This window comes from Uloborus diversus, chromosome 4, assembly GCF_026930045.1.
Source record: "Uloborus diversus isolate 005 chromosome 4, Udiv.v.3.1, whole genome shotgun sequence".
In the NCBI taxonomy this organism is placed as follows: domain Eukaryota; kingdom Metazoa; phylum Arthropoda; class Arachnida; order Araneae; family Uloboridae; genus Uloborus; species Uloborus diversus.
Window position 1 is genome coordinate 114400037 of NC_072734.1, and position 144179 is coordinate 114544215.

The window sequence follows — 144179 nt, forward strand, 5'->3', positions numbered from 1 at the left end:
CGGTTAAACAAGAGTTTCTACAGATATAATAGCTTGAGAGCTTTTCATTTTAGTTCAATAAGTAAAAATACATGAATCACATTAATTTTTCTTAGCTTAAAAGTTTAACACACGGAACAATGGGCAATCACAAGGGCGCCCATGGAGGGGGGGGGGGGTACTTTGAAATTAGAACTTCCTTGCTTTTAGAACTTTTTTCTTTGCAAAAATGTAAAAACATTTCTTGTTCAGCAATTAATGAATAAGTTATTAAAAATCTCAAATTTTAATAACTGTAATCTGTACTGAAATCGCTTTCTATGGGGAAAATAGCTAAGCCCCCCCTCCTCCCCCCTTAAAACTTTACATATGGGCGCCCTTGGGCAATCGCCATCGTTTCCTAGTTAGATTCTCACACCAGATGACGTGTTGTTACTTTCAGTTCCCAATACTGATTCTTCATTGATTTGATTTGTACGAGGGAATGAATTTGTCGGAGTTCTTAGAGTGTGGTTTTAGCTTGTAATCCCAAACCCCTCCTGTGGCTGCACCAATGTTTTGCCCGTGACCATTGCAATTTCCAAGACCACGTAAGTGACGGGTCTAGTCTTGTTGAACTTTTGATTGTAGATAGTGTCCCTATAGGGACTCTATCCCTATATGGAGAGGATGATAGAGTCCGTATAGGGACTTTATCATCCCCTCTCATCGTATCTCATTTAATTGAACGTGATTTCGGCAATCAAAAGAAAGGGGGGTCAATCGACCCCACTTGAATTTCAGAAACATATGAAATTAGGCATTTTTGTACGTATTTTGTTGTTTTTTTCCTTTGCTTTGGTCTCCTGGAAAATTTTGAAATGACGATCCTGCTTGAAAGATTATCACGCAACTTTTGGCATTCCACTGGTTAAGCGATCGTATGCTTTACATTATTTTACTATTGTTAATATTCATAAAATGATGATTAATTTTTAATTTCAGTTCAACGAGGCAGGAGGCAACAATGCTTTTCCTATTTGAACTCCAAAAGCGATTAAGGCGCAACTTGTATCCTTTTTCCGTCCAATCAGGCGTCAATGCTCCCGTTTGTAGGCAGTTGTAGTTTTTTTTTCTTTGATAAAATCTCGGATAAACTACGCATTAATTCGTTAAAAGGGCGTAACAAACATTTCTACAACCAATCAAAAGTCTAAATTTCAGAACTAAAATTGAGCATGCTCGGTGCTGAGCGCTCTCAATGCTCACGCTCAGCATTGTTGCTGTCGCTTCTCAGTTTACCAATTCCTGGTACTTTGTTTTTACAAATGTATTTTAATGTTTTATTTTGAATAAAGTCTTGGAATCGAATAATTTGTTGAAAAGTAGACAAAAGAAAGAAAAGGATCTGAGAACTTTGATGTTTATCAAATTTTTGCTCAGTAATCATATTTTGATAACAAGAAGGATTTGAGACCAAATATCGTCTGCAATGGGCGATGATTCAGAATTAAAAGATGAGGGTGTGTCTCAAAAAACAGAACAGGTAAACAAAAATTTATGCTCTTAAAATAGTTAAATTTGTGCTTGAGTCTACTGTGTTTAGCTTTTTGGAAAACTCTGTCTGGAATAAATTTTAATGTAGTTTAGGAAATGTCAGTTTTCTGCTTTTTGTAATGTTGCACATATATAATGTTTGCAAATTATCTGCAATATTTTCTGAGGACGATTTTGTGGTTGTTAGATAATAACTCTTAAAAGTTGGTGTTTTCTTTCAGATTAATTCTAATACAGTAGATTTAAACTAATTTTTCTCTTAATTAATAGTGGAGCACCTTATAAAGAAATTCTGTAATATCCTATAACTGTTAAAGTAATAGATCAGTGTCGTATCTTGCAATTCATTGTAAAGTTAAAAATGGTACAGGAACTTAGAACTCCAAACAAGAAGTTAGGCGTCAATAGTTAAAGATGAAATTCAGCATTTCATCATTATTTTTTTTAAATTGTTCACTTGTGGTTTTAGTTGTTGTTATTTCAGTAATGATGTGATCCAGACATAAAATGCACCACCAGCTCAGTTATTCCATCCGAGGACTGCAGTTTAGTGTTTTTTAGCACTCATCAGCCAGGAATAGGAAGTAACTGAGCTGGAAGCGGAAAACCTCTTAAGAGAGCCAAACAAACTGGTAGCTAATGTAGCATTAACACACCAGACGAGGGATCGCAGCAATGTTGCGGTTAATCTCCAAAATTGAAGGCAAAGCTAAATATTTTGCAGTAAGTTACTGCAAAAAAAAAAAAAAAAAAAAAAAGAAAGGAAAAGAAATGCGTTTCATAGTTTTTATTTATTTTCTATGTTAAGCCTTTTTTAGTTTTTTCTTCTTCAAAATTTGGAAAATGATTATAAAATGATTTCTTTGATGTGGCTGTGGATGTGATACTTAAATTAGCTCAATAATTTTGATGATTCTTCCCACCAAATGGAGGCACCTGGGCTCTAATGTAAAACTGTGCAACGAATTTAAACTTAGCTGAGAGTGCTTAAGCCAAACAGGCCCTCAAGGGATAATTGCACAGCTATGACACAGAGTTTGACAGTTTAAAATCCTTGGAGTGGAGATGCATTTGAGCCTGTAGTTTTAGGTCCAAAAGGCCAATATCTAACCAGGATGTCACCCTGTGGGCCTTAAAATACATATTACTGTGACTACTGAAGAAAGAAGTTGCAGTAAGTAAAGTGTTAAAAATTATAATTATGACCAACTATATATATATACTAGCTGACCCAGCCACGCGTTACTGTGGCAAAGAAGTTGGATTAAAATAAACTTGAACTCATTATTTTGATAGAATCAAATAAATATTTTAAATAGAGCTTAAAATAGTATAGCCGATTTTATAACATATGAGATTGATAACGGGCGTTATTCAATTTAAAAACGATTCCTAAATGTTCCTGGAAAATTATGGGCAGCTGATGTGGCCAATTTCTGCCAGTATCATGTCAAGCCAAAACCCGGAAAGTTTTCCGATAAAAGTTAATAACCTTCCTGAAATCATCTCGGAAGCCTCTTGAAAAATTCGAAGATCTCCCCGTTTGAAGTTAGTCGTGTTTCTGGAACTTTAGTGTAAACTTAGGAAGGGATACAAAAAAAAAGCTTAGCACCTTTCTGATTTATTAAGGAACTTCTATAAGCAGTAATGCAAACATAGCCAAAGCTTAGCCAGAACTGCAAGCAATTATCGAAAATTTTTACTCGGTAACGTTTCGGATTTTTTTTTTTTTTTTTTTTTTACCGTGCAGGCTGAAGAAAGTACTTATTGAATTCAATAAGTACTAACTAAATTTTCTATGGAAAAAGCACTATACTTACGCTTAGTAAATTTTGTAAGTATAACTTCTGCAAAAAAAAAAAAAAAAAAAAAAAATTTGAAAGTGATAGTAAATATTGAAACTGATTGTAAAATAACCGTATGTAGAAACTAAGCGTAAACCACCATACACTTTTAGATTCTACACTACATTTTATTCACATTAGCTTTCTCTATAGTTTGTAATCAATAACTTCTTTACAAAATACACTAACTAAATTAAAAATGTATAAAAATTAAATTTTTTCAATGAAGTAGATAACATTGACTTCGAACTATTGTTTCTATTATTTGAAAACTGAAAACTGTCTAAGCACTAAGTTGTGCACAATGTTCTTGATCAACCAGTCTTTTGCTAATACGAAAAGTATGATAACTTTCCACGTGTGAGTAGGCAATATTTCGTTGCCCATAAGAGAAATATTTATGTTTCAAGAACAAACCGAAACAAGACATTTTTTGTTCTTTAAATCTATTTATGGTCTTTGCAAAAGCTAAACGAATCAAAAATGAAGCCTTTCAAATGTGTTTGAAAGTTATGACGCTAATAATGGATTACGTGGCAACACAAACATTTCTTCTTTAAACTTTTCCGACAAATATTGTTGACTTTATGTAGAAACGTGTACCGTTGCGTAATTTAGGTGGGTTTAAATCGCGAAAAAGAATAAATTGTTGAGCCAATTTTCAACCGGAAATCGTGTAGACGCATTCCTGGTGTATCCAGGGAATTTAAAAATTCATTTGGAGTGTTTACTGCTTTGTTTTCATCGACAACTTGTTCAGCATCAAAGGAGAGCTTTTTTTTAAAGCCGTCAGTAATGGCTCATTATTCGCAATAATTGTAGCTAAGACAGAGTCATTGCTCTGTTGTTATACGTTGCAAATCAGTGTTAACTAAGTTGGTGGCCCAACTATCAAGTGACGGCATATCATAATGACTAAGTGGCAAATTTGAAATTGAAACGCAAAAACCTTCAGTTAAAACTAAAGCTTCATATTCATCTCTGGTGTAAAATCTGGATTTGGACATTTGTGTGTTTGTTAAACTTAGATAACTTTTCGCACTCATTGGGTGTTGAGTCAATCTGGACAAACCGCTATCACTCCGAAACCGATACACCTATTAAATACGTTTAGTTAATCTTGATACTGGTGGAGAAAAATACTTTTCACAACGGTGTGAAATCTGCAATTTGTAGCAATTCAAGGAAACGTTTTGAAAAATATAGTTGATTTTCTCAGGAAGTAAATAATAACCTGTAATATCCCGAAACGTTATATGGAAATTCTAAGCAACATCTCTGAGCTTTTTTTATCATGGTGTTTTTAGCAGTAAGTCATACGATGTTAGAGTTATATTGATTAATTAACTTACACCGCCATCTATTAAGAATTTTTAGAACTAAACAATTAATTCACACTATTATTGCATAATTAATATGAAATTTGCAGTAAAAAATTATAAAAACTATCCTATCTTTTAAGTTGGACCAAATGACACATTGATATGAAATTTGAGAAAAATCAGTTGAGTAGTTTCGGAGTTTACCCCGAACAAACATCGTGACACGAGATTTTTATATATATAGATATATTTCCGTAAACACATTATTATTATTATTATTATTTTTTTTTTTTTGAATTTCATCCATAGAAAATGAAGGGAAAAAATAATAAAATGCTATAAAAGGATTTGCTAGGTTTGGCTATGGTTTTAGGCGAGCTGTGTAAATACTGGCTTAGTTTAGTAATGTTGCACATAAAAAAACAACTATTTTACTCAATTAGTTATTATGTTTTCAGATTTATTTGTGGGGAGGTTTTTTTTAAACTTTAGAATGGCAACTCTGGTGTCCAAATATTCTACACTATGAGCACCCTCTCCGATTTTTTATCCAAAATTTTGATAATGACCTCCTCCAAAACCTTTGTGTACAGTACATTCTATTAAGGTGTTTGTACTGCAAAAAGCAATTGAATTAACCTCCAAAACCAGAAGCAAGACATTCTTGTTGAGGCTGTACAAACCACGTAAGTTTTTTTCTTAAAGCATGTTTTCCTTTAAAGAAAAAGATTTTTAATAGTGTACCTAACTTTTCTTGCTTTAGGAACTTGTCAAGTTATATAAGCGTCGTCTGGAAAATTGGCGTGAAATCTTGACCCACTTGAATGCTCTGTTGACATGGGAAAAACCCTATTTTCCTGGAATCATTGCAGGAGTTGTTACTTTCATTTTTATGTAAGTTCTTTGAAAATTAATGGTATAAGATTAAAAATGTATTCTGTAAAAGACTATAATAATAATTAAACTGAATGTAGAATTTTGTTTTGAATTCTGTATCAGAAACAGTCAAATCCTTGTGGTTTATGTTAAAATTAGGATAATTTCTGTAATTTATACAAGTTAAGGTTCAGAAATATGATACAAAAAGAAGTTTTATTTTTAATTTTCTTTTTGAAACTAAAAGTTCTTAGTTTTTTCATATATTTTTAGCAAAGAGTCTTATATTGTACATTTATGTATACTTTTTATAGCTATTACTGTATTAGAAGCAAAAAATTTCACTTGTTCTTTTTCATGCAGAGCTATAAAAGTAATCAAAGCAACTGGGTCAGATCATAGAAAGAAACTTGTACAGAGAGTCTGCAACAGTGTTGCAGACGAAAAAAATTTAAAAAATGCCTGGAGTTGATATGTTTTTGCCCACTCCGACTCTAGAGCCCTGGTTATAAAAGCCCACAGAATTTTACGTTTTGCAAAATTAATTTTTTGATCATGCAACATAGTGGCAGAAATATTTTTAAAGCAATGTTTATACTTACAATCAAATCCCATTTTAACCAATTCTAAAAGACCAGTAAACTCATTTCTCCACAGCAATTTTTTTTAAAAATACCGATATTACAAATTTGTACTTAATTTCTATTTAATTTAAGTTAAGGAGTCTTTGCTAAAACAGCCTGCATGTATGTACTGTCGACTCCTGCTACAACACGATCTGACTTACGGGAAATGGCTATAATGCAATTTTTTTTAACAGTAAAGAATTTTAGACCTAGCGCGAATTCCTCGCCCACAGCATGAAAATTTTCAGAAGGGAATCGTGGTGTGTTAAGTTTCTGCTTTGTTATGGGCTATTATTATTTTTTTTTTTTTTTTGTGAATGGACCCCTTTAGCATCACTGAGAGCGGAACTACCCACACTGTAGTAGTCTGAACACCGCTTATAAAAATAACTACTACTCATTTTGCATTTATTTTTTTCATTCTAAATGCAAAAGTTAACAAAATATTTATGACATCTAAGAGCACAGTTTCATCTAAAGTTGGTGAAGATAGAAAGAAAATGAGGAAGTTTTTGACAATTGAAGAAAAGCTAAAAGCTTCTCGAAAAGCTGAAGCTCAGCTAAAAAATGCGTCAGAAAGTAGCACAAGTGTTAGATATGAGAAATCTTCCATTTGTACAGTTAAAAGTCAAGAAAAGGATTTCCATAAAAATTCACCGAGTAATAGTATCCTAGCAAAATACAAAAATCATGAAACAGGAAGTTGCTCTTGTATTGTGGATTTTTAGAAACCAGTAAGAGGGGTGTTGCCATAGATGTGGGAACGTCATAAAAGAACTAGTGAAGCAACTGTATTGTGTTTTTAACAATACATAAGAATAACGGTTTGATCACACAGCATAAATCATCATCATCTTCACTTTTTTAAGTTATAAATATCATTACTGAATCTACTGTACAGTACAACTATATAGCATTTGTTTTTCTTACTACATACTGTACAAACCATACTGGTTTATTTTATGTCTTTCTTTCCCATTAATCATTGATTTTGTGCATCATAGCAATATTTTATGTTGAATAAAGCGTTTTTTTTTAAATACAAATAAAATTCTGTTCTTTATGTAAAAACCAGTAATGTATAATTAAAAAATGATTTTTAACTCTTTGAGGTGGTGTTTACAATTGTCTAAAATGACTGGTTACATTGATAAAAGTTTTTACACATATCCTTTTCCAGGATGCGAAGTTTCGACTTACGCAAGGGGTCTTGGAGCATATCCCTCGCGTAAGTCGGGAACTCGGGACTCGACTGTATATAGTTTTTAAATTGAAGTTTTTTCTTTTATTTTACTACTAGCAAATGTGACAAAAATTTTATTGCAGCAATTCCATTATTCATTTGATTATATATATTTTTTTGTCCTTTTTGAAGAAATTATGAGATAAAAGTTTAATAAAAACGATTTCTCTCCCTAGAATGCTTTGGTACTTTGATCCATCAGTATTAACAACTTTATCAATAGTAGGCATCATTGCCTGTGTGCTTGATTATGTTGTACCTATTTTGAGTGCAAGCTTTTTTGATTCAAGTAAATGGTAAGGAAAATGTTTACTTCTGGTATTTTTCTGCTTATATTATTGTCTTTAGAAAAAAATCCTTGTTGTATCTTTTATTGTAGTCTATTATAACACTTGCTGCAGATTTCCTTGCATTGCAGAAACAAGCTATATGTTGTACCGCTTCTGTATGTCATAAAACAGATGAATTCATTATCATGTCTGGAATTAATGCTTAAACTCCATTAACAGTTTCAAAATATTTTTTGGTAGAAACTCAGGAAAAATAATTTCTAGTTTTACTCTCTATTAAACTTGGTCTTATGATATGAGATACATTTATCATGCCTATTGTAAGTTATTGTTGAGTATTAATGCCAGGGTTGGCAGGATTTAAATCAATTGATTAAAATCATGATTTAAAGCATTTTTTAGTTTGGGCTTAGTTTTTGAAGCAAATGCAAAGCAATATAGGAATAAGCAATTTATGCATGCCATCTTGCTGGAGTTCTATTAAGCTCTCTATCTTAAATCAAGATGAAATTTCAATTAGTGTGGATGAAAAAAATTAAGGTTTGAATTTTACCATTAAAGAAATGTGTCCCAGTCTGGTCAGCATTGTAGTCAATTTCCAAACAAAATGTGGCCCAATTTAAAAATCAGCATTGATTGCTAAAAATGTTACAGATATAATGACTGATAATGGCCGGTGAAATTAATTTTATGCAGTGGGAAATATAGAAAGAACGTCACAGAACTAGAAATCCAGCTTATATATCAAATAACAACAACCCAGCTGCTGGAATAGAAAGGCAGTTTTCTTCTTTTGGTATTGTTCATTCTAGCCTTCGTAACAATTTAGGAGAGGGCAAAGTATAAAAATTAGTATTTTTATTAAAACAATTAAATCCACACAATTCATTTTCTTACAAAATATTGTATGAGTCTACTCTAAACCTTTCTCCCTCTGCAGTGAAATGAACTGTCTAATGATTGCAATGAAATTTAAACCAGATGCACTTGTTTAAAGGTACTGATAAGCAAGAGGGGTGTTCAAGGTCACAAAACAAAAAGCTATTGGGAAAAACCATTCAGTCGGACTGAAAATGAAATAGTGGTGATCGGATGAACTATTGAGCAATCTGTGAGACCGCACCTTTCTTGTTAAGGATTAAAGGATATCTGCGTGTGTGTTCCATAGACTACTGGTTCAAGACAACTAATCTAAATCAAAAATTAGAGGACATTTTGTTTTACAATATGGTTAATATAATAATAGTTAATGTATGAACTATCATTATATTAACTATATTATAATTTAGTTAATATAATGTAGTTAAATAATAGTTAAGTACCAAAAAGTGCACTAAGTTGTTGAAATCAAGGAAAATAACCTGCAAAGCTGGAGTGTCGGATCCAAAGGAGTGTTGTTGGGTCTTCGGCCCCTTCCCTAAACAAGCTAATATAATCTAATACCGTATTTTTTATTTCAAAAATTTGTTCCTGACCCCTATTTGGCCCTGAAAATTGCACTTTCACCCTTTTGGATAATGGTCCCCCCTAAACTAGAAGCTGTATCCATCTGCCCTTGCTGCTAAGTTATCTGGAAGTAGATGTATTCCAAAAGTGGGTCATTTTATTTTCTTTGTGGCTCCTTTCATCTGTTCAGTGTCTAAAGAAAAAAAAGCACCTTCTGTATCTGGAAACCTATCTATCGCGATTTTCTACACTATGTTAAGTGTCATCTACTAAAGATTGAGTTATGTTTTATGCATTCAGACATTGACAGGATGTCAACTTTTTTTCTGTTTGAATATAGAACTTGATCTAGTACAACCAACATTAAGAACTGCCTCTAAAATTATCAACTTTTAGCAGTTATGTAATTACAAAGCAGATAGCAACTATAATTGAAGAAGAAAAAAGCTTACAATTCCAATAATAATTTTGAGAGTATCCTATATAGATCAAATACAAAAATGTAGTCCCTTACAGCCATAAGGACGTAATTGTCATTATTCTTCCTTTGTATTTACTAGTTAATACTTTTAATCAATTGTGTGTGTGATAATTCATCTTTATCACCTTAATTCTGGCATTCTATACTGCAAATGCACTGTTTTATTTAACTTATATAAATTATTTTGAACTCTTGCTTTTAGGCAAATATTGCATACATGAATATTTTGAGTGGTTTGAAAAAATATTATATTTCAACTGAAATTTTTTTCTCTTGTGTATTTATTATCATTTATTTATTTTTATTTTTTGAACTTTATTTTATGTTCAGGAATTTTAAGACTATCGTATATTTCTTATTTTAAAAACACTAAAAAATGGTGTTAGCGCAGGAGTAAGTTTTAAGATTTTTAGTTTTTTCCCCTTTTATCAAGTGTATGAATTTCATTAAACAGATTAATTAGGATTGTGGACATTAAAAAACTATGCATTAGTACATACATATATGCGAGCAATTTCATTATTTTTGTAATTTTATTTATTTAATTACAGTGAAGCACAGTTTATAAGTTTCTCTTTTATACGCTTTTATCAATTATACGTTTTTTTAAATGAGTCCCTGCAGAGTCTAATACACCTATACCTATTATACGTTTTTTCATTTGTACGTTTTCTTCATACAGTCCCTTCAAAAGCATGTAAACAGGGCTTCACTGTATTTACTTTTTGAAAATCTATAACTGCTTATGCTATATACGTGTTTCTAAAATATTTATAAATAGCTTGTTTTTTAACATTTACAAGTGAGAAGTTGAAATATTTTCATGAAACTTGTGCACTATTGTCGGCTCCGCCTAATCGAATATCGTTGGTTCCAAGAAGTATTATTAGATTAAGCGGGGAAATTTTCTTTACCTTTCTCAATTGTCAACAACATTTGTCTGAAAACGTAATGATTATAAATCAATACCTATATAAGGGAAATAATTAATGTTACTGTTAAAACGTTTTTGAAACAAGCTAAATAAAGAACAAAACCGTTTGATAATTAGTATATACTAGCTGCTTTGCCCGGTCTACCTTGAAAATAAAAATTGTGTCAAGTGACGTATATTCAACAATCAGGCGTAAAAAATAAATGAAAAACATCATGATTTCCCTTCCAAACAATGACGACAGATATTAAAATACTTTTAAGAAATTAAATCCAGAAAGATGGATTTAAAATGCGTAACCATGGAAACACAAAATAAAAGAAGTTTAAGGAATTAAAATGCAAAAGAAAATGGTTCACAATTTGAATGGAATCGGGATTTCTTAAACTTGATTTAAAAAGGCTTGTAACTTTTTTTCCTTTTGAGATTAAAGCTTATTTTTTCGACCATAGGTCGAGTTAGATCTGAAGTAAAAAAGGTCGCTTTTTCCAATGGCGTCAAAAAGAAAGCTGTGGGACAATTCCTTCACTTTTTATTGATTTATTTAATGATGAAAATAGTGCCTAAATTTCAGCTAAGCCTAAAAAAATTCCAGCTAAAAACGCAAATAACTCCCGTCGTAATAAAGTTAGAGCATTGAAACAAATTGCATAGAATGCGGAAAATTCTTCCCTTTCTAACGATATGTAATATTAATATGTGCAAGCAATTTTTCACCCCCATATTTGAGAATTTATGTGAAAATTTGACGTAAATTGGAATTAAAAAAAGAACTATTCATCGAATTTTATTCGAACTGGTCTGCAAACCTTTTCAGGACTTAAAGGAACAAACTGTGAAAATTTCGGCACAATCGGCCAGGTAGTTCTCGAGTTTTGCGAGTTCAAACACACAGATGCTTTTTGGGGACTTCATTTTATACTATGTAGAGATACATTACAAGTACGTATGAAATTATAAAAAGTAACTTCCAACTTCAGTCATGAAATCTTTTAATTTGACCCCTTTTTCCATAACCTTATTTTTTGAAAAATTCCGTAATAGTGGATCGCTTGCTCAATGTCTTTTAAGAACACTTTTCTGACTCCCTTTTCCCCCTCCTCGTCTACTGTGTTTTACATTTAATATTTATAAATTTATTATAGTCCAAAGTGTATCTTTCTCTGTGTTATTTAATTTAATTATTGACTATGCTATGCCTTAATTATTATTATTATTGTAATGGCAAAGACAAAAGAGATTTGATAGCATAGTGGAAACGTTTTGATGGAACATGAATGTTGTTTTTCTCGCCCGTTGTCGGCAAAAAGTATTACTTCATAGTTTTACGTCAATAATTATTCTTAATTTAGTTCTAATTTATTCAAAATTTTTCTCAGCAAAACTATTTGCAAAAGATAACAAAATTCGATTATCCAGGGAAATTGTTTGATTAAGTGGGGATCTTTAACATTGAGTCTATGGGGAAATATTCGGATCCGGGAGGTTTTATTTGTATAAGTGGGGTATTCATTTATCCGTTACCAGATTAAGCGGGGCTGGCAGTATTCTTAAAATTGAATTCAATTGTGAACATCATTCTGCCGTGAGCGGGCAGGTAATGTATAAGCAGTAACTGGAAATTTTTCATTTTTTACATTTTTGTCATCTATTGTAGGTTAGCATTATTGTAAAAGCTTGCTTATTTGATTTCCGCTGAAAAAAAGCAAGAAGAAAATAACTAATTCCAACATTTCTGTATTGTTAGTATGGAATCCAAAATGTGTTTCTTCAAATGTCTGGAAAACTCATTTTTGTAGATACTGCTGTTTACTTGCTCATGTCGGCGTTTAACTGAACAGTATGACTTTTGTATTAAAAAGGTAATTTGATTTTTACTGTGCATTCATTTTCAATTTCCAAAATTCAGGACTGGTGCTCGTGAGCGAAAATATGAAGAAATATGTGGAAGCCTAGTCAGCTGTTACATTTTCTTAAAGTCAATATGGGACTCAGCTCGGCAGATAAAGGAATCTAAGCCTTATGTTGTAAGGAAAAAGTTGCATATTTTTTTCTCATTTCACTCTTACTTTTTTAATCAAAGTAGTGTTGTTGTCATTAAAAGATAATGTGAAGCATGAATTTGTGAGAATTGTTTTTTAAGTATAGATTTAGTATTTTTTGAAAATAAAATGAAATAATTCTTAAAACTCAAAACTTACAATTTCTTTTGCTATGGATAATAGTCACTTGCAGTCAAATCTCATTATTTTTTTACTCACTTATAAGATCAGCCTACATATTTAAATACCACTTATATTGTCACTTAACACTTTATATCCTCTTACTGGGTGACTTTGAGAATCAATACTTCTTGAAATTAACAATAGTTGGAGAAAAGTGTGTGTAGGCGACCACATGTGGATATTTTTTTATTTTAAACAAAAATACAACTTTTTTCATTTTCTTTTCTCAATTTTTCTCTTACTCAGGTTTAAAGAGTTGTGAAAAAATTGAAATAAATAAATAAATAAAAATATGCAAAAATTGTTCACCATGTGCCCCTACATGGGGGTACATTTGGGCTTGCTTGGGATGCAATTGAAAACTATAAATAAAACAATATTATACAAATATTAAGAAAACTATAATAAAACGAAGCTATTTTTTGCTATTTTCAAAAATTAATTTTGGACTGGGTATAAATTATGAGATTCCAAACATAACAAAATTTAGAGGTTTGCTTGGAATGAATTTGTATCACGCCATACTATCTTAACAATTTTTCAAAAATCCATCAATATTTTTTTATTTAAAGGCTGTGGCTAAAATTTTATCCTTTGATCTTGAAAGAGAAAGGTTTTGCACATGTCTTCCTTCAGCCATTCTGTTTCTCCAGGCATTTGGAAACTTTTCATTGAAAACTTCTGCATAGTTGCAAGTATTCTGGCTTGCAAGTTTCTATCTATGGGACAGGTCATATTGTACCTATTTGAAAAGATTTTTATAAGTATGAAAATGATCTTTTTTTCTTCACTTGTAAATTCATATTGACTGTCGACTGTCGTACTTCAATCCGATCTTATCTACACGACTTAATGCACTATCAAAGAATGAAAGCGACAGTCTTTGTTATTTACCTTATTTTTTCAATTTTGTGTAATATTTTACATTGTGCTGGATTTACCTATAAGCTAAACAATCTATAGTTTAGGGCCCCTGGTTTGTTAGGGCCTAACTCCGAAAAAAATGCATAATTTGTTTATAAAAAATGAAGAATACAGTAGAGTTGAAAATCCGAGGTAATTTGGGCTCGCACTACCTCAGATTACTGAAAACTCGGATTATCCGAAAAAATATTTGGACTACATAAGGGCATGCGCTGTTTTCTTCATTACGCTATGAAAAGGAAATATTGTATCTTCGAAAAATTTATCACTCAAATAGCAACATTAATTTATGTTTTAATTAACCCTAAACGAGATTTGATTAGTTTTTTTCTTGGTATCTGCGCGTACTTGTGTGTAAACTAGCAGGCAACCAAAAAAATATCCTTTGATCATCCTTGAGTAAGTTTTCTTCTCCCCTTTTTAATTGCAATCAGATATTTCTAATGAGCTTTTTGTTTGTTCTTTGAGGCAAAACAACATCTTAATTTCATGTTATTTTTTGTATTGACGTTATGCGTTTAACCTCTCAATATCTTTTTATTACCTTATTGTAGGTTGTCAAAGAAATTCTACATTCAATTTTCAGAATAAACCTTTTTTTGTCTTTTAAAAGCACACCTTAAAAATATCAGCAAAGTACCTCAAATTAAGTGGAATCTCAGACTTTTGAGACTCGGATTTTCGAGACTCGACTGTACTTGGAAAAATAAATTAAAAACTTTGAAAATTTAGAAAAATGTCGTTACAAACCTTAAGTTAAAAATTTTCTGACAAATGTAAGAGGGGAGGAATCTTAAGATGTGCCAAATTCAAGTACTTTCTACCTCCAGCATCAAAAATGTTAAAATCATGGTTCTCAGGTTTCTGTAACATATTGTGTAAAATAAATCTTAATGTCTCTCATGTTTCTTATCTTGCTATATATTTTATTCCAAATTCAGTATTTTGGAAGTTCTTTTGTTATTGCTTGCTGTTATCATACTTATACTGCATTCTGTCCATCTGTTTAACACAATAAAAAAAATATTACACTACCTCTATATTTTTTGTTTTCTGTAGTACTTGTAACTAAAAAATGGTATTGTTATGTTAAATCTATCTTTTTTTTAAACTTAAAGTAGGTGTTTCTTACAGAGTTAGAACAATTCTGAAAAATTATACAGTATTAAGATGTCAAAGGCTGGAAAGTGCAAATGAAGTTCTTTAAATATTTTTATTTGTTCTAGAGCCCTTAAAAATAACTAAACAAGTCTTTTGAACGCCTTCAAAATTAATCATTTTATTTCTTGTCAAGTTAAATTGTCCAAATGGTCAAGATGTTACTCTCTCGTTACCTATTTTTGGAATCTCTACATCATTTCTTTTAAAGCATTTTTTCTGTTTATCATTTTGCATTTTATTTTGTGTTGTTTTTGTCGATGGGTTTGTGGGGGGAGGGAGGGGGGGGGGGTAAAAACTAACTACACCTAAAACTAAAAGGAAATGATGATGCATTATCTTTTCTCCCCCCCTCTTTCTCTTTGACAGTTATTGTCAACAATTTGTCGAACCAAAAACTATGTTTATTTATCTTACTTTGCAAAAGAGTGTTTAACTAAAAAAAGTCTGTGTTTGCTTACTTTATCCTGATATTTTTGTAGTTCCAATTTCCCCTTATAAGATCTCAAAGTGCAGAATTTTATTTCTATTTTTTTTTTAAATTTTCCCCAGCTTGGAGATATTCTATGACCTACCTAAAGAGGGAAGGATGTTTACTTTATCGCTCTTCTAATACTCCTCCTCCCCTCCAAGTACAATACAAAAATGAGAATCCAAGCATTTGGGGAGGGGGTGGGACATGGCTTCATGAAAAAATGGAGGGGGGGGGGGGCTTAAAGAAATGGTCTATTTAACAATAAAAGTAGACATAATGTAGTTTGAACTACAAAAGGATCTCCATACCTGAAATAGCTTTGGGTCTTTTTAAGTCTAAATTTGGCCCTGAACTTACAGATACATTAAGCACACATTTAATCCTTTCATGAACCGTTTATTTCTTGTGTGGGAAATAATCTTCCAAAGGATCATGAAAAGATTTTAACTCTACATATCTCCAAACAATGTCCGTTATAGTCTATGCAAACCATTGAATCTGTCATCCCCTGTGGCTCAAATCACTTTAGAGTAATTATGTTTGGGAAAAATGGAAAATAAATTATTAAAATAGGTTCCTTCTCAAAGTATCCTATTAGTTTAATATCAACTTTTTTTTTTTTTTTTTTTTTTTTTTTTAACTTCGGAGTTCATATTTTTAAATTGAATTTTACACACTAAGTATTTTTTTATATTTTATATAGATGTTTCTAAAAGAATAAAATTGTATGAAATTTCTTTTTTAGTACTTTGTTGCAGTTTTGGGAACTCTTGTTACAACTGCTTGGATTGGCAACTGGATAAACAATTTGTTCCTGACTTATTTGATTGGTAAGCACTGAGGATATATATTATATTTTACCTTAGAATGTGCCTTAAATGTAACTTTAATCCTTAAAATTCTTGGAAGTTTTCAAGGGCCTGTGTGCTTCAAAGTATTTAAAAAATCTATATCTTTTTAGAGTAAAACATTTAATTTTAAATTCCTCTTTCTCTACACCTTTAAAATAGAGAAAACGCTTCTTTTTCTAACATGAAATAAAGAGGTGATTATGGGAAAGCAATTTCTGTCCCCAAAATCAGGACTACTTCAATATCTCTAGGATGCAGCTACAATTTGAGCTAGCTCTTAATCATTTGTCTGGTAACGAAATTAGTGGTTCTTGTTCTCATTGTGATACAAATTTAGCAACCCCAACATTTTGTCCGTATTTGCAATGTTGAGATAAATCCAGGGTTGGCAGGTTTCTGCCGAGGCGGTAAAAACCACTGGTAGAAACCGGTTAAAACCGGCATGGCAAAAACCCCTTTCTGCCACATTTACGGCAGAAACTGGCAGAAACTCAAAAAATGACATAAATGCAACTCCTGACATACAATAGAAAATGTATAAGAAAAATAAATATTAACCCAAATACAATTTATTTACAACACTACCACCATTCAAAATCAAATTTTACATTGTTTCCCCACTGCAGCAGCCTCTAACAAAATAAAAGTTTTGACGCTGTTTCTAAACCTAACCAATTTCCCAATTTGTTGTGCACAAAGGAGAAATTTGAGAAGATTCTTTCAATCCCAGCAGAACTAGCTGGCATTATCCTCAAAGAACAAGCAAGATTCACATAACTTTCATCTAAAGCACATTTTTTCAAACTGCACCACCACGTGATTGGAAAAATAGGTTTTGGGAAAAGGGGCCGATTTGTTTTGTAAAGCAATGGTATAAGGTACATAATCAGGGTTAATATTTGTGAGTAAAGTGCAGGCACTTTCTTCTTGATTACATGATAAATTTACTCCCAAATACTTTGGATGGAGCATATAGGCGAGTAAATGATGATCAGTAACTGCTTGATTAAGCTCTTTTAGAATAGCTTTGTTCAGTTATATTAAGTGTAAAATGAGAAGTTCTTGAATTTTAGAGTTTAATGAAATAAAACAAATCTGTATTTATTTAAATATTTGATATATATATATATATATATATATATATATTACACTTTATATTAAATGCAAACAAAATAATTATAAACAACAAACTGAAAAATTTGTTACTTACAACATTACAAGGCTAAAATTTCTAACGCATAGCAATTTCAACTATGATAAATTTTACTTTGCTTTGGAAATGTCAGTTTTGTTATTTAACATATTTTTACACTAATTATTAAATAACTATTATATTAAGTTTTTGCAATGACGAAATGGAGTTATATTTTTTATTTTACTTAATTGCCTGTCATTAAGTAATTACTAGAGCTATTAAAAACGTTTTCTAGTTTTTGCCAGTTTCTACCAGTTTCTGCCGGTTTTTACCGGTTATAACCAGTTTCTGCCACTGGCAGGGCAAAAACCAGTTTCTGCCGGCAAAAAGCCAACCCTGGATAAATCTGAAAGTAGGATATCTAATTTGTTGAAATTTTTTTTCTGTTTCAAAAGAAAAAGACATGCAACTAGGTGAATTTCTTAGAAAGGCATAAAAGCTTTTTTTTTTTCTCTCTGAGAAAAGAACTTTAAAAAGTACAAACTTAATCAATTTAAACTCTTAAATTTCAACCATACTTTGCTACTCAACCTAACTTAAGCATTTCACCAGTTAGAGTTTTACTGTACTTTTTAAATTTGTTATGCAAAAATTAGACCAGATGGGTAACATATGAAAGATAAAATAATAAAGGGGGGGGGGGGGGGCAGCATTAGAATAGGTGCAAATATTTCTTTTTCTTCCTCCCCCCCCTTTTTTGATGAAGTAAACTTCTGCTTTAAATTATTTTTAATCTGTACTATTTTTTTGTAAAAAACGTCAAAATAAATAAATGTGATTTAGGTTGCAGAATTTGAAAAAAAAATAAAAGTTGAAAGAACTGGCTTACAAAATGCACAAAATAAAATCACCTTATGTTCAAGATCTTTGAAGACAAGTAGTTTCACATAACAAATCAACAAATTCAAGAGTTTTGCATTCATTTGAAAGTTAAAAAATTTTTAGCATTAAAACTTACCAAAATGTAGATTTGTTAAATATTGATATTGTTTAGTTGATTGCAAATCAGTATTTTACACATCTTTTGATTACATGCTTTTGAATGATTTTTCATCAAAATTTTGAAGCAAAAAATCTTTAATAAACTGCAATTTGATTTATATATAGAACTTAATTTTTTTCTGGTAATTCTGGGATTTCACTTAATAAGTTGAGTAAAAAGTGCATACTCCAGTCAAATTTAGTGCCTTTTTCTTTGTTTGCTAGTAATATATGTGCTGAAGAACTAAAAATATGTAAGGAGGTTTTCTATTTTAATAATTGTTTCATTACTTTTTGTTTTGCAATTTCCCATTTTTCATTAAAATTCTAGTCCTGCTCTTTCACAAAAATACCCTACTTTTAGACCATCAAAATGAACTATGACCCTTGCATGCATGATGAATGAACTTCATAATAATAATGTTCAAATATGTATTGTTGTAGTGCTGAATCGACTTTCTCTCAAAAGGAAAAAAAAATGAATAAAAGCAAGAAAGCTGTAGGTTTAATTTCCCATAAAAATATCTCCAAAACTCAGAAGTCAAGTTAAAATGTAATAAATATTAAGATTTTAAAATTAGGCTTCTAAGATGAGCCGAGGAAAATGATTTATGTGTTTCTTGCAATTTTTCAATTATCTTGATGCAATTTTGTTAAATTGAGTAGAAAATACGTAGTATGTAGAAAATACAAAATTGATTATGAACTTACTGTAATTTTAAATTTATTTATAACATTGAAAATGTGTTACATTTGATTTTCTTTTTTACAGTTCTCTTTGTTTCACTGTTACCTGGTGTGAAATCCCAGAGTCTTGTTCAGCAATATTCAAGTCAGTTGATGGCGATGATCAAAGGAGTCACAGGACAAACAAAAAAGAAGAAATGATTCAATGCTTAAATCTATTTCAAAAGATGTCCATTAGTGTGCACAATGAGATTCTCTTTAAATATTTGACTTGCATTCTACTGCTCAGATATTTTGCTGTGAACAAAACACTTGTATAGGTTGTAGTCAAGATAGTGAGATTTTTATGTTTATGTATTATAGTTTAAATCACTAATCATAACTTTGTGTATTAAATTCAAATCATTTTTTTTTTTTTTTTGACTAATGCCAAATATTTGCCAAGTTGCTGTTTGTGAACAATTCCTGGCATAGCTTTAAGCTTTGCATGAACTGTGAAGCATTTGCAGTATCATGTGTTACTCATGTGTATTTTAATTGACATTCTTTCACATCATAAATAAATAACTATAACAAACATATTTTTGTTTTAAATTTTACAATTGCAGTTTTTTTGCATAGAATCTGAGTACACTATACACAAATATTCAATGTCTTTATTACATACATTTGCTTTATCAGAAAATGCAAAGATAAGTCATAGAAATGACTATTCAAATTTTGTCCACTTTATTCAAGCTTGAGTTTATAGCGTATTGTTTTAGTTTAAACATTTTAACTGAATGTGATACAATTAAAGCTTTTTCCGTCTTTTTTTCCTGAGATGCTTATCTAAATGTTAGGATTTTTATTTAAATAAGATAATTATTTGTGTATTTATGCTCAAAGATGCTGAAAAGCATTTTATTTCTTAAATATATTTTACCTTCTTTATCATTTTTTAAATTCCTGAGACTATTTTTTAGGTAAATAAATAGTACACAACTCAAGTTAAAAAAAAAAAAACACCTTTGTGCACGAACTGTACTGAAAATAAAATTTTTTAGGTAAAAACACCTTGAAATTGAAAACTGACAATACAGTATAACCTTAATTTAACGATTGCTATGGGACTGGAAAAAGATATCGTTAAACCGAGGGGCTTAGAGATTCAATGTAGTCAAATCCAGACCAGTGAAATGTATCATTAAATTGATGAAATGGTTAAGTTGGGTATTGTTAAATCAAAGTTATGTTGTATGTGTTCAAACAAGGTGCGCCATTGAACTCCCTAAAAAGATGTATAAGAACATGGAGCAGAATTCATTGTGTTACGCCATGGATGATGTTCTGCCAATGTTGATGACTCTTAAAACTTCAAAGTAACTGTATGAAAAATATTCAACCATAGCTAACATAATGTTAAAGGGGAGGAGGGGCAGGGTACGCCCATTTTCGAAACACCCTGTATGAGAGAGCAAACATATGAAATGAGTGAAAAATGTCTACACAAAACAAAATATTAAGTGTATTGTATTTATAAAGCTTCTTAGGTTTAAAAATTAATATTTTACAATACTGACTTTATCAAGTCAACATCTTTCACATTCAGCACAGTAGAAAAGTTTACCTAAATTTAAATGAGAGACAATGGCTAGTTAGGTTAAAATGATCAAATCTGAAACCAAGTAGAATTAAATAATAAATTTAAATGTGTGACTTTCTAGATTTATATTCAATATGGAAATTGCATATGGGCAATTTCACGAGTAACTGACTGAAATTTTAAAATTGAAACAGGAAGTATTTTGTAATGTTCAATGCAAAATATACATTGTTGGGATCTTTTCCCATGGGTTATTGCATTTTTTAAGCATTTTAAGCATTTTTTTCTTAATTCCCAAACACATTTTGGATTATTAAAAAAAAAGTTAAAAATATGGGAACTGACTAAAATGTTACTTTCATAATTGTCAGCCAATTAGAACAATGTTTTTTACTACTTTTTTTAAATCATCCAGAATGCATTTTGAGAATTCAGTTAAACCATTAAATTCAGCTCAAGAAACACAATAATTCGGGAGAAAAGATCTTTTGTGCAGTTTATATTTTGAGTTCAATGTTACAAAATACTGTTTCGCTTTAAAAATGTCAGTCAATTTCCCTTGGAATTGCCATGTTAAATACTTTACTGCTGCGAAAAAATTTCGCATCATATATAGTGGATTTGAGTTAATGCCATTTGTCTTCGAATGGCTTTCACAAATAAAGATGTTAAAAATTTTTGAAAAAAATAAAATAAAAAGTGCTTGTACATAAAGATAAAAATTTACATGAGAAATAATCGTATATCAATATCTATCCTTATGAGTACTCAAATGAATTTTCAATGAAAAATTGTTTCATGGATCATTTATTGCTGATTTTTGAATACTCTTTGAACAATTCTATGCTTGTTTATAAAATAAATATGTTCTTTGCTGTGTTCATTCTTCGTACATACTTTACAAGAATTATACATCTTTCATCTGGTCGTCAAATTATAATATCACTTTAGTCTTGTTTTGCAATTAATGTTGATTTGCCCCAAAAAATGTGCAAAAGATCCCTTTAGAATATTTAAATGCTATCAAAAGGTTAGGTGTAAAATTAGACCGCACTCAGAGTCCACATACAAAATTTCAACCTTCTACAGCACACTATTTATGAGTTATACAAGATGCGTACATACATACAGACGTCAGGAAAAAGCTTGTGATAATTAACTCGGGGATTGTCAAAATGGATATCTCGGCCGCCCGTACGTTCTTCGGTACTTATGCACGTACGCATGGGCCAAAAAAAAAAAAAAAAAAAAATCCCCTCATCCATTCAGGGGTGAGTGAAATGAAGACTTAAGTGGATAGTTGAATGAAAATCTTTTCCCGATTAGAATACTTTTCTTTACTACCAAAAAGGAAAGCATAAACAACAAACACACACATACATATAAAAATTATTCACCATAACAATATTTGTAGTAGAATCTTGATATCTCTGAACTCCCTTTTTCTCGAAAATATGAAAGTGGGGGATTGGGGAGAGAGATAATAGGGGAGTGTGGATATGACAGGAGTGCTGTAGTCTTTTTTAACTTGGTGTTTTCCCTAGAGGTTGGATGCTCTGTACTTTTTTTTTGGAAAACATGCCCATTTTAAGGATAGGGGGTGAATTTTTCGTAGTTCGAGTGAAAAAAATTTCTTATCCTTCTGTGTTTTAAACCTTACGAAATGGCTAATGAAAAGCTGGAATGTTTTTGAAGACAAAATTAGAACTTTGAAGTCTGTAGATAAAAGAAGAAAGTCACAATTATCACCCATTTCAAAATAACTTGTTAATCTTTATGCAAAATGATCGCATAGTATATATAGAGGTATATCTACTGCATGTATGTGCAATTACTAGTGTAGTTTTTACAAAACCTTGACAACTTGAGAACTCTAATATTTTTCTTTTCCCCAAGAGATTCAAGATATGGAGGTTGTACTGCATTTATCAAACTGCATTGGCCTTTTTATGCAAAAAATTTCTAATTAAAAAGAAATGCACCAGTAAACTAGATTACAATGTGTGATGATGAAATACAAAGCCCTCTATATATCAATGTTCCTTACTTTGATATATGGAGATAATTATAAAGTAAAATATATGTATTGATGTATACCTACACAACACCCATGAAAAAATATTAAGTGTTAAATGTGTTGTGATTTTCTTACAAAGTCACTTCAAAGTCTATAAATTGAGAACTAAAAAAATAACCAATTATTGCTTTGACAAATTTAAGCTTTTGCAATCAAAGATATCCAGCCAGGACTTTAAACATTAGCTTTAAATTGTCTGAAGAGTTCTTTCTCTCTTTATGAATTTCTATACTTCATAGCTGATTACTCCTTGGTTCTAAAAGTTAGTTTTACATATACAAACAGGGCCTGATTAACGCACGGTCCTGTGAGTTCGTGGACCTGAGCACCAAATTTGGGTAAATTCCCTCCTCTTTTTTGGAAAATGTGCAGATTTTCTTGTAAAGGAGGGCACCAAATTTTACCAGGGCCTGGGCATCAGTTGGACTTGATCAGGCCTTTTATACAGATTTAAATGTGACGACCAGCAACAGGCTCTGGTCCAAGGCTGATCCTAGTCAATAAGCTGTTCCAAGTGCCCACAGCCCTATTGAAATAGTAATTTTTCCTAATTTTCAGATGAGCCTGAGATTTAAAAAGCCTAAAGCAGTGGTGCCCAAACTATGACACACGATCCATATGTAGTCTATTGGTATGTTCAATTTTATAATCCAAAAAGACATTTTGGAGTCTCTCCGAAAACAACCAATCATCTTCATTCGATATTAGGAATGGTTGTTGCAAATTTTACATCAAACAGTCAGAAATTCATTTCTAAAAAAACAGTTGGAAACTTCTCATCAATAAAATAAACATGCAAAATATAAGACATCATTTGAGGTAGTGAGAAGCAAAGTGATGCAAGAGGCGAAATTAAAAATTTGGAGATAACCAGTACAAATGGTAGGTGAACCTCTCCTCTGTCTTGGGGCAAGAGATTGTACTAGTAGCCCTGGTAGGTGCTGTTGTATAGCAAGATTTGGAAAAAAAAATCAATGAAAGCCTACCTAGGATCTGTTCGTTAACCGCATTTTACTCGAAACTTAAAATAGTCCACTTGCATCCCTTTGCTTTTCACTGCCTCATATTTTGTTTGCAATTTTTCTTCCTTTTTTGATTTTTTGCCAATGTTCTCTTTTCTGAAGTCCGTACCAAATACTTATAATTACGCTTTGCCTTGCAATATTGGTGCCTATCCGCACATCAATCAGTTTCTTTAAACTAATAAAAAGTAGCTTGCTTATTAACTATTTTTTGGAGTTTTTTTTTAAATGAGAAGGTGCTTTTTTTGCTTCTTTTATGTTAAACTGTGAGCTTTTAAAAGTGCCCAGCTTATTAACTTTTAGTGGAAGCTCAACCAGGACATATGATACTTCTTGAAAAAACATATTTATCTTGTGCAACACCAAGAAGAGCCAAATTTAAAAAGTTTATTATGGCTATGATATATACAATGACATGTTAAAGGAAATGCTGAGACTACATTCTTTACAATATTAAGCAGCTTATTATACTTTAAATAACTTCTGGAGCTAACATTCTAAGTCAAAGTATGAAACGTTAAACATATTGAGCTATGATATTCATGTCAAGAGCAGTAAGCCGAAGCTATTGGCAAAAACGGACAGACTCAACTGAGCTGCCGAAAGAAAACAACCAAGTCTGACTTGGGTTGAAATTGAAAAGGAAGAGAATGAGGCAAAGTGCCGGGAGCTTAAATGCTACCGGCAATTTGCATATTCTGCTGATGCGATCTCGTTGCAAGAAGGAAAGAACGAATGAGAAAAACTAATGCAAATTAAGGTTGCCAACACTTTTGGAAAATAATTTACCTCCTTTCGTAACATTTTAAGGGAAAGGTAAGGGTTATTTTTAATGCCAAAAAAACAAACATTTTATCTTTCAGAAAAAGTATGTTTACGAGAAAAAGTTAATGAATGAAACATAAATGAAGTTTCTTGCTATGAATATTATACATGCAATTCCACTAATTAATTTTTAGAAAGGTTTTTATCAAGTTATCCACCAAGTTCTGCCCCAATTAAACATGTACTTCTACTTCAAAAATGTACAGACAAATCTTGAAACTCGTCTTGGGGTGGGAAAAGCTGGAAGACTAGTAAAAATTCAGACTATTTCTTTTTCTGAAAAACTAGATAGAGATGTTGTTATCTGCCACTCTTAGTAATGGTACTGTATGAAGGGTTCCCCCCCCCCCCCCCGCTCGAAATGCCATAACATTTTATGTTCTAATCACTCCCAACTTTCGGTCAATTTTACAGGTGTGATACATGTAAAATCTCATACCCAAAATACCATCACTATACAATATTCAATATAACAAAGTAAGTGGTCTGTTCCATTTTAATTGTGATGGGCATTATTTATTGCTAAAAAAATTTCATTTTAACAAAATATTTATTGAAAAAAATTTAAACCATGAAATAATAGGTAACAAAAACTTTTAGTTGTACTGCTGGGTAGGATCAAAAAGTAGTGGGGCCGAAATTTTGCAGCGCCAACTGAATGATGGTGGAAGGAGTCTTACAAGCTGGGTGTGGTAATTCAAAGCTTCAAGGCACCAATATGTTTTCCATTAGCATGTCGATTTCCATGTACCCCTGTTAAAGTGATCCAAGACGGAAAAGCAGCACTACATCATCAAATTCTATGTCGAACTTGGGAAACCGTGCTGGAGACTCAAAATGATTAAATATGTCTACGGGATGCTGCCATGAGCTGCTCAACTGGGTTCGAGAGGTCTATGACAGTGAGCTGTGCCACATTTCGCTGATGGTGTGACTTTCTGGCCAAAGCACAGGGTTAACACGTTGCCTCATCCCCCTTTGGTCCAGATCTGGCACCAGCCGACTTTTACTCTTTCCTTAACTCAAACAGGACCTCAAGGCGAACCGGTTAAGCTCTGTAGAAGACAACCAGGAGGCCATAAATTCTTCTTTGAAGGGGACTCCAGAAAGCCAATTCCTGAAGGCAAATGCACACAAGGGCACTATTTAAGGACTGCTAAGGATTTGTACCGATTAGTTCAATAAAAATTTGAATTAATTCAGTGTGACTGCTTTTTGATCTAAGTCATCATGGCTTTTTTTCTTTTGATGTTTTATCTCAAATGGAATTAACCTTATCTCAAAAGCAATCTTTTTTTTTCCTGTGAATTCTGCTGACAGAGGAAAAGCGGAAAGGGAGGTTGTTCTGAGCAGCCCTCCTCTTCGGTTCAATTTGAAACGAGTTCACGGCATGCAAAAACATTGACAATGATTTAAATAAAGAGTCAAGGACTCAAGAATCTAACAATGAAAATGGCGCAGAGCCAGATAGAAAACAGTTTAAAACTTAGCAGAAGAAAATCTTTCTTGGACTCAAAGAGTAAACTTGAAGGATTTTAAAACTGCAGATGACAAAACTTACTATGCATTAACAAAAACAAATTCTGGTGTATTTCTGATGATGAAAATGATAAAAAAGTTCTAAAGATGAAGAAAACGAGGTCACTGAAGTTCTGCAAAAGTTACATCTGCTGAAACTTCCTCAAGTTTTGAAACAAAGAACAATTTTATTTCAGAGTAATGTTACAGATAGTATCTTTTCTTATGTTAAATCAGTTACATAATCAGCGGCATTTTCAGAAAAAAAAAATCGGAGGAGAAACAGCTAGTTTCAGTCCTTTTCTATGGCTGATCAAAAGAAGAACATTTTTGACTTTCAAGGGAGGGGAGATATATCTTAAAATTCCCCCTCTTTGGATATGTCCCTGCACACAACTTTTTACTGTCTGTAGCTTCAAACTCACTTGTTTAAAAAAAAAGTTTGAATTTTGAGATCTTGAATTCTCAAATTATGTTTTTTGTCATCGCGAATAGCAGTAAGAACTTACTCGTTAGGTTTCTTCTTTCTACCAGTGACAGCGATTCGGGGAAGGGGGAGCAATGGCCCCACTTTTTAAGATTCATTTATTTATTTTATTTTGCAATTTAGAAACCAAAACTAAAAATTATAAAAAAAACAGAAAGGTCGAAAATTTCAGAACATAATTATTTGTTATACTTTGTATATCTGTTTACAAAACATTATTTAGCACAAGCAGTAACTTTTAGTTTATCAATTTTAGTAAAATCAATTGTTTCGCTTGAAAACAAGCCATACTTGTTCAATGGAATTATTACCAAGTGTTTGTGACATCTTAAACTACTTTGGAGTGAATAATGTAAATCTAATTCATGTGTGTTTTTCAGGGAAAGTTATTGTGCGCAAAATTCATCAAAATCTTTATAAAACGTGAGTTAAGTTGCTAGATTTACATCAATTACCACTCATGAACTCTCAAAACCAGCCCTTGCAAAATTTATACTCTCTTTTTTTTTTTTTTGAGCAATCACAATTGCTTATTGCTTTCATTTGACTGTTTTTGGCGTCCTATCATTTTATTTTCCCACCGCCACCCTCCGCACCATCACCGTCGACCGGCTCCTCACGATGCTGCTCCTATAGCGAAAGCCGTCTCCAGGTTGCATCCATGTCCTACACACACGCGCATACATGCACAACTACACACGCACATACACAGACATACACAAACACATACACACACACAAACGCATACATACAGACACCTACGCATACACACACATACACATAACTACCCACACATTCATGCCTGCTCACAGACACAAACGCATATGCCTACACACATATACACATACCCCCCCACACACACATTCATACACACAACTACCTACACACTTATGCCAGCACACAGACACAAACACATGCCTACACACACATACACATACCCCTACACACAAACACACGCCTACATACACACACTCGTGATTACGAAAAACATAATTTGAATTCAAGATGTCAAAATTCAAATTAGTTTTTCTTTTTTTTCATTTTTTTTGCTGCCGCTATAAGTCCTATGGCTTTTAGTTGTCGTTTTTTTTGCTCCCCCTCCCCCACTTTTCAGTCCCAATCGTCGCCTCTGGTTTCTACTAATGGCTTTTAAAAGCAAACCATGATTTGAATTCAAGACATCGAACTTCAAATGTGAATGCTAGGTGTTGGATGTTGTGCGCTGGATATTGTTTTTGCATTAAAAGGATTGTGTAAAGTCAAGAAGGATGTTTATAAATAACTGAATTTCGAGGCACATGGACACCTGCATTATATGCATTGTAAAAAAAAATCAAAGGACAGACGTCATTCAACGGTCAAGTGAAAACAATAAGCAATTTGTGATTGCTCAAAAAAAAAAAAAAAAAGATATAGCAAACCAATAAAATGTTCAATATGTATTTTTTTGTGCTTGGGTGGCTATAGAAATCCGGTCAAACCGGACAGACATTTTCAAAACATGTTCAAAATGGAATCGGCACACCTCAAAACTTCTAATTCTGTCGAATTTTGAAAACTTTCACGAATTTAATGCTTTCTTCTACAAATTAGATATAGAAGGATGTAAAAATGAAAAACATGGATTTAATGCAATAAAATATTTTATAGTATGATTTTTAGATGCATTTGTGGTCAGTCTATCTTTCAATTTTCTTTTCAAAAAAAAAAAAAAAAAAACAATTTTTTTTTATTACTGCTACACAAATTTTTAGTAATAGTTTAACAATTATATTTTGAGGATCCTAATTACCAAATAACATATGCAGTCGATAATTGTAATGAAGATTTAATTTATTTAAAATTTCTGTAGGGATAAAGGAAAAAAAAATCTGCAAAAGTTTATTCTGAATTCTATTCATTTCATAATATATGTAGAAGTGGGGAATAGATCACTGAAGAAAAAATTGTTTGTTATCAATAATCAATAGCAAAAAAAAAAAAAAAAAGGAAGCAAGCAAAATATAGATTGTTTTTATCTTTCTCTCCCAAAACACTCCACCTACTATTATCTTTCTGTCATGCATAAAAACAAAGGAAAAAAAAAAGGAAGATCGTTGATGCACAACCGTCTGTGTCCCAAATAAGTAACTCAATTCCTTTACGTTGACCCTTAAGGTTTCAATGAGAATGCATTGGCGAAGTGCCAAAAATTGAAAGATTTCGTAATAAGTAACAAAGCCGAAACAAAATTTACCAGTTTGCTTTGATATAATGTTATACATTTAAACATTGTTCGGTGAAAATCAACAAAGTAAATCGTAAACAAAGAGCGAAAATGCAGACTTAACATTTCAGATTGTTAATTAAATTATGGATAAGTTTTTTTATTGAAACACTTTAGTGTAAATTTTTCGTGACAATCATGTGAGTCAACATTGGAAGATTTTCGTTGAGCCTAAAAAAATGACTTTTTTCTGAAAAAATGTAATACAATGTTGGCGATGATAATTACTTCCTGGACATAATACAATCACAAATATGTCATCATAATGAATATCAAACGTAAAACGTAAACATTAGTTCGCGCATGCGCAGTACTAGCAACTTTTGTTTATATTGAAAAATTCCTTTTGTGTACTTAAATAATTTAAAATCCCGGTACACTTTTTGTATCAAAGTGAAGAAACAAGCGATTTCCACAGCATTTGAGTGTTATTTTGCTCAAATATTTCTTCAATTTTAACAATAACCAATCCTTTAATAACCAAAAGCATAATCTATTCAAACACGGACATGACGTCAATACAGTGATCACCAACCAGCCATAGTGAAAACATCAGCACGTTTACGGATATATACTTAGTTATATATTCCGTTTAACAACTCATTTAAGTTGTTAAATACATGAAAATGGAATCTCTCAGGGAACAGGTAATGATAAATCAGTTTGTTTTGGCTGCTGGATGTGCAAGAGAACAAGCAAAACAGCTTTTACAAGCCGCTCACTGGCAATTCGAGGTATGTTATTAAACAACAACAAAGCTTATCTCCCAATGTTGATGTCTCACCAAACTATTGAACTGATTTATGTGTATTTAGGACTTACCGGTATGAATGGTAATTCATACCATTATCATATCTGAGGAATGACATGAAATAAATAGAATTGGTGTGATGTATTATTTTTGTATATTGATTTTTTTCTTTTATTTTCTTTTCAGACGGCTCTAAGCATTTTCTTTCAAGAAGCAACAGTGCCTAATTGCCATCATACACAAAACGGCCGGTTCAGTTCCGTAAATGTATGTGTTAATATATTTCTTTTACTAAATTAAGGTAACTTTAAAAAAAAAAAATCATGTTGGTAAATATTGGAAAAAAAAAAGTACTTCCTTGTAATGGGAAGAAATACGCTTTAGAGACTGAAGAAATAGTTCCATTTTACAGATAGCATTCTTTCTTTCGAAATTTATATTTTTATGCTTTTATCATTCAGACTTTGAAGTCTTTTTTTTTTTAATTTCTCTGCCCATATTATTTATTTATTTTTTGAAGATGTATTGTTTAATTTATTTTTAAGCTTTTATTTGCAAGAACTGTTATTTCATTCAAGACATGTTGAACGTGGAGGAATTTACAGAATTTTTAGGTCATCTATAAACACTAACAAATGCAATGCGTTGTTTATTCTATAGAATTACTAGCTGACCCAGCCACGCGTTGCTGTGGCAAAGAAGTTGGATTAAAATAAAATTTTACTCATTATTTTGATAGAATCAAATAAATATTTTTAATAGAGTTTAAAATAGTATAGCCGATTTTAAAACATATGAGATTGATAATGGGCGTGATTCAATGTACAAACGATTCATAAATGTTCCTGGAAAATTATGAGCAGCTGATGTGGCCAATTTTTGCCAGGAACATGTCATGCCAAAACCCGGAAAGTTTTCCGATAAAAGTTAATAACCTTCCTGAAATTATCTCGGAAACCTCTTTAAAAATTCGAAGATCTTCCCGTTTGAAGTTAGTCGTGTTTCTGGAACTTTAGTGTAAACTTAGGAAGGAATAAAAAAAAAAGCTTAGCACCTTTCTGATTTATTAAGGAACTTCTATAAGCAGTAATGCAAACATAGCCAAAGCTTAGCCAGAACTGCAAGCAAGTATAGAAAATTTTTACTCAGTAACGTTTCGGATTTTTTTTTTACAGTGCAGGCTGAAGAAAGTACTTATTGAATTCAGTAAGTACTAACTAAATTTTCTATGGAAAGAGCACTATACTTACGCTTAGTGAAATTTGTAAGTATGACTTTGGCCAAAAAAAAAAAGCAAAAATAACTTGAAAGTGATAGTAAATATCGAAACTGATTGTAAAATAACCGAATGTAGAAGCTAAGCGTAAACTACCATACGCTTTTAGATTCTACACAACATTTTATACAACTGTATAGACTTGTTCAGCATCAATGGGGAGCTTTTTTTTCCAGCCGTCAGTAATGGCCCATTACTCGCAATAATTGTAGCTATGACAGCGTCATTGCTCTGTTGTTATACGTTGAAAATCAGTGTTAACTAAGTCGGTGGCCCAACTGTCAGGTGACGGCATATCATAATAACTAAGTGGCAAATTTGAAATTGAAACGCAAACACCTTCAGTTAAAACTAAAACTTCATATTTATCTCTGGTGTAAAATCTGGATTTAAATATTTGTGTGTTTGGTAAACTTTATGAAATACGTCTTCAAACGTTAAATGTTATATAGTTTCTCTTTAAAAAATGATGATTGTGTTGGATAGAATGTCGTCAAAATTGTTTTAAACAGTTGACGAATACTGTTTCTCCTTACGTCAAACCTGCATTAGAAAGTCTCAACTCCCAATGACTTTGTGCGACCAATAAATACAATTTGTGACATGCATAGGGATATGTATTTGACAGTCGACAATTGACGATCCACAAATACTCCTGTCTGTTCGAAAATGTTTACCACAACCAAAACTGCTACAAAACCAGCGCGATTACAGAGGCAATTATGATTTTAAAAAAATTAAATTTATCTGGAAATAGACTCTCAATCAGTTCACTTTTCGTCTCAACGGCAGTGTAGAAAATGTCTGTCTATTTGTTGTACTGTATATTTTGATACAGTTCCATTTCACCGTTTCCAATACCCAGCAATTGCTTAGAAAATACTTCAGGGATTAGATTATTTTGCGTTTATACTCGCATGTTCATGGCCAATCGCATTATCTCGACATTACGCTATAAAAACGATTGTTTTAAACATGCGTTGATTTCATCGGAATAACTGGTAATGTCTTCCGGAAGTCCCCAGAGAGTATTCAGATAATTTCGCCTAAAAGTTTATCGTTGCTGTTCAAATCTTGCACAATCTTATGATGTGCTTCGAATGAATGCTTTTACTCATGAGCCATAGTACACTTATCCTAAATTTTATTTCACTCCTCTCTTGCAACACTACATCCATTCCACTTTTTTTTTTTCTTAAATGTTACACATTGCGTTTTTTTTGTTATGAATATCTAATAGGCAACTTTAAAGCTGAATGTGCTGTTCGTCTACCATCTAAAAAAAGTAGCAGCAATGCCTGACGATGCAAATGTCACTGCAATTTTCTGTTGCGAACGTATCTTTGCAAGAATTAATGATATTAAAAGTTTCTTGGGGAATAAAATAAAGAAAATAATTGTTTTCCGCTTAAATTCATTAAACTTCCTGAAATTAACCTGGAATATTTTTGAAGAATTTAGTAGTCTTCTTAGTTAAAGGAAGATATGATTCTCGCACCTTCAGAGAAGTCTAACGCAGGTTTAATATAATAGCCTGGAACCTTCCTGCTTTTCTAAGAAAGCTCTCAAAGCATAAATGCACACATTCCCAACGCGAAGACAGATCTCAAGCAAGTATCTCGAATGCAACTCTTGCAAAGCTTCGCGATCCAGATGTCTTTTCGCACACATTGGGCGTTTAGTCAATCTGGACGAACCGTAATCGCTTTGAAAACGATACACCTATTTAATACGTTTAGTTAATCTTGATACTGGTGGAGAAAAATATTTTTCACAACGGTGTGAAATCTGCAATTTGTAGCAATTCAAGGAAACGTTTTGAAAAATATTGTTGATTTTCTCAGGAAGTGAATAATAACCTGTAATATCCCGAAACGTTATATGGAAATTCTAAGCAACATTTCTGAGTTTTTTTATCATGGTGTTTTTAGCAGTAAGTCATACGATGTTAGAGTTATATCGATTAATTAACTTACACCGCCATCTATTAAGAATTTTTAGAACTAAACAATTAATTCACACTATTATTGCATAATTAATATGAAATTTGCAATAAAAAATTATAAAAACTATCCTATCTTTTAAGTTGGACCAAATTACAGATACGTATGAAATTTGATAAAAATCGGTTCAGTAGTTTCGGAGTTTACCCCGAACAAACATCGTGACACGAGATTTTTATATATATAGATGTTTTGTCACATAAAATCCATTAATTGTTTCAACAGTACTATATGATTTCAACTACGGAAAATTCTGACTGAGTGATGAATGTTTTCTTTTTAGAAAGTTACTTGCTTATTCTACAACACAAGTTTGTCATTCAGAGTTAGTGACACTTCTCAAGTGACTCTCTGTTAAAATTTCAAATCTAAGCATCATAATGATGCCTGAAAAAAGTTTCCCATGCATTAAAATGAAAACCCTAAATGCCATTTTACTAAACTGAACATCTATGAGTTTTTTAAAAAAAATGTTGCTAGACATATAATGCACTTATGCAATTTAAAATGTCAAAATTAAAGAAGGTTTTCTTTTTAGAAATTTGTTGACGTTAACTGTAGGTTGTGTTGTGATGAGTCAGAAAAAGAAAGTTCAATGCATTTCAAAAGTTTAACATCAAATATGGTGCCTAAGATTGGAAATCGGGGCATCAAAACAAAGTTTTTAATCATAGAATATACTTAATGATTTTATTTATTACACTGGGTATATTTACTATGCTTGTTTGTTTAAGTTGTTTTCATGATGCTTCATAGTTTGTTTGCTAGGTCTTTGAGAATTTATGGTACTTATGTATTAGTGCCGGCGCAGCTACAGATTTGGTAATTTTTATGATGTTGATAATTTTTTCCCTTGCCAAATCAAGGCAACAAGAAATCCAAAAGATAACTGTATGCACTTACGAACAATAAATGCTCCAAATGATTGCTCTTTATTGGCACATTAGTGAAACTTCTGCCTTGATGCCCTTAATACATAAGTACTGAATTTGCTTATAAGTCCTTGTTTTGTTAGTGGGTGATACATATGACAAGAGAGCAAAACAGAGGCAATGTTGGAAAGAAGAAATTAAATCTAGGTATCCTGGGGTAAGTTTTCCAGGCATCACACGCATAAACTAAAAAATATCCTAGATTCCATTTTTAGTGTTGAATATAGACAAACATGATCATAAATGACAAATGAGTTCTTTAAATCGAATGATATGTATTCAGAGTAGACACTTATTGTAAAAGTTTCAAAATCAGAGAAACATTCCTTTATAACAGGTGCTGTAGTTAAAAGAGACAAAAAAAAGAGAGGGGGGGGGGGGGAGACTCACCTTCTTATGGGGTACATGTCATCGTTAAAGGATTTTTGTTAGGTTAAAAACGGTTAGTTTAGATTACTTAATTAGCTTTGATTTAAAAAATCGAACTTGAACTTTTTTTGCAGGTGGCTTGAAATTTAATTTACATTATATTTTTTTAATAACAAACTAAATACACAGGAACAGTGAACAGCATTTTCCTTGTACTAAAGCATTACTATAGTTAGGAAACATTGTTCCTCCCAACTACAATTTTACTGCTTTGTAACCCTTTCTATAAATTGTGGTTAATTGGGAACGCAAACCTTTCGATTCAATTCGAAATATAGGTGTCGAGTTTGAAATGAAATCGAAGAAAGGTGGCTCAACCGAACTAAGCACTGCAACTGCAACCATAGGTTTGTTCTCTATTGTACTAAGTGATGTAAAAGTCCTAAAAATTTATACTCAAGGAAACACCCCCATTGAATGCTTCTGGAAATCTTCCCAAAATTCATATATTTCCAGAAACTTATGGAAGATTTTAATGAATGACATAAATCAGGGCTGTCCAACTGCAAAGAGCCCACGGACAGAACCCGATCACTCTGATATTGGACATAGGGCACAGTTCTAATTCAGGGCCCCCTAGGGTCCGACTAAGAGTTTTGAAGACGCTGGGCATGAAATTCATTTTGTGCCCCCCCTCCTATTCTCGCCTATTCTATATGATAAAGCTATAAAATATTTCAATAATTGCGTATCAACACAACCATGCTAAATTTGGTAGTACCTCATATCCCAATATAGTATTATACATTTAAAAAGTAGAAGAGATATAGTATACGATAATTATATTCGATGTGCTTAAACTTTGACCATTGCAGTTGATCGTAAATATCAAAGTTATCTATGATATAACTTTTAATAGTAAATACAGACTAAACTTGGAGTGGTCTTAGGATTTGCAGAGAGATCAAGTTTTTAACAGGAATTTTTATCAACAAATAAGAGATTTTTTTTCCTTGTCTCAGTATTTGCAAAAATATCAATATCATTGTACTCTAGGTTCTGAGTGAAATCATCATTTATTTTTAATTAGCATGATAAATTAAGGGGATTTTGGGCCCCTTTCAAATCTAAGAGGAGGACCTGTGCCCCGCATGCCCTTGCGGTAATCAGGCTCTGCCCACGCACCAGAATTCCGGTCACCGATCACCTGGCGGGTCGCAGTTTGAGGACAGGAGCTTCAACATCAATGTTTGTCGTTGCCAGCTTAAGAAGGTCTGTCAATGAACTGTCAGAGAGAGAGCTCTTGTGACTGTTCTTGATAAAGTTCATCACCAAAAAAAGCACTTTCACATAAATATGTGCTCCAACATAGAAGTGACAAGAGCAAAATCTCAATTTCTTTTTCGAAAGCAATAAAGGCCGTTGAGTCAGTGAAGAGGGTCTTTATTTTTAACCAATTGCAGGCAGGTTTTGCTTATATGAAATGTTTCTCTCTTCTCTCCCTGTCTCTCCCCACCAACGCGAGACAATACTATTTCTAGGAATTCATTTGAATATCAGCGTGCAGGGTAAGACTGCTGGACCTGTAGATGTCCTGTACCTTTTTCTCCCAATACAACAAAAAGAGTAAAAGAGCAATCAAGAGGAAATTTCGGGGACCTTGACTTGACTAAGAATGGTAGACTCGGATGTTTCTTGATAACATAAAATGTCGAAAAATGAAATATGCCAAATAAGAAGTTGGCGGGCCGCACAGTAGGCCCGCGGACCGGTAGTTGGACAGCCCTGACATAAATAGTCGAAAAAGCGCTTTTTATTAAATTACGTAGCAAATAATTATTACTTAATAGATAAATATCATCGTGATTAGGCTAAAAAAAAAATCAAAAACCTCTTATAGTACAAAAGTTAAAATGTGATCCCAAAATTACAACTTTTTTCCTGTTGCATTTTATAAAAAAAGTTTCAGAGCAATAAAAGTAAACACAAGTTAACTTTATTCAACAGTCTATAACTATGAACTACCTTAATTACTCAAACTAGCATGAAGATAGATATTATTGAAACCATTCCACAAGTATAAACAAAATATCAGATGCTGAAGCAAAAACTAAATACAAGAAAATGGTAGTGAAATTTATACAAAGTAGAAGTAAAAGATAAATTCAGAGTTAGAGATACATTTCCCCCCTCTTAGTCATGAAAATTCCCTCTGCTGTGGGTTTAGATGTTAATAAAAACCTAAAGACAAAGAGACTGTCATAATTTTGTACTACTATAGGAATTTGTTAAAAGTTCATAAGGAGTCAAGGTTTGTTTATAAAAGGAGATTTAATTGTAAATTTTATTAGGGTATCATATAGGTATAAAAAAGGCTATAATACCCCTTTATATAATGCAGGGTTTAAGCTGGGTTCAAAAGTTCTTTAGCATAAAAGCTAAAATTGATGGAAAAATGTTAGCAAAATGCTAAAATGTTACACATTCTCATATATTTACATATGCCTCAGTGTGTTTCATCTCCAGTTGAAAATAAAATTCATATTTCATTTGTGACATCCTTGAAGAAATAAGTACAACAGCAATTTTTTTAAAACATAAAATAAAAAAAGAAAACATGATTGGTGTTTAGAACGTTGCAGTCTCCTCCTCCTAATAAAGCAGTTTTTGGGGGGACATAATGCTGGATAAGACTAATAGTTATTGAACTTAATTGTAGTTTAAACATCTTAGCTAAGATTTAAAAAAGATTAAGTTGATTATCGCCATGCACGCTTCCTCTCTAGGATCATACATTTCTTCTTTATTTAAAAAACTAATTTAATTTTTATTTGAGCAAAAAAACGAAAAGGCATTGCTTTATTTTTGCAATTCAGATAGTGTTTTCGCATTATGCGAAAAATGCGACCGTAGCGGAAACCCTGATATAATGATTTCTATATTTGAAAAAAAGTGAAATATTGCTGAAATTGATATAATTTAAAGCACCTAAATTTTAGATTAAAATGTCAAAATCAGGGCCTGATTACCCGAAAGGCTCCGGAAGCTTGAGCTTCCCCTCAGATTTTTTAGGGGGCCCAAACATCACACTGCTGAACAATTTCAGTTTCTGCTTTCAACTGCGTTTTTTTTTAAGACATTGCAAAATCTTGCTGTGCAAAAATGTTTGAAAGAATTAAATTATTGAAAGTGAGGACACATTTGATAAAATATAGTTACAAGCTAGATTTTTCAAATGTGAGATTAGATTCAACTCTGTTACAATGTACTCTTACGACCTTTGATTTCCTTTGCGATGTGTCAAATATGATTCAACATGTTACTACCCAAATTTACTAAGAATTTGAGAGCAACCTATGTCATAAACAAAGTTTCTGTCAGCCAGTAAGGTGGAATAAACTTAACTCTGAATTCTGCTGGGCCACTTAGCATTAGTCAGTGTTGTATCTATGTGCATAGAATGGTTAGAAACATTTTCCCAAACAAAACTGGGAGGCCCCAAAATGAGGCCGAGCTTCCTCTCATTTCAGAGGTTATAATCAAGCGTTGGTTAAAATGTAAAAAAACCCCCGAATATTTTCATAAATTTACAATTTTTGTGATGATAAAATGGCCAAGGAAATATTCCCATCCTTTAAGTTCAAAAAGAAACAAAACCAAAAACCAATGTTGAGCAAATTTCATTTCAAATGACGATGAGTTGAATGACTGAGCTGGCAGTGTATTTCATGTATTTCTGCCTTAGCCCTGGCTATAGAGAGGTAACTTACAGAAAATTAGTTTTTGTTTGCCAAAAATTTGCCTGATATTTTGTAGCCTCAAACACCCATTCAGGACCCGATTTTGAAATTTTAGGACTGTAAGCACAAACAAACCTGTGAGGCCCTTTTGAATTGCACAATCAGAAAACGTGCTCAATCACACACCTTCCTGTCATTGTTAATGAAATTTTTGACCTTGCAGTGGAATAAAAAATATTTAGAAAATTTTATAGTGCAAAACAGTTAAACATTTATACATGTGAAAAAAAAGTTTATAATTTTTGGGGGCCCCTTAGCAGAGCTTCATCAGCTTACACTTAAATCAGGCCCTGCACCCATTATAAGGCCTCAAAATGCAGAATTTTATATCTATTTTTCAAAAATTTCAGGGGGGGGGGGACTCTTCCAAACCCCCGAAAGATGCGGAAATTCAATATCCCACCTATAGGAAACTCTTGTATTACTCTCCTGACCCCTCCAAGGTAAATTCAAAAAACACTGGGAGCTTTAAAACGGGGGGGGGGGGGGGGGATATATTTGGTATACATATCAGTAAAAATAAGAAAATTAAAAAACTTTACAAAATTCGTTAACCAGTTGTTCTTACTACAAAAGAGCCCCCATACCTGAAATACTATAGAACCCAATTAAGTCAAAATATGGCACTGTGTCATGTTATATCACATTAACGTACTGTTACAAAAAATATTTGACCTTACACTTCCTGCTACTCCCTCTTCCCCATTGTCAGAATTTTACTTATCTCCTTTCCCTCAAAGCATGACATTATTTTTGGACTGCCTCTTATAAAAGTTTCTTGGTGCAGCTTGAAATTTAAGGCTTTTTAAAATATGAATTTCAAGTATCTCTACATAGTATAAAATGAAGTCTCCAAAAAGCGTCTGTTTGTTTGAACTCGCAAAACTCGAGAACTACCCGGCCGATTTTGCTGAAATTTTCAGTTCCTTTAAGTCCTGAGAAGGTTTGCAGACCAGTTCAAAAACAATTCGATGAATAGTTCTTTTTTTATTCCAATTTAGGCCCAATTTTCACGTAAATTCCCGAATATGGGGGTGAAAAATTACTCGCAAAGAGTAATATTACATATTGTTGGAAAGGGAAGAATTTTCCGCGTTCTATGCAATTTGTTCCAATGCTCTAACTTAATTGCGGCGGGAGTTTTTTGCATTTTTAGCTCGAATTTTTTTAGGCTTAGCTGAAATTTAGGCACTACTTTCTTCATTAAATCCATCAATAAAAAGTGAAGGAATTGTCCCACATTTTTCTTTTTGACAGCATTGGAAAGAGCTGTTTTTCTTACTCCAGATCTAACTCGACCTAAGGTCGAAAGTTTAACCCTCTATCTCCATTAGAAAAAAAGTTACAAGCGAATTAAATGAAGTTCAAAAATCTGTTCTCTATTCAAGTTTTCAACCATTTTATTTCGCGTTTCCACGGTAACGCTTTTTGAATTCATTGCTTATTTCCATCTTTCTCATTTTCAATTCTTAAACTTATTTTATGTTTTTTTTTGCATTTCCATGGTTACGCATTTTAAATCCATCTTTCTCATTTTATTTTAATTTCTTAAAAGTATTTTAGTATCTGTCGTCATTGTTTGGCGAGAAAATTTTCGCCAAACGCTCTCTCAAGCATCAATATTTATCTACCATTCTACATTATGTTAAATTATACTAGAAATATTTCTGTACAGTATTTAAAATAACTGTAACAAAAAAATAAATAAAATAAAATTCAGAATAGGGTTCAGCATTTAACTTTTTGACCCAAGACACTCTTAAAAAGCACAGAATTTCGTTTAAAACTTATAAATTCCGTGATTTTAACAAAAATAAAAAGATATTTTACTTGTTTACCTCTTAACAAAGCGTAATAAACATTAAAAATGCGAAAAATCAAATTCCCATAGCGGATGCAAAGAGATCGCAATTCTCAAAGTGAAGGCATCAAAAGTATAAAAAAAGCTTGTAAAAGAAATATTTTTGATAAAATTATTTTAAAATTGCATTTTAGGGTCCTATGATAAACATTTCATTAATATCTGTGGACACAGTTGACGCAAAAAAAAAAAAAAAAAAAAAAAAAAAATCTGTTCAGCATTTTAATTTTTGACTCATAACAGAAAATGGAATTTTGCTTTAAAAACTTGAAATGAGAGTTCCAACAAAAATAAAGAGACTTTTCATTTATTTGCATCCTAATAAAGCGAAGTTAGCTTGAAAAAAGAACAAAATATGATTCTCATATCGGATGTTAAAAGAGTTTATTTAAAGTTAATCATCCTTGTTAACATCGAAAAATCAAAAACCCATATAATTTTCTTCCAAAATAACAATTACATCGCACCGCACCCCGCAAAAATGCAAATTTTGACTAGCAGGTAAAATGATAAGAATATTTTCTAATCAGTCATTATAAAGGTTTAACGCCAGACGCTGCTAAGTGGTGATAATTTTGAAGTTGGTAACCCTATCTGAAGAGATCATATTTTTTCCCCACCCTTACTATCTATCCCTTTGCAGTTCTAAGTTCATTTTGCAGATATATATTATTATTGTTTATTAAATCATGAGCGGGGGGGGGGGGGAGAAAAGTTCTTACCAATGCCTTTTCAGAAAAGTTTACAACAACACAGCTGCTAATTAGCTGTGATAAAACAAACAACCATTATATTTATTTGGCAGTAGCAATTACTTAACACTTGCAGGAACATTGCAAGAGTGCTGATTTTTTTTTTCTTCTCAAAATTAGCCGATTTAGTATAAGCTGATCCCTCTAATATGACTTCAAAAAAGGCTCCAAAAATTATCGGTTTATACACAGAAATATGCGGTTTATACACAGAAATATGCGTTATTTTGTTTTTGCTCTTTCAATAAACAATTTGTGAAAGATCCGATCTTGTTTATCAGAATTTTGTGAATGGTCCGTTTTGTTTGATCTGGATTTTGTGAAAGGTCCGTTTTGTTTGATCGGGCTTTTGTGAAAGGTCCGTTTTGGTTGATCGGATTTTTGTGAAGGGTCCGTTAACGGACCCAAATATCCTCTGGCCAGACCCCTGAACAAGGTATATTTTTTAGACATTAACAGGTTTTACAAGCAGCAGGACAGAAAACAGAATAAGATGTACAGTATTTTCATTATCTTACAACGAAAAAATTCAATATTTCTCTCTATACACAGAAATAGAAAAACAGGCAACATAAAATTCAAAGAAATGTCTTGATTAAGCTGGAATTCAGTAAAATAGGGATTTAAACTACTTGAGGTTCTACAGTAGTTTTGCATGACAAAATGAAATACAATAAAGTAAAATGCAAAAAAAAAAGAAAAGAAAAATGTAATTAAAAACGAACAAACGAACAATAGATTTTATCACTCGAGGAGTAACTTTGCCCTAACTGTTGGTAATCATGGAAACTAAAAAATCTGAAACTTCACCATTCTTGGGTTTCGTCCTCTTTTTTACATTTCTTCAGAAAACGCTGGATTTTCCAGCTTTTTTTATTCCAAAACAATTTTTGTGCTTTGTCCATAAACTTACGCTACAGTATGATCAAGCACCCCACATTTTCCATAAAAAAAGACAAAAAAACCCCACATTTCTTTTAAAAAACCCAGCTTTAGTTGGGTTTTTTTTTGGGTTTTATTTAAAAAAACCCTGGGTCCATGGGCTTTTAAAAAAAAACCCGGGTTTTTGCCAACCCTGTTGAAGATACTTTACTTGACACAATGGTTTTTTTCAATGTAGACCGGGCAAAGCCGGGCAATGCAGCTAATAATCTTATAAATGCAACCAATTAAATTTAAGATATCCTAGCAGTTTTTTTAAAACTTCATTATGAAATAATATTAATGTTTTTCAGAAACAAAAGGCTCTTAAAACATGAACTTTGCTTAAAAATAAGTCATAATACCATTAATTTTTTAAATGGGTGATTTTTCGGTAAAGAGGACTGAAAATTACCAGTTAGAGGAAACACTGTATTAGAAAAAAGAAGTTACATATAGTTTGCTTAGGTTATTTCACATCTATAAATGTTACAAATGAAACAGACCGCAGGTAAAGAAATTTTTCAAGTATTTTAAGAATTATGACAAATTACGTGAATTCATCCAGACATTTCTCGAAAATTAGTCACCATTTTTTGGTAAAAAGGCTGTAAATCAAAAGATATTTTATCTACGGTCTATTACACTCAAAAGTACTTACAAGACAGGCATGCCAAATTTCATATTTTAATATTGAATAGAATTTGCAAAATCATGTTTTCCGTAATTTATTTTATTCTCTTAGATTCAAAATCTAAAAAGTTTTATAATCTTAAAAAATAGGGCTGTTCAATTAAGTCATTTTGATAAAAAGCGAATTTTGGACAAAAATGGCCTTTTTTCAACCTAGTCCTTAAAACATTCGAAAGAAGCATGAACCGTATTTTTTTAAAAAGAACATGAATTTGAAAATTTGAACAAGAGTAATTAACTGTTTGAAAAGGAAGTAAGTACAGTGAAACCTCCCTTAACGGACACTCCCGAATAACGGACACCTCTAATTAACGGACATTTTTGCAAGTCCCAGTCCCTCAATATAGGCCATTCCATGTAATTCACTCTGAATAACGGACAGTTATTTCACAAAAAAATTTCCTTGTGATCGTAGCGCTTCCGTTTTTTTTTTCTTTTCACAGAATATCTTAGTAACTGCTTGCCTTACAAAGCTTTTCATCCTCCACAACTGATATTCCACCCACCCCCACCCCGGTCATATCCTTATCACTGTTTCTTGGAATTAAAAGGGTGGTAAGGGGCAGAGGCAGCGATTGGGGCTTAAAAGTTGGGGGCAGAAAAAAAAGAACTAAAAGGCATGGTACTTTTTGCGGGCAGCAAAAAATGAAAAAGAAAAAAAAGTCATAATTTTGTAACGGCTAGTTTTGAGAGTACTGAAGCAGATAAGTGAAAACTGATGTCAGCTTTACAATTAACATACGTTTTTAATGAATTTTGTACACAATAACTATTCAAAAGTTAAGATAAAAAAGAAGAAACTGGGCGCTTTTTCTAAGTAGGGCTATCGGGAGATGCAATTGAGCAGACCGGCACCGGTAGTAGTCGGCTTTATGGCGCCGTGGTTTCGTTGGGTTGTTTAATTTTTAGATATGAAAAAGATTTGCCCATATTCAAGGTCATATTGCCAACTGTCAATCATGCAATAGTGATACTCGAGATAAAATAAATAAATTAACCATAAAAAGTGTGTGGGGGGAGGGGGGTTGCTGCGCCGAATCTCCGCCGTTGGTAATGCAAAAAAGAGATGTCAAACTGTTTTAACTGATTACTTTAATTGATTAAATGCTTTTTAAGACAAGTGTGTGCTGTCGGTATACCTTTATTAAGCAAAAACAGATTAATTACACTTGACGTAAAATGTAGTAAACCTTTCGCAATTGTTTCGATTGTGTTCTACAAAGGGAACAACAGCCCATTTTGAAAAAGGTAAATTAAGTAGTTCCTCCTAATAGCGGACACCTCCCAATAACGGACAAAACTTCTGGTCCCTTGACTGTCCGCTGTTTGGAGGTTTCACTGTAGTACATAGACAAAATTTTGAATTAAAAAAAATCATTTAACCTCATGAAAATAAATTCGGATAAATATGACATCGTTTTATCATCGCTATTAGAATCTGATTGACTTATAATTTTGTACGCATCCGAAAAAGTATGTCTTATTAGCTGCAATATCTTTCAAGCAATATATCAACAAAAGGAGAGCTGTGTACAATGTTTGTTGTTCAATACATTCTTGTAGAAATATTGTATTCGTCACTATAATGTATTTTTCTCACTATTATTTGTGACTCCTCTCTGAAAACCATTTCCATCACACCCTTGGCTGTTAATTATTTTAAAAATAGGTTAATATACGGAGTGATTCGGAAGAATTTGTCTGAAATGTGCATGGAGGTCAGGCATCCTTATATAAATAATAACCGATGATCGAGTAACCCGCGTGTTTACCAATGAAACGCGTGCCACGGCATGGTAGTTTGATAATAAGTTTTGGTAATGGCATTCAGGCAAAGGCTTTATTGTGACAAGGCTGAACTCGATCCGGTAACTGTTTTACTGGTAAGGCTTTCATTTTAGGAAAACGAAGAAACCAAAACATTTAACCGCTCTCTACTAGAGTTTAGGGTTAATCTTTCAACTATCAAAGCATCACTACACAGGCAGTTGCTTCGTTCAAATATAAAAACAATTTTCACTTGTCATACCATGACGGGCGATTTTCTATTACCGTAATAAACAAGAATTACACAGGAACATGCGCAATCCAGAAGCGCAAGAGGGCGCTGAATATTGGGAAGTTACCTGGCTAGATAAAGCGACGGAAAGCGTCAGTTGAGTGTAAGTACTTATAATGTTCTTGTACACGTATAATGTTATGTAAACTTCACTTCTCTATTTTTACTTATAATAAAGCTAAAAGTCTCTTGGTCTGGAGGATGTCTGCATCTCTGTGACGCAAATAGCGCCTGGACCGTTTGGCCGATTTTCATGAAATTTTGCACAAAGTTAGTTTGTAGCATGGGGGTGTGCACCTCGAAGCGATTTTTCAGAAATTCGATTTTTTTTCTTTTTCTATTCCAATTTTAAGAACGTTTTCCAGAGCAAAATTATCATAAGATAGACGAGTAAATTACAAAATTATCATGACGTGGAATGGGAGAGCGAATGAACATAGCCAATGGGCAGGAAATTCGTCATCCATTATTTGTAAATATACATGCGAACCGAATGACGTTTCAATTTTCAACAACGGGCAAAGCCGTGCGGGTACCACTAGTTGGGTATAATTGTAAATCAAAAATTATCTAAATTTTTTAAAATATCTGTCTTGAAAAAAAAATGAAATTTAAAATATCTAATTTAAATTTAAGTTACAAGTTTTTGAAAAATCAATTGTTACAGAGTTTTTGTTTTTTAAACATCTTATTTCCGTGCCTTCTCTCACTAAAAGCAAAAAATTCTGAAGAAGATTATGATACCTGTCGGAATAAATGTATTTACACCCCCCTCTTTCTTACAGATGATAACTCCAGCAAATACGCCAGCCACACCTCCGAATTTTCCTGATACTCTAATGGCTTTCTCTAAGATGTCCGCCAGCGAAAAAGTTTCAGCAACGCCTTCAGTACAGTTCACATACTCGACGTCGCCTCCTCTTAACAACAACAGCAACATGCAGCATCAGAGCTCTACTATGGCCACATCTGGCCATGCTCATTCTCAGCGATAAAGTAATGAGCAGACAGGCGAGAGATGATTTGGTTAACCATTGAACTCCTTTCTTGTGGGACAATTAATCCTTCCTGTATTCTTGTGAACTTAACCCAGCAAAAGAGGGAACATTTTTTTGTTAATATGTGCTCTTGTGAGAAAAAGGGAAAGGAAGGATTCAGAAAGAATGCTCTAAAGTTTGAACATTCTCATTTTTCAAGAAAATTGGGCAAAGAGAATGCTACAAATGTGTTAGAGGTTGAAGACAAAGCTCCTGCTTTTGAAGAATGCAACGAGTGCCCTTCCATTTATGCATGTTTTTTGTGCATAGATTTATTTTAACTGTATCACTTTATGCCCCCATGTGTTTGTGATATTTTTATGTAATTGTTGAAAAACTCTTACCTCAATCCTACTTCACAAATCAGAATTTTAGGGGGCCTAGTCAAGTTCTCTTGTGAAAAACATCAGGCTAATAGCTCAGACTCATTTACTAAATCACATTTCAAATGAATTTTATCTTTGTAATTTAGAATTGAAGAAATTTATGCATTTTCACTTTATTCAGCACGAACGAACTAAAGCACGTAAAAAATTACAAAACTTAGTTTTATTTTTCATTGAGATATTTTTTGTATCGGTGATATTGCTACATGAGTGCAATTGGTCATGCTCATCTTCTTGTCAATGCTGTGTATGGTCTAAAAATAACCAATAGTCTTTCCCATAGGATATGTATTTGATAATATGTGAACTCTGAATTTTCAAGCTGAATTTTCATATTTCATTTCTTTATTCGTAGCATTATCTATATGTTTTATATATCTATTAGATATTTAAGTAAAAAAGTCATTTGCTATAAAATATGGTTTGTATTTAAGAAGCATTTTTCAAAATTGTGTCTAATTAAAAAACATTTTTGATTAAAAAATTTTCTGTGAAATTTCTTTATAACATTCACTATAATTATAATAAATTAATTTATCAGTTTAAAATTTGCTGCATAGGTCTAAATTGAAGGTTACTTTTGAGTTCGAAATATTTGTTTATAATATTTTCAAATGACATTTCTGAGCTATACTTATGAAATAAAAATTTTATGACTTTCCTTCAAATCATTGCCAATTTGGTTTACAACAATTTTTTCTTACCTTTGATTACCTTTTGAATCATGTTTTTGTAAAATTCAAAGTTTATTAGCCCCAAAGCAGAATACTACTAAATTTGCGACGTACGTCGCAGAACAGATGCCTGAGCTGCAGAACAATTCTGCTCAAATGTGAGAGAAAAACTCAGACAAATTTTCTGCAGAAATTCTACAGATTTCGGTGAAATTTCTGCAGTAAATAACTGCAGTTTTTCTGCAAATATCTTCCAACTCAAGATAAAATTTTGCACAAATTCTGTAGATTTCTTTAAATTAGAAGAAAATCTAAAAAAGTCTAGGAAATTACAACAATTCGGCGGAAAACTCGCAAAAAATGTTGAATTCTATAAGTCATCTGCAAGAACTTAAGATTTACTTTGAGCTTAGAGAAATCTGCAGAATTTGTGCAAAGTTCTATCTTGAGCTGGAAAATATTTGTAGAAAATCTGCAGCTTCTGCAAAAATTTCATATTTTAAATCTGAAAAGATTCTGATTTTTCTAGCGTTTTTGGTTCTCTCTTTCTTTTCTCAATCGACCTTCATCCGCTGCAATTGCCTCCATAAACGTATGTTTTGGATACATGCCAACGTCCATCGACGAAAATTGCGTGTCTTTGTTTGAGAATTCAATCCTTTTGCATCCTGAAAATATTTCAGTTATTTAGAATGTTTTGAAGTGTTTTATTATTTGCTACCCTAATTCGACTCGTTTTACTTATTATTTCAGTAATTTATTTATTTATTAACATTATTTTAATTTATCTTTTATGCCATGTAAAATTAACCAAAAGAACGTGGTTTGACACCTCTGGGCTCAGATTTTTAGAAAATTTTGTATCTTTGCTCTTTTTATGCATTTTAGAAAGCATGTAAAATATTTTTCTAGAATTTCAATCGGTTTAGGTTCTACAGAAATGCATAGCAGCGGTGAAGTTATAAAAACTGAAAAAAAAAAAAAAAAAACTGTGAAAGGATTTTGATTTAGGGCTCCCGATTTGTGGAAAAGATCACGTTGATTTGCTTGTGTATGCAATGCTTGAAGTACTTGCAGAACAATTGTGGTCAAATGATTTTACGTTGCAGAACATCGTCAAGTATTCTGCTTTGGGGTTTATTAGTATTATTATTTCTAAAACATTTACTCAAGGTTTTTATTTGGTTTATTTTTACTAATTAAGTAATCCTTTATCAATACCTTACATGAATTTACCTGAAATTATTATATACATAAGATAACTAAAATTTTCAGCTTAATGCCTTTGCCTACATAGTTTGATTTTTTTTCCCTTTTCACTAATTTTTATAATAGCTTCATTTTTATAGCTGTTCTTTTAAAATATGTTAAGCCAGTAATTATTTTTTAAAAAGAAGCCTCAGTTAATTGAGAACAAACTGCTTGAAAATTTTCTTCACCATTTATCATTAAAGCATACAGTTTTCCATAAATATATGAAGTTGTAACTGGTGCAATAGAATGTTCTTCATGTAAACTTTTGTAATGATAAAAATTATGCTTTAGTCACCTCAATTCTTAGGCCTATTAATTTAAAGCTTTTTCATGTTTCCTATTTGATGAGGTCTTATAAAACATCCAAACATAATCAGCATATTTTTTTTTTTTTTTTTTGCAATAATAATAGGCATTTTAAAAGCTAGTACAATAAACTGAAGTTATTTACTCTTGTGTTACTATGTTGTATATGGATAAAACCAATACCGTATGGTGCAAATTTGCAATCAAATTGCGTGCACCTAACATGGAACAAGAAAATATTTTTTGCAAAAATGGATGTTTTTTTTTTTTGGAAAAATTGGCTTATTTTTCAATTAGCTCTTTTTTTTTTATAATTGCCTAGAGAATGGTTCTTTTTAACTTCAAAATGTGTATACATGTTAGCAATCAAATTTAAGATTTAATGTTATAGCTAAGTTAAGTGGCTGATTACCACAGGGTCATGCAGGATACTTGCCCAGGGTCCCCACTCAAAATGAACCTAAAACTTATAAATTTCATGTGACAACTTTGCTTCTCTGCGTAATGAAAAATTGAAAAAGATTATGATGCATTGATCACAGCAAGGTAATATTTCTTGGTCAACATTAAACTAAGCTATTTAAAAAAAATTTTTAAACCTAAATTCTTAATATGTTGTCATAAAAATTGTGTTTTAGTAATGATTTTGCAAAAGTTATTGTGTTTAAAGTTAAAAGATAAATTTCAGGAGAAAATAATTTTTACTCTTTTATAAACTGAAAGCTTACGAAAGCCTGGAAAAGGATGGAACTTCTAATAAACGATATATATGTAGTGCAAACGCTTCATCTAGGCATGAAACTTGGCAATCTTGATTTAAATTTATTATTTTTCTTATCATATTGTCTATTTTATGGCATACCTTAAGTTCATTGATTCCTGTCATCCAAATCAGAATGTGTTGCACGTTTGTGGAAATAATCATAATGTGGAACACTTAGCTCATTTCAAAAATTTTTGACAAATTTGTCACAACAAAGCTATTATTTACTCGCCAAATGTTGACAAAATCCGTATTGCTGAAATTTAAAATTTTGTGTTTTTAATTTTTGAATAGACAAACCATTAAATAAGACTAAAAGTTACTTTAAAATGGAAAAAAAAAAAAAAAAATCCACCTAAATAACCTAAACCATTAAATATATAACGGTTGTGTCACATGGTATATGTAACTGTTGAATGTTTCAGCCTTGATGTATTTTATTATTATTCAATTAATCACATTAAGTATTTGATTTTCATTATAACGAGAACTATTGCTGTATTATTGAAATTCATTTTCTAAGAATACTTTTGAGGAAAAAATGGCAACAACAATTTCAACTAGAAACTCAAACTATGTATGTATTGGATTTAAATGTTATTTATTACGTTTTAGGATTTCAATCGGCATTCTAAATGTCTAAAAGATTCTGCAGCAGTCCACTTGCTTTTCCTTTTCTTGTGATAAATATTTGCCTTTCTTAAAAATTGATCAACATTTCACCATCAATGCAAAAAACAAAAATATTTGAGGTTCAAGGTCAGGTCATGCTATGAGTAAAAAATTAAAATGTCTTTGATTCATTCAAAGAAGAAAAAGGTTGAATAGCATAGGGTGAAAGAAAATAAGGAACCAAAAGTGTGATGTACCAATTTGGTGTCATCTAAAATATGAAGTAGAATAAATGTTGCCTTCATCTAAGATGATGAAGGTAGTATTTATCACCAGGAATTTCAATGACCACAATTTGCTGTAAAGGAGACATCTGCAGTAGAGGATTGATTTGTGAAACATAAGATTTCTTTCAGAATAAGAAAAATCCAATTTGTGTTTCTTATTTCGAAAAGTTTCAGCTATGAGTTTTAGCATTTCACGAGAACAGCCTTGTAAGGAACCTATCTGTTACAATTTTGATTAAAAATAGACTGCTGATTGCTTGAAAAGGGGAATAAAGTAGCAGAGTGAGGGGTGGGGGGAGTGAAGAAAGTTATAATCACTAGGGGGGATTAAAATTATGTTGATGCTACATACTTTTAATTAATGTTATGTTAAGTCAACCTCAGTAATAACCGTATCAGAGAGTCTGTGTTGTTATAAAATTAAAACAAAGTTGAGGTTATATGAACAATAACATTAATTTTTGAGTCAAATTGACTATTAAGTTATTTTAATGCATTTAGATATAGAACTAAGGAGTGAGAGAAGTTGGAGGTTTGTTTTCAGCTGAAGCACATACAGTGAAAGAATTGCCATGCACATTTATCACATCTCTTCACATTTAGGCACATGTTTTTTTCTAGTAAGCATTTTGCTATACATTTTTTGGGTCCGTCATCTGCTCAAGCTTGGCAAGCAAAAGAAGAGTCTTTTCCCATTAAGCATTATCAGGCTTGTCATTTAGGATTAAAGAAGAACAGTCACGCCCCCTAGATTTAAGAAATCAATTTACAGTTGAGTCTTGTTCGAGTGTTGTTAATTCAAGCTCTGTTAATTCTGAGATAGCATTTCCTTCGTTTTCCTGCACAAAGGTATATTTTTATTTCTTATTCGCCGATTCTTTCATCATTGTTTTTTTTCAAAAGTATCTTCGTTGAGCTCCAAAAGGGGCGTGTTAATTCTACAAGACAGTAAAAAATATTCAAGATTGGGGAAAAATTAAAGATGAACATCATTATAGCACTAACTCTAAAATTAAGCTGTAAGTACAAATTGAAAAGTTGATTTATTCATTTTTACTATGGTAGGGTTTTAACCCCCTTAAAATCTCCCCTTGGGCACAGCTTTGGGTGATATCCAAGTCCTATTCAAAGTTGGTGCCAATCATAAGAAAGTTGAATGTTTTCGAGGTAGTTAACTGCATACTAGAAAACCAATCAAACATTGATACAGTAGAACCTCCTTTATCCGGTCCCCATTTATCTGGATCTCCGGTTAATCAGGGTCTAATTTGTAGACCTTTTAAAAAGTTTTATATTCATTTAAATAATAATTTAAAATTATGATAGTAAGGATGGAACTATAAATACGCCAAACGCACACATACATATTCACTTATTTTGATAAAGCATACTACTATTGCTTAGAGGGTGCTATACATTATAGCCCTCTAACAAACAACATGGCATACATAGTGTCAGCCTGACACCACTGCAGCTGAACTATAAATAATAAAGTGTTTGTGCGAAATAATCGTTTGTAGTCAAGTTTCGTTGCAAAGCATTGTTATTTGCTGTAGTAAAAGGTAAGTCTGTTTATTTAAGAATTTTCTTTTGCTTATTGAAAATTCTATGAATTCTATTGAAAATTCTATTGAATTTTGCTTATTGCCCATGCCCATATAGGAAGTTAAATATTTCACAAACCGTATCATCCATATTGCCAATGGTCCCAATTAGTCTTGATAAACAAGGTTGTACTGCAGGGGTGCTCTCAGGAGGGGAATATAGTGCAAGTTGCACCATTATTATTATTTTTTTTTTTTGGGGGGGGGGAGGGTATTTTTTAAAATTTATTTATTTATTTAATTTTTTATTGATTTATTTTAATTTAAATTATTTATTTTATGTATTCGGTTTATATTTTATTTCGTTTATTTATTTAGTTTGTGCGTGTGTGTTTGTATGTCATTAGCATAGCACATAACGTTTCTAATATAATAATAGTAATAATTAAAAACAAATAAATAAATATTTAAAAAAAAAAAAAACAGAGAGCAAAGAAAGAGGGTTGAGAAAATTTTTAGGGAGGAATTGATGCCATTGTACTTGCGGGGGGGGGGGGGGGATGAACACCCCTGTTGTATTTACTGTACATATACATAGTGCATATTCTACTAAAACTATTCATTAAAATTATTATTAGATGAGGTGCTTGAAACGGAAGTGGGGTAGGGTGGAAGAAAGTAAGAAGGTTATGTAATTTTGGGCTCCTAAAATTATAGTGCCCTGGTCCATGGACACAATGGGACCATACGTTAATTAGGTCAAGTGCCGCTAGTCCTTGTATTGCTTGATTTCATGAGAATGCTTCATTGCATGATTAATCTCTAAGCCCATTTATTTTAAAGCTGTTTTGTTGAATGTGGTCAAGTTTCACCTTGCCACAATTATCATTTTTGTTGAGATTTCATGTAAGGAAGGGGGTCAGATTAACCAACCATTTTAATTACAACTGATTGGCTATGCGTGGGGTGATAATTCTAGAGCACTTTTGGCATAGAGGCTATTCGCGATTGGGGTTGTGCTTTGAGGGGCTCGGTGGACTAGGGGAGGGAGGGGCGGGGTGTAACAAAAAATGTGACATCACACATTTTTTATAAGAACATGTTTATGATAAAGTTGGCATGATATGTGACAAACGAGGGGTGAGGGGAGGAGGAGGTGAAGTGTGACACTATTGATAAAAGGGGGTTGGGGGTCAAACATGTTGAAAAAAGTGACATCATTTATGAACAGCTCAATGGATTAGAATTTTGCTTGAAAAAAATGTTGCATCAAAAACACAATTGCCGAAAAATTATTTTAAAACCGTGGTTGTCATTCAAAGATCACATTGGAAATGAGGTGGTTTAACGTCATTTTTGATTTGACATCAAAAGTGATCAGTGATTTATTGATATTTTTATGAAAATATTGTTTAAAGTGGTGCTTTTATAAATTACGTTTGACTGTACTGAATGCAGAGCAGCGTATGATGTACTAGTGTTTAAATTTCTCGAAATTGGAAAGTAGAACGGAAACTACAGAACTCCAAGCATCAAGCTGGGCACATCCTCTCCCAAAAGTCCGAGTGCAGCAAATTAGTAATTTGAGCATTTTCAATATTTAATTAATCTGAAGTTGAATTTAGTCGTATAGATAAGTAAGATACATTTTTTACAATTGTCTTTTGTTATAACTTATATATTTATAATTGTGACAATTATTATATTACATATTTCTAAACATAATAATTACAATAATGAGTATTTTAATTATAATTTATTATAAATTATTCAAATTTTTATAATAAGACTCAGAAGCAACCCTGATGTGGGTACATAGCAAGGTATCGAAAGAGTCCCCCCCCCCCAAGCCCATGACATCCACTCCACTCAAATGCAACGGATGATCGCCCCCTTCCAAAATAGCAGAACCCCTATGAAATCAGCCCCTCCAAGAATTTCAATGACGCAACCTGCGCCATGACTCCCCTCCCCTCCTCCATCGTGGGTATCCGAGCCGTGTCCAAGGGGAGGGTTTGAGGGGTTAAACTCCTCCCATTGAAAAAAAAAAAAAAAATCAATGAATCACTAAACGATTTTCCAAAACGTATTTTAAGTTTTAATTAATTTTAGAGTTAAACTCTGATACAGTATTCACCCTCTTTAATATTTCCCCATGTTTAACAATTACCATTTTCCTCAATTGTAGGATTCCCAAGCCCCTTCGCTTCTAAGTGCTTGAAAAAATGGAATGGCTGGAGAGTCCGGCAATGCTGTAAGAATGCAAGGGAAAATTACCTAAACGAATATTAGACAATGACGTAGCCCCCCCCCCCAAAAAAAAAACTTGGGGGGGGGGGGGGGGGCTTGGAAAATGGTTACTTTGCTTACTGTTTTTTTATGGTACGCCTTTAGTGTTGGATGAATTAGTGGTTTCACACATTAGAAAAATGTTTCTATGCGAAACAGCAATTTTTTTTCAATGCAATTTTTATTTTCATTAAATTCCTGTTCAATGTTATTTGATGGAAAAACAAAAGAAAAAAAAAAAGAAACTAGAATTAGGTGGCATAAAAAAAATATGTGTGCTTTTACAAAATGTTCAACTGTACAAATAGGATTTCATTTAGAAAAAAAAAACGCAAAACGTATAAAAAAAAGCCTAGTTATCGAACTAAAATGAACTATATATTCAGTAAATTGCAGCCATTAGCCAGGGCTAAAGCAGAAATACGTGAAATACACCGCCAACTCAGTCATTTCCAGCCGAGGACTGCAGTTTCGTGCTTATTAGCACTCTTTCGTGCTAATAAGCACGAAACTGCAGTCCTCGGCTGGAAATGACTGAGTTGGCGGTGTATTTCACGTAAAATGAACTATTCAACATTCGTGGTTAGTATTCCTTTGACAACGTAAGTTACATAGGTAAAAAGTTTCAACCCCCCCCCCCCTTAATGAAATCCTGGACACGGGCCTGGTGGGTATCCCCCCCCCCCTGAGTCCCACTCCCCTAATGAAAATTTTCCCAAATCTGTATTATTTTGACGCTATGTCAATCAAAGATGAATTATTATTTGAGGGAGCACAAAGTCTGCAGTAGTGCTCAATTACATACATGTGAAATACGAAAATATTTGTCTTCTTATCTGCCCGTGACTTTTAAATATAGAATCACGTTTGCTTTTGTTCCACAAACGTCTTCTATCATGCCTCTATTGCAATCTCGAACAGCAAATTGAAAAAATTATGTCGAAAATACAAACGCTAGTTGATCCTAGCAACTAGAGTCCCTTTATGATTCATATTGTTATAATTAGTTTCTGTTTTATATTCATTTTTGTTTCATTAAGTACAAAAGCACTAACACAAAGGATAAATAAAGGCATAATATAAAACAGAAGGGAGATAGGCAATCGGAAGGAACTTCTTAAATCAATGAAGAGTGAGATTTATAATGATGAGTCATCCGAGAGTCCCTATTATCGGGACCTTCAATTTGCCCATCAGTGCATTATGTAGCACAAGAATCGTTGAGAGAGAATGGTAAATAACACTTTTTTTTAAAACAAAGGTATAAGTTTTCAGTATTAGCATGTTTTACTCTTTTAATAACAGCTCCATGATCCTAGTACTTGTATTGTGGCGAAGCCGAAGTTGTTCCATATGTTTTTAACTGAATTTGTTAGTTAATCATAACCGCAACTAGTAGTTCAGACGTGTTTATAAAAAAAGTAAATAACAATTTTATTACGTTGGTAAATTTGAGTCTGTTGTCCAGAAAAATCCATGCATGAAAATAGCGGCTATAAATTTTGGAGGGATAAATTAAAATGTGCTCGACTTGTAGTTGCTCCAATGGTAGACCAAAGCGAACTTGCTTGGCGTTTATTGAGTCGAAAGTATGGTGCAGAATTATGTTATACACCAATGCTTCATGCTTCAGTCTTTGTTAAGGATTCTCGTTACAGAAAAGAGAATCTCATGACTGTTCCCGAAGATAGGCCGTTGATCATTCAGGTGCATTTAATATTAACGCTTTCCTCACATAAAAAATGTTTCGTTGTTCGAGCTTGCCCTTGAAATATTTTCCATTTCTATGCATGTTTCCATCGTTATTGTAACGATTATTGGAAAAAAGCATTTCCAATTAATCTTGCATGTGTTGCTCCAAGATTATTAATCATTAAAAATAGTATTTGTGTTTATGGGAGATGTGGACGTTTCTCGATGAGAAGTCACTATGAGCTGTCAAAAGCATTTCCTTTTCGGACAATTTTTTCTCATGATGCGGCAAATTAAAATACAACAACAACAACAAACCAAAATTAGGCTCATCATTTCCAATTGCCGGGGGGGGGGGGGGGTCCAAAGGCTGTATAGTCGGTGCAAATTGTTTGGGAAAACAATGCCCACTTTTATTTTATGCATTAATTTCCCAAAGTGAGAAGAGGGGATTTGCCCCTTCCGCGGACCCACCCCTAAATGACAGGCCTGCCTAAAGTCTCTTATTTAATACACAGTATGAACGTGTTCCTTGTTTGGTAACAGTTTGGAGTTTTAGATGATACCTTCTTAATTCCCCCCCTCCAAATTTGGGGACCCCCTGATTGCATTTTGGTACTCTGTTCATTTGTAATGAAAGAATACATGAGGGACAATCCATCATGGCTAAAGGATAACGTCAATATTAGTTTTGAACAGAAATTTTATAGGGTTGGTTGGGGTAAGTGGACCCTTTTTGAGAATAGTTCATTTTTGAAACCTTTTACAAAAGTTTTGAAACAAAAAAATTTATACTATTGTCTTATTTTATCTTGGACATTATTAATAAACAAAACTTCATCATTATTTTCTAAAATAATGCTTTAAATATTCTTAACCATTATATTAAAAAAAAAAAAATAGATTGGTGTCCCACTTACCCCATAGTAAGGGTTATGTGGGTCACCCCTCTTTTATTTGAGTTTAAATGAAGCATATCGAAAAAAAGGGTAAGGGGGTCTTACATGATACAGTATGCAAGTTTTTAGTGTGAATTATTTTTTTGTAAATGCATCCATTTATGAGATATTCACTGTCATAAAATCTGTATCATGTAAAATTTTAAAAAGAAAAACAAAACAATTTCATCTGTAAAATTTATTGAAAGCCTAAGTTATATATTTTACTTTTACATATAAAGGTGTGTTTAATGAACGTAACACAGTTGATTGAAATCAATTTGAATTAATTTGCCAAAACTATAAGTTAAAAACAAAATTGGAAACATTAAATGACTGAGTCTATGTAAAGTTGGCTAAGGAAGAACCATTCTCGCTTCATCCTTACTTATTACAACATCATCTGCAGTATGTCAATAAAAAGTGTCACTATTTCTATTCATTCTTGCAAATTCAGCAGTATTTCTTAATTTATATCATCAACTTCCACCATTAGACCTACTTAAATTAAAAATATTTTCTTCCATGTTTCACAAATGGGTCATTCCATGTCAAATCAACCAATCACTCAAAATGACCATCTCAGATTTTCATGAAACTTTCAGGGATTGTACTGTTTGACATTCTAAATTCAGAACTACTTTTAAAAAAAATCTATCTTTTTTGGTTAATGAGTTATTAATTTTTTGAATGTGTAAAACTCACGTTTTTTTTACTCATCTGTTGTGCTTAAAAATGCTACAATTTTAGTTCTATGGGGTCAATACAGTTGGTTAACAGCTCATTTTAAAGAGAATTGCATGAGCTTTAATTTGACATGCAACTTGCATATTTCTCTTAAATTTTTAATATTTTTTTAAATTTTAAAATTTAAATTTTTTTAAAGTTAGTGTCCTTTAAAAATTTTGAAAAAAATATATGTTTTTTAATATATTTTAATAAATATATCCAAAAAATTTCAGAGTGGGGACATGATGGGATCAGCAGTTATAGCAAATAATGCAATGACACTTTTTTTGTAAAAAAAAAAAAAAGTCTAATAAAAACACACACACACACACATATATATATATATATATGTTTTTTATTAGACATTTTTTTAGATTATTTTCTTTTACTTTTTTAAAATCATATTTTTTTAAATTAATCTTTTACTTTTTAAAATTACTTTTATTTTAAATTTTCTCCCCCCCGTCAATTATATGAATGGTCTAAAGACAATATTAAAAATATCGATTTCATATATTCAACTGAAAAAGATTACGAAAAAGAATTAGCATTTCTGAAAACAAGGTTTGAAGAAGCCATAACAGTGAAAGGAACTCAACAGTTCCACAATTACAGACCAAAAAACAAAAGCACAGTTTTCGTTAATTATTAGAGACGTAACGAGTACTCGGTAACTACTCGGTACTCGGCCAATTTGCCGAGTACTCGGTACTCGGCCAAATTCTGATCATGTACTTGGCCAATACCGAGTAGTTGCAAAAAATTGAATATTGTCCAAGATAGATACTAAAATTCATAAAAAAAAGAGCATGCATTATATTCTGCAATCATTTACAATTAAGATTTATAAGTCAAATTTAAATTTTGAGAATAATGAAGTTTGTAGTGCTTCAATGGAATAAATCTTGATTTTAATGTCCCGAAAGTTAATAAAACTTATTTTTCAAAAATTATGCAAAAAAGGTAAGTATAGAAAATATGAAATATTAACATTAAAAATGGATTTTTGCTACAAAGAAAAATTAGTTATGAAAAATATAAAAATACCTTTGCTTAAAAATTTAAAGGAAATAAAACAACGTTAAAAGCACAGTGCAGGTACGTACACTGCAGACACGTGTTTTGGCGTTACAAGGAATTCCTTTTTCAATGCACAAAATGGGAGCTCGTGAATTTAAAGGCATCTGACAAAAGTCGGATTTTTTTGTCAAATGTCTTTAGATTCTTTAGCTCACATGTTATGCACTGAAAAAGACGATCTTTGTAACGGGGGGGGGGGGGGGGGGGGGGGCGGCAGAAACACGTGTCTGCAGTGTTCCTGCACATTTGTTTTATCTGCTTTTAAAAATTATTTATGTTTGGCGGACTAGAACTATAGGTAATTGATTGGTATATTGTTTCAATTCCAACTTGATTAATCATACCTTTTATTTATTTATTTTTAATTTTAAAAATAATTTTTTTGAAAAATTTTTGACACAAACAAAATTGTTTATATAATGCATAATTAAATTTCAGCAGGAATTTAGTTTTAAAAAATATTATATGGACAAGGAGTACTACTATTACAATAAGTTCAAAATTCATCACATGTGTGTCGGTGGTTCTTCTTAAAACATAATTGGTACTTGGTAACTTGGCCGAGTACCGCGAGTAGTGAAAGGCCGAGTACTCGGTACTCGGCTACTCGGCCAAAGTGCTACTCGGTACGTCTCTATTAATTATCACTCCTTTTCACACCACTCAAAAGAAGAGATAGTAAGCAAACATGATGATGCTGATGATTTGGTCTTGAATGATATAGTTGGTTTTGTAACATGTGTATATAATAATGAATGGTGGCTAAGTTTTTTTTTATGAATTGAAAATGAGGAGGTTAAAGTAAGTTTTTTACAACTTCATGGACTTTCTCCATCCTTTAAGTACCCTCATATTCCTGATGTATTGGTTGTAAATAAAAGGGAAATGCTAACCAAAGTGGACCCTACAGCACAAACTGGAAGGGTTTATAATCTCTCAGAATCTGAAAGTTCAAAGGCGAGTAAAAAGCTACTTTCCAAACTGAGGAGATGAAAGACTTATCTGCCACAAGGTATTTTTATGTATTGATTTCTACTTTGTGTTTATACATTTCAAAATTATATCCTCGAAGTTTCTGTGCTAGTTCTGTTTACTGAACTTCAAAGGAATAAAGGTAACCAAAATTTAAGATTTTTTTGAAATTTAAAGGTTTTTTAATTAATTGAACTATTTATAGTTTTACTACAAAATGTTTATAATATTATTTAAAAAAATTAAAACATGTATATTTTGAAATAAATTTAAATTGTTAAAAATAGTTTTGTGCATTTAAAAAAGTCATTTTTATTTACTAATTATTTTTTTTAAAATTTTCAAACAAAGATGCTAAGTAGCACCATTGCATTATTTGCTATAACTGCTGATCCCATCATGTCCCCACTCTGAAATTGTTGGGATAAATCAACTAAAACATATTAAAAAACATATACTTCTTTCAAAATTTTTAAAGGACACTAACTTAAAAAAATTTAAAATTTAAAAAATTAAAAAAAAAATTAAAAGTGCAAGAAAAATGTGCAAGTTGCATGTAAAATTAAAACTTATGCAATTCTCTTTAAAATGAACTATTAACCAACTGTATTGACCCCATACAACTAAAATTGTAGCATTTTTAAGCGCAACAAATGAGTAAAAAAACATGTTTTTTTACAGATTTAAAAGATTAATAACTCATTAACCAAAATAGATTAATTTTTTAAAAAAGTAGATCTGAATTTAGAATGTCAAACAGTATAATCCCTGACATTTTCATGAAAATCTGAGATGGTAATTTTGAAAATAATTTTTTTTTTGGTTGATTTGACATTGAATGACCCAAATACATAATCACCAGCTTTAGCAGTTTTTGTAGCTGAATTATATATTCCTACAAAGTTATCATAGTTGTCTTGTATTTGACCAATACTAATATTTAATCAAAGTTGCTTTTGATTTTGAAATCCCCTTTATTATAGGGGGACCCACTTACCCCATATAGCAAAAATGTACGGGGTAAGTGGGACCCCTCCTCTTAAACACTTATTAATAATATTTTATCCAAAAATTCTTGTTGCTGTATGAACTTTAAGTTAAACTGTACGTGAAAAATTAATTATCATAAAAAATAATAAAAACTGGCCTGAAAACACTTCTTTGAAAAATGTTGCTTGAACTCGCAAAATTTTTTTTTCAGAATTTATTTTACTAAGTGCTATGAGCGAGAAAAAAATTCCATGAATCTCAAATATGTGCAAAACCAATCAATGTGATGAAATTTGACATGATCAGTACAAAAAAGTTAGAAAATATTATCCATATTTCAGTTTTAGAGGGGTGACCCACTTACCCCAACCAACCTTACCATAAATAATGTTTTTAAGCATCTTCAGCAGTTAAATTGCCAATATTTTTTTTCTCTTTATTTGTTTGAATCCTTATTTTATTTACAGTAGACTAGTGATTTTTGCAAATACAAATGTAGGCAGGCATGACACCCCTGCCACTCTCGGCAATTCAATTAATTTTCAAAGTTTAAAAGTCGCAGGTAGAGGTAAGTAGGTCAGTGAGACCTCCACAATTTCAGCGCATTACTGAAGGGGAGGGAGGTCCCCAGTACCGTACACCCAGGGTATTTCATGGTACTGGACTCTGGACCTGGAACCAAACAACTCAAAAATGAGTGCATATCCACTAGGTTCTTCAAACACCGGCGAATGCAGATAGATACACTAAGTATTTGTAATTATATTATTTATAGGCCTATATTATGAATGACTTATCTAAATTTTGAAAATAGGCTACTAGACAAGAATTTATTTTTTATTAAAGGTATTTTGTGCAGTTACTTTCAGATCTTGCTGATATTTTTATCAGTTCTCAATGTGATGGACAATGTAGTTGATATTTTCAAAAAAGTTAAAAAAAAAAAAAACATGTTTTTATCATTTATCCCTTTCAGGGCGCATCATTAATTTTTGAGAAATATGAAGTAAAAACACCACAAATAGGTTTATTTGATCATCTAGACATAGATTTTTCAGTTAAAAAATTTTTTTTGCCAACTTTTTTCGCTGGGGGTGGTGTCTGTATTTGTTCACACCCCCCACCTGTGGAAGGACAAAAACATGTTTACACATGTAAAAATGAATTTGAATCATTTAGAACAATATGATTGAGTACCTCAGGTAAAATCAAGAAAAATGATTCACTCTTTCAGCGCTAATTAAAAATTTTAAAATCTGAAACAAAATTCCATTTTTGGGGTAAACGAAAAATTGAAAATTTCATGATTTGGACAAGAAATTGAGCCTACGAAAAAAATATTTTTTTGTTATTCTGCCATCTCATTTTCTTCTTTGAACTCAAAAGAAGAGGACTCAAGCGATCTTGATTCAAAACATTCGAAAAAAAAAGGGAAAAAAATTTATAAATTGGTGGTTTCACAGCGCGACCACCGCGCCTGAAAGGGTTATTCGTCGTCTGTTTGGTCGCCAGGGCCCTTTCCTCCGATATAATTTATATTACTCTAATTCTAAGTCAAGGAGTTAGCTCATCAAGGGGAGCTTAGTCCCACTTGGTTTCCGACCAGGTTGAAATGGCCTCTCTACCTCTCTTGGGCTTTTATGCATCTATATTTAATTGTTTATTGGGATAAATCCTGAGAAATTCTTGAGCTTCCTCTAATTCAAAGTTTTTGTTACTCCCTCTCATAATATGAGTCATTCAATTAATGAAACTCTTGGTAATTTAGAGTTTGTCCAAAGATCCCTTAAGTTTTATGTTATTGAAAATCTGCTGCATGGGGTATTTTTTTCCCTTTCAAATTTTGCTTCTATCCCTAGAAAAATTCCTATTCTAGATTCTTCAGTTTGCAATTATCTTTTTTTTCTTGTATTATTGAGGACTGCATTATTCTTATTCTTATTATTGTTATTATTATTATTATTCTTATTGTTATTATTATTATTATTATTATTATTTGTATTGTGAAATTAGTGAAAAATGATCATCAACAAAATGAAATTATGATGCTTTATTTATAGTTACATCATAAATTATCTTTATATAAATTAATGTGTTAATAAAATCTTTGTCCTTGTTTTTATTTTTATAGTTTTGTGCCAATGACCCAGACATTTTTGTGGAGGCTTGCAAATTGTGTGTTGGTCATTGTGAAGCAGTTGATTTAAATTTGGGATGCCCTCAAGCAATAGCACGTCGAGGACATTATGGTGCATTTCTACAGGATGAGTGGGATTTGCTCAAAGTGATGGGTAAAAATGCTTTCTGGTATTTATTCTGTTGTGTTTCATTTGTTGTATTTTTAATTTACTAAGTATGTGTTAGAATTTCATCTGCTGATCAATCACACTGAATATTTTGTAAATACGGTCACACTCGCATATGAGGTCACCCCACCCCCCCCACCCACCCTATCAGTAATGTTCCCATCAGTTTTTCTGAGGGTATACTCTCAGTAATCAGAAAAGCACAATATGTGTATGCGCTAGTATACATAATATGAAAATTTTTGAAGCTTGAGGGTACACGCTATATGTCTAAAAAATATTTTAGAGTATATGGCGTATATGGAGTATACCCTATGGGAACACCACTGCCCCCTATATAATGTCACTTATCTTGAGTCTTAACTCATTGAATAGGAGCTTTATGCTATGGATTATCAGACATATGGTCAGATTTTAAACACCTTAATCACTTATTAGATGATTTATATTACTTATGAGGTATTTAAATGACTTTATTTAAAGAATTTTAGTGCCACACTGATTCAGTTGCAAGAATTTTCCATAGCGTACAATCATTTTTCGGTTAAAAATAATTTTTCTACCAACGTTGCATAAAGTTCAGAGAATACAGAAGACTGAAACTAGGGACCGTGATACTACTAGAGAGTGATTTGCTGACACATGTTGCAGAAGCTCTTGGAGCATAAATGTCCTAAGGCATTTTTTATAACCCATTGGAGAGCTAAAGAAAATTTTCAAAAAATAGAAAACTTAGAAATCAATGTGAAAACTATTTAAGAAAACATGCGATTGTACTGTATTATGGATTAGTTTAAGCAAGGCTGATTGTGCATCAGTAGGGGAATGTGGGACAAAGTGAAATAGTTAAAATGACTGAGCTTTTTCAAACTGAACAAATTGGAAATTTGTTTTGAAAATTACAGTGCATAAAGAAGGAACATTGTAATTTGTAACAAAACTTGCATCAAAAAATTATTGTTTATCTTTAGTAATAAATTTGCATCTTCAAAAAAAAAGTAGAAAAATTTCACTTTTTTTATGTGGCAAAGTGAAAAATGAAACATTTTTCTTATGAAATATTTTTTTTTGACTATAAAACATATTTTTGATCAAATGAATCAGTAAACAAAAGGTTGAATCAATAAATGAAATGATAGTGAAACAATAAACGAATAATTAAATTATTTATTAGTACATGAAAAAATAAATAAATAAATGAGTGAGAAAACAAGTGAATTAAATAAGAAAATAAGTGAATGAATGAATAAATAAGTGAATTACTAAATGAGGAAATATAAATGAATTACTTAATAAATGAGTTAATATACATGATTTAGTAAATGATTGTGTAAGTAAAAAAAATAATCTGTTTCACTTTGCCCCATCCACTTTGCCCTGCATGTAATTGATTAATTGTACAAAATATTTCAAATAAAAATTAGCTCAATATTAATTAAATAAATACAGCATTGAGTATTACAAGGTCTCGATTAGTATTTAAAATGTTACAGGATTTTTATCATTTTATTATAACAAAAATAATTTTATAATTAACAGTCTATATTGTCATATACTTTAATTTTTGGCAGCATTTTTTTTCCTGACTGGAATAGACTACATGTGCTACTACATCGTTAAAATGTTACCAGATTGGTGGAACTATAAGCAGAGTAAATATTTCACTATTTCACTTTGCCCTACATTCCCATACTTAGCGTGAACATATTCGTTTTCAATTACATTCTGAATTTAAAACTACATAAATAAATTCCTAATTTTGTCTTGATTCTATTCAGTTAGTTTTATTTGGTTATACTTAATAAAAAATAATCTTTACTAATATTATAAAGATAGAGGGCGTATTTTTGTGTGTTTATATGTTCGAGGTAATCTCTGGAACCCCTGCATCTATTTGAAAAATTCTTTCACTATATGAAAGGTGCTTTCTTACTGAGTAACATAGGCTATAGTTCGAAAAAATCCGATAAATAGTTCTTTTTTAAATTCCAATTTAGGCCCAAATTTCACGTAAATTGCCTATTATTGGCTATTAAAGGGGTGAAAAATTACTTGCACATATTAATATTTTATATCGTTGAAAAGGGTAGAATTTTTCGCGTTCTAAGCAATTTGTTTCAATGCTCTAACTTCATTACGACGGGAGCAATTTGCGTTTTTAGCTCGAACTTTTTTAGGCTTAGCTGAAATTTTGGCAATACTTTCTTCATTAAATTTATCAATAAAAAGTGAAGGAATTGTCCCACAGTTTTCTTTTTGACACCGTTGGAAAATGCGACATTTTTTACTCTAGAAATATTTTGACCTATGGTCGAAAAAATAACCTTCTATCTCTAAAGGAAAAAAAGTTACAAGCCGTTAAAAATAAACTTCGAATAAATCTAATCTCCATTAAAATTGCTAATGTTTTGTTTTGCATTACCATGGTTACGTCTTTTAGCTTCGCTTCATTTTAATTTCTCAAAGGTCCACAAACTTGGCGCCACGGAATTATTAAGCAGTGGGGAAATGTTTTTGCCAATTCTGCACATTTTACGATCTACGTTATGATAATTCCCCTGGACAATGTAGAAATTGTGGGAAGAGTTTGAAAACTAGGAAACTTAGCAATTTTCCCTATTATCGCCAAATTTGGGGACGCCAAAGACCAAGAACTAATGTATTTCGGCCATTGCCTTGCTGATAGTGACAGAAGCAAACGATTATAGCCCACAATTGACGATAGCGCCAAACCCCCAGTTATCGAAATATTTTCGAAATTACTAATGAAAAGAAACCAGTCCATCGAAAAAGCAGGAGGGGATGGAAGTTGTATTTGTACGCGCTTTTACATTTAATTGTAAAGAAGAACATTACTATGATTTAGCTTTCAAAACTTAATGATATTCAAACAAAATATCAATGTGAAAAGTAGCCAAGTTCGATCGAAATGAGGTTCTGGATAGACGGTGTCACCGACAAGATTCAGATCTCAACGGATGACAAGTTCCATAGCAGTTCCTCATGGAAATTGGATTGCCCCGTGTTCTTCAATTCATTTTGAAAACTATTTTTTACTTTCTTTGATCCCGGATTTAAACTTAGCAAGTTAGTGTATAATTGTAGTGGGCACATGTTTTGGAAATTGTTTTTTGACGACTAAAACTTGCCACAATTGCAAACTTGCTCGCCGATTTTCAGCGTAAAGAAAGGAAATACACCACTCAGAGCATCCGAGGTTATTGGACCCACGTTTACCGGCATTGGAAGCGAAGTTTCTACCACAAAGCCACAAAGGCCCCCAACGCATAATGAATGAGACATAATGAGTGATATAGTTTACAAAATCATTCCAATAAATTAATGAAAAAAAATGCTTTCGAGAGAATTTTGATGGACAGGGGTAATCTTTATGTTAGGATTTTTCTTAAAATTACTTTATGGACTATGTTTGGAGCTCAGACAAAATTATATGTGCACATTTTAACTAACGAAACAGGATCTTTCGTTTTATTTCGGAGTGGAAAGAGAAATTTACACTTGCTCTAAGAGTTTTTTTTATTTAGTTTTATAGTACGAGCAGAGCCGTGCGGGTACTCCTAGTTATCTAATAAACTGATAATTTTAGAGCTGTAAGATCTAACAAATAATTATACTATTTATTGTACATTGCATGTGAATCAATAATAAGGTTGTGCTGCTTATGAGGTCAGTTTTGCCAAATCCCAAGGGGTGACCTTATATTGAGGTCAGACTGTAATATACCAGTGACAGGATATTCCCGGAGGGGGAATTTTAAATTTCATTGGACTGATATGGTTTTTCTGTTTTGTTAAAACTAATTACAGAAATACACGAATTAAAAGAAAAGAAAAAAATAGAGGGGTAGAATTTTTAATTTATGCAACATTATGCAGAGGGAGATTCATGTTGATAATGATTGTATTTTTTTCTCCACAACCATCATTCTATTATTTTTATTAAAAATTGACATTTACTATTTCGATCAGAACCTTAAAAATAATTTGGTAATTTTTGCTAGGTGCTTCATTATAGCATATGTTTATTTAGGAGCAAAAAGTTTAAAATGCCTTTTATTTTGCAGTCAAACAGACTTGAAAAAACAAAAGCAGAGCTTCAAAGAGAATATTATCAGCATTTGAAAGAACAAAAATGACAGTACGAAACTTAAGACAGCTAATGCAAAAAGATGTAAAAATTATTGAGACAGATTACTAAAAGCATATGCTGTTTAATAACCTGCTGTTTAGTAAAATCATAACTTCTGTTGGCCAGATAAAACAAACTTTTTATGAATCTTTTGTGTACTTTAATCTAATAAGTACTTAAAAGTTCTGAATTATGAGATTTGTCTGAACTGGAAACTAATGTTTTTAAAATTTAAATGTTAGAATAAAGTGTACAGTAAATTCTATTGTGAAAGTATACTGGTGGCAGAATGATTTTTCATGGGCAAATCTTTGAGAAAATTTGAGAATATTTTGTGTAATGTTTTTAATCTACATTTTGCAGATATTCAAATTTTATATTTTGTTACAAACTAGGTTTACAATTTGGTGTCATTCAAATAGGAAATTAAAATGTTGCATGTTTTGTTGCATGTCTATTGGTAATGCATGATAAAAAACATTTAATTGTGTTAATTTTTTTTCAACACTATTAAAGTTGATTAGCGAAATAAATGTGTTTTCTTGTTTCAGTAAACCGAGCTCAGAAAGAAGCAAACGTACCCATTACATGTAAGATTCGGGTTTTTCCGGATATGCAGCACACCATCAAGTATGCACAGATGTTGGAAGCCGCAGGATGTCAGGTACTGTTGATTTTTTTTTTAAAAATACATTTGAGGCAGTGAGAAGCAAAGGGATGTAAGTAGAAAAATTAAAAATTTGGAGATAACCAGTACAAATAGTAGGGGCACTCTCTTCTGTCTTGGGGAGAGAGATAGTACTTGTAGCCTTGGTAGGTGCTATTGTACAGCATGATTTAGAAAAGGAATTCAATGATAGCCTACCTAGAACCTTGTCTTTATACGCGTTTTACTCAAAACTTGAAAATGTCCACTTACATCCCTTTGCTTCTCACTGCCTCATTGAAACTGCTGTCTAGATTATAGTTAGTGAGGTATCCAAGTCACTGGGCTCTCTTGTTGTTTCTGACTTATTTCACATGTGGCTAGACCAGCGATTCCCAAACTGTGTTCCGCCGAACCCTAGGTTTCCGCCACAAGTCGCATAAGTTTATTATATTTTCCACCTTAATTTCAGAAAAAGAGAAACTTTCAGGGATAAAAAAGAGCTGCTCTAAATTGAAACAATAAGTGTCATTGTATCATCATTATGGCGTATAAAAAGCGTCATTTGATTGAAAGAAAGTTCTTGATGAAGCTTCAGAAGTAGTTAATTTTTTCAAGTCTCATTGCCTCCAAATAACACTATTGAGCAAGATTTATGAAGGAGTAATCATCACAAATCCATACTTTTCCGTATGAACTACGCTGGCTAGCTAAAACAAAAACTTTTGAAAGAGTGTATGAACTTACAGATGAACTGAAAGTTTTTCAGCTATAGGAAAAGACAATATCTTTAGCAGTTTTCAATGTTTTGCATGATGTCGTTTGATATAATCAGCGTATCTGTTCACTATATTTTTGGTAAACTGAACTAAGTCTCTATTTTCATTCAAGGAGAAAGTTATCTCTTCTTATAAGACGTCAAAAGCACTCGATGCACCTCCCTTCCTTGAGCAATCAGTCGATGCCAAAGTCAACTCAAAACTAATCCACAAATGTTTCAGTTGAGGGCCCCTCTTACTTCAGTTTTTGTTTGAATTCTTGCATTATTTTTTGAGAAAAAAGCAATATTTTTGTTCTGACATCCCTTGGGAATGAATGAAGGCAAAAACTTATTAGCTTCTTTCCCATTATGTTTCATATGAGCACAATTTTTATGATAATTCTTGTATTACTGTTTCAAATAACGCAGTCAGACTAATAGCGGAAATCATTCAGATGCGCCACCTTCTGAAGAGATTGGCGGCAAAACTAATATTTACCAGTTCACATGGGGGTGCATATGTATACCAAGTTTTGTTCAAGTTCATGCATTATGTTTTGAATTAGAAGACCCAAAATTAATCAGTCAGATACATGCAAACACAATCAAATAGACAGATAGTTTCCAAAAATGGTCAAAACATGTTCAGCATTCAGCTTACCTTAAAATGCGTTAATCTTGAAAATTTTCACATGATTAATTGCTCCTTCTATGTAGAAGAAGCACTCGAATGATTTTCATCATTATCATTTAACTCCCAGATCGCTAACATTTTGTCTTTAAGTCTTAAACAATTATGGGGTTCCTTGAGGTAAAAACAAAGCACTAAGGGTTCCGCGGCCTAAAAAGTTTGGGAACCGCTGGGCTAGGCCAAGTCCATGAACCTAAAAACCCTCAAGAAATCTTAGATTAGAAGATTGAAAAAAAGGTCAATTCTGTCAAGACTTGCACAGCATAGGCGGATTTAGGACTGAGTTCCTGGGGGGGGGGGGGGGGGGGGCAGGATTTTTTTTGGAGCAACATTTTTAATTGCCCTCCCCTCCCCCTTCCCATGTTTATGTCTGTTTTCTGTGATGCGTAAGGCCATTCTTTACTTTTTTTATGTGTCGTTTTCATTACTGTGTGTAATCATGCTGTCCTTTTTAAATTGACCTTAAAAGAGAGGGGGCTGGTATTAAGAGAGTAACGCAGCGCTCCCTTTTAAGTGGGATATAGAATATCTCCAGTTTTAGGGGGCCCGGGGATTACTCCCCCGGAGGAAATTATCCAAAATGGATATAAAATTCTGCATTTTGAAGTCTTATAAGGGTTAATTGGAAATAATAGGCAAATAATTTTTTTTTTTAAGTTTTACGCTTTAAAAGTGCTTTGTGATGCAAGTTAATACTTTAAAAGAAATGGTGCACAGATTTAGAGAATAGGTATCAAGAGAGTAACATACTACCCATTTGAACAATTCTTAATTTATACACTTGATAAGAAATAAAATTGAAGCACACTTTGCTTAGGAGTTTCAAAGACTTGTCTAATTATTTTCAAGGTTTGGTTGGTTAGATTGGGTTTTTGGTTCAAGAGCCCTTGCAGGCTATACTGCGCCAATCTTTTCAGGGATTTTAGAACCTATCAATTATTTGCACTTTCCAGCCTCTGAAATTGAGTAGTAGATTACACACTTGTACAGTATTGTTCGAACTTTGTAAGAAACGGCTATTTTAAGTTTAAAAGAAAAAATAAACTTTAATTTTCTATTCAAAAAAAAAAAAAAAATCATGATTTTTTTTTGTTATAACATTTTGGAAGATAAGTTGTTACTATATAAACTCCTCCTAAAACTGGGGAACATTGTCCCCTTTGCCCCCCCCCCCCCTATAAATCCACCCATGCTCTTCTGAACTATTCAAAAACAAAAAATAATGATTTTTTTTTAAACATTTTTGGAAGATGTGTTGTTACTACATAAAATCCTCCCAAAACTGGGGGGGGGCATTGCCCCCCTCTGACCCCCCATAAATCCGCCCATGTTGCATAGTTCAAAATGTGACCAGGAAATGCCTGCTCAGGGCAGCAATAATTCTCTTAATTTCATTTTTGAAGCATTGCAGCAGGGTTGTTTGTAATCCGATATTTTGGAAGATTTTGGGTTGCCGTTTCCCAAAATTTTGGTCTGGCAACATTCTAAAACTAAAAAAAAATATGTTTAAAAAAATGTCTCCCCCCCAAAGATTTTTGTGTGCATATTTAAAGCAAGGGTGCCCATATAGGGGGGCAAGTGGGGGATCAAAGCCCCCCTTAGAAATGAGAACTTCCTTGCTTTTAGTGCTTTTTTTTGCAAAAATTGTATAAAACTTTCTTTTCCAGCCATTAATGAATAAGTTTTTAAAAATGTCAAATTTAAATGTCTCTAATCTGTACTGAAATTGGTTTCCATGAAGAAAATATACTGCTAAACCATGGGGGAAATTTTTGAGCCCCCCCCCTTTAAAATTTTTGCTATGGGCGCCCTTGATTTGAAGAGTTTTCATGGAAGAGGGGAAGGGTTATTCGAGCTTCCAAAAATTTCATACTGTCTTCAGAAAATTTTACATAAGTTCACTTGGACCCCTGCATTGCAGTAATGTTGAAAGATTCTGGTAAAAGAATTTGTTCTTAAGTGTTAGAATCTTTTACCGACGCTGACAAAGAGAGAACAGCTTAGCGAGTTGAATCTGAGTTTGCAAAATGCAGCATTTTTACTTCCTTTTACAAAAAAGGAAGTATTGTATTCACGAAAAAATTTTCACTCCAAAATGGACCTTAATTTTCATTTTGCTCACCCTCGAATGAATGCTGAGTTTTGTTTTTGACTCGACCACATGTCTATAAGTGTCTAAGAACGTATAGACACACGAAATATCCATTTTGATGATTCACAAATTAGTTGTAATGAGCTTTCTCGTGACATCTGTATGTATGTATGTATGTATGTGCGTATGTATGTCGCATAACTCAAGAACGATATGTCCTAGAAAGTTGAAATTTGGTATGTAGACTCCTTGTGGGGTCTAGTTGTACACCTCCCCTTTTGGTTTCATTTGGGTGCTTCTAAGGGGGTCTTTTGCCTCTTTTTGAAGGGAAATCATTGTTAATTTCGATGTAAACTTGTGGTGTTACAATTTGGCGGACACTTGGCGATATATCGCCAGTCTTTTGGTCGCCAACTTGGTGACAAATTTGGCAATTTTTTTTTTAAAATCTGGTTTCAATTTGACCGCAGTTGGTGATATTTAGAGAGTAAACTATTGAATGACATTAAAATTACCAATAATGGGAAAATGACATTAAATTGGAGTAAAAGGAAGTCATGTGAGGAACACATCAGCTCTTTTATATTTAAAACATTCTGGAACTGCAAAATCTATGAAAGTTTTTTTAAAAAATAAGTTTAGCCAAAGATTAAAAAAAGAAAGATCTTTTAATTTGAATCTTGTTTCAAATTAAGCTGATTCAAATCAACAAACCCCTGGTATACATCACAAAAAAATATGCTTGAGTTTCTCCCTCTGCTGCAGGGCACTTATATAAGAGTCTTTGTAACTTTTTCCCAGTTTACATTCGTACTACCACTGTGAGAAGTATTGATACTAGACTAAAAGTGCATGAACGGCTGTGATCTGAAACATTACTGGAAATTAACCATTGCTAATATCTACAGTGTAAGATCTTCAAATTGCCTATCTGTAAAATACAATACATAAATGCGAATCTAATTGTCTAAAATGCTGTTGTGAACTACGTGTTAAAATATTTTCTTGGAGTAGAGTGATCTCACGTTACAACGAATACCAAGGGCATGAAACTATCAATTTCAACGGCATAAATTTATAGTCTGTGTCCCGATTTAATATCTATTACTTTACTTGAATTCCATTGCAAAGAAATTCCAGTTACAATAATTACAATTTGCATTGCATTGAAGTTCGTTGCTACGAGATTTCTCAGTATATCATGTAGTAGGTACTTGTTTCGCATTTGGCATTGGTCGGTCTGATTTCTTTTATCATAGGATCTTTTTTGGGAATTTAAAAAGGTATTTTTTGGGAAAGTAGGAATATTTTGTAGATATTAGTACTCTCTTTTGTGAAAAAAATTGTTAATTTTCAGCATTATTTAGAAAAGATATTAGCTTATTATGTAATTGAGTGCATGAATATGATCAAATAAACGAGCTGATGTGTGCATCACATGACTTCCTTTTACAGTTATTTCCCCATTATTGGCAATTTTATTGTGATTCAATAGTTAACTCTCTAAATATCACGAACAATGGCCAAATTAAAACCAGATTTTTAAAAAAAATCGCCAAATTTGTCGCCAAGTTGGCGACCAAAAACTTGATCATATATTGCCAAATGTTTGCATAAATTATAACACCACTTGAGTTTGCATTGAAATTAACATTGATTTCCCCCCAAAAATGTGTAAAAGACCCTCTTTGGAACATCAGAATGCAACCAGAAAGGGAGGTGCACAACTAGACCCCACTAGGAGTCTACATACCAAGTTTCAACTTTCAAGAATATACCGTTCTTGAGTTATACAACATTCATATGCACATACGCACATACATAGATAGGTATATACGGACGTCACGAGAAAAGTTTTTGTAATTAACTCGGGAAATGTCGAAATGGATATTTCGGGTGTCCATACGTTCTTAGGCACTTATCCGCGTGTGGTCAGGTTGAAAAAAAACCTCAATATTAATTCGGAGGTGAGCAAAATGGAAGTTAAGGCCAAATTTTCAGTGAAAGTTTTTTCGCGAATACAATACTTCTTTTTTTGTAAAAGGAAGTAAAAATTCATACTTTTGAAGAAACATTTTCTGCAACTAATTTTATAAAGGATTTTATGGGGCAAGAACCATGCCAACTAACCCTAAATGCTCCAGTTATAAAATCCTATTGCATACTTTTCCCAAAAGAAGATTTTAGTTAAAATTGTATCTGTAATATCAAATTTATTCAAATCTGCTTTAAAACATAAGTCAGCTGCTGAAAATGAAATTTTTTCTGCTTTAATAGCAGACCAAACCGGATATTGCCATTTGCACTACTGAGGGTTCACATTTTGCTATATTTTTTTAAGGTGTTTTATGGATAACATTTAGGAATTAATTTTCAACATCTTTCTAAAATTTCCAATTTCTTAAACATTTCAGGATATGAAAAATTGTGTGTTTTTTTTTTAATTTTTTTTATTTAAATTACCAACTCATTAAAATTTTTGTATGCACATACAATTTCAGTTACTCACTGTCCATGGAAGAACTCGTGAACAAAAGGGACCTTTGACTGGTTTGGCAAGTTGGGAACACATTAAAGCTGTTAAGTAAGTTTTGAAGTTTTGAAAGAATTGGTGAAACTAAAGTGCTTTATATCACAAGACGCACACTTGTTTTTTTATTGGAACCAGCTATAATTTGACTTATTATTAAAAATCCAAAATGTGTTTCTATTATTATTCAGGATGGGTAAAATTGTGTGACCCGATTTAAAAAATTCATTTTTTCTAAAATACTGCCACATTACAATAAGTGATAGATGATGAATTGATAGTAATTCATCATTTAGTGGAATAATATGTATTTCAAGTTTTTTTGTTTATTTATCAGCTATTAATGCTGAAATCACTACAAAAACCTCACAAATGCATTTTTGCAGCGTTATGAATCTGTAGCAGTGATTCTACGATATTGTGCATCATTAAAAACCAATGATGGAGTGATGCCGCGCAGGACTGATGCTAGTAGTTTGCCACCCCAGGTAATGTTTACAAGAGTGGGCCCTCAACTTAATAATAACAAAAGTTTTTAAAATATTAAATATATTCACACACGATGCTACAGTCAGAGCTGCATACCCCCCCCTCCCCCCAACTTTTGAAATTTGAATTGAAAATCTGTAAACGGACTGCAACTTTCTTTAGGACAGAATGCATTTTTTATTGCGACCCCTGAGGTATGGGCAGCGACTTACCTCTGGCTAGATTCATCACTGCATTTTTAAATTTTGGCATCATGCCTGTAAACTCTGCCACCCGCTCCAAGAACCGTGCTTGATGCTATGAAATGTATGAAAGTTAGCTGGCTTACAGATTGGATGTATGCCGTGCAACAATAGGGCCGAACATTTGCAACTGAAAAAAATTCTCTAAAATTATTTCTTTTTAAACTCAGGTCTCCCTTAATGTAATGTGTGTAGTAGTTTTGAAAGTTTGATTTTATGAAATTAGGTCCATTGTTTGTGCTCACCCTGTATATATGTATTTGGAGCAGGAACGACATTTTGAGTACATAGCAATTAATTACACATAAGACTAATTTTTTATCATTGAAATTGGTTTCATAGAGGCAACTTCTGATTACTAAATACATGGACAAAATCTTGAAAATGAATTTTCCAATTTTTTTTTTTTTTTTTTTTTGTTGTGATTCCTGAATTGTTTTAAAATATAGACATGGAGCTGTCCCCTTCCTACACTAAGAATTTTAATTGTTCTAATGACTTCAGAATGAATTAAATACTGAGTCCTTAACGGCTCTATGCGAATTACATTTCAAAGTTGTTATTAAAATACATTTTTCTTTTCAGAATTTGTATTGTCTCTGTTGTGTTAATTACATGTTTCAATGAATTCAAAAGTTATTTAAAAAATGAAATTGGTGAAACTTTGTAGATGGGTCATTAAACAGTATTCAATGCAGGATATTTCACAGCTAAATGTCAAAAAATTTTATCTTATCTGTGAAAGTACAAATAAAAAAGTTTAAAATAATTGACAACTTTGTTATTTCTATTTTTGCAGTGAAAAAATTTCAAACTTCAAAACTTGGCAGTGAAATGTTCACTAAATACTGTCATATGACCCACACAGTCAATCATAATTTCAGATAAGTAACATGCATTACTAAGTTGTGGTTTATCATTTCATAAATAATCCAACTTTTACTTGATTTTCTGAGAAATTTTTAAAATTTTCTTTGAAGTACATACTTTTTAAGATTAGAATTATTAGAATTCTAAAAATGATGAACTTTTATTTGATGAACATCTCTTAATATAGTTATTATAGTTTCTTGTTCAGAGACACACATACAAAAATTTTGTATTAAATTTGTCTTCTTTTTGTCACATTTTGTAGTTGAAATTTCCATTATTACAGATCCAGTGTAAAGGTTCCAGTTTTTGCCAATGGTAACATTCAAAATATCTCTGATGTCTCCCGATGTTTTGAGAAAACTGGAGTTGATGGAGTTATGATTGCTGGTATGTTCATATGTTTTAATTCGTTTTCTGCAATTATCTGCCAGTAATTCTCTCAAAATAGCTCTTACCTATTGTTTCATACTTGATAATAGTTATAATAAAGTGTTTTGAATGAACACTTGTGCACTGAGAGGAAATTAAAGAAAGAACTATTAAACCCATTACTAGAACTGCATTTGCCAATTACTCAAAAGTACGGCACTAGGAATTCAAAGAAAGTCAACAAAAATTTCAGGTAGGCAGTAAAAAATACATCCTCCCCCCTTACTAATTTTCCTTTCGAATTGATACTTGCTGCAAATGGATATTAGAGTTCCACACACAAAATTTTGCATAAGAATCGAAATAACTATTCGATAGTTGCCAGCTTTTAAAAGTATTAATGTGTAATTGTATTTTTCAAAATTTGGTGCTCTATATTTAGTGAAGTGCATAAACATAAATGAAGAGCATAAAAGATTATGAGTGATACTAATCACTAATGTAGAAAATGAGCTCTATACTGAATGAATAGTGACATAACCATGAGCATAGCAACATTTTTTCATAAATATTACTAATTATTGCATTTATATTACTAATTATATCGTTCGTTGCCAGAATTGGTAACTGCACATTGTACAGTATACTCCCGATTATCCGTGCTAATAACCGGGCGGCGTAGCACGGATAATTGAAAAACACGGATAATCCGAAAAATCATTTAAGGAATATGCAGGGTAACTATTTAAGGGGAAATTAGAAAAAACTATGTATATACTCACACAAACCAGGAACTTTTCTTCGAAATGTATTGCTTAAAAAAAATCGGTAATACATTTTTGTTTTCTTTGTTTGTTTAAATTGTTGCGTATGTCCGTACGAATTTTTCTTACTGGAATTTATTTCTCCGTAATCGTAACTTCCTTCACTCATGTAATCCAATAAATGTTCCACAGATTGTAGAGCAGTAGAATGTGAAATTGTATTTTCTTCATATTCTTCATCTTCGTTTTCGGTATCATCACTTGCGTTTGATTCAGTAACAAGTTCAATGATATTTTCGTCAGTTAGGCATTGAAATCCTGATTCACATTCGTCGCTTTTAAACCACTCTTCGACATTTTCTGCGTCAACTGATTTGAAACCTTCGATTTCTTTAACTTCCTCAATCATGTTATCGATATTATCAATAACATCATCGAAGCTTTAGAAAAATGTGATTCTGAAATGATGCCCTGTTAATCCGCAAACCGGATAATCCGCACACGGATAATCGGGAGTATACTGTACTTTTAACTATTACTTTGATTTAAAATTAACAGTAAATAAAATAATCAAAAGAAAATGTTAAATAATTAAGCTTGAAAGTCAAAATAGATTTAATGTAGAAACAAAATATGCTATTAAATACCAAAGAAATTTATCTATCACCTGTAAATTTATGTAAGATAGTTTAATTATTAGAAGTAACTTTTTGTGTATCATTCATTTAAAAAAAAAAAAAAAAGCTATATTAAAAAAAATGAGTGATGTTTCTTATGTATTTAATAATGGCATTCATCTTCATTGATGAGATTAGTTTAAAGAAAAGAAAATGTATCTGCACAACAACACAACATAGACTAAGAAGAAATTGAAGCTGGAAGTTGCACCGATGTACCCTAATCTTCTCACTAAAGAGCTTGGGATACATTTTGATTCAAAACATTGCATAACAGTTCCTCAATTGGTAGTTAATTTAAAACTAGATATTGTTGCAAGTTTTTGAAGCACGTATTTGAAATTGCATAAAAACGTGAATTAAAATGCAAACCAATCCGCTAGCTAATTTATTTGGTTCCTTTGCAAGATTGGTTATATTCATTCTTGCGAAGTGACCACATTTTCATAACCCCGAAGCGACCACATTATCATACATTTCTCACCTATGTATCCCATAACTACGACTTCAATTTTTTTCATAGACATGCCCCCTCTATTTAAATTTATTTACTCTATTTCATAACAAAAATATTTATGCATATGTAAATATTTGTCATGTGCCTTTGATGTGGTTAATGGTTGATCTTAGAATGTGTTGTGTTTAAAAAAAGAATATGTGCAACTTTTGTCGAAAAGAGGTTCATAATCTCATATAATTAAAAACTGAGTGCATCTATGCATTTACCTATCTATGTATCTATGTCCAAGTTCTCCCAAACGCGAATGAACTGACCATTGAACTGTATCGATAGTTTCGTAATTTTACCCTCTTTATGTTTGGCCATATAACATGATCCTCCGATAATAATTGGTGGAGATGTCAATTAAAACGATTATGATATTTAGATTTCAACATAAAATTCTTATTTTTCAAAGGCTTTCCTCCTTTCAAATTATCATTCAGTGCTTCATCTCATTTATTTTTGTAAAAATGCTTTTATTAAAATTTGAAGCATGAAGAAAATCATTGAGACAAAAGATCTGTTGCCATTTTTTTCTTTAATTTGAACAAGTAAATTTCTGGCTTTTGTTTTAAAGACTTTTCCTGTAATCGGGGGATTTACAATGTTTACTTTTTCTTTATTTTTCAGAAATCTGCTGCAAAATTTTACTGATTTTTTTTGAAAGTTCAAGCTTGATTGTTGATCATGCGTCACTTGACATAACTTTTATTTTCGAGTTAGACCTCGCAAAGCCGGGCGACACAGCTAGTAATATTTTAAAGACTCAAACATCTGTATGAAATAACCAATCTTCGCAGTTATATTTCATCATTTACATGATCATAAAATAATTTTTTATAATTTGTCGCATGTTATTTTCAATAATTAATTGGTTTCCAAGACAAGACAAGTATGACATATACAGGAGTCTGTTCAGGGTTTTTCATAGGGTCCTGTTTTTGCCACTTAATTTTTTTTTTCTTCAACTAACCAGATTATTAGAATTTTTGATGCATTCAATGTTAGCTAGGCTTTTTTTTTTTAAAGAAAAAAATGTATTTTTTTAGCTACAAATTGTTCATTCTCATTTCTCCTGTGATGACTTTCTTCAGCTAATGACATCACACGCTTTGTGCGCTTTTCCTTGATGTAGATTTATCGGTAAAAGTAGATTTTGAATTTGCTTATTGCTGCTTGATTAATAAGTAATTTTGTGAGAGATATGATTTTGTCAAGCAGAATTTTGTGAAGTTCTCAGTTTGATTTATAAGAATATTGTAAAGGATCCGTTTTGATTGATTGAAGTTTGGACTAGGGAAGCAGCAGGAGAAGAGAAAGGCCACAGCTATCTTAAGCTGTGATGGTCACTAGAAGCTTCTCCAGTGTGAGAAAAACATAATAGCAAAGAGCCCCTTGAAATGGAACAAACAACTTTAAAGTGGATAAAAGAGCTAGGAAGCATTTTTCCACTTTTGAAAGGTGAGGCTTAGCTTAGCCGTCAAAGTCGAATCAAATTGTGGGCAAAAGTGAAGTCTAGAGATAATTACATGAACCCTTTTTTTAGTCACTTGATAATTAACTTCGTAAAAAGGAGCAGTATTAAAAATGTTTTTCAAAAGTTAAGCAATTCCTTATTGGAAAATATTTTGAAATTGAAAAAAAAAAGTGAAGTATTTTTAAAAAAAAATAATTTTAGTTTTATCCACCAATAATTCAAGTTTACATTGGTAAATCTAATTATAAACATCAAAGCTGTTAATTTCTTTATTATATTTGTAATTTTATTATTATAAACTAATGTTTAATTATGAATTTTTAAACTATTCCGGTTATGACGTCGCTAAGGCTATGTGGATACTTTGTTGACAGTCCCAAAGCTGGTGTGATAACGAGGTTCTGCTGTATATTGTGTCACTAATAATCATGAAATGTTCTATTATAATGTAAAATAAAAAAACAAGGAGCCAATTTGTCAGCGATGCAAATATTATTTTTCTATTTTTGCCAAGGTAGAAAGTAAAGAAGTTTCCAAGCCTATAACGGAAAAGTCAAAAAATAAATAAGTTTTGAGGTTTATAAAAAACTTGATTAGCTCCTTTTTCTTTAAAAAATTGCTTTAAAAATTCAAAATTTTATGAGTACTTAAAAAAAATATCTTAAAAACTTGTACTTTTATTCTCTACAAATATAACTGTCTTTTTTTTTTCAGAGGGAAGTCTTCATAATCCAGCTTTATTCCATGGTATAAATCCTACAGTTTGGGATGTTTCTTTAGAATATTTAGAACTTGTAGAAAAATATCCCTGTCCTATGTCATATGTTCGAGGGCATATGTTTAAGCTATGCCATCATTGGTAAAGTGAAAGTTTTTCTATTTTGATTATTTTCCTTTTGTATTGTTCAAGATATTGAGTAAAATTTTATTAAAACTTCAATGCATAATGCACTAGCTAGTGTAGTTAGAATTTTCTTCTAGGAAGGGAGCAGGGTGTTGGTGGTTGGCTCATTGCAGTCCTTACAAATAAACAATAAAAGTTTTATGTTTATTACCTTACTAGGGCTGGAAATTTGGATTAACAGCTAATAACTCTGGGTTTTAGCCCAAACTCCTTATTTCTGCAGTCATGGCATTATGCATAAAAGTTTTCTGTTGTTAATAATAAGCAATTTCAATAAAGAACCGTTTATACATTTCTCTTTTATGCATTTTTATCAATTAGTCGTTTTTTAAATTGGTCCCTACAGTTCAATACACATTAACCTATACCTATTATACATTTTTTCGTTTGTACGCTTTTTTCATACAGTCCCTTCAAAAACATATAAACGGTGCTTCACTGTACATTGTAAACATTATTTCAAAAAGTTGATTTGCTTTGTTTTAGAGATTTTTAACTTTTAGCATTTATCTATATTCTTAAGGAAAAAAATGGGTATATACTCAACGTTTCTTGTCATAATATGCAATTCTTGAATGGAGGATTTTAGGAAAAGCGGGTTTCAAGTCATATAGTGAATAATGGGCTTTGAGAATATTTTTTGTGCTAAATCTATTTATATATTAGCTATCTTTAAATTATATTCAGTCTTTGAAATTCATGTTTATAATAATATTTGAATCGATTATTTCATAAAAACATTAGTGTAATGGATTTCCGTAGGACTTATGGCCCTTTCTGGAATAATCAATTCATTTTTTGCATACATACTACAAAACTTTGAATAGAAATATGAAGCTGCATGATAGACTGCACAATTTAATATGCTGGGCTTCCCCTGGACCACTAACTTTGTTAGTCAGGCTTGCCTTTCTTCCATCAAAACTTGAATGACACAGAGTGCCTGCCAATGCTTTATTGTTTTGGGCAGCTGCTCCTGTTCTCTTCCAAGGTCACCTACCACCTCCATTTGACTTTTGGCCTCTGACCGCATGTGTTACAACCAACTTGTTTCAATGATTGTAATAATGAGTGGAGATTTATAAGTAGAGTTTGTAATGATAAGGGAGATTTATTATTAGAGTTTGAGACACTTGCAATGTGTTTAGCTTGAAAGATGTACTTTGTTTCCAGAGCACTGAGGCATACACATCTACTTTTAATTTAATCAGTTTCTGTCAAATGTCTATTACTTTTTACACCATGTAACATGATGTTTATTTCCAGTGTTTTTCATTATAATTGACCTTCACATATGAGACAGTGAGAAGCAAAGGGATGTAAGTGGACATTTTTAATTTTGGAGTAAAACACGTTTAAAGGTAACGCCCTAGGTAGAATTTCATTGAATTTTTTTTTCTAAATCATGCTATAAAGCAGCACCTACCAGGGCTACTAGTACTATCTCTTGCCCCAAGACAGAGGAGAGGTTCACCTTCCATTTGTACTGGTTATCTCCTAATTTTTAATTTTGCCACTTACATCTCTTTGCTTCTTACTGCCTCATGTGTATTTAAATAAGATTTCAATGGATTAAATATAACAATTCAGTTAAAAGTAATTTTTTTAAAAACAAAATATTAAAAGGTTGAAAAATAATTAAATTACTAAAAAGTACAGTCAAACCTCGTTATCACGTACTCAGATTTCACGACAGTCCGGATGTCCCGTCACTTTTTCAAAGTTCCGAACCTATGTTATATAATTTTAATGGATTTTACGACAGTTTTTTTTCGTGCAACTCCGGTTACGATGACGCTTCAAGCTGCGCAGACTGGATCAAATATTTCTTTGCAATTGAGAAATTTTCAGTAAAATAATGAAGACATCTGGAAATGTTTGTTGTAAGAACTTCGGACTCTGACAAGAGATTTGACCAGGCATGACGCCTCAAAAATGGTGGGGAGCGAGTAGATAAGTTCTAAAAGGTTCAGGTTTCAGACTTTGACAAGAGAGACAATAGAAAGGAATTCAAAGCTGGTGAATTGCAATACTGGACGAGGGGAACAACACAAGAAGAGAAAGACCATAGCTACGTTAAGCTGTAGGTGGTTACAACAAGCTTCTCCCATGAAAGAGATAAGGGGCTCCTCATTAGATTGAAAAGGGACACACAACTCTTAAAGTGGATAAAAGGATTATAAAGGGTTTTTTCACCTTTGAAAGGTGGGGCTTAGCTATCAAAATCTAATCAAATTACAGACAAAAGTGAAGAGTTTTGAATTGATTTCTTTCTTGCTGGTAATTTCGTGGAAGAAGTAGTGTAACAAATGTTATTCAAAAATTTATCAAATATTTTATTGGAAAGTATTGTAGAATTGAAAAAAAAAATAAAATAAAAATAAAAAAAATAAAAAATAAATGTAGGGTTTTTTTTTTTGAATATTTTTTGTTATATTCACCAATAATTCAAATTAACATTAGTTAAATCTAATTAAAAACATAAACAGTATTAATTTCTTCATTAAATCTAATTTTATGGTTTAACTAATGTTTAATTATGAATTAAAAAAAAAAATATTCTGGTTATGATGTTGCTGCAGGTATGATGACACTTGGTTGACAGTCCCAAAGATGTTGTGGTAACGTGGTTCGACTGTACTTCATATTTTTAAAATTTTGAAATAACCATAACAACAATGCTGCTCTTTTTAAGGCATACCTTTACTTGGTCCCTTTAAGTTCTGAAGTAATTTGCTATGCAAACAAAGTAAGAGTAGTAATTATGATATTTTTATGTTGTTTTTATAGTACCTATCAAGTAGTAAAAATCAAGTTAGATATTTTATGTTTTAATTTTAGTCTTGTTCTTGATGAAAATAAAGAAGTTCGCCAAAAATTTGCTGTTGCCAATAGTGTTCTTGAATTTAAATCTGCTATAATGGAATTGAAAAATAAATATGAAGTAAGTTTTTGAAATAACTTGTTCAATTATTTATTACTATTATTTCAAATTGTGACAATACTGATAAAACCTCCCTACAACCATTTGTTTAAAAATGTTAAATCATTTTGTGTACGAGGGGGGACCCGAAAATAACCGGATTTTTGTTCTAAAATATTTATATATTAGTTTATTTACAAAATGTCTTCAGTCTCATTCGAAGTGTTCACTCTTAGATGCAATACACTTGTTAATCCTTTTTCTACTGTTAGAGGTTCCCCTAGAACTCTTGAACTTTGACCATGTTCAGTGCTCGTTGCGAAGCAGTTTTTACAGCCTCTGCATCATCAAAATGCTTCACTTTCAGAATTTTTTTAATCCTCGGGAACAGAAAAAGACCACAGGGGGCTAGGTCTGGTGAATATGGGGGGGGAGGGAGGGGGTCGAAGAACGACTGGCCACCCCTGAGAGGCCCAGTAGCAGTTAATAGTGAAGGCTGTGTGTACGGGAGCATTATCATGGTGAAGGAACCATTCTTCCGATCGCCCGTGCGAGCTCCAACTCACTCTTGTTTCTTCTAAAGTTTCGTCAGTTGTAAAACGACGACTCCCATTGATTTTTTGGCGGAATTTTTCAATGTTTTCATCGTTTTGAGACGTTGAAGAGTGCTCAGAGCGAGCATGATCTTCAACATTCATACTGTTACCTTTAAAGGGCCCAAAAAGCTTGAAAACTTGTGTACGGCTCATAGCATCGTTCTTGAAAGCTTGGTGAAGCATTAGTAAGCTATTCTGTTGCCAACATTTTAAGCAGGAAGCAAAATTTCAAGCTTACAGTTTGTTCTTTTAAATCTGTCATAATGAGTTCGAAGGCGGAAGGCAACAACACCAGAGAAAACCTACACTACAATCAGACATTATCAACTACACTGACGCCACTTGCACAGCTGGTTTGTAAAGGTCTCTACTTGAGCCATCTAGCTGGAGAACACTCTACTACATCTAGGATTGGCATTGCACCTTAGTCCGGTTTCTTTTGGGTCCCTCGTATATGTTTAAATTGAATATGCAATTCTATTTATTAATATACTAATTAATTTAGTCAATTAATTGCTAAATTCTTTGCGCACATTTAGAAAACAGTTCTGGAAGATTGTGTTCTTAATAATGTAGAAAAAGTACATCAATGTCCTCCTTGGGTATGTCAACCTTATGTACGACCTCCGTAAGTTTTGATTAACCATTTTCAGTTTTATTACATAGTATTGCATTTATACTACTATTAATACCATTGTATAATTTGTTAGACGCATGAATTACTAAGTCATCAAGAAAAAGCCATTAAAATTCATATGCAGTTGAACACTGTTACTATAATATAAATTAATATGACCATGGTTAATACAAAATCACGGCTAAAATGAAAATTTTGTTAATTAAGTTTGGTTTGCTACTTAATTGCATAAAAAATGTCGCATATATTAAGCTAATTTCAATGAAAGTTTCGGTTAGGATGAGCAAAACTTCTGACCTTGCAGCAGAAAAATTCCCAATTGAATACTATAAAATCTTTTTTCAGCTATTTTGTGCCATTGCAGAAAGCATATTATATTGTGAAGCATATGTTGAATCTTTTGGTGTAGAAAATAAAGCTCACACATCTGCTCATGTTTAGGTCAGTCTGCTAGGCATAAATAATGTCTATCTTTTCCTTTGTGTATTAACACCTGACCTCCCATATCCCTCTTTTTACTTCCTTTTACAAAAAAGGAAGTATTGTATTCGCAAAAAATTTTTCATTCAAAAATCGACCTTAATTTCCATTTTGCTCACCCCCGGATGAATGTTGAGATTATTTTTCGACTCGACCACATGTGGATAAGTGTCTAAGAACGTACAGACCCGCAAAATATCTGTTTTGAGGACTCCTGAGTTAATTGCAACGAGCTTTCTTCGTGAGACAACGAGCTTTCTTTTTCTATCGTGACATCTGTATACATGTATGTGCGTAAGTACGTATGTGTCGCATAACTCAAGAACAGTATGTCCTATAAAGTTGAAATTTGATACGTAGACTTCTAGTGGGGTGTAGTTGTGCACCTCCCCTTTTGGTTGCATTCGGTTGTTTCTAAAGGGGTCTTTTGCCCCTTTTTGGGGGAAATCATTGTTAATTTTGATGTAAACTCAGGTGGTGTTATAATTTGGTGGACACTTAGCAATATATCGCCTGTCTTTTGGTCACCAACTTGGCGATAAATTTGACGATTTTTTTTATTTTTAAAATCTGGTTTCAATTTGGCCACTGTTGGTGATATTTAGAAAGTAAACTATAGAATCACATTGAAATTGCCAATAATGAGAAAATAACATTAAATTAGAGTAAAAGGACGTCATGTGATGCACACATCAGCTCGTTTGAATGGGTTTTTCGGGTATGGCTAGTACTAGTTCATGCAATGAAAATGACCTTCCCACCAGTTACTCAGCAAATGTGGTTTTAGAGGTAAAAAAATCCCCAGAAGTCTCGGTTTTAACATCACTTCCCATCTTGATACATTAGTTTATTCGCATTGTAAAGACTGTTTTGATTAAAAAGAAAGCCATTCCAAAAGGTAATAATGGCTGTGCTAGTACGTCACACTATTTTAGGCCCGTCAGCTTAGTTTTCCCCCTAGAACATCAATAAAGCACTTTATTGAGTGTTGTTAACCAGTTTTGCTTTTTCTTTTTCTTGCAACAAAACATCGTGGCAACCGTACCTTTCTTAAATTTGGTGTTGCTTTTTTTTGGTGATCTTGTAAAAAATCATGATGGGGGATCATGAAAAGTTGATCATAAAATGAGTTGCTGCATAGTATAATAAACATAACCCACGCATGGCAAAAAATACACATAGGAATTTTCTCTTTCCCATTTTACTTACTCACTATTATTACAAATTATGGCTTATACGAACAAATTTGGGAATTTTTAGCTTTTTGTATTTATCGTGTTCAACTGTATTTATGTATAAAATATAAAACCTGGAGCATTGGCTGCATTCATGTATGCACTCAAGTATACAATTGTACTCCTTTTAGGAGGAGGGGGAGAGGAAGTGTAGAACCATACGTCTTTCTTATATGAGCCACATTAGAGACCATGAATGAAGAAACTTGTATAAAATACACATTTATTGAAGTAATATACCCAAATATAATTCAAATTTAAAAGGAAATTTAACATTCATAAATAAAATAAGTAAATTAATCAGCTATTAAGGACTGAAACTTACAAATTTTTAAAGTAAAGCCACCAAATTCAAAACTCTTGTAAAGTGAGTTAAAGGAGTTTTGCAAGTTTCCCCCTGGTCATACTTTGATTTCTTCCTCGTGAGAATAGTTATCTGCAGTTTCATGTTATCATTTTCAAAAATGCTGCTCTTGTAGAGCTCTGTTACATTGAATCTTACATAATTCACGCAAACCCACTTGGATACTTCAGCTTGAGTCCCTCTTTGCATTTTTCTGGTTTTGACCGCATTACAATGGGCAGTTCAGCTAGTAGGGTAATGTGAAGCAAAGTGTAGTAGTTAAGATGACATACTTTTTTCAAAATGAACAAACTGCCATTTTGATCTGAAAATTACTGAATATAAGGAAAGAACAGTTCATTTCATAAAAAAACTGGCATTGAAATATTTTGGCGCAGAGTGAGAAAACTATGTTTTAAGTATATTAGAGTACATATTTTTTAAATTGATTCTAAAAAATGTTTTTCATTAAATGAATGTATAAATAAATGAATGTATGAATAAATAACCAAATAATGAAGCAACAATCAAATAAAAGAATATATTATTAGATGAGAATAATAGATAAGTGAATAAATGCAAAAATAAGTGAAGGACAGAATAAGTATGAGTGAATTATTAACTGAAGGAATGAAATGAACTATTTCACTTTGCCCCGCACATTTAAGATTCAAATTGCTCCGACAGTAACTATACATTGCAGGTCCTCTTTTGTAATACATAGTAAGAGCTCTGTGAAAGTGTATCGTAAATATTGTTTTTTTCCCTTTCTTTTGAATGATGCAGGAAAAATGTCCTTCTATAGGCTTTGATTATTGCTGTTTAGAATTTTAAAAATTGAGCTCTTATTCTTTCATGCAGTGTATGTAGCTGTACATTTTTTTATAGTTAAAAATATTGTCCTTTGTTCAATTCTTGTGTTTGCTTATTTTTCATTAATCAATTTTTATGTATAGACCTGTTGACTCAATGGATAAAATCAAAATGCTCAAGTCGGAAGAGTCTTCTGAAGCAACATCTGTGATCATCCAAAAGCGTCCTCTGCAGGATTGTTCAATATCTAAGAAGAAACAAAAAAAGCTACTTAAAAATCCTGATAAACAGTTTGGTGAAAAGAAAAAAATATTTGAAATGTGTTCAATCTGCTCAAATCCAAAAGTAATTATTAGACAAGTTTTCTAATTATTTATTAACAAAACCTGGAAACAATTTCATGTTTTTTCTGTAATTAGGAAGGTAATTGAATTGTTAATGTGAATATTTTTACTCCTTATGTATTGAGTTCGGTTATGTTTGGACAACTTGTCCTTCACTCAGGTCCTTCAAATGTCAGGTTTATAACTGCCTGCTCTTGCCTGTTGAACAGTGAGGAAAGGAAACAATTGACTGGATGATGATAATAATAATAATAATAAAATCCTTTTTGTTACTGCTAGAAAAAATCAAGAAAAATCTTTGTCTTGTTTTATAGTGTTAACTAGCAAAAATATCTGGCGTTGCCTGGGTCAGTAATAACTGTGAGAAACAATCGCTACTTTTATTCGTTTTCTGTTTTACCTGAAAGAACTCAAAATACACCACTTTAACTTGATTGAAAATCAAGCTTCTTCCTTACCCATAAAAGTAAAATAGCAATAAGTATAAAGAACGAAATAATATTCAGTTAGAAACGAAAGCATGACATTTAAGCATATAAAAATGTGAAGAATTTCCAAAATATGAACTAACAAAAACAAAGATCACTAAAAAAAACCTGCGCTTCATTTAATTGAGTAGTACACACATAAATAAAAAATCTCTCTACTATGTTTCCCTAAGTGTGCAAAAAGTAGAGTTTCCAAACATTTAAATGATTTTAAATTCATGTTTGCTCTGGAGAAGCCTTGATTCAAAATTTTCATTATGATTACTATTGATATTGCTGTTGTAAGGCAACAAATTTTTGTAACAATGGGTTTTATATTTAATCGTTTGGTGGGGAAATTACTTGAAATTTAGTTTTCCATCATAACTTTTTTAAACGAAATGAATTATAGCCTATATTTCTTCCTGAGAATGTAGCTATCTGGTGAAAAAAAATGGTTAAAATTGGTTCAGTAGTTTTGAAGTTTACCCTGGACATACATACAGATGTATCCATTTATCTATATAGATATATTACAATTAATAAAGGGTTGAGTGTAGCCATTTGTTTATTGTATACTAATGTGGAGCAAAACGCATAGGATTTTTTTTTTTTAAATTGACTTTTGGCGCAGAGTGAGAAAACTATGTTTTAAGTATATTAGAGTATATATTTCTTTTTTTACCGAAATGCATTTCTATCTTCCAGTGACCCAAGTGCCATAAAAATAGTTAATGGATACTTTTATGAAAATTTAAAGAAAAGAATTCTTCTGAATTTATTTTTGTTGTGGGGTGGTAAAGTTGTGTTTTAGGTGTATCAGTATGCATTCCCCCCCCCCCCCACTGAGATACATTTATATCTTTCAGTGCCCCAAGAACTTCACCTACACTGGTGTGCAAAAATTAAGGACGAAGTCGAAAAATTAACATATCAGCTGAACGAAGAGGCAGAGCGCACAGAAAGACCAATCAGGAGATTAAGTAAGGTGATGTACGGTAGCACATGCGCAGATATGCAGGCAGACGTAATGGGGGAGTGTCTGAGTAGTATAAAGCATGTTGTCGGTGTAAGATCAGTATTTCTGGCAAAGAGATTGCACGCCGTATAGCAGTTAAAATCACACCGAGTTGCTGCCTCAGAGAGAAATGGCGAATAAATCAATCTGTTAGATGATATCTGGATGCTTTTACCCCATGCAGAAACTTCACGAAGCAGTAAATAGTGGGAGAGCATTAGTTTTTAAATTATTTAATTTGAACTTATATATATGATATGATTACATCATTGATAAGAGTAACAAACATTTTCCGCCTCAGCGGCCAAGAACAACACCTGCCTCATCTCAGAGGAAAAACCAACTGACCCCGGAGGGTCAAAGTTCAGTCGCGAGGGATCGCAAGGGATGTGGCAGCGCCCTCTAAGTGAACGCGTACAAACATCCTCTCCCGCGATGAACTACAGTTCATAAAATTAATATTCCATGCTTCTCACCTATTTTTTTTTTTTTAATGTAATGCACAATTTTACATTACTCACATAAAGGTACTTCCCTCTTTTTTTTTCAACTTCTAAATTTAAACTTTGCATATCAAACTTGATAAATTTCAACAATTTAAAACTAAATTATGAGAAATCATACACATCAAATGAAATGTCAAAATTCCAACTCAGCAGACAATTATTAACATTATAATAACACACATTACCTCTAGACTAAACATATGAAAATCTTAATCATTAACTTTGACATAAAACATTGCGAATAGAATGAGAACAAAATGATAAACAATTCTAAAAGCATACATGAAAAAACAAACTAAATAAAACATTTAAAAAGGATACAATAATAGTGACAGTTCTTCCCTCTTTTTTTTTAGTCCGATGTGGGTAAGACAGCAAGTTTGGAGATTGGTCTCTTAAGTTCACCTAAAGCTGTTTTAACTTTCACTACCCGCACTAATTCATCCGATCCTGGGAACAAATCAACAATCCTACCCAAACGCCACTTTAATGGTGGTGTGTTATCTTCCTTAATTATAACTAAATCATTAATTTTCAAGTTTGGTTGAGCTCTAGTCCATTTTGAACGTCCTTGCAACTGGCAAAGATGGTCCTTATGCCAACGTTTCCAGAAACTTTGAAAAAGTTGCTGCGTTAACTTCCACCTGTTTGTATAACTCAGTCTCTCGTCAGTAGTGTCAGGTTCCGGAATGGCAGTCAGGAGAGCTCCAATAATAAAATGGCCTGGCGTTAAAGGACTAAGATCATTGGGATTGCTCGTAATTGCAACGATCGGTCTTGAATTTAGACATGATTCAATTTGAGTTATAAGAGTAAGGAATTCTTCCTGTGTTAGCACTTGTGCACCAACAGTTCTTTTCAAGTGAGCTTTCATTTGTTTTACTCCGGCCTCCCAGAGGCCTCCAAAATGAGGAGCGGACGGAGGGTTGAATTTCCATTGTATTGCTTCTTCTGTAAGATATTTATTTACGTTTTCATTCAATGAAATTTTTTTGTGAAATTCCCTTAACTCCTTTTCCGCCTTTATAAAGTTGGTTCCTCTATCCGAAAAAATCTCTTGCGGCTTTCCACGGCGAGCGGCAAATCTTTTTAGTGATGCCAGAAATGCTTCCGAAGTAAGATCACTTACAGTTTCCAAGTGGATGGCCTTAGTTGAGAAACAAAAAAATAAACAAACGTATGTCTTTAACGGTCGAATTCCCCTTCCTTTTCTAAACTTGGTCATAAAAGGTCCCGCGAAATCTACTCCAGTTCTTGCAAAAACTCTAGCTGGGGTTACACGAGCAGAGGGAAGGTCGGCCATAATTTGTGTTGCAGTACTGGAGCGATTCTTAAAGCATTTAATGCACTTCCAAATTATTCTCCGAACAGCTTCTCTGCAATTGATTATCCAAAACCTTTGTCTGATTGCTGAAACAGTCAGTGATATACTACCATGAAGGTGATTTTCATGAAAGCTCTTGACAATTAAATCTGTGATACTATGTTTTCTGGGAAGAATAATTTGATGTTTTTGCTCCTCGGAAATACTTGCATGTCTAAGCCTTCCCCCGACTCGTAAGATTCCATCATTATCAAGAAATGGGTTCAGCGATAAAATTTTACTGTGCGAATTAAGCTGCCTTCGCCCTTTTAGACATTTAATTTCCTCTTCAAAACTTTTTTCTTGAACTATCTTTGTAATTATTTTAGTTGCATTCTCCAATTCATGGATTGACAAAAATCCACTCAATCTTGACGAAGGCGACCGGGTGTTATGTGCAAATCTAAGACAATATGCCACGACTCGTTTCAATTTTGTCCAGGATGAAAATTTGCTTAGTAGGCCGAATTCGGGTTGCTGATGCACCACATTTACAACTACCTTTCGTTGCTCTTTGAGTATATCATCTGTCATTGCTTCTGATATTTTCTCTGGTTCGGTTAAGTTTAAATTCACCTCTCGCATCCATTTTGGTCCATGAAACTAAAATTGGTTATTCTGAAGCTGTGCAGCCTTGCATCCACGCGACACCAAATCAGCTGGATTTTCTTCACCTTTGCAGAACCCCCACTGGGAAGGCGCAACAACATCCTGTATTTCACGCACCCTATTAGCAACGAAAGGTTTCCAGTTATTTGCGGAGCCCTTAATCCAATGTAGAACTATTTGCAAATCACTAAAGCAAAATATATTTCTATCTGGAACTCCGAATACTCCCTTCAAATATTTTACTATTCTCGACGATAGAATTGCACCCATAAGCTCCTAACGTGGCAAAGTTATCCTTTTTAGAGGAGATACACGACTCTTCGATAATATGAGGGAGGTTGATCCAGATTCCGGATCCCTAAAATAGGACACTGCTCCATATCCTCTGAGACTTGCTTCGCAAAATACGAAAATTTGAAGATCTTCAAAATTTGTAATTTTATCCATTACGGGATATAACCGCGGAATATTCACCGCTAACAAGTCTTCAATTTCTGAGCACCATTGATTGAATTTATTTTCTAAATCAAAGGGCAATTTCTCATCCCAATCAATTCCAAGTTCCCATAACTCTTGCATCAAAATTTTAATACGAATTACGAAAGGGGAAATAAAACCGGCTGGATCATATACCTTTGCCGCCATTTGTAATACGCTTCTTTTTGTTGTCCTTAAGTTCTGTATTGAGTCTAAAAGTGGTTTACCGTCGATTTGCAAATTATCTTGATTCGTGTCCCAACATACTCCTAAAACCTTTAAAGAACTATTTACATTTTCATCCTCATTAAATGCTCCATGTTTTTCTCATAAATTTTTCAAACTAGAAGAATTTGTCTTAAATTTCCTAAGTTTCATTCCAGCATCCTTTAATATTTCAACTGCAGTACTAGATAATGAAAAGGCTTGATCATCACTGTCGGCTCCATAAAATAGATCATCTACGTACAATGAAGTGTTTAACATATTAAAAACTTCCGCGTACTTTTCCTTGTATTTCTCAATGTGATTTTAAGAGTGGCTGAAGGAATAAATGAACTCGATGTGACGCCAAATGTCACACGTGAAATGCGCAAGAGCTCATAACTATTTTCGCCGTCCAAACTGTCAAACCAAAAAAATCGAAGAAAATCTCTATCCTCCTCAGAAATTACAATTTGATGGAATGCCTTTTCTATATCTGCGCTGAAAGCAATCTTGTGAATGCGAAACCGCAAAATTAAATCTAGAATGTTCGGATTTAAATTAGGCCCTGATATCAAACAGTCATTCAATGATTTATGATCTTTATCTTTCGATGATGCATCAAACACGATTCTTATTTTAGTTGTTTCTTTGTCCGATCTTATTACCAGCCTGTGAGGCATGTAATAACTATGTCCATTTTCTTTATATTTACAAGGTTCAACAATCCCGTTTTTAATTTGTTCCGTGATTATATTTTTATATTCACTAAGCAAGGTTTCGTCTCTTTTCAATTTATTTTTTAACCCCCAAAAACGCCTTCTACGGAGAAATTATCTTTTAGATCAATTTTGTCCATTTTCCACTGAAGTTTCGTGACGTATCTTCCCTTCGAATATTTCAGAGATTCTCTAAATGACTCTATAATTTCCGAATCACTTATGGACAATTTTTCATTTTCGTCTATTATGCCGATCGACTCTAACTTCCAAAACGATTGCAAGTCAAAATCGGGTTTTTCTTCCGTACTAACATGAAGAGCATTGTGTTGGGTTTGAGTGGAACAACCGTCAACTTGTCCCACCACAGTTAAACCGAATATCGTTGGACACACAAAAAGGCTTTCGCTGATCTTCATCACCCCCGGCAATTGCAGCTTCCAAAAATAGTTGGCGCCAAGCAGCACATTCACGTGTTTGAGAGAGGGATCCGTAGAATCTGACAGGGACCAGCCTCGGCTGGTCATAAATCCAGTGACGTCTTCTACCTCAAGCGGCGACAAAACAGACGTCCCTGATATGACATCAGTTCCTAGAACTTCCACCGTAATGCTCTGCTGGGGGTTCGCGTTGTTGACTAACTTCATTCTAAAGACATCGCATATTTCTTCGCTACCTAAACTATTTCCGAAAGAATAGATTTTTAGCTTTTCCTTCCGAATGGAGGGTAATTTTAGCTCATCCACAAAACGTTTAGTAATAAAACTTTTTTCACTTCCGCAATCAAGTAAAATGCGTGTTAGTTTTGATCGAAAACTTGACGTAGCATTAACTATACATGTTTGTAGCAGAACTCTTTTCCGAGAAGCATTACACTGTGAAGTAGACACAAGGGTTTGATTTTCCGAAGTATTTACTAACACAGGGTTTATTGTTGTGCTGCAGAACAATTTGTCATGGTCAGTACTTTCACAAATTTCACAGGGCTGTGTTCTTCGAGCGGCACGGCGAAGCTATGTGCGAATTTCTAAAGCATTTGAAGCATCGAGATTCTTTCCTTATCTTACGCCTTTTCTGTTCATCCGTAAAATTCAAGCAATGTGAAGTCGGATGGCTATCAGAGTTGCAAAAAATACAAAAGATTTTTACTGCAGCGTTAAACGACGAAATATTTTTTGTTCTACTGTTTCTATTTTTATAAGTATTGTACTGAGGGTTCGTGATTTCCCTCATTTTAATATTTTCTTCTCCTTTGATCAACTTGGCGGTTTCCCGACACTCGACTTCATTTTTGATAAAATCTATTAATTCTGTAACTTCAAAATTTTCCTTAGAGGCTCGCTTCCTGTGGAATTCTAGAGTCAAATCCTCGGGCAATAATTTCAGTACAATAGGGTTCAATAGGTGGCCATAACTGCCACTCGCAACATTTAAAGAATCTAAATTTCTAATATTGATTAGTAACTGATCGTAAAGATTTCGGAGCCCTAGGATGTTTGAGGAACTTCTGACTGGCTCCAAATTCAAAAGTTTGTTCATGTGGCTGTTAATTATTAAGTCTTTTCTACCATAACGGTCTTTCAATATATTTATGCAAGCATCGTAATTGCTTTCATTCAAGGCAAACCCGGAAACACAATTGAATGCAGGGCCAGACAAAAGAGTCTTCAAGTAGCTGAACTTTTCTAATTTGTTTAACGTTGGATTCAAATGTATAGCGCTTTCATAAACGTTGAAAAATTCCAGCCACAAACATGTGTCACCATTAAACTTTTCTATGTTTAATTTCGGTAATTTTATATTTGTATGAGTAGTCGCGTTCAAACTAACACTACTCGCAGAGGTACTTTCATTTACAGAATTTACATTATTTCTATGTCTACGAATGCAGTTCTTAATTTTAAATTTATACGAAAGAATTCTATCGTTATATTCCTCACATGATATGAGTTCCTCCTCATAGTCCTTCTCCACAACAATTAGAGCATCAATTTCTGCGTCTAGATCTTTAAGAGTGTTACCTTTGTCTTCCAGTAACTGGTAAAGCTCATTCAACTGGTCAATTTCATTCAAATTGGGATCTTGTTTAATTAAAGGATCTACCTTTGATATAATGCGTGAGACTCCAGCTCTAACTGAAGCACGTTTTTTTTATATTTTTTCTAAATTATTCATTTTGATCAGAAATTGATACTTTTCATGCAGATAACTTGAAATCTCTCACCTGCACTCTTTTTAGCATTCGTTACTTAAATCCTGTATCCGGGTAATCGGCACCATGCAGAAACTTCACGAAGCAGTAAATAGTGAGAGAGCATTAGTTTTTAAGTTATTTAATTTGAACTTAGATATATGATATGATTACATCATTGATAAGAGTAACAAACATTTTCCGCCTCAGCGGCCAAGAACAACACCTTCCTCATCTCAGAGGAAAAACCAACTGACCCCGGAGGGTCAAAGTTCAGTCGCGAGGGATCGCAAGGGATGTGGCAGCGCCCTCTAAGCGAACGCGTACAAACACCCGAGGTCAAATCATTGGGAAGTTGGAGGAAGGCCGCAGTGTGACAAGTGTGGCTTCAGAGTTCGGAATCGCTCACAGCATCGTTTCACGACTTTGGAGACAATTTCAAACTACAGGAACAGCTATCCGGGGGTTCAGTAGTGGTCGTACACGAGGAACCACACCCGCAGATGATCGGTATATTGTCTTACAGGCCAGAAGAAACAGGCAGACAGCGGGAGAAATCGCTAGACACAGGCGACTGGACGATCAATATCGCGTTTTACCATGGCCAGAAGACTGCACGGTGGTGGTCTGTTTGCACGACGCCCTATGCGGTGTGTACTTCTAATGCTTGCCCATCAGAGAAGGCGTTCTCTGTGGTGCCGGGAACACCGGAATTGGAGAGACAATGAATGGGGACGAGTACTCTTTACAGATGAGAGCAGATTCAGTCTGAGTAGCAATTATCGCATACTCATCTGGAGAGAGCCGGGAAGCCGCAATCATCCCTCGAACATCATTGAGGTCGCGGTGTTCTCGTTTGGGGAGGCATCATGCTTGGTAGTCGTACAGACCTTCACATCTTCGACGCAGGTTCAGTCAACGGGACCCGTTATTGTAACGAGATTCTTCTTCCATATGTGCGTCTTTTTAGAAGCACTATGGGTCCGCAGTTCCTTTTCATGGACGACAATGCACCATGTCATCGCACAGTAGCTGCCGAACAGCTCTTAGAGAGTGAGGATATTGAGCGTATGGATTGGCCGGCACGATCTCCGGATCTCAATCCCATCGAGCATGTATGGGATTTTCTAGGCAGACGCTTGGCAGCTCGTACCTTACCACCAGTAACGATTCGGGAGCTTCGATTGGCGCTGCAAGACGAATGGGCAGCAATGCCTCAACAACTCATTGACACCTTCATTCTCCACATGGGCAGACGCTGTGAAACCTGCCTAGCAGTCGGGGGAGATCATGTCCCCTACTAAAGACCGGATCTTTCTTGCTGGACGCCCATCACAGGGATGTTTCGGCCTTCAGTCGCATTGCGCTGCATGCTACTTTTTCAATAAAGCTTCTTTTTATCCCTCTGATTTCTCTTTTAGTAAGTGTTGCTTACATTACACATGTCCTTACATATTGGGGATCTTACGGTATTAAATGTGTTGATTTGGAAAGCTTTTGTACAAAGTTATATTGAAAAAAACCGTCTCGTCCTTAATTTTTGCACACCAGTGTATAGTTAAAAATTTAGTTTTATAAAAGTTTGAAATAACTTTTTTTTTTATAAACGTAAAAATTAAGGTGAACCTACAAAACTATTATTTTTTTTCTCATTAGGATGATATTCTTAATTAAACAAAAAAATTGTTTTATCAGTTTTTCTTTAAAACTTAAAAAAATATTTTTTTTTTGTTATTTTGTGATTGATATAGATCAAAAGGTGCATTTTAAGCTGCCAGGAATTAAGTGTATGGAAAATATACCAATTTCGTTAATTGATTAAAAAAAAAAAACGTATGAGTAACTTATTACTTTAACATTACCTAACATTACATGTAACTTTGACATTACACAAATATATACACTTATTTATGTAATGTCAAATGTAAAACAACATTATAACTTTTTGGGAAACAAAGGAAAAGCTGGATGTATCCAAATGAGCTCTGCAATAAAGTGGTACTGTAGTATTGCTTTGCAACAGCATCAGACTACTGTTTTCAATTGAAAGTTCTTTTACATGCAAACCTTCACCCTCTTCAAAACTAATATGATCTTCAACAACTGCTGTTAAACTGTTAATTTTATTTACAATAACTTGGAGAAATTCCAATTTCAAATATATTAGTACATGAAACATAAAAGTTTTCAGTTTTCATAAACTTTCACTTAATGGCCCAAAATCAATTATTTTTCTGAGGTAATTATTTCACAACTACTAAAGGATTTTAATATTTGGAGTGCTTTTCATGGTTTAAAGAGTAAAATTTAACTGAAAAGCAAGCTTATAATAACTTTCCTAAAACTTTTATTAACTGTTACATATGCAAAGTATTTTATGACTTAAGAGCTTAATGTTGAAATCTTAATCAGAAATTTTCAATGTTTAGGAAATCTTTGTTTTATAAAGCTAGGACTTTGGTAGATGTTTCTTGAAATAGTCTGTGGTCTCCTGAAATGAAATAGGTTGATTTTAAAGTTATGTGTAATATTTGGATTTTCCATAAAAATATTTTACTATCCATTTTTTTCTATTTTTCTTCTTCTGTAGAGCATATTTATATTTTTTATGCAATTTCATTCACTGAATTCAGTACCATATTTTTTTTTCATTAGGGAACCAAATGTGAATTTCAGCTTTGTAAAGCTTGTTGTAGGGAGAAATCTTACAATGAAATTTTAGATTGTACAGGTAAGTTCTGCAATGTGCCTGTTTAATTGATTGAATTTAATCCACTTAAATTCAAGATTTGACTTTACTTATTCCAAACTAGTTTTTTTAGGCAGCATGTTAAGCATGTTAAGTTGTGCCTATAAAATGAATGAATTTTATTTTCATGAAAAGCTTATGAATTTTTTTCTATGCCAGGGGACGTAAAATCGAGATATTCACTGTATTTCAATGGTGTCAAACGCATTATCCATGAATCAGACAGTGACCCATGAGTGCATTTTACATGACCTTGTGTTGACTTATACAAATTAATTTTAATTATAACTAGCTGCATTGCTCGGCTTTGCATGGTGTACCTCGAAGATAAAAGTTATCTCAAGTGATGCATGCTCAACAATCAGGCTTCAATTAGAAAAAAAAAAAATGTAAAATTTTCTGAAAATGCCGTTCCATTAGGCTTAAAAATGCTTATGACTCACTGTTCTTCTGGTGACTTTACAGCCTTGGCTTTTGAAATTCGAAGGTGGGGGGTATTTTTCGCGGGCTTTCAAATGGTGCTAAAATTAAACTGGTCATATAATTTCGGGTAGAAAGAGCAATTTAATGCCATTTTTTGGGCCATAAAAATAAAATTTGAATGGTTCAGTTCTTTTTAGGTGTTTGAAAATCCCCTTACATTCCTTCTCAAGTACCCAAGTACCTCCCTGCCAAATTTGGTCGAAATCCAATAAAAACTGGATTTGTAGAGGGAACATACATACACGCATACACACATATATATTCTATGTTTTATTTATATACATAAAACCAAAAACACACATTTGGAAATATTTTAAAATTAAGTTAAAATATAATATATAGCTGAGATGTTGAAAGTAAAAACAAATGAAAATAAATAAATAATTAAAAATCAATTTAAAAAACGGTATCAACTAAAATAACAATGAAAAAATGCTTTGTTCTAAAATTTGATTAGAATGAAAAGACATTAAATGAAATGCAAATGGTCAAGAAAAACTTTTCTGGTCAATTTGTGCATTTTTTTGCATTGTTTTTTCATTTTAATCAAGGGTGAATTGTTAAGTTTAATAAATTTTCAGTATTTCCAAAATATTGGTTTGCTTCCCCTTCCTCCATGGCATCACTGACTTAGTAATCAACTGACTAGATTACTCACAAAATATGACACACTTCTATAAAAGGTTCGCGGCATTGCTGGTGTATTTGCTGTAGGGACTAGAGATCCAGTTCATCCAAATGATTTTCAGGCTATGAAAGTAGCTTGAAATTTTTTTTTATAACCACAAAAGGGAAGCAGAAAGATTGTATTGCTAACAATTACAAATTAAAATTAATATTATGACTTATGTAATAACTGCTTTAAAAATGACACATAATATATTCATTAAATAAATTTTTCAAAGAAAGCTTGATAACGTTTCTCTGTGCTTATTAGAAACTATAAAAATGCTGAATTTGAAATATCAAGCACAAAAATTTAATTGTCATTCTAATTGATATGTATTTTATTTTTGGTGCATAAATATTTACTTTTTTAGGTCACCGATTTCTTTTTAAAACCAAGAAGCTAAAGGCATCTGAAGTTGTAGAAGACCTCGTTTTTAATGAAGACATCATTATTGAAACTCATTAAAAATAAAAACTATTTTATTATTAAAATTAAATTATTTTTAAAACAGATTTATTTATGGATACTGAGAATAGTTGTATACTGTGCATAGATAAATATATTGTAAAAAAACTGGCAAGTTGCCCAGTACTATATTTAATAAATTATTTTATATGGAAATTTATTTCTTTTTATATTCTTTTGAGTGAACATTTTTGAGTTGTTGACCCTCAAAAAATTTTGCCACAGAAGAATGATGATCTTTGAACTATATTAAGTATTTAAAAACTGGTAAAATCCACAGGAGGTGAAAGGAGGGTAGTAGGGGGAGGGAGTACGGTTGAAAGCTCACTTATTTAAGTTATATTTTGAAGAATTTTAGTCCGCTGTATTTAAATGTCTAATAAATTTCTAGTTCTGTGATCAGTCTTGAAACTTTTGAATCATATCCTGTATATGTCGGATGTGCAGAAAAATCAATATAAAATAGAAACAATATATTTTAAATATTAACATTGCTTCAGAGTGATTCATAGAATAAAAAAAAAACTGTTTCATAATAGGGTCATTCCATAGAAATGTCAACCTCATCCTCAGAATTTTTCCCCCACAAAGCGTTAATTGTGACCTATCATTTCATTCAGCATACTTTGTAGTACATAAATCCAGTAGCAGATTGCAAAAATTTCATTCGGTGTATTTCTTCTGGCTCTAAACGTGCGAGGTTGTAGAAAAGGCTTAGTATGTGCTAAAAACATGCATCTACGTTTTCTTGTCTAATGTAAAAAATGTTGCAAATTTTTAAAAGAACTATGTTTGTTTTAAATAATTAGATGTTGGCCCAATAAAATTGACTGTTCTTTTTGCATACATTATAAGATAAGTATTTTAATTAATTTGGTTATTTCACTGAAAATATTTACGTTACGTTAGTCATGAAAATGTACTATTTTCTGCATAAAAACTAAACCAGATGATTCAACCAAACAGCACTTTTTATTTTCTTATATCTGTGTCATATCTAATTAAAAAGTGCAAAATATTTATTTTAGTATCAGTAGATATAAAATAATTAGTGTGACTAACGTAACATTTGAGCTGTGACTAATGTAACAGTTTGCATGTGACTAACGTAACATTTTAAAAATGACTGCTAATATTTAAAACTTATTTAATTTAACGTATATTTTCATGAATAATTTTGAATATGTAGGCATTCTGTATTGATTAAAAAATATAAAGGGTGAAAAATACCAGTAATATTACATTGTAGACTTTCTGTTTACTTAGAAAAATCCTTTTCTAAAGGTCTTTATAAAGATACTTCCAATTTAAAGAATTATTAAAAAAGAAAAGAAGGTGAGTAAAGCAAAATGAGTACTCTGCTGAATGAGCATTCAACACAAGAATCCAAGCTTAAGAATTAAGGTAATAGAAATACAGTTTTAACAAAGGATAACGTCTCTATTTTTTAGAAAATACATCTCCACCCATTATTAAAAATGAAGTAATGGCTGCTCGTTGGAAAACATTTGAAGATGTTACATCATGATACAAGACAAAAAGTGCTGCGGCCATATATTTCAGAAAATGCAAAAATGATTATTTAGAAATTCAAACATTTGCGGTGATATCTGGAATTAAAATGCATTCTCCAAAAACGTTTGAATATTTTTTTTCAATATCACATTTTAATTCAAAAGCATGCGCAACACTATTCGTTCGATGAATCGGTAAACCTTAAAAAATAATATGCCATTGAAAAGTACTACGGAGTTTCTTATAACGATAACTATTATATCGGCAGAATACTAGAATTCAAAGAAAGTATCAACTTGCATAAAGTTAATTTTTTAAAAGAGAGCTATTTACGATTTAATAACCCAAGAATGATGTCATTCAGTTTGTAAAAGCAGTTTTTTTTTATTTATTTTTTCTTCGCACATTCAAATTGAGTTAATTAAACTGAATTCTTCCATTCAATTTCTTACACAAATATAGAAAAAAAAAAGTAAAGAAAGAACCATAATGCAACACAAAGAAGGTTCCTAAAAAGTGTAAAAGTAATATCATAGCAAGATATTAATTATAAAAAGTTTTTATATGCATTCATTGCTTGTTATTCGATGGTTACGTTAGTCACGTTACGTTAGTCACACACAGTTTTTCGTAAAAGTACCATTAGGGGCCCAAAAAGATTCATCTGTAAACAAATCTGTAGTACATTTTAAAAAATAGATTGTTTACCTCTTACAAATATATCGGCCAATTTTAAGTGCCTGCGTTAGTTTCAGAAAAATTTGCATCGTAACATAAGCATTGTTTCTCAGGGTTGCAAAAATGTTACGTTAGTCACGATGCCTTTTTTGGTGAAAAAAACACCTGTCAGCGCTTATTTTTCTTCAAAATCTTGGTAGAAATGAAAAATAGTGACCTTGTACATTTTAAATCTGCATATTAAACCAAAACACATTTATTTTTACTCCCGGTGTAAGTGAAAAGAGTTTGAAAATCAGCTGCGAATGTTACGTTAGTCACTATGGAATGACCCAATACTAAATTTTTCATTGAATGTAAGAGAAAGATATTAAAAAATTAATATGCTGGTGGGCAATTGCTAAGGAGATTCCAATGGGCTATGTAGCGCATAAAAAAAGTAAGCGTAATTCCATGCCAAGTGAAATAAAATAGTGCCAGAACTGTAGAACATTGCAATGATGGTAATTTATTGTCCTTTGAAATCCAGAAGGCATTAAAAAGTGTTCAAAGGATGAAACGGTCATTTTGGGCTGAATACGTAAAAGTGAATTAAATGTAATTACCACCCCCAGGCATTCTGGCGTAAGATTAAGTATGGGATATGGATACCATGGAGAGTGATGCGAGCTTCCACACATCATGTGATGCTTTACACAACATTATCCAGCAGCTGCTGGGGTAATTTATCCCATTCTTCCGTCAGTCACGGATAAGGGTGTCCTCAGGGTTGGATTAGCCATAGAGCTGAAGTAGCGAATGGTACGGGGCCCCGCCCCATGCCAAAAAAAGTTTTCATAGAAAAAATAAATCCATTTAAATAAAGTTGTTTCTTCCCTTTCTCGCCTTTTCTCTCTATTTTCGGATACAGCTTTTCTCAGCAAAAATAAATTTCCAGATGAATTTAAAATCATTATTTGTTTTTTTGGAGAAGAGCACAGACTCGTAACGTTACAGGATTAAACGATCTTGACCATTTCCATCAGCTCTGGGTGAGAAGAGGCTTCTTGTGCCTTTTGGAGATGGAAAGAACCATCAAAATAACAAAGATTGAAAACAAGTTAGAGTCACACTCCTCTAACTTAAGCATGTGTTCTTTTGCCCTTTGCCAGATAGGTCTGCCGAAACCACTCTTGAAAGAATTGACCTTTTGGTGTGGGCTTAGGGCTTTGACTTTATTGTCATTCTAAAGTCTAATTTTTTTCTTGATTATTTTTGTAGTCCAAATTACCCCTTATAAGGCCTCAAAATGCAGAATTTTACATGTATTTCTCAAAAAAATTCCCTCGGACCCCCTGACATTGGAAGTCTATGCATCAATCGCCCGACACCCATCTCTCCCCAAGATTAGTAAAAACAAAACAAAAAAAAAAAAAAAAAAAAGAGGGAAAGGGGGGGGGGGTATAAAAATTGAGCAAAGACATGGGCGGTTCAGTATCAGCAGAAAAAAAAAGGTAAATTAATTTGAATTTTGACTTCTTGAATTCAAATTTTGTTTTTCGCAATCACGAGTGTGTGTATGTGAGAATGGAGGGGTGTGTGTTTGTGCCCAGGCATGAGTGTGTGCAGGGTTGGTACGCTCCTTCAAAACTCCTCCAATACTCCTTCATTTATAAAAAATTTTTGAAGGGCCCTTCAAACTCCTTCATTTTGGTTTTAACTCCTTCAAAACTCCTTCGCTTTCAGCTCATAATCTTCCTCTATAACAGAAACTAAAAATACTTCGATTGACAGCTAACTTCGTCACTAAAGCGATTTTAATGTAGTAATTTCGTGCATTTATTTTTTCAATTTACAAATTGATCATAGTTAATTCATAAAAGTTGAAGGTGAAATTTTTATTAGAAGACTAAGACATTTCATAAGTGAAGTGAAACATGCTTAAATGGTGCTTGTTTTTTTTTTCTTCCAAGTTTTATGATTATTGTTTTTTCCTCCAACACACTCTCAGCAGCAAAAGTCAAGTTGTCTAATTATTATTTAAATATTTAAAACTACATAAGTAAATGTACTACATTAAGTGATTGCGTTAAAAAAAAACAATTGTTTAGTTAATTTCAGTTATGATATGGTAAAAAGGATCATCCACAAGTGATGTCATGCTTTGAGGAGGAGACGGGCTCATGAAATTGTGACAAGGGGAAGAGAGAGGGTGACAAAAAGTGACATCACACAGTTATTGTAACAATATCTTTGTAAAAAATATAACGTGACAAGAGGAGAAGTTTGGGGTGAAGTGTGACACTTTGTGATTAAGTGTGTTGATGGTCAAATATATTGAAAAAAGCGTTACATCATTTAATAACACCTAATTAGTACTCCTTCAAAATCTCATTTTACTCCTTTAAAACTCCTCCAAAACTCCTTCATTTTATTTCTGAAACTGAGTACGAACTCTGGTGTGGGTTTGCGTGTGTGTGTGTTTAGGAATTTGTATGTATGTGTGTGTGTGTCTGTGTGCAGGCATGAGTGTGTGTGTGCATGGGCGGATTTATGGGGGGGGGCAGAGGGGGGCAATGTCCCCCAGTTTTAAGAGGACTTTATGTAGTTATAACACCTCTTCCAAAAATTAAAAAAAAAAAAAACTATTTTTTTGTTTTTGAATAGTTCAAAAGAGCATAGGTGGATTTATAAAGGGGGGGGGGCAAAGGGGACAATGCCCCCCAGTTTTGGGAGGAGTTTATGTAGTAACAACTTATCTTCCAAAATCATATAACAAAAAAAAAAAAAAATCATGATTTTTTCTTTTTTGAATAGTTTAATGAATATGACGAGAATAGCGAATGTCCTTTTCTGAAGGGAGAAAAGAAAAAGAAAAAAAACGGACATTAAATACAAATAGTACAGCTGTCACTAAGGTACGGAAAATTGGTCTAAATTCCTATTTTGGACTGAAAACCATTTGGGCAAGAATATGAATGAAAATATAGGCTAAACGAGCTATGCATTCAGCTGCAACACTTATAATAATTGACGTTTGAGACCCTCCCTCCCCCCTCCCCAATTTGCGCTAGCAGAAAGATCTACTCGTTATGATTTGTTTTCTCTCTTTTCAGAATGTTTATTTTCAATTTGCGTGATTTCAAAAATTAGATGTTTTGGGTTGTTACAGACGAAAGATTTTGAAGAACCTTCTGGATTCACACTTTCAAATGAAATTGGCTGATTTGAAATGTATGCTATTGCAAAATAAGTACATAGCTAAAAGGTTTTTGTACAGCAAAATACTATCAAATGTAACTGTTAACACCATACTCAACGAATGTATGTAACAATGAAACAAAAAACTGGAAAAATTGTCCAACCATTGAACAAACAGAACATAAAATCACTGTAAACAATGCGTTAGTTTTTTAGGGGGAAAAATAAGAATCTCAGACCCTAGCAGTTCAAAACTAAATTTCTGATTTTCCAGAATCATACGTTGTAAGGAAAACGTCTGAATAAAAGAAAAAGTGAGGGAGATATATTTCCGGAAAGACAGTTTTGCACAACTCTTGTAAGATTGCATTATTACCTGATGAAATGTTTTTATAACTGTGTTTTCTTTATTTTTTAAAGGAAAAAATTTGTATATATGAAACTAATAGTTAAAACTGTACTTCATGCGCTTGGAAAATTTTCGGCTTGTCTTTCTTTTTTTTCTTTTTTTGAGATAGAAAAGTAAATACTATCGCAGACTGAATAAATTTCAGTTATCTGAACGTTCTGATTAATTGAATCTTTTTACTTAGAGGGAAAGTACCATGTTCCTTACTTTCTAAAAACTGTTTAAAAATTAAGGTAAGTCATAATCATCTAAGTCTAAATGAGACAGCTATTGTCATTATTGAAATGTGAGTAATTCAGTCACCAAAAGTTTTGGAAAAATTTGCTGAAATTTGATAAAAACTTGACACAGATTGGTAAAATCATAAAAATTCTTTAACTGTAAAAAACTGACAAATCTTCGTTAAAATGACAAAAAATCAAACAAAAGTCTGCAGTTAAGAGTGAATTACATGCAGGGCCGGAATTGTCTAAAAGATAAACTAGCTATAGCTTAGGGCCCCTGCTTTGAAGTGGTCCCCTAACCCACAAAAAATTGTGATTTGTTTCTTAAAAAATGGAAAGTGCTTGAAAAACTAATTTCATTTCAAGTACTTGAAAACCTTGAATATTTGGAAACGTGTAGCTACAAACCTTAAATTTTAAAATTTTTAACAAATTGTAGGGGCAGGAATGCCAAAATGTGTCAAATTTAGCTCCTTGCTACATCCTGCATCAAAAATGTAAAAATCATGGTTCTCGCGTTTGTAACATATTACTTGAATATGTTAACTATTGTCATAACATAATAAAATAAGTATAAAAGGACACATATTGATGAGTTGTCAGTAAATTTAATTGTCTTTATCTTTAATTTTTTTTTTGTTGTAATATAAGGCCTATCGACACAACCCGCAAGTAAAATAGTTATCTTCCTCTTCGGCCTAGAGCAGCTTTCATGTTCCCAACGACAACATTGGATGCATTGGATCCATCCCTCCAGGGCCTGATTAACGCACGGTCCGGCGGGTCCGCGGACCTGGGCACCACAAATTTAGGGGCAATAGCCTAAATTAACTTACTTCCTTCCTTTTTTTTCTGTTAAAGTGAACGTTCCTTTTCAGCTTTGAAAAGAATCAAAAATCGTTTTAGAAGCTGCGTTTCTCAGGATAATTTACAGGCGTTTCCGTATTGACCATTGAAAATTCTGTGACATCAAAATTAGATTTCGATGATGTGATCGACACATTTGCCTCTGTTAAAGCCAGGAAGAAGCCTTTTTAAAGCTTGATGTCAGATTTAGTTAGTTTTTTTTTTGCTATTTTTGCAGTTTTAAATTGTTTTTTTTTAAACTCATTTTCACCTTAAGGTAAGGCAATTTTAACTATGTGACTATCAAATGTTTGGTATTCAAATCCCACATTTCTGTAGTAATGTGTAGGTTTCTAGTATATTAGGTATCTAGTATAAAACATCGACTTTAAAATTGTGCTGATTTTCTCATGGGGGGGGGGGGGAGGCAACATCTTCTTTCCAGGACCTGGGCACCAGTTTGTCTTGATCGGGCCCTGATCCCTCACCACCCTTGGAGTCCGAGTAAAGCTCATTGCAGTAAATACAGGCAGTCTGAACTCATCCCTCATTTGCTCCTTCGTTTTTTTTTTTTTTTGGTCGTTTTATTTTCTGTCTGTTCTTTTTTGGCATCTTTATAATGCTGCCTTTTCTTTGATTCGTTTATCTTTCCTTCAGGATTTTTTTTCTTCCTCCCATCGTTGATCTCCTTTCCATCATTTTTCTTTTCCTTTTCTTCTAATGCTGCCTGAAGAAGAAGTTTCTACAGTTAACCCTTGTTTATCGCGGTTAATTGGTTCCAGACCTTACCGCGATAACTGAATTTCCGCGAGGTAGGATTCTGTATTTATAAACCAAATATTTTCCTAATTAGAGCGCATGAAATTTACTTTACGACAACTTAAATAGATTTCTAACATAGTTAGAGCCCCCTAGTAATGGAACAGCATCCTTTGCCACCATTACATTTGTATTACTTAATATATTGCATAAAATTAGACGAAATATGTATCACATTGTTAATCATTGAGAAATAAACTATACACACATACATGAAGTTCCTACAATCTATCTACTAATCTATGAAAATAGCTCAACTTGTTCGATGATGAATTAATTGCCAGTTAGTGACCTTATGAGCTCCCGTTCTTCCTCTCTACATTTATCCTCATGAAAGGTATTAAGTATTCTAGTATTCACCGTATACAACTTACAAAGTTAGTACATTGTTGAACACCATTTATAGATGCATTTACATCCCCTTGTAATAATACAGTGATTTGCACTTTCTAGTTAGTGTTTAGCGGATAAAATGAGATAGCGATTCCCTTCACTTTCTCCGGTGATTTTATACCTCCACTCCCTCAACTAGTACAACTACACGCCTCAGAAGAACTCAGCTTACTTAAAAAGACATGCATTGTTATTCTTTGGTAGGAAAAAATTTACACGAGCGCATGCAAAAGACTTGTTACTGAATTTGAAAAAAAAAAAAAACTGAAAAAAACCGCGAAGTAGTGAAGCCGCGAAAGTTGAAGCGCGAAGTAGCGAGGGATGACTGTATATGAAGTTCGTCAAAATGAGTATTCCTTTTCTCTTGTCCTCCTTCGGCTGCGGTTTTGCCCCTCGGTTAGTACCCGATTTTGCCCCGCACGTACAGCTTTCATAAAAAATGCCGTCATATGACTATACAGAATTCTACAGACAATTACTTAGAATGGTAATGAAGGTAATTAAATGTTGTACAAAGAGAGCTACGCACCTTTTCTGTTGCAGAAACAGGAACGTATAATAGGTCTAGTTTTGTTCAAAAATTTTAAGCAAAAACCACTCAAACAGAATTTTTTTCACAGGAACGAAAGAAGCGAGGCTATTGAGTTCTAATTTAATGGGCACTGCTTTTTCATCAAGGTGGAAGGTAGTTCCTCTCTTGTCCACGTTATTGCAGCGCTTGCTGAAACTAGAAGCGGGTACCCGGTTTGCTCCCGACTTCCCGGTTTTACTCCACCTTCCCCTAGACACTAGATAGATAGTAAAACTTTTTTCTTTTTGAATTGTCGCTTCACCTACCCGTTTTCTCTCACACTGCGCTCTTATTATTTCTTGGTCTGACTTAGGTATTTTCACAACAAAACTATATTGAAATTAGGGATGTATCGTTTATGAGCGAACGGGTCAAAAAGAACGAATCCTTAAAATGAACGGATCCGTTCGTTCACCTAAAACATGAACGACCGTTCTTTTAAACGGTGAGCAGTTTGGAACATTGCATTGATGCACATGTGATAAGATCACTTTAAAAAAAAAAAAATTACATTCATCTTCAAATTTTTAACACTTAATCAATCTCAAATTTCCTTTTCCTCAGTGCAGTACATTTCGTATATTCCTCTCGAACCATTTTACTTTCTACTTTATTCATCATTTTTCTTTAACCGTTACAACTCATTCGCATTTTTCCAATGTATTCATTAGTAATGTTTTGTGTAACTTGTTTGGACAACCAACAAAAGTTTTGAACCTTCCATTTCAAGTTCCACGCACCTGCAAACATCCTGCTCAAGGTTTTTTTTTTTAACCAAAATTATTTCTAAAAATAACTTTTATCACTTTTCTGGCTATCACTTTTTCTTCTATAACATCCCTCCTATCCAACTGCCATCTATAGCGATTTGGTATTATATTTAACTTGAGTTTTACAAGTCGCTTATTTTATAGTCAATATCCAGAGAATTTTAATAAGGATTATTACTGTCTAATATTTCCCACCATTTAAAGAAAAGTGTTGCGTTTTTTTTCTGTTCTCATTGGTAGTGTGGAATAATTTTGAAGCTGCCTAATACACTCCTGTTTGTGAAAATTGTAACACCACGAAGGACTTACGCGAGTGAGCTGAAAATTGCAGGAAATGTAAAGTAGGGCATGATATGCAAATGATTAGAATTGCAGACCGGTAGCGCATGCGTATGCTGAGCAGCACCCCCTGAACGGCGGATCGAACCGAATATAAATAGACGGCTGTAGCGAGGCGGGTATAATAATCGGTGGTTATATGCTAGAGTAAACGTTAACTGAATCTTTACTTTGCCTCTTCGAAGAAAGAAAGCGAAACTTGAGCAAATTTCGGAGTTTGAAAGGGGCAGAATCGTCGGCCTTCGTGAAGCTGCATTGTCTTATCGTGCAGTAGCCGCTCGTGTGCAGCGTAACAGCAACACAATCATGCGTGTTTGGAAGCATTGGACGGACGAAGGTCGGACAGCTCGGAAAGCCGGGAGTGGACCCCGAAATGTGACGTCAGTCGCGATGACAGACACCTGGTGCGTATGGCGCTGACGGACCACACAGCTTCTTCTAGACAATTTGCAGCACAGTGTTCAACAGCTACAGGTGTTTCATTGTGTGCTTCATCAATTCGGAGACGTCTGCTGCAGCGTGGGCTGCGCGCAAGGATTCCTTTATACAGGATTCCTCTCACGCAAAACCATCGCCGCCTGCGGCTACAATGGGCCAATGTGCATAGGAGCTGGAGTGCTGATTGGCAGCAGGTCGTCTTTTCTGACGAAGGCGCTATGCCGGTGAACGGCACATTCCGGAGCGCATTATCGAACGCCACAGTGGACGAACACCCGGAGTTATAATTTGGGGTGCCATAGCGTATCATGGACGATCACAATTGCTACGAATTGTAGGCATTTTAAACACTACCCGATACATAAACGAAGTTTTGCAGCCGCAAGCTATTCCTTTCCTGCAAGGATTGCCAGGGGGGCTGTATTCCAGCAGGATAATGCCCGTCCACATGTCGCCAGGACTTTCAAATCCTGCCTTGATTCGCAGCAGGTACAGCTTCTTCCTTGGCCTGCATGTTCCCCGGATATGTCAGCGATTGAACATGTGTGGGATCAGGGCCGCGCCAAGCCTGAACGGCGCCGTCGTGCAAATGTCTTGTGAGCGCCTCTATGCTCTGGCGTTCAGGGAAAATATAGTTAACACCTGGATTAAAGTTTTGTAAACAAATACAAAATGAAAAAAAAAAAGTACTTTTGAAATTTAATTTATACAAAAAATAATGTGTGAACATTAATTTTGGAATATGGTGTACGTTTTTACTTCATATCCCGAAATTACTTCGAGTTCAGCAGCTCCTATGATATGCTAATAATGCGTTTTGAAAAAGAAAAATATTTTAAACTTCGAAGTTACGTCGCTTTGAATATTTATCTAAACTCTAAGTGTTGCAGAATTAATAAAACTTTGATGCCTGTCAAAACATAACAACAGGAGCACTGGCGCAACTAGAAAATAGTTTTAGAGGGGGGGGGGGAGGTACATTGAAAGAAAAATCTCTTTTAAAAAGAGGGGTCCAGGGGTTCTCCCGGAAAAAGATTTGAAACTTGTAATTTCAAAAACTGAATTTTAGACGCTCTTTGGTTGTGTTATAGGGTAAAAAGGTACAATCGGCTCCGTGAAAATTTGTCTCCCCTACAATTGTAAGCAACCTTGAAGATTTTTACAAAAAGGGGATTCTAGAGCTCCCCCCCGTAATATATTTCAAAATTAAAGCCCTAAAAACTTAAGCAATATTCTATGAGATTAGGGGAAGAAGTTCAGAGGCTTCACTTAAATTTTTCGTAAGTCATGATTGAAAAACCTATTTTTCGATGATATTAAAGAAAGGCGGTTTAGAGGTTCTAACCCGAATATTTTCTGAAATTGAAATTTTAAAAACGCGATTGTAAGACTATATTTGCTAACATTAGGGCCAGCAATCTTTCAAAATTTAAGCTCCAAAAACGCAATTTTAAGTGACTTTCGAATGCATTTTTAAGTAATGTTATTTGGTACTCGGGGGCTTTCCCTGGAAATTTGCGAAATTGAAGATCTGGGAACGAAATTTGAGATGCTCCGTAATGCTTTTGGCGGGGGGAGAGGAGAAGATTCAGAGGAGTAACATTTTAAGACTTTATTTTCAGACGAACTAGAAAAAAGAAAAATAATGGGATAAAAAGAAAAAGAAAAAAAGTAGGACGGAGGGGGACGAGTTACCAATTAGCTGTAACTATTGAAAAATTTTAATTTGAAAGATATTTTTTTAAAAAAAATTTAAAGTTTTACCCCAACATAATTATTTGTTTCTTATTAAAATCACTTTGCTTCCAAAGACGCGTTTTTTTAAAAAAATTCTCTTCCATAATAAAGAGTATTTTTGAAAAACACTCAACTTAGCATTCTGGAGGTGAGGGGGCACGGGGGTGGGGTAACCAGATAGGTGTCCTGTGAACCCCCGCCCCCCTCTGGTTGCGCCACGGAAAAGGTGGGTACTGATTATATTTCTAAATTGAAGGATAATATTGTAGAGAGTATTCCACCTTAAAATCTGAATCTGAAACTTGCCGGTAAAACGAAAAGTTCTAAATTACAGAATCGTTAAAAAGGCATTGAATCTAATATCTGAAACAAACACATTGTCCAAAGCTCTTTCTTTAACTTCATGCACAAATAGTTGAAGAAAAAGGGGGTGGGGGAATCGAGTAATTATGGTCAAGTCGTTACTTTTCGGAACTAAAATATTGACCTTAATTATTGTCTACAATATATGTGCATTATGCTCAAGTAAACGATATGCAAATGTGCTTACCGTATGTTTCGATTTGTGATAACATAAAAAATATACGGTACAGTGAAATTACCACGAAAAATAGTAAAAAATCACAAAAAGACATATTGCACAAATTATAATACAACATATTCACCGTAAGAACCAAATGGGGAATAGAAAATTTCTTGCGCTTCGTATGCTCAACCTTGTGAAATTATAGACATACCGAAATAGCATTCACAGCTCCAAATATAAAGAAAAATGCTAAAGTATGCATTAATTAGCATCATATTTCTTCACTGTAAACAATTGCGCTTTTGAATAGCATGTTTAGACGCAACAAGGCAGTAATTTTTCCTTTTAGATAGGCAGCGAGAAGGATTGCTGGTTTTAATGAATACAGTACAACCTCGATATCTCAATTCTCTCGGGACGGGAAAAAAATTCGAAATATCGAGTTTTTGAGTTATTAAGGTTCTAAAAAAATTACACTAGAAACTCTCACAATTACACACACGTACGTTATATGCATTTATATATGTACTATGAGACCACTTTGAATTACGATCAATAAAGTAGTCTTCAATATTTCACTAGATTTGAAATTTTATAATTGACGAAAGTGATCAGGAAGAGATTTTGAAATGAACAACAATTTCAACTTGGTTTTTCACCTAAAAATTTAAAAATTCTTATCTTCAACTAATAGCTCCCCACATTCAAAAAGTTTTCAGCAGCCATTTTGTAGGAGTTAAAAAAGCAGAATGATGAAAATGAAGAACGCAGTTTCCGTTTTCACTTGAAAACCGACTGACGAAAAATCGACCCCCCTTCCTCAAAGTGGACAACATGTTCAAGACAAATACACAAAGCTTCTAAACTCTGGGGAAAACACAGCACCTCTTTCATACCAACACTCCCCTAATCACAAAGTTTCCAAGAAGAAGCATGAAAACTAGTCCCTGGAACTGGTTTAACTACAAAAATTGCCAAAGAAAAACAAATGAAACTTGCTTCTGTGCAAAAATTTCGACATATCAAGGGTTTCGAAAAATAAATTTCGAGATAACTAAGGAAAATACATAGGGGTTTTTATAGAAAATACAGGAGAAAAATGTTTTTTCGAGACATCAAGGGTTTCGAGATAAGGAGGTTCGAGATATCAAGGTTCGACTGTATTGTAATTTCACCGTAACTATTAGATATAATGAAAAGTTCAGTTTTATTTTTTTGTTGCACATTTTTACCCTATTTGGAACATTTTTTATTAGTAGAGCTTTGCGCCTTTTAGACTCGTGCGTCGCACGACCTGGCACATACGGACGGCGCGGCCCTGTGTGGGATTTCGTTGGGCGGCATCTCGCTCGTGATCCTCCTCCTGTTGCTTCGACAGACGAACTTTGGTTGCGCATACAAACAATATGGAATACTCTTCCGCAGGCATATACTTAAATTTTGTGTCACTCCATGCCGAGTCGTGTAGCAGCTCTTATGCGGCGCGTGGTGGCCACACAAAGTACTAATTTCTATCTCTTTTTATTGTTTGTTTAGTTTGAAAATATAATCATTTATTTGTACCGTTACCACTCAACTGTGTATTAAATTTCATTCAACTATATGATGGTGTTGCAATTTTCACAAACAGGAGTGTGTACATACAGGGCTACTTCTGTGTATGTAAGGATGTCCGGGGTAATCTTCAAAACTACTGGACGGATTTTAACAATTTTTTTCACCATAGATAGCTACATTATCAGGAAGTAACATAGGCTATAATTTATTCCTAAAAACCTAGTTTAAAAAAGTTCTGAGGGAAAATAGTAAATTTCATGTAATTTCCCTATTAAATGATTAAATAATTAAACACATTGTTACAAAAATTCGTTGCCTAACAACAGCAATATTAAAAGTAATCATAATGAAAATTTTGAATCAAGGCTACTCAGGAGCAAACATGAATTTAAAGTGTCAGTTAAATATTCGGAAACTCTGCTTTTTGAACACTTAGAGAAACATAGTATAGAGCTTTTTTTTTTTTTTTTTTTGTGTGTGTGTGTGTACTATTTTTTTTAATAAATAAAGCGCACGGTTTTTTAGTAATCTTTGTTTTTTTAGTTCATATTTTGGAAAAATTTTATATGCTTAAACGTTGTGCTTTTGTTTGTAACTGAATACTATTTCGTTCTTTATACCTATTGCTATTTTACTTTTATGGGTAAGGAAGAAGCTCACTTTTAATCACGTCAAAGCGGTGTGTTTTGAGTTCTTTTAGTTAAAAATAGAAAATGAATGAAAGTAGCGATTGTTTCTCACAATCATTACTGACCCAGGCAACGCAAGGTATTTTTGCTAGTTTTAAATAGAAGTATTTTTTAATCACCGACACACAAAGGAAGGGGGTTATAAGCAGGGCTGTGGAGTCGGAGTCGGAGTCGGAGTCGAAGAGTCGGAGTCGGACTGATTTTGGGGTAAAGGAGTTGGAGTCGGAGTCGTTAGAAAACATGCCGACTCCGACTCCGACTCCGGGCTTCTTTTTTTCTTTCCTTTTCACTGACTCTCCTTACATTTTTTAAAAACTGACTACCAATTGGTTAGATTACATGTATAAAAAGATACTAATGAGAAAATAACTGCCATTATGGCAATCAGCCAGCTTGAGTGCTTACCGAACTTTCTGTAGCCGTCCCCTATTTTGCTTGCTTTTTAACGGAACTAATAGCAATTGTCAGCAAACGGTTTTGTTGCCTAACAATTTCAAGTAATCACTTTCAAATAAAAATAGAAATATAGTGTTTTGTTCGATCTCAGTTATAAAATAGTAAAAGAAACGTAACAAATTAGTAAGTCGAGGCCCGTAGCTAAGATTGAAACGTTTAAGGGTGATCGACAAATTCAAAGAAGTTCTAGTGCGAAAGCACGAATCCAAAAGATTCGATGAAATATTCTAATGTTTTTTTCTTTATTAAGACCAGGGGCGGCATTTCAGCATTTCATTTGGGGGGTCAAGTTTCTTAAATATGTATTACCACAATGTGGTGCCAAACACACATTAACAAACTGGAAGTGGTCATAAAATCGGTTTAATATGAATAAAAATTTGTGCTTAGAAACAATTAAAATTTTGATTCACTTTCTAATAAGTTATCATACAAAACATCTCGATACTTAAGTTTTTATACCTTTTGGGAAAAGTTTTAATGCATGATTTTTGAAATTCGGAATCTTGTTACTAATCTGTCAGTGCCCAGTATCGTGCTGTTTTGCCAGTATAGCTAAATAGATTTTTTTTTTGCCCATTGTCCTTCGAAAATAATTCTCTAAACTCCTGAGACATAAAAAAAAAACTTTCTCTACCAGCTGAGCTGAATGGAATAGTTAAAAAATAATTGAAGTAACAAAATTATGTAAGGAAGCACTTTTTATACCTTTCTCTTCAAAATCACCCAGGCAACTTCAAAAATTGTGCGGAGCTCAATTTTTCATCATTGAATAATCTAGTCTGGTCGGCGCTCTCAGCTTCAATGAGATGTCATCTACCTCCAGCTCTGTTATTCACTATTCCAGCCCGATAAGTCCATAACAAGGACGAAACTGCAGTCTCTGGGTGTGATAACCGGTCTGTCGGTATATTGCTTGTAATTTTTCTTGACTCATGCTAAAAATTTTACTCATAATTGAAACATTTTATTTTTCGTTTTAAAAATCCAATCCAGATAATATAGAGCCAACCATACAGAAAAATAATTGTCATCAAATCTTGTGTTAATTTCATTCGAAACTGAATCTATTACTTCATACAAAATATTAAAAAATCAATGCTTGACTTCACATCATCATGTGGATTTTTGTCCCTTTTTTTTCGCCTTTTTAAAATTGGGTCGGAGGAAGAATTTTTTTTGAAAAGTTTCAAACTCTTGATTGAAATATAGATCTGTGTAAAATCTATTTCCAGTTTCAATTGTAGATTGAACTATGGTAGTATGGTGCACAGATCAGTTGTAGATTTAACTGTGGCTTGAACAGTCCGAAAATTAAGGGTAGTTGATTGAAGATGTTTTGACAGAGTAAAGCATTTTTCAAAAACTTTCCTTAGTACAAACAAATAGAACAAACATTCAAACGAAGTCAAACATGCTAAAAGGCATGAGCTTTATCACCATTGCAAGAATCGTTTTGCAATAATTCTTCCAGTCGTCAAATCACTGCTTTGAAGTCACAGAGAAATGTTTTTCTAGTTTTAACTCTTGAAGACCATTTTGTGTCACTCCGAGATTGCATAATTATAGAGCCTCATAACAGATATTTGTTGATATATATATTTTTAAATTCAACAACCACGTGCACTTTTAATAAGTTTCTATGAAAGCATATAAATGCATTGAGCAGCTGAAACGTGTTTCTAGCAGAAGAAAACGAGAAACACTTATTAAATATACACTTAAAAAATGAGCGTAAAAGTGAATGTACAATAACAGGGAATTTTCTTGTGAAAACCATGTAGCCACACCACTTTGCACGAGCCTCTCATATTGGACACTCCATCGTTGTTACACTGAGCACACAAGTATGAAATATTTAGCCTATATCAGAAAATGTCTTCTTTAGTTAAAACTAAACATGGTTCTCTATCAGTTTTCAATGTTCTGAAAAGACCGGAAAATGCTTCATGAATTTCTAAATAATCATCCAAATAACGAAACACACTTCTTATAGTCTGGGAATGTGTCGAGTTTCATCAAATAGTTACTGAGAACCAGCGAGATTTTTTTTAATGAACATTAATTTCCGACCTTACATAAATTGAATTCATCCATTTTCTATCATTCTGCGCAAAAACTTTGGGGGTGCGGCCGCCCCCTCTTGACCCCCCTATTTGCCGCCCCTGATTAAGACTTTCTATAAGCTTGGTTCTCACTAAAAAGTATGGAACAAAATAAGTGTAAATGATTTCTTGATTACAACACTCAATAATTGCAGTTAATCTTAAAATCTTCATATTAAGGTTAATTCTAATGCAGCCAATAAAGTTTAAATTAAAAATTTAGCGAAGTGGAAATATAGGTATAGTAAAAGCTATTCGTACAAATTTGTATACCGCCGCATTTCACGTAAAATTAGCTCCTGACGTATATGTGCCCTATTTTCGTTGAAATTTTATTGATAAAATATAATTTAAAATATATTCACGAAAATTTTCAGAATTAAAATGCTTATATTTTTTTATAAACTCTGAAATTAACTTTGGGTGTCATCTACCAGATGGGTGTCACCCGGGACAAACTACCCCCTCTCAAGAACATGGATTTAGAAAAAAAAAAAAGCTTTTTTTCTCTCAAACTAGTTTTCAAAAATTGAAAGCACACGATTTGATCAATATCTATTTGTTAAACATTAAAGGGGGGCAAATTACAGATAATTCTTTTCAAATTTTTTAAAGGGATTTTTAAGTCATCTCACTTTTTAACTCGTAACTATTGGAAAATGTGATTTTTAAATTGAAATTCTAACGTAGTATGCGTCTTGGGTTCACAATAAAAAACAAAAAAATTTTATAAAAAGGAATTAATATTTCAATCTTTGCTTAGAGGTTTTCCCCCTTCCCCTGAAGGGAGAGGGAATTGAAAAAATACAATTTTTTTTTTTTTAAATCCGGAGTCGGAGTCGGAGTTGGAGTCGGAGTCGGGCGTTAAAAAATCCAGGAGTCGGAGTCGGGGTCGGAGTCGGAAATTTTCCTTCCGACTCCGCAGCCCTGGTTATAAGTTTGACGTGTCTGTGGCACTTTAGTGCCTAAACGGATGGACCGATTTTGAAAAAAAAAAAAAAAAAAAATGTTTGAAAGGAGTTGATCGAGAGTGTTCTTAGCTGGTTGCGTCTTTGGATGACATTATTAATTTACGAAGATATTAGTTAAAAACCTCTAAAATGTTTTTCATGAATTTTGCAATGAAAACATATAAAAAAAAAATTAAAATTTAATACCAAAGTAAAGAGAATTTTTTCCCGCGTCTGATTGAATATGTTTGGAACTTCTTTGTTTCATAGAATTCGACTTACAACGTTTTTTAAAAGCAGATTTTAATAACGGCTAAGCCTTTATTCAAGCGATTGATCACCGAATTCATTGTTGGCCGACAAGGAAATTAAACGCAATGATTTAAAATTTTTATCTGTTGCGAGTTTTTATTTGTTAGCAAATAAAATAATTGAAATTGATTTTTAATAGTATAAATCTTTTAAAAGGATTTTAAATTTTCCCTCTTGATTTAACAGTTGCGACTCAGTTTTTTTTTAAAATTTTTAATTTTACATGGTTACTAGTGTTTGCTAAAGAAGTATTACTGGAGTCAGAGGCCTAGAGTTGCAGAATACATTTAACTCACTGATTTCGAATTCAAGGGACCGTAATATCGCGATTGGTCCACTGTTCTTCGGTGGAATCAATAATTAACATTAAAAAAGAAAAAAAAGTGTAGGCGCACCTAAAAGAGTCGTTTTGATCCAGGAACCTATCTGCAAAATAATAGATTTCTTTTTCAGCTTATAAAAAATGCAAAATGAAAGAAATCATATGGTAGTTTCTTGGAAAAACCATGAGTTTTAATGGAAACGGCATGTAGTATCAATATGTTATCTCAACTGTATCAGGGCTTTGAAAACAAATCAGCAACTGTTTTGAAATTTACACAGAAATGGTTTCTAAATTCTTCAGTAAAACTTATATGTTATGAAGTTATGATTTTCTTTATAAATTAATTAAAAAAAAACTCAAGTGGGGCATGGGTTTATGTAAAAACCTTGACCCTAGTGTTATAACCATTATGACTATGTTCCTAAGTAAAGCCGCTCATTGTCTAGCATCTCGGTGACATTATATTGGGTTTAGTATTTAAATGGTTTGAAACGTTTAAGATGTTTTCTATCTACATTCAAAGTATATTAGTGCATAATATTCATTAGGGCTCGACCGATGGCATTTTTTGCCCGATGGGCCAATGCCGATTGTTGGCCGATTGTTCAAAGACGGCCGATGGCCGATTGCCGATTGTTTTCCTCCAAATGGCCTATTGCCGATGGCCGATGTTGTTGCCGATGGCAAAAAAAAAAAAAAAAAATTCTAACAGAAATAAATTGATAAGATTGTCAAGGATTTAAAGGATCATTGATTCATTTCACTTTACTTCCTTTCTACGAATAAGGAATTAAAATCCCCCCCCCCCAAAAAAAAATCAGATTTCGATCTAAATTTTTATTTTACGATCATCCAATTTAAACTTCAAAAGTTTTTTCGGAGCATATGTACATGCATATGTACCTAAGAACATGTAGATGATCGAAATATCTATTTTGAACGCCTCCTTAGTTAATTATCGCAAATTCTCTTGTGATATCTTCATGCTCGTAAACTTACGTCACTCAAAAACGTTATGAAATAGTAAATTGAAAACTCATACGTACGTAGTATGATCTAAAAGTTCGAGGTCAAGTTGTATAAAACCTTACCCTGAATAGTTCACATTACCGAAGTACATCTATCTACTAAATAGTCACCTTGAACGACTATGCACTTCTGCCAACGTTCGTATAGCTTTTAGAAGGACTCCTGGAAGACATTTATCGCAACCTCCTGTAAGGCCTCTTGCACTGCTGCTTTAACTTCATCGTGGGGAAGAAGGCGACTTTCATGTTGAGGATGCACGGTTCGATTAGTCAATACTCTGATATGACAACAAATAACATAACGTTTCGTCGGACTTAGCTCCGTGTGACTTTTACCTGTTTCCAGCAAAAAAAAAAAAAAAAAAAACATTTGCATGGACGCTGTTTTCTTCCGTCAGGAGAAGATAAAGCTGCATCACAGAAGGTAGCGAAAAATGACTTACAGGAGTGTTTCCAAAAGTTATATGAACACTGGCAGAAGTACATAGTCCCTCAAGATGACCTTTTGAAGGTGTATGTGCTTCGGTGATGTGAACTATTCAGGGTAAGGTTTTATACAGCTGGTGCCCCGAACTTTTGGATCGTACTACGTACAATCTGTATAGGGTGTAGTTTTGCTTCTCCTTTTTTGACTGCTGTATGATGGAAGACAAAGAACAACAGCTAAAAAAAAAGTAAGAAAAACAAAGAGACTGTTTAATAACGAATTGATTTTTTTTTAAATTGAACAAATAACTAAGATTTCAGTAACATTGTAATAATGTATGGATTTAGATAAACTAAACATAGTTAAAAAACATTAAATTATGTTGTTTAATCATTCAAAAAAATTAAGACTAATACTATGAAACCGTTAACAAATTAAGCAATTAAAGTGGAAAGATTGCACGTAGACATTTTTTAGTCATCAAATTAAACAAAAAAGGTAACAGATAAATTACAATATTAAATCATAATAGGAATATTTTTATACTTATGAATAGAAAAGTTTGCATTTTTCATAAAATGTATAACTGACATAAATTTTGCGGAAAAAAGAAATAGCCATGAAAAGAGCGAGGTTCTTAAAACGTAGCTACAATAAACAAACTCAATATTTACACCAAGTTAATAACTGAATACATATACTACTTGATCTGATGTTTGTACACGTAATATTGAACAATTTGATTGTTTAATCTTTTATGAAGCACTACAAACAAGTTCAAATTAAAGTCTTCAATTTATCAATAATTTTCTGAAATTTGAATAATTGCATAATAGAAAATCCTTGAAACTTTTCGATAACATATTATTAAACATATGATGAAAACGAAAATAACTTATTCATTGATTTTATATAAATACATAAAAATAGTTACTTACAACAGAAAAAAAAAAAATCGATCGCTACTAATGATGCAAAAAAGATGGCGCATTACAAAATATAGGTGAAACAAGTATAAGAAATATACAAAATGACATTTCTTGCCCAAAATAAATAATCGCTAAATATTTAAGAAATGTTTGAAACTACGAGGGTGAGTTAGAGGGGTCACCCTCTGATTTTGGAGTAACTCACAACGTTCAACTTTGGCTTAATTTTTTTAGTACAGAACCGCTACCACCAACGCCTCGGAAGAGTTTCCGAATCTACTTCAGCATTTCCGAAGAAAAAATTCATAAGTCCTTTTGATTTCTGAATTAAGTCACCATTCAAAACGTCTTTAATCAATTTTTTACATTAATGCTCTTAATTCTTCCTAAACAATAGATAAAGCTTGAAAAAAAATCTCTAATTTTATGAATGGTGTTAGTTTTAAACAACTCAGAACTATAACTAGAGATTAATATCGGAAATTGAGGGAGTGGGAGGAGGCAGGGGCGGATACAGAAAAATCTTTTGGAGGGGGCACGGGAACTTGAACTCCCCTCCCCCTTTTCCGCCGCCTTCAATGTTTCATAACAAAGTTTTAATGACTTTATTTTTAAATGAGCGTGTTTATTTTATTTTATTTCTTTTTTTTTTATGATTCCTTTAGGTCAATGAGTCTACTTCTAAGTACATAAATATTATGCACGAAAAAACTTGGAATGTGGACGGAAAACATCTTTAACGTTTCAAGCCATTTAAATACTAAACTCAATGTAATGTCACCGAAATGCTAGACAATGAGCGGCTTTACTTAGGAACATTGTCATAATGATTATAACACGAGGTCAGGGTTATTAAATAAACTCATACCTCACTTGAGTTCTTTTAAATTAATTTATAAAGAAAATCATAACTTCATAACATTTAAGTTTTACTGAAGAATTCAGAAACTATTTTTGTGTGAATTTCAAAACAATTGCTGATTTATTCTTAAAGCCATGATACAGTTGAGATATCATATTGATACAGTAGAACCTCGATTAACCGATGTTTCTGTTGACCGAGCCGACAATGAAGTCTTTTTTTTTCTCTTGTCTAAATACGTAAGCTCTAAAAGGACGACGTGTTTTATTTCTCTGCTTATGCTGCTGCTGTTCTGCCTCAAAAACTAACTTCTAAGAAACATAAGACACACATATTTGGAGCAGATGACAGATACTAACTACACCAATAGATTTTTTTTTTGCTTAAAAAATTGCTTGATCGAGGAACTATTGCCAGAAATTCGGCACTTTTGCAAAGAATGATAACAGATTTAACAACAAAGATGTACATTTAATAAAATGATGAATTTTGAATTTTTAAACTAAATTTATTTTCTGGAAATTTTGTGTTTTTCAAAGGCGTCAGTTAATATTTAAATTTGTGCATTGTAAAAAAAATCAATTGACTTTTAAAACTTACTACAAGTTATTTTCGTATTTTAGTTTTTTAAATGTAGAACATTATTTTTACATGTTTATTTTTATCCTTTAAAAATATTCTATTGTATTTTATTTAATATATTTTAAAATTTTGAGATCCTGACATGCTTTTGTACAAAGTTTTCACTAACCAAAATCCCCGTCATCCGATGCACCTGAGACCCCAGTTAGCACGGATAAACGAGGTTTTACTATAGTGCCTAGAAGGGGCTAGGCTTCTAGGCACTATAGTTCTACTGTACTACATGCCGTTTCCATTAAAATCATTGTTTTTTTTTAATTGAAACTACCATATGATTTCTTTCATTTTGCATTGTTATAAACTGAAAAAAAAACTATTATTTTGCAAATAGGTTCTAGAATCAAAATGATTCTTTTAGGTGCGCCTACACATTAAAAAAAAGGGGGGGGGGTTAATTATTGATTCCATCAACGAAGAATTAGTGGACAAATCGTCGCGATAATACGGTCCCTTGAATTCGAAGCCAGTGAGTTAAGTGTATTCTGCAACTCTGAGCCCCTGACTCCAGTAATACTTCTTTAGCAAACAAAAATGCTTTTTTTCAAAGTATGCTGTATGTGTTTTGTGTTCTTTTTAATTAATTACGTAAAAAAAGCCAAAGAAAGGTCAATTCAAAAGTAATAAATGAAATAGTATAATAGGGGGGCCACGTGCCCCCTGAGCCCCCCCCCCTAAAATCCGCTACTGGGAGGAGGGGCACGTAAGTGTTCTCGGAAATACAAAAAATAGTCGTAAAAAATAGAGTTCAAAATAATCATAAACATTGAGCAAAAAAAAAACCCTTTGAAAACTTGCACCCGAGTTTGTTTTGACGTGCAGTGGCAGATTTAAAATATAGCAAATGTTGCAATTGCGCGAGAGGCCCCATAACCATAGAGGCACCGTAGGAGTTACAAAAATGCTTATGATAAATGTTTTACAACTTCTGTGATAGAGAAATAGGGCCACAAAATGTATTTCGACGAGCCCCAAACTTGTAGCTCCGCCGAAGCGATACAGAAAATACTGCATTACTGTGGTTCATATTACAAACATCGAAAAATGAAAAATTACCATCGGTTCAACGGGAATCTAACAAAAGAAAACAAAACCGGTTTCGCCATCTCATATTTGTTTCCATGGTCTCCAATTCTGCAACATATCACCAAATGATCGTCAGTCTGAGACGCTATATTAGTTTTGCATTGAAATAAGTAATTAATAGCCACAAAAAATCATTTAATAGGCTTTTTAGAGCAACCGATCGAAAACAAAAGGGAAGTGCACAACAGTAACGTGCGCATATCCCACATGCGAAAATTTAGCCTTCTACAACTTACCATTTTTGAGTTACGACTTATAAGAGATATAAACGTACATCCAGCCGCAAGAAACAACGCAATAATTAACTAGTTTGGTACCTGAATGCAGTATTAAAAACTTTTTCAGGGGTGACTAAAATAGAAATTCATATTGAAATTTAAGTAAACAATTTTGTTTGAAAACAATGACTCCCTTTACTTTGTATTAAAAAGTAAAATAACAAAGGTCCTTTTTTTTTTTCAAAAACATCGGCCAATTCCATCGGCTTTTCGATGTTTTTAAGGCTGATGGGCCGATGTTTCCTGCAAGTTAGCATCGGCAGCCGATGCCGATGCCGATGACTAAATTGTTGAACCATCGGCGCCAAAGCATCGGCCAGGCCGATGCATCGGTCGAGTCCTAATATTCATGCACTTAGAAGTAGATTCATTCACCTGAAGGAATATTTAAAAAAAAAAAAAAAAAAAAAAAAAACAAAACACGCACATTTAAAATAAAGTCATTAAAACTTTGTTATGAAACATTTGAAACATTAAAGGAGGGGGGGGGGCTTTTGGATTTCCCGTGTCTCCTCCGAAATATTTTTCTGTGTCCGCCCCTGTTTGCACAACATACATTTTGCGTTGAATGTCACGAAATGTCACAAAATACGTGTCGCTTTGCATCAAAAATGTCAGTCAGTTACCCTGTTCCTTATCATTATATTGGGCAACAGTTAAAAAGCAGAACTATTTTAACTTCATAATTACTATTATTTTCCATTGTTTTTGGCAACAATTAAAAAACATACGTGATTTCCGTCACACAAAAAGGTTGCGGATCAGAATTTTAAAGTCCTCGCAAAAAAAGTTTCGATGCAAAACTCAAACATATTCCTTTTCTATGATTTGGAAAATTTTCTTTTACTCGAGGTCATTGTTCTAGGTTTGGATTATCTGAAGGATAGGTTGAAAATTCGTCGCTTTAAATGTCACTTTTATTGAGAAGCACTCCCTCACATTCAAGCGCCAGTCTGTGTTGGCAAAACGAAAAGCGTATAACAAACAAGACGTATCACTGACTGAATCTTCGCCTTCAGGCTGAAAAATCTTTTGGAAAGGACGGGGGGGGGGTGGGGGGGGGGGGGGGGGGGGTAACAGTGTCTTGGGATCAAACGCCGCAAAACGAAATACTTCAACTTTCCGGATCTTTGAGCACTTGGCCCGGATTCAAAAGTTGAAAATGGTTTGTGAGTTTCACTTGCGGTGACAATTTTGGAGAGCAAATTTCATTATCGCGTTCTTTTTCCAAACAAAAGTCGAGAAAAATGTGAAAAATGCTTGTGTTGTCGGTTTAAAAAGAATATAATTGACGTTTATGTAAGGGAGGAAATAAACTTCAATTTCGTGCCCGTTGACTTTGTTGATACTTGGAGTGGATTGTAAGTTTTGACTCTTGAATAGTCTTTGCTTTTGTGAATCCCTTACGGAATACTATGAGTGGAATAAAGTTTTGTTTAGGCAAACCAACCGTGTTCAAGGTTATTTTAACACATTTCTTGATCAGAAGAAATGAATACATTTTTTTGTGTGTATGTCTGTAAGTTGTGTCTATGTGTAACACCCTTTATAAAATACCGACTCAGAAAACAGAGAGAGAATATTAATGGACTATTGTTTCAATTTTACTTTAGTACTCACATGTGAAATTGCTATGCAGGTAAGTGAACCAGGCGGGTCAATTGCTACCCCTCGTTTTGGAAAATCAATTTACATGCACGTAGGTGTAGTTTTTGCTGGTTTTTGGTAAACTTTACCGGCCTGAAGTAAACATCTATTTTTATGAACAAAACAATTTTTGGATGTCATCTTCTCTGTATGCATCCGGTCCAGCGATTAAGAGGCAAGGTCAAGGCCCGATTACTCTTTGAAGAGCTCGATCTCATTTCAGAGCCCCCCACTTTTTGTTTGTGAAAATGTTTCTTAAAACACACATTCGTACGAAACTCATTATTATTACAAATTTACAAAAGTGGCCCAGCAGAATTCAGATTAAATTTTACTCCATCTTCTTGATGGATTGAAATTTTTTACATTACATATGTTGTACCGCTTTTGTAAGTGAATAAGGGTAGTAAGGTGTTGAATCAAATTTAACATTTCACAAAATAAATAAAAAGGCGTAAATATACATTATAACAGATTTGAACCAAATCCCACATTTGAAAATATAAGTTGCGATCACATTTTAGTAAAAGTGTCCGCATCTTTTATAATTATTTAATTCTTTCATTCTTTTAGCAAGCTCTAACGTTAGCAATTTCTTTAAAAATGAGAAACTGGAATTGCTAAAAAGTTTTTCAGTCATATTTGGACCCCCTGAAAATTCTGAGGGGAAGCTCAAGCTTCCCGAGCCGTTTTGGGTAATCAGGCCCTGGGTCAGTCAAATGCGGTGCTGGCGGCTGAAGGGTCGCGGGTTCGATACCGGGCAGTCAAAGAATTTCCATATGCTAAAAATAGTTTGTGTTTACGTTAAACCTATGGTGGCCACCAAGCTCCCATTACAAATCAATACATTGTAGACTAGTCTTACTCTTTCTACTTAAAAGATACAGTAAAGTACGTGTTTTGAATTGTAAGTTCATTTAATAATAAAATGATTGGCTTACCCTTTTTCCTGGAAAGCTAAGTTTAAGAACTCACCAACATTCACTCTGAAAACATTAAACGCAATAGATGACTCCTTTTCGGGGTTTTTTTTCTAGATTTATTCGATTTATTTACACCACTAAACACTAACCATCTTCTTCGATTCCAGACCGACTCTCATCACCTTCCCGCCAACGAAACCACAAAACAAAAATACATATTTTTTTAAAAGTCTCTTTACTGGTGGCGCCCTCTCTTGACGGTAGGAGCAAACATACTCCCCCGCCTGGACTATCAGTTCAGTCTTCCGTTGGCAGTAGGCAACACTTGGTAATAGGGCGTCTGAATTGTCCCCGTTGGGTCTTGACATCCACGACTCGAACAGCACCATCGTCTCCTGGAAATACTTGAACAACTCTGCCTAGGCTCCATTGCAGAGGTGGGAGATTGTCCTCCTTCACAAGGACCAAATCGTTGACTCTCAGGTTTCGTCTTGGTTTCTTCCACTTGGTTCTTTGTTGTAATTGATTTAGGTACTCCAGGTGCCATCTCCTCCAGAACTGACCTCGGAGATGTTGAATTAAATTCCATCGCTTCCTTAAGCACGCTGATTGTGAAGGGACCTCTTCTGGAAAAGAAGTCATTGGAGCACCAATCAAGAAATGTCCTGGCGTAAGAGGTTGCAAGTCTTGAGGGTCATTAGACAGAGGAGTTAGAGGCCTTGAATTTAAGCATGCTTCAATCTGAGTTACCAATGTCACAAGCTCTTCAAAGTTCAGAACAGCTGATTTCATTGTTTTAATTAGAAGCTGCTTGGTCGATTTGATGCCAGCTTCCCAGAGTCCGCCGACGTGAGGTGCCGTGGGGGGTATGAAGTGCCATTTAATGGATTCTTGAGTTACAAAGTTCTGCACTTCAACAGATTTGATTAGCTTGAACTGTTCCTTTAGATATGAAGAGGCTCCTTTGAAGTTAGTTGCATTGTCGGAAAACATGTTGGTTGGTTTTCCTCGTCTGGATATGAAGCGCCGGAATGCTGCCAAAAAGGCATCTGTTGAGAGGTCCGAAACAACCTCAAGGTGCACAGCCTTTGTTGCCATGCAAATGAAGAGCGCTAGGTAGGATTTTAATTTTACTTTGCTTCGTGGAACGTTGGGTTTGGTGATGAATGGTCCTCCAAAGTCGATGCCAACGTTTAAAAACGCTCTGCCAGTACTGAACCTATTTGCAGGCAAATTCCCCATGAGCTGCTCACTCGATTTGGCTCTGAAGCGAAAGCAGGTTTGGCACTTGGATAAAAGTCTTCCGACTACTCCTCTGCCAGAAGGAATCCAGAATTTCTGTCGAATGCAGCATAAGGTAAGTTGAGGTCCACTGTGCAAACTGATATGATGAAAATACTGAATGACCAGATTAGTGAGGGGATGGCTCTTAGGAAGGAGGATTGGGTGTTTTTGAATTGGACTCAGGCTCGAATTTTTTAATCTTCCTCCAACTTTGATTATTCCATCAGTGTCCAGAAAAATACCTAGAGGCAGAAGCTTGCTGCTGTTGGGAAGAGGATGTCTCTTCTTTAAAAGTTGAATTTCGGAATGAAACTGTGATTCTTGTACAGTTTGAATAACAATCTTGGTAGCATCATCCACCTCTTTTGATGTTAGCACACCAGAAACTCTAGATGATCTGCAATTGTTGATGAATCTTTTACACCAAGCTATGACTCGGATTAAACGTGAGAATGATGAATACCTAGCTATGATTTCCAAAAAATAGCTGCCTTGACTTGATGTTGAGACATTAGTAAGAACGGTGGATGACTTCTCCTCACATTTCACGTCTTCTTCAGAGGAAGTCGACAAATCAATTGATGGAAAGTGTAAAGAATCCTGACTTAGCCACTCTGGCCCTGACAACCACAGTTTATGAACTTTTAGCTTGGAAGCTGCAATACCTCGTGAAGCACAATCGGCAGGGTTTTCTTGACTCTTCACATGTTGCCAGGATGCTTCAGAAGTCATTTTTTGAATTTTTGAGATACGATTGGCAACAAAGATTTTCCATCTGCTGGGAGATGATTTCAACCAATCCAAAACAATTTGGGAGTCTGAGAAAAGAAATGACTTATCGATTTGAATTACCTTTCTCAGAGATTCTAACACAACAAAGTAGAGTTCAGAAAGAAGCAGAGCTGCCAAAAATTCGAGTCTGGGCAAGGTTATCGATTTTACAGGAGCTACCCTTGTCTTAGATGTTATCATTGAAACATGGACTTTTCCGGTTACCAGCTCAGCTCTTAAGTAGAAAACAGCAGCGTATGCACGCTGGGAAGCATCACAAAAACCTATGAGAAGAACTCACTTTGCTGTAGCATCTCCTGAAAGGTGTCTTGGAATCTGAATCTCTGCCAGATGCTTCATTTGATTCCTGAATTGGGTCCATGATTCGGAAATGCAGTCTGTGACCGGATCATCCCAAGAGATGTTTTCTCTCCAGATATCTTGCATCAGGATCTTCAACTGAATTGTCGTAGGTGACAGGAACCCCAAAGGATCATAAATCTTGGCGATGGTGGATAAGAGTTGCCGTTTGGTTGGCCTAACTTCATTTGGTGGACTGATGTTGATTCTGAATGTGTCTTCCGTTGAATTCCATATGATTCCCAAGATTTTCATCAAATGATCCTCTTCTATGTGCAGAGATCCCGAAGAACTCCGTAATTCTGGTGGTAATGATTCCAGCACAGATGATTCATTGGACGCCCATTTTCGAATCGGGAAACCTCCTTTCTTCATGAGTTCGATTACTTGACTTACTAATTTCTTGGCGTCTTCTTTCGAATTTGTTCCTGTCAGAAGATCATCTACATAGAAGTCCTCTAGAGCAACTTTAGATGCCTCTGGAAATTGCTTGACTTCTTCTTGAGCTAGCTGCTGAATTGTTCTAATGGACAGATATGGGGCACAAGCTGTCCCGTATGTTACAGTGAGTAATCGATACTCTTTTAACGGTTCTTCAGGTCTCTCCCTCCAGAATATTCGTTGAAAGTCTGCATCATCTTCAGAAACTAGAATTTGCCTAAACATCTTCTCTATATCTCCTGTTAAAGCAATCCTGTGACATCTGAATTTTAACAGAATATTAAACAGTTCATTTTGTAACTTGGGGCCTGTATGAAGAACGTCATTTAAGGATAATTTCGAATCAGTTTTGGCAGAAGCATCAAAGACTACTCGTAACTTTGTAGTCTCGCTCTGTTCCCTAATAACTCCAAAATGGGGTAAATAAAAACATTTAGAAGATGGTTTCGAAAGTTCTGAATTCGGGACAAGTTGCATATGGCCTAGATTTTCATACTCCTGCATGAATTTTACATATCTATCTCTTAACTCTGGATTACCCTGAAGGCGCTTCTCCAACGAGAAGAATCGTCTCTTGGCTTGGACTTTAGAATCACCCAATGCATTGTCGTTTTTGAAAGGAAGACTTACAACATATCTACCATCACGATTTCTCCTTGTGTGGTCGAGGTAGAATTTTTCGATTTCGTGATCTTCTTCTGAGAGGTTACTAGTATCTGGAATTGACTCAACTTCCCAGAACTTGGCTATTTGATTTTGTAAGTCGAGCAACGCATGGCAATTGATTAAAGACATGACCTTCCTTTCGCTCTGACAGGCTGTGGAAACTTTCCCAGAAAGCAACCAGCCTAATCTGGAGTTTAGAGCAGATGGTTGATTTTTAGTCCCAGATATTTTTCCATACTGAATTAAATCAAAGAATATATCAGCTCCCAGAATCATATCGACAGGACGACTAATAAAAAACGAAGGATCAGCTAACTGAAGTCCATTAATGTGAGGCCAATCGAATTTTGATACTATGAAGTTAGGCAAATTACAAGTGAGTTCCTTTACTACTAAAGCATTTACGACAAAGATATCCTGATTAAAATGAGGAGAAAGTTGAAGTTCTACTCGTTTAGTAGCATAAGCAGCAACTTTGTTATCTAAGCCCAAAATAGTATTTTCTGACTCATAAAATGGAAGGTTTAAATTTTTTGAGCATGATTCTGTAATTAGAGAAGTCTGAGACCCGCCATCAATCAAGGCTCGACAGTTTACATATTGTCCTTGACTATTCTTAACTCTAACAATGGCTGTAGAGAGCAAAATTGAATTGGAATAATTCATTTGTCCTGCAAGGCAAAACTGTTCTTGAGATGTAGCCAATGGCTGAACTACATTCTGTTCACTAGTAGCAGCTAGATTATGATTCGAATTACAAACAGGGATTTCTTTAGGACTACTTTGGAATTGGTGAAGTACGGTGTGATGTCTTTGCCTGCAAGCACGACAAGAAGTTGTAAATTTGCATGATGAAACGCTATGATTCCCTCGCAGACAATTAAAGCATAACTTTGACTTTTTAACAAAATTCCAGCGATTATTTGTATTCATCTTTAAAAATTTCTCACATTTATGTAATGAATGAGATGAAGAACAAAGTTTACATGAGTCATCTGACTCTACAGTAGTTTTAAGTGAATAAGGCTTGTGAGTTACTTTATTTGATTTTTCATTGAGTGGTGTAATTTTGATACCTTGAAGACTTCTGGCTTGCTTTTCAAGAAATGAAAGAAACTTATTTAATGAAGGAAAATTTTTATCTTCGAGGGTTAATTCCTATTTGACTTTGATAGAATCTTCTAACTTATCTTGAAGAGAAAATACTAATAGAAGTTCTACCAATTGATTGCATTCTAATCCTAATGTTTTAAAATTTCTGAGTACTTCATTACAAATGTCTATCATGGCCCAAATTGATTCTGAAGTAGGCTTAACATTTTTTAGAGAGAAGAACTTTTTGCATTGGGAAAATGCCAATTCTCTCTGATTGTCATACCGATTCAACAGTGTTTCCCATGCTTGTTTATAATTTTCATGAGTTATTGCGAATCCTTTTATTAATCTAGAAGCATCTGAAGTGACAGCATTTTGTAAATACTGCAGTTTTTGAATATCTGTTAAAGATTCATTAGAATCAATTGAACTAGAGAATATAGATTTAAAACTCAACCAAGAGTTGAAATCACCTGCGAATTGTGGAAGATCATATTTAGGAAGATTTATGTTACAATAAGCATTCACTTTCGATTTATCGTCTTCGAATTGTAGCTTGCTATTAATACTAGTTAAATATGACTCAATTTTTTCCAATGTCAAATCAGCCAGATCTTTAGAATTAGTAAAGTTTTCACATTCTACATCTTCCACAAAGCTTTCCAAAACAGAAAACTCATAATAATTGTCTTCTAACCTTTCTAGACATTTTAATATATTACCTTTAAAGGCAAGAACTTTCTGAATATTATTAGACTCTATTACATTATCAACACTTTCAGAATACCTTTTGATTTCTTTTATCTGAGTTTGGAACACTAATGGTATTTTACTTTTTTCTTTAGTAGGAGCCATCTTTTAAATAATAACCTAATGCAACTATACAACACAAATACAGATTTCAGAATTAGTTACTATAAATATGCAGTCACTCAAAATAATAAACAAATTCTTCGAATTTACTAATTCAGATTTCTTGCATATCGAATTCACAAGTAATAATAATATTTTTGAATTAACTGACATACATTTCTGGACTTAAATAATATAATAATAAACACATCAAAAGATTAAGAATTCTTTCAGACGAATTTCGTTTTCAGAATACATCTAGTTTCGATTATATAAGATCATTAGCGTTTTCGATTCTAGTAAGAATAATAAACATTCTACTTTCCAGGAAATGATCTACTGAATTTAACTCGATTTATGATGCATACATCCATACATCAACAATGAATAAACATATCTCGCCGGTGCCTCCATGTTTTGAATTGTAAGTTCATTTAATAATAAAATGATTGGCTTACCCTTTTTCCTGGAAAGCTAAGTTTAAGAACTCACCAACATTCACTCTGAAAACATTAAACGCAATAGATGACTCCTTTTCGGGTTTTTTTTTTCTAGATTTATTCGATTTATTTACACCACTAAACACTAACCATCTTCTTCGATTCCAGACCGACTCTCATCACCTTCCCGCCAACGAAACCACAAAACAAAAATACATATTTTTTTAAAAGTCTCTTTACTGGTGGCGCCCTCTCTTGACGGTAGGAGCAAACAGTACGTCTAACACGAAAACGCTTAGCGTGAAAAATCAGTTTACACGAAATGATATGCGGTCCGGACTGTGCACTATGCAATTTAATTTTTTAACAGGTAGTTCTTTTAGCAAGAAAAAAGTATTCCAGTCCTTTCAGTTTCGTGTTAAACGGTTTTCAATACAGAATTTCAGGACATATAAATATTCCCACAGATGAAATGATGAAGAATTGAAGATCTGTTTAAAACTCTATGGTACTAGTACCATTGAGAAGATAATAAAATGGAGGGAGTGAAGACTTTCATTCGTGAAGGAAAGACCCCAGGTCACGTGATAGATTTTAATGCGAAGCATTGGAAGAAATCAGCTAGTCTTGCACAAAACGTGTCAACCTTTCGTCGTTGAGTCACATGACTTGGAGTCTTTAGCCTCAGCTTTTACTATGCCAATGATTGGACTTTAAATACACCGCCAGCTCAATTCCAGCCGAGGACTGCAGTTTCGTGCTTATTAGCACTCATCAGTCCGGCATAGGAGTGACTGAGTTGGAGGTGGAAATCCTCTTAAGGAGTGCCAAACAAACTGGTAGCTAATACAGAATTAGCACTGACCAGACGAGTGACCGAAGCAATCGTTCGGTACAACTCGAATATTGAAGGCAAGGCAGGTATATTCATTGAGTTACCGCCCTATAGCCTGGGCTAAGGCAGAAATACATGAAATACACCTCCAGCTCAGTCAATTCCAGCCGAGGACTGCAGTTTCGTGCTGGCGGTGTATTTCATGTATTTCTGCCTTAGCCCTGGCTATAGGGCGGTAACTTACTGAATAATGATTGGACTTGATCCCTTCATTTACTAATTCCTGCTCTACTCAACTTTTTTTTACCCGAGAGCCGCAACTCATATTGAGGTGAACCTTGAGGGTCAGAACATATATTAACTTTAAATCTATTTTTTTTCTAGATAATATGGGAAAACACGAAAAAGGAAGGAAAATTACAAACAAAGAATTGTTATTTCTCTGCGATATGCTTCTTTACAAAGTTTCGATCTGTCTTTTAGAAACCAATTGCTGACCATTTGGCTCCAAATTTGTAGCTTTCATTATTAATACCGAATAAAAAAGATCGTTTTTTTTTGGAAGTTTTCATTTTCGATTTGTAATATTGAACAGAACAATGGGCCGCATGGATCAGTATCGCGGGTCACAGGCTTTTCACGGCCTTAATTTTCTTCCGGTGCGAGGAAGGCTGGTCGTACAGTCCTTACTTGAAAATGTATTACCATGCTAGTCTTGGTCATATGGCTTAAAACGGAGAACCTAGGGAATATTTGATCCCTTTACCCCTTCACCATTTGCTACTTCCCTGATTCAACCTTTTGCAAAATCGATGTAATATGGAACAGCAGAATCGTTTAGTTCAGAGACAGGCAGCCAGGCTCTTGTTTTTATAATATTTGGGTTAGATTGCACAGCAAAGCCACATGCTTTTTTCTTCTTTTTATCATTTCTACTTAAGTTTCACTCGTTTTGATTTTCAACCAAATGAAACTTTTTAATTGAAAATTCTCAAAATCAATTATGATTAAAATAATCTGCTTCTGACTACAACAAAATTAATTTTTCTAATTTTCATCAACGCCGATCACATTTTCCTCTTTGCTGATCTTAACGATCTTGAATAATTACCAGGCGCCTCCATTAATTTTCTGCTTTAAAATTATTTATCGTCAAATATTTGTACCTTAACAACACTAGAAAATTTTCGATTAATTTCTGTCCTCTCCATGCGAATGCTTTTCATTAAATATTTCACAGTAATTAATTTCGTAAGATCGACCGGAGGAATTTTGGTTTTATATTTTAAAATACTTTTATCACTCTTTAAATCCACGCTGCTCTTCCATAAAATTATAGGTAACGCGTCACTTTTCATGCGTTGTATATTTTGATTGAATTTCCGGGGACATTGATTCGTTATTTTCTTGCAATAAATATTTAATACTTTCTTCAGCTATAGTCCTTTAGGGCAACTTTGATTCTCAATTTATTTCAAACTGCTCCTCAAATGTTTAATTAGTTTTATTGTATTTCTGGCATTAAACGAAAGAAATACTCCTAACACCCGGTAGCAGAACTTTTTCAGTAGTCTGCGACGGAGATTCAAAAATCCAAAAGTAGTCGGCAAAGTAGACCAGCATTAAATTAGTCGTATCACTTTCATAGGATTAATTAGCTTTGTTGTACTTCTGGCATAAAACGGAAGACATACTCCTAAAACCCGGTAGCAGAATTTTTTTCAGTCATCTGCGACGGAGATTAAAACCTATTTGTAACACTTACTATGGATCAGCAAAAAGGAATGCTTGAAGATAAAATGCTGATTTTAAAAATTACGATTAAAACAAAGACTTAAAAACTTCAATATCTATACTAATATTATAAAGAGAGAGGACGAATTTTTGTGTGTTTATATGTTCGAGGTAATCTCCGGAACCATTGCAACTATTTGAAAAGTTCTTTCACTGTATGAAAGGTGCCTTCTTACTGAGTGACATAGGATATAATTCGAAAAACATCCGATCAATAGTTCTTTTTTTATTCCAATTTAGGCCCGAATTTCACGTAAATTGCCTATTATTGGCTATTAAAGGAAGGAAAAATTACTTGCACATATTAATATTACATATCGTTAGAAAGGGTAGAATTTTCTGCGTTCTACGCAATTTGTTTCAATGCTCTAACTTTATTCCAGCGGGAGTTATTTGCGTTTTTAGCTCAAACTTTTTTAGGCTTAGATTTAATGAAGTAGTGCCTAGATTTCAGCTATCAATAAAAAGTGAAGGAATTGTCCCACAGTTTACTTTTTGATACCATTGGAATAAGCGACATTTTTTACTCCAGAAATGTCTCAAGGTGGTAGAAAAAATAATCTTCTAACCTCCAAAGGAAAAAAAATCACAAGCCGTTAAAAATCAAGTTCGAATAAATCTAATCTCCATTAAAATTACTGATGTTTTGTTTCGCATTGGCATGGTTATGTCTTTTAGCTTTGCTTCATTTTAATTTCTTAAAAGGTCCATAAACTTGACGCCACGGAATTATAAGATATGGGGAAATGTTTTCGCCAGTTCTGTGCATATTTTACGATCTACGTTATGATAATTCCCCCGGACAATGTAGAAATTGCGGGAAGAGTTTGAAAACTAGGAGTCTTAGCAATTTTCCCAATTGTCGCCAAATTTGTGGACGCCAAAGACCAAGAGTTAATGTACTTCGTTCATGGCCTTGCTGATAGTGACAGAAGCAAACGATTATAGCCCATAATTGATGATAGCGCCAAACCACCAGTTATCGAAATATCTTCGAAATTACTAATGAAAAGAAACCAGTGCATCGTAAAAGCAGGGGGGATGGAAGTTGTATTTGTACGCGCTTTTATATTTAATTCTACAGAAGAACATTACTACAATTTAGCTTTCAAAACTTAATGATATCCAAACAAAATATCAATGTGAAAAACAACCAAATTCGATCGAAATGAGGTTCTGGGTAGACGGTGTCACCGACAAGATTCAGATCTCAACGCATAACAAGTTCCATAGCAGTTCCTCATGGAAATTAGACTGTCCCGTGTTCTTCAATTCATTTTGAATACAATTTTTTACTTTCTTTGATCCCGGATTTAAACTTGGCAAGTTACTGTATAGTTGGAGCAGTCAAATGTTTTGGAAATTGTTTATTGATGACCAAAACTTGCCGCAAGTTTAAAATCCGGAATCAAAGAAAATAAAAAAATTGTTTTCTGAATGAATTGAAAAACATGGGAAAATCACACTTCTATGAGGAACAGCTATGGAACTTGGTACCCGTTTAGATCTGAACTATTTTATCGGTGACACCGTCTACCCAGGGCCTCATTTTGATCGAACTTGGCTCCTTTTCACATTTATGTTTTGTTGGGATATTTTACAGCGATCCACAGCGTACGGTAATGTCCACAGCGCAGCTATTTTAAGTACAATAGAGAAAATAATGCCTTTTAGTTCAGAGCAATTCCATGTGTAACGGAAAGACAGTTTTTTTTTAAAAGGTTTAAGCGATTACAGTGAAATTATTTTCATTTCATCTGACTTTTTTTTCTCTGCATTTCATTGTTAAAATATGAAAAACAAGACAGTGCAGCGCCTCTTGTAGAAGTTGGTTTGCTGCGCCAGCAGAGTACAACTCAACTCGACTCGCCAGTGTTGACGTTTTAAAAAGTCTGCACGCGGCAGTTGGCAGCTAGTCATTTTTCTCTTGACTTGTCATGCTGTAGTTGAATGTCCTTTACTTGTTTTTAGTTCCTTACAATGCTCGTACTTGTTTAGTGTTTTTAAGATATTAAATTGGTTCCTGTTAAACGAATGCTATGTGCTCCTTTTTCCGACTCTGCATCTGGTGACCCGGACTGGTGAATGACGTTGCTTTGGAAATGCGTTTCTGAATTTTGCCATCATTAAAGCCATGTGACCGCTAATTATTGTTCTGCAGCTGCTGTGCTTCCTCTTCGCCTGGTGTTAATTTTGCTAGCTGTTTTTTTTCGGAGTTGGACTGAAATATGTAAGAAGCGGACGGCAAGTCTGCAGGTTTCCCGTATCGCTCTGTGACTTCCGCCACCTATGGAAGTCTAATATTAGACTTTGGCTAGCTCAGTGTGACAACGCATTTGCTCTAAGTGAAATTACTGCTGACAGTACGAAATATGCTGCATTGGTCGCAAATATAGATGCTGAAATTCTTTCGCGAGTGTCAGACATAATCGTAACTCCACCGCAAACTGAGAAGTATAAAACACTTTGTGAGCGTCTTGTCGCCGGGTTTAAGGACTCGAAACACCAAAAGCTGCAAAAACTACTTACAGAGCTGCATTTGGGTGACGAGCGGCCCAGTCAATTGCTGAGGAAAATGAAAGAGACAGCTGAGGGTAAAGTCACTGATGGTTTTTGCAGATTTTATGGCTTCAGAGGTTACCTTCACAAATTCAGGTGGTTCTTTCTGCGCCTTCTGAGCCCCTTGATAAGCTGGCAGTGATTGCTGACAGGCAGAGGTGGTGCAGCCATCACCTGTGTACGCGACCACCGCTTCTGACAGTAACTCACCTAAAACTCCTTCTGGTTTTGAACAGCTTGCCTTGAAAATCGAAGAGCTGTCCCTACAAATGGCGGATTTAAAGAGGGGGCGCCAATACTACCGAAATTTGAAGGATAGTTAAAATAGCCGTCGAAGTAGATCAAGATCTGGAAGCAGTGGTTTTTGTTTTTATCATCGGCGTTTCGGTGATCGTGCGAGGAGATGTGTTGAACCATGTGCCTATCAAAAAAAAAAAAAAAAAAAAAAAATTAATTTGAATTCTTAAATTTTGAATTCAAATTATGTTTTTCGCAATCACGAGTTGCGACAGGACCCTACTCATTGATTACTACTCTACTCACTTGTTTCTAGACACGGCTCTTGTCCCTCCAAGTCTACATTCCTGTTGAACGGAGACATGTGTATTAGTTATGTATGTATAGGCTTTTGTGTGTGTGTAGACCTGTGTGTATACACGTTGGCGTGTGAGTATGTGTGTGAGTGCGTATGTGCATGAGCGTGCGTGTGTCTAGGACATGGACGCCACCGACCAGGAGCGGCTACCGGAGGACGGAGCCACGCCTGCAGGTGGCGGTGGTGGTTGAAAAAGGCACGGAACATCAAAGACGGTCAAATGAGAACAATAAGCAATCGTGATTGCTCAAAAAAAAAAAAGCTTAAGCTCTGTCATAGCTGGCATGTCGGAGCCTGTGAGTAAGACCAGTCGCGTATTTGTTACAGATCGCAGAAGTGGACAGAAATTCCTCATTGATTCAGGGAGTGAGATTTCTGTGATTCCCCCGGCACACAAGAACTGTAGACCTCGTTCTGACTTTACCATATTTGCAGCCAATAGCTCAAAAATTTTGACCTATGGAATAGTTAACAGACAGGTTGATCTTGGACTGCGTAAACCTTTTTTGTGGTCTTTTGCAGTGGCCGACGTGTCTTCACCTATAATCGGTGCTGATTTTTTGCAGCACTTCAGCCTCTTGGTTGATCTTAGAAAGAAAAGATTAATTAATATGGAGACATCTCTTCACACACCGGTGATTTTTAAGAACATTTTGCACTCTTTTGTGTTGACAATTTGTTCATCCACCGAGTTCAGTAGCCTTCTCGCTGAGTTCCCAGCAATTACAAATCCAGTCATCAAAACACAATACTGGGCATCATATTGTGACCCAGGATCCACCGGTCACTTCTAGTCCAAGACGCCTGCATCTCAAGCTATACGATGCTGTTAAATCGGAGTTTGAATTTCTCCTTGCTCAGGGCATCATTAGACCCTCGAAGAGCCCATGGAGCTCGCCCCTACATGTTGTGCCGAAACAGGATTCATCTGTGCGCCCAGTAGGAGACTACAGGAGACTTAATGCTGTGACGGAGTTTAACAGTTATACTATACCATATCTACATGAATTTGCACATGCACTCCATGGGAAGAAATTTTTTTCTAAAGTTGATATTTTTAAGGCATTTCATCAAATTCCAATTAATGAGTTTGATATACCTAAGACTGCTGTTACGACCCCCTGGGGATTGTTTGAGTATACTAAACTGAGTTTTGGCCTTATGAACGCTGCACAGACCTTTATGCGTTTTATGCATGAAGTTTTGAGAGGACTGTCGTTTTGCTATGCCTACTTGGATGACATACTCTGTTTTTCGGATTCGGAAGAAGAACACAAAAAAAAACATTTGCGTGAAATTTTCCAGCGTCTTAATCGTTATGGATTGAAAGTAAATGTCTCCAAATGTGTGTTTGGTGTTTCAGAGCTTACCTTTCTTGGGCATCTCATAACACCACAGGGTATCCGGCCAGTTCCAGGCAAGGTGCAGGGGGTATTGGACTATCCACAACTAGCAACTGTGGCAGATCTTCGAAAATTCTTGGGCCTATTGAACTTTTATCGTCGTTTCATCCCTCATGCAGCTGATAAACAGATAATGCTACACAATTTGTTGAAGGGATCGAAGAAGAAGAAAGATGAACGCAAGATCGCCTGGACCCCCAGTGTAGCCGAGGCCTTTCAACAATGTAAGCAGGCCCTTGCTAATGCTACAATGCTTGCTCATCCTTCCAAATAAGCGGTTCTGGCACTTCATGTTGTTGCTTCTGACTATGCCATTGGCGGAGCTTTACATCAAATTGTGGAGTCGGAATTGCAACCTTTGGGTTTTTTTTTTCTAGAAAGCTGTCTTCCTCTGAACTTTCCTATAGTGCATACGATAGTGAGCTGCTTGCGTTATACTCCTCTATTCGTCACTTTCGCCATATGCTGGAAGCAAGGCAGTTTACAGCGTACACGGATCATAAGTCGTTGACGTTCGCTTTCCGCCATCTGCCTCTGGCGGCATGATAAGTGTTCGCCGAGGCAGATACGCCAACTGGATTTTATTTCACAGTTCACAACATCTATTGTACATATTCCAGGTTCCGAAAACATTGCTGCAGACATCATGTCTCGCATAGCTGCCATAATTGTTCCAGCAACTATTGACTTTGTGGTAATTGCAGCAGAGCAAGCTGTAGACAAGGAATTGGAATCATTTTTGTCTTTGGATAAGGATACATCTTTGCAACTGAGGAAAATTACCCTTCCGGAAGCCAATGTTGAATTAGCATGTGATGTGTCAACAGGCCATGCTCGACCCTTCGTACCTATCAGTTGTCGCCAAGATGTTTTTGTTTCATTACATAGTTTGGCCCACCCTGGTGTGCGCAAAACACAACAAATGATCAAATCAAGATTTGTTTGGCCGAAAATGTCATCAGATATCGCCAAATGGGTAAAATACTGCATTCCATGCCAAAAGGCTAAGATACATAGGCACACGAAAGCACCACTAGCAAATTTTCAACAGCCCTCCAGTAGATTCGATCATGTCCATTTGGACTTAATTGGCCCATTACCTCCATCCAATGGTTATTCCTACTGCCTAACAATGATAGACCGCTTTTCTCGTTGGCCTGAGGCTCAACCCATCAAAGATATCTCAGCGGAGTCTGTTGCAGAAGCGTTTGTGACATGTTGGTTTTCCCGGTATGGAGTACTTTCGGTGGTGTCCACTGATCAATGACGACCGTTTGAGTCTGCTCACTTTTTCGCTCCCTTGCGAAGCACCTGGGAATTCATAAGTCTAGAACGACCAGCTACCACCCTCAATCAAACGGCCCGATAGAGGAGTTGCATCGTCCCCTCAAAGCTGCTATCAAGTGTTACGCCACTGAGCGGTGGACTGAAGTTATCCCTGTGATTCTCCTTGGTTTTCGTGCTGCCTTAAAGGAGGACCTAGCCTGCACACCTGCCGAATTGGTTTTTGGGTCTACACTTCGTCTGCCCTGTGAATTTTTGGATCCTTCTCGGCAACCACTTGAACCAAGCGATTTTGTCAATAAGTTACGAACACACATGCAAGCTCTCCGTCCCGCTGCCCCAAAGAGACATGGCGGAAGAAAAGCTTTCGTGCATAGAGATTTGAAGAACTGTACCCATGTTTTTCTTCGTCGCGATATGGTACGCCGTCCACTTCAAGCCCCCTTATGATGGTCCTTTCTTTGTTCAGCAGAGATCACATAAAGTTCTTCACCTGTGTATTAATGGAAAGTCAACACCTGTGTCAGTGGATCGTGTTAAACCTGCTTACGTGATAACCTATGAAGATTCAGAGGCACCGTCATCCACACCACGGCCTGTACAGCCACTCCCTGTTGCGGAGCCTGAGCGGGTTACACGTTCAGGTCGTGTGGTGCGTTTACCAGCTAGATCACGGGTTTGGGAGCGTTCCACCCCGCCAAGGAAACCAAACGTCAGCAGCCAACAGAAGCAAATCCACCGCCAAAGACGAAAGAAAATAAAAGCGACCATCACGGTACGCGGGAGCGTCCCGCCCCGCCAAGGAAACCAAACGTCAGCAGCCAACAGAAGCAAATCCACCGCCAAAGACGAAAGAAAATAAAAGCGACCAAGAACAAGATTACACGACAGATCAAATTGGGGTTTTTTGGGTTTTTCACCCCTCTGTATCTCAGCCCCCACGAAGACCCCCGGAGTTGATTTTTGGTACACTCAATCTCTAGTGGCTCCTGACGCAGTAAACCAAAATATAATCCCCTGGACAATCAGGGGGAGGAGGTATTAAAGTTATAAAATCGCTGTTCAAAAAAGTTTTCGCTTTCTTTGACAGGGCTACAGTCCAGACGAAAAAAGGAATCAAGCTGAAATTTCGCACACACATTCTTTGTGTTCTACTGATGTGCCTTTTGACCCCCCTCCCCTTCCCCCCTCGTTTTTACCCCCCAAATTGTACCTTCCCCGGGTTCTATCACAGCCCCTGGGGGGCTACGGTAATGATTTTTGTATACATATTCTTGGGGGGCCATTGAGTACATATACAAAAAAATTCAACCACCAGGGACATCATGGGCCGGAGTAATTGAAGTTTGAAAGTCACTAATTTTCCCTAAATTCTTATGCACTTACTCTCAGCTCATAGGGTTTGTTTATCTCGGACTGCAATTGCAAGGTTAAAACAGATCTAACAGTTATTCCAAAGTTGTCTTAGGAAATGAAATTCAATCAAGACTAAAACATATCCAACAGTTGCAACTAGACGTTAAATCGCGGATATCACAAATTTGCCACAGCGACTGCGCATGCACGTAGACTTAGCTCATTGGGCTTTCTGCTTTCAGGTTCTATGTTGTTTGTTTATACTTAAGCAGAGAAACAAATTAATGAATGAGATTAGAATGCTGTCCTCCCCCCCCAAAGTTTTGCCGATACGAAATTTCCTTCCCCCTGTTTTTCAGTTCTGATATATTTATGGAGGGAAGAAATTTTAAATGTCGGCGCGAAACTGGGGTTAAACCATTACAATATTTTACGTCACAAATTATATGAAACTGTACGCATATGAATACGGCACATATAACTTTTTAATTGAAAGCGAAAAATAGCACTTTTTTATTGGTTTGCTTAATTTCTAAATTAATGGATTTTTCACAAACAACACATAATGAATTGAAAATATATGAAATACGTGTGTGGATATCCGTGCTTTGCAGTAATTTGTTAGATGAAAAAGTTTTTGCAATTAATTTAAGCAAGACTTTTAATGAGCTTAGTCCGCGTGCAACATGCGCATTCGCTATGGCAAATTTGGGATATCCGCGATTCGACATCGAGTAAAGTTGCATAGATCTGCCGACACATTCAAATTTAAAATACAATGACTTAGTTTTTTTTTTTTGCTTGGTGATAACATGCGTTATTTCGCTTTTTAAATGAACTTTTAAACAAAACTACGTATTAAACAAGACAAAGGCTTCTATCAAGAAAAATATAAATCACCAAACAATTAAAATTATCCCATAAAACGTAAAATATACACGATTTAAGAAAAAATGTAATTAAACAAGAAGGGAAAAGCTAGATTAAAATAGCCCTCAAGCTTTAAAACATTTAAAGAAACCTTCCTGAAAATGCTGAATAATCTGTCAAATAAAGAAACTGTAATAGAATTTATTGCGAAGTTGTAAAATACTCGAAAACAATATACAATTTAAAATATAGTTTTTTATTATCCAAGAAGTTTTCTTTGCAACAGAGAGGATACAAGGATTGCAATAAAATTTAAACCGCCCAATTCTCGCAAAATGAACATAGAATCTTAATAGTCAGAAAATAACCTGACGTAAAATTAGGCTAGCCATTATTGTTCCTTAAAAATACAAAACAGCGTTGTTTCAACTGAAAATTTTCTGACTTGAAGTTCTCAATTCTAAAAATACAGACAAAGTAATAATATCAATGCAAAAATATGTGATATCTCATCAAAAACAACCCTGTTGTAAAAATTTCCCCGCCAAGAAAACCTTTAACTTTTCCACACAAAAAAGAAAACCTGCATCCTAAACCCCAAAACCCTCAGCCATAAAAAGTTATGATATCTAGTTTGCCCGCCAAGTATCTGCCAAACTATCATCCTCCCTCTTCTCCTTTTTCATCGCAACTACTTCCATTAGAACCTCCTCCCACCTTCAACTCCTCAGAAATATGGATAGATCTTTTAAATTGTTTATCTTGTTTGGCGGGAAGCTTTTTGCTCACCAAGCAACCACTTCACTTCGAAAAACTTCCCACCAAACAAGATAAACAATTTAAAAGATCTATCCATATTTCTGAGGAGTTGAAGGCGGGAGGAGGTTCTAATGGAAGTAGTTGTGATGAAAAAGGAGAAGACGGAGGATGATAGTTTGGCAGATACTTGCGGGCAAACTAGATATCATAACTTTTTATGGCTGAGGGTTTTTGGGTTTAGGATGCAGGTTTTCTTTTTTGTGCGGAGAAGTTAAAGGTTTTCTTGGCGGGGAAATTTTTGCAACATGGTTGTTTTTGATGCGATTCCGTTGACACTGGTGGGGGAGTATGCAGCGCCTCTTGTAGAAGTGGTTTGTAGCGCCAGCAGAGTACAACTCAACTCGACTCGCCAGTGTTGACGTTTTAAAAAGCCTGCACGCGGCAGTCGGCAGCTAGTCATTTTTCTCTTGACTTGTCATGCTGTAGTTTTACCTTTGAATGTCCTTTACTTGTTTTTAGTTCTTTACAATGCTCGTACTTGTTTAGTGTTTTTAAGATATTAAATTGGTTCTTGTTAAACGAATGCTATGTGCTCCTTTTTCCGACTCTGCAACAGAAAAAAAAAAATTCTATTCCTTTTCCCTCAATGTTTGTGCTATTTTCTGCTCCGTGATGCAATGACTCTTTTCTGAACCAAGTTCTTGAACTTTTTTGAACAAAATGATATCATTGTGAAATTGTGTATTAATTAAATCTTTTAACTGGCGAATACTTTCGCGATAGAGAAGCAACAATACGAAACTGTTAATTTAAATAATTTTTCATGCACTAGGTTGACAAATTCAAGTTTATGCGTTTTGACGAAATGACTGCAGTGAAGTGGCTTTTAAAGTTCATTCATTACTATAAAAATAACCATATTTTTAGTTAAGTTAAAAATTGCTGCTTTTAACTTATATGACACTACTGTTGTTGATCACGTGTCCATAGTTAATAACCATGGAAGGATTGAGGGCTATCGCCTCGAGATTTTGGAATTTATTAGCCTACTTTCCCAGTAAAAGGCAGAGAAAGAAGAAAAAAGCATGAAAGAAGGCTTAATGCATCTTAAAAATATCCCGAAAAACAAAAAAAAGTCAAAAATAAATAAAATAGTTAGATAAATATTGAAAAATTAAAAAATTGGAAAGTAGGGTATTGAGATGGGGAAAAATGCCTGTCGGTCTGTCTGTCTGTCCCCCCTAATAACTTTTGAATGAATAGTCCGATTCGAACATTTTTTTTTTGTTAGAAAGATCTCGGCGAGGACATCGCATTCCCATATTTCACTTTTTGATTTGAACTATTTTTTGTTCGATTTTGCACAGTTCAAAAAAACTTAACATTAGCGCCTACGGAGGAATTCAAATCAAAAATAAATCTTGAACTTAGAGGCGAAGTGGCTCCAAACAAACATTGTAGGGAAAAGCCTTTGATGAAAAACATGTATCGAAAATATCTTTGTGATCTAAACAAGTTTTCGTTCAATTTTGAACAGTTCGAATCTCTTAACATTAGCGCCTACGGGGAAA

The 144179-nt window shown here is 33.7% G+C and overlaps 4 protein-coding genes across 5 annotated transcripts; 3 read left to right on the plus strand and 1 right to left on the minus strand.

Moving 5' to 3' along the window:
- Positions 1-1205: 1205 nt before the first annotated feature.
- On the plus strand, positions 1206-21529 carry LOC129219993 (ADP-ribosylation factor-like protein 6-interacting protein 1). The gene is made up of 6 exons (XM_054854317.1): positions 1206-1504; positions 5445-5575; positions 7603-7722; positions 12487-12604; positions 16105-16189; positions 19159-21529. The coding sequence occupies exons 1-6, from the start codon at positions 1451-1453 to the stop codon at positions 19272-19274; spliced, it is 624 nt and encodes a 207-aa protein (XP_054710292.1). The 5' UTR covers positions 1206-1450; the 3' UTR covers positions 19275-21529.
- Positions 21530-29188: 7659 nt separating this feature from the next.
- On the plus strand, positions 29189-46182 carry LOC129220217 (UBA-like domain-containing protein 2). Its single transcript, XM_054854583.1, has 3 exons — positions 29189-29587; positions 29791-29871; positions 45056-46182. The coding sequence occupies exons 1-3, from the start codon at positions 29474-29476 to the stop codon at positions 45263-45265; spliced, it is 405 nt and encodes a 134-aa protein (XP_054710558.1). The 5' UTR covers positions 29189-29473; the 3' UTR covers positions 45266-46182.
- Positions 46183-54842: 8660 nt separating this feature from the next.
- Positions 54843-98702, plus strand: LOC129220143 (tRNA-dihydrouridine(16/17) synthase [NAD(P)(+)]-like). Of its 2 annotated transcripts, XM_054854495.1 has the most exons (11): positions 54843-55129; positions 61955-62114; positions 66830-66942; positions 72969-73051; positions 74885-74988; positions 79105-79249; positions 82136-82238; positions 83353-83441; positions 86465-86666; positions 96875-96950; positions 98492-98702. In XM_054854495.1, the coding sequence occupies exons 1-11, from the start codon at positions 54899-54901 to the stop codon at positions 98584-98586; spliced, it is 1401 nt and encodes a 466-aa protein (XP_054710470.1). In that variant the 5' UTR covers positions 54843-54898; the 3' UTR covers positions 98587-98702. The 2 variants fall into 2 exon arrangements, with proteins under 2 accessions (XP_054710470.1, XP_054710471.1); XM_054854496.1 differs by lacking the exon at positions 54843-55129 and having other exon boundaries at positions 61992-62130.
- Positions 98703-125541: 26839 nt separating this feature from the next.
- Positions 125542-127260, minus strand: LOC129220775 (uncharacterized). Its single transcript, XM_054855205.1, has one exon. The coding sequence runs from the start codon at positions 127258-127260 to the stop codon at positions 125542-125544; it is 1719 nt and encodes a 572-aa protein (XP_054711180.1).
- Positions 127261-144179: the final 16919 nt, after the last annotated feature.

Excerpts from the sequence above, each read along its gene's own strand:
- LOC129219993 (XM_054854317.1), top strand. The coding sequence starts at position 1,451 with ATGGGCGATGATTCAGAATTAAAAGATGAGGGTGTGTCTCAAAAAACA. Across the intron at positions 1,505-5,444 it reads TGTCTCAAAAAACAGAACAG|GAACTTGTCAAGTTATATAA; the intron begins GTAAACAAAAAT and ends TTCTTGCTTTAG. Across the intron at positions 12,605-16,104 it reads AGGAATCTAAGCCTTATGTT|TACTTTGTTGCAGTTTTGGG; the intron begins GTAAGGAAAAAG and ends TTTCTTTTTTAG.
- LOC129220217 (XM_054854583.1), top strand. The coding sequence starts at position 29,474 with ATGAAAATGGAATCTCTCAGGGAACAGGTAATGATAAATCAGTTTGTT. Across the intron at positions 29,588-29,790 it reads CCGCTCACTGGCAATTCGAG|ACGGCTCTAAGCATTTTCTT; the intron begins GTATGTTATTAA and ends TTTTCTTTTCAG. Across the intron at positions 29,872-45,055 it reads GCCGGTTCAGTTCCGTAAAT|ATGATAACTCCAGCAAATAC; the intron begins GTATGTGTTAAT and ends TCTTTCTTACAG.
- LOC129220143 (XM_054854495.1), top strand. The coding sequence starts at position 54,899 with ATGCATGAAAATAGCGGCTATAAATTTTGGAGGGATAAATTAAAATGT. Across the intron at positions 66,943-72,968 it reads TGGAAGCCGCAGGATGTCAG|TTACTCACTGTCCATGGAAG; the intron begins GTACTGTTGATT and ends ATACAATTTCAG. Across the intron at positions 83,442-86,464 it reads CAACCTTATGTACGACCTCC|ACCTGTTGACTCAATGGATA; the intron begins GTAAGTTTTGAT and ends TTTTATGTATAG.
- LOC129220775 (XM_054855205.1), bottom strand. The coding sequence starts at position 127,260 with ATGACTTCTGAAGCATCCTGGCAACATGTGAAGAGTCAAGAAAACCCT.